The following is a 144,179-nucleotide window of genomic DNA, read 5'->3' as shown; positions in this document are numbered from 1 at the left end:
TTTTATTTTTCTTAATTTTTAGGATTTCTTGTATTTTTTTGAGCGTATTATGAATACCATTTTCTGTTGGAATTGATAGCCCCACCACGAGGTTATCTTCAAATAGAATGTATCTGAAATTTCGGGTGCCTTTTACGTCACCAAACAATTTAAATATCTGTGATCCTATGAAATAATCATTTTTCAAAATCATAGTAGAGCTTAGTATTTCCCCCTTTCTATTCATTATTTCTTCATTAATATGTAAATTTTTCTCTTGGAATATATCCAAATTTACATCATTGATACTTTCGAGTAAATTTACTATGTCTACTCTGCTTATCATCCATTTTTCGAACGATGTGTGTGTTTTTTTGTACTCATCTAACCAAGAAGCAAAACATATCAAGAGAAAGTACTTTTTCAGTGTTCTTTTTGATTTTTTGAGATTTCTTGATTCTAATAGAAAATTATAGATATCTGTCTTGAAGTAAACTCTAAATAAGTGATTAACTGTGAGAAAAGCCTTTTGTCCACCGTCTAAAAGGGCAACGAGTAAATTAATTTTTTCATTATTGAGATTTGAAGAAAAAAGAAATTCTATATTTTCATGTTCCATTATTAAATGTATTACAATTGCTGTATATGTTGCTCGACCTCTTTTTGAATTTGAATGGATAACAATCGTTCGTTGCTCTGAATTCTTTAGTCCACGTTTTATAAGTGCTGTAAATATTTTATCGAATCTGTTAAATCTAAATGCCATTGATGAAGTTATAGGTATTCTCAAATATTTTGCATTTTGGTATTTTTCATTTATATATTCGCTTATGGTTTTGATATCATTTACATCTGCCAGAATTTCTTTTTTCTGGTAGTCATTATTTCTTATAATATAATAAGGCATATTGTCTTCATGTTTTATTTCTTTTATTATTGCTTTTTTTAATTTTTTTTCAATTTTTTCGATTTTCGTTCTGCTTATATGTCTCAGATATGTTATGTTCTTTCCATATTTTTCTATATTTCTTAGTGTATAAAGCTTATCTTTTATAATAATCAAAGGTTCTTCTCGCATATTTAAGAAAAAAAATACTCCCGCAATCTTGGATATATTCGCGGGGTCTGTGCTGGTGATGATCTTATTTCCATTGAACATATTTGTTGTGCTATTAGATTTGTATGTTCTTGCCAATAATCCGTTTATATTTTTAATGGTTTTTATTCTAGGAAGTTTTCTCTCTTCTATGACAGCATTAAGAGGTGCAAGTAAATCTGGTATTTCTCTTTTGCTTTTTATGTATTTAAAGAGGTTTTGGTACTCAAATCTATTTTCAATAAAACCACAAAATGTTGATTTATCTGATCTACTGTTATTATAGAAAATATATTCTGCAAGTAAAATTAAAACGATGTATCTTATAAGAAAAATATTGGCTGTTAAATAATTATTTTGTTCATCTGAAATAATCGATCTTAAAATTTCGAGCTTTAAATTATGGCTTGAATTGTGTTCATTTAATGTTAAAATAGAATCAACAATAGTTTTTGAATTTCTGTTTTCAAGAATAGACAATAAATTAGATACTATTTTAAAGCTTCCGTTATAACCGATTTCATATAGCGAAGAAAATTCACCCCCGAAGCTTGCCTTATTATCTTTAATAAAATTTACGAAAAAGGGATCCTCAAATGTTTTTTTGGGAACAAGAAATGAACTATCTAGAGAATTAATGTTAAAATAGATAATACTTTCAAAAACTGAAATCAAAAAATAACAAAATATATTGTTTTCTCTGTTATCATCCGAAAATAAAATAAGATTTGTATCTTCATCAAAATCGTAAAGTAATATCAACAATTGATCAATTGTATCATTCTCAATACCCATACCGTATCCGGAAATCGGAAGTCTATAATATTTTATGTTTCCTAGTTTGTCACATACATATTCCTTTGTTTTTTTCACCTCGATCTTTTCAATAAAAATCTTTTCTTGTTCAAGATTATTTTTATCAATATTCAAAACTGATAAACAACCATTTAAATGATATTCATTCATAATTTCTTGAACCAACCTATCTTCGTTTATCTCCAAATTTACCCCGGAAATACCTATTATTTCTTTTAAGGGACAGTTAACCCTACCACTTTCTCGTAGAACATATGGATTATTGTTTATGAAAATTGTATTTTCATCCCGTAGATTAATAAATATATTTTTAGATTTATTTTTAAAAAGCTCACCCACTTCATCTATGTTGGTTTGGTCATTCCGTGCCAATTTTGGGTTCTTATAAATAATATCTACCCCCTTTCCTTCTTTCAATAACACTCTATGTGATGTTAAGACAAATCCCTCTCTAATATAAATTTCCATTAAATTTATAGGGGCTATCTCAAAAACAAATATTTTAATTTTATATATCTATTCTTTTTTGGACAAATAATTAAGATTTGAAATTGTCTCATTTATGGTAAATATCAATAATTTATATGATCTATATTGAATAAAAGTAAAAAAAAAAGAAACAAAAGATTAAAATTAAGGAAAAGGAAATAAATAAATGGGAATTTTTCTTTAATAGTGCTTTAGGCGTTTTATTTAAGAAAACCATTTAACATATATTATACCCAGCTGGTATAATAAATCAAATTCAATTAAAGTCGCTTATAATATGTTATAAATCCTCTTTTTGAAGTAAAAATGTGACTTCATTTTTTTTTAGAAAAAAGAAACTTCTCCTGTTTTTTTACAATGGCAAAGAGATGTACAAATAATATGATGTGTAAAATGTATGTAAATTTTTATATATAGATGATTATATTGTCTCTTTCTCGTTAAAAACAGGAGAAAGTCGAAATGATATTTTATAGAAAATGTTATTCATTCTTATTTAAGAAAAAAAATTCTCTAATTTTATATTTAAAAACAATGAGATTTTTGAAATGATGCTTCTAAAAATACCTATTCATTCATATTTAAGAAAATAATTTATTTGGGTTTCTATTTTTAAAAATAAATATTTATTCAAATATATCTCATAGCAATTTTACTTTACTTTACTTTGCACAAATTTTACTATCCCGAACATCGATTAAAATATAAATTTAGTTGTTAATAATCATTGTTTGCATTTATGATCAAATATGTACAAATCATATATGTAATGTTTAGATTACGTCAGTGATCGTGTAATAATTTTATAATCATTTCTAAGCCATGCTCAATTCGTATTTTTTTTATATTTATTAAAAAGAAATTTCTTTAGATGTGCAATTTAATTTAAATATTAATTTTTTTTATATTGTGGTTCAGATACAATAAAGCAAAAGAAATAAAGTCACTATCTTTTATAAAAATTTAGAGATTTTCCATAAAATAAATGTCAAAATTTTATAATATATGTAGTTTATAATATTATAGAACCCGAATTTTTTAAAAATTTTAAATTATATCATAAACATTTATTAAATGATAGAATTATTCTTTTATTTTATATGTTAAATATAAATATAGTTAAAAAATTTACACCATAAAAATGAATTGAATATAAATAACCAAAATATTATGTCGAATAAGTCGTAAATAATTTTATTCATGGGCACATTGATTTTAGCAATTTATTATTGTGATAGCAGAGCTTTGGATTGCTTTTTAGAACATTTTTGGACAATATGTCATTCCATCTCATCATTTTATCAATATTTTCTCTAACGACTCACTAGCTCAACTGCCTTTCTAAATCCTATTTTTTGTGCGAATATATTGTATTAAATTATTTTTTTAGAACTTTTTGCGCAATGGACATTTTTACATGATCTATTCTGTTCTTGAAATATTTTTTTTATTTTTTAATTATTTGACATTTTTCGAATTTTTTATCAAAAATCTTGATTAATAAAATCACCTGGATCATATTTGCAGAAATCATCATTCTTTTGATTAATATGTAAATAAATCGTAAATTTAAAAATAAACCAAGCTTGAAAGGAATTATAAATATTTTTTCTCCGTGTTTTTTGCTAGAATGGATAATTTTTAGACAAGTATTATATTTTGTAGATGTAATGTATTGCTTCCTAAATTAATAAAAACAGCTTATTGCATTCAGAAATACACCTTTTTAATTTTAAATTGGGAACTAAAATCTGAACATTCGACTCTTAAAATATTAAAATTAACAAAATTTAAATAAATATTTCTGGTTCTTTTATGAATTTATAAAAATATTTCATTTCGAACATAAATCAATATCAAAAAAAGCATACACCTTTGTATTAAATTTCGATAAAAAAAACACTTATTTTATATTAAAATTTAGATAATTTTGCTTATTTTGCCATAGGGATGCATGTTTATTATCCCTTACAACAAAAAATAAGAGTAAATAAAAAATATATATTTTATCGCTGTATTTAAAATATTATTTCAAAAAACTTGGTTTTACGCTTGATTTTCTGCTTTTCTTATAATTGTTTTTTTAATCATGGGCGAATTTTATTTTTTTTATATTTGCAGGTGATCTAGGCAAACCTCAGAAAAATATGCTGTGAATTTTGCGTCTGTATTTTTATATATATGTCATTCTTTTCACAAGCATATTTATACCTTTTAATTAAACTGTCACCCACAAGCACAAGCCCCGATTTTATATAAAGCTGTCTTTCCTTGGTAATCCTGAAATACATATAGTATTCGGCGTTAATTCCATTATATAAATATAATTTTCATATTTATGGACTAGATTGTTTAGATTAATTTTTTAGATTTATGGATCATTTAAAATGATCAGTTGCAAATATCTGCCTACCACTATCTTATATTGAACTAGGTTAGAATTAATATAGGATCTAAATGCAATTTAAAGAGAAAAAATTCAAGTAAATATATATTTTTTTGACTAATAAATTTAAAAATATATAATTTTATTTACGGGTTTTTTTTAGAATTCTAATTTTTGCTTTTTTTTAAGCTTCACTTGATAGATTCTGCGTATTAACATCATGATATACTCTTGGAAATATCCTCTTCTCTTAAATCTTCTTGGATACCTCTCCTCTTTTAATGCATATTAGATTATAATAAACTCAAACATAATTATGTTATTTAGAAATCTTCTCGATTTATTCATGCAAAATACGAACTTTGTTCAAAAAAAAATTACCTAGATACTTTTTTTTCATCATCTTTAAAATATTCATCAACACATCTTTTTTTTCGTATCTTATTTAATCAATTATTATATCGATATTGCAGATATTGTGTATGCCTTTGGTTTAGTTGTTATTGATAATTGCCGATATATGATAAAATGCGTCATTGCATCTGTAAATTATGTGGTTTCATTTTTAGTAAATGATATTTTCTTAATCTCCTATTTCTAACTTTATTACGGCTATCAATGCCATTTTTTTTTCTATAATTGTGTTGGTTTTTTCTTTTAACATGCTCAATAACATCAGGTTTATAATGGCCAATTTAATGTTTGTTTCTATTTTATCGCCTACTTTTATCTCTACCGTGTCGTTTTCTGTTATTTCTTGAACTATATATATTCTGGTATTTCAGAGCAACATTTATTTATGTATAAAGGGAATATATATTTGCACTCGGTTAATATTTAGTTTATGTCATTGAAAAGCATGTCTTTAATCTAGTCTTTTGTAAAAATACTATTTTATACGTATTTTTATTGTGTTACCTTTAACAATTATCGGCAAAAAAAACGTATTTTCTCAATTCAAATCACAAAATTACGCTATCTATTTTCAGTATATCGGCCATATGAATCAATTTTATGATCAGATCATGTCAATATCTTAGTTTTTGAGTGTTTATTGATTTATAAGTTGTCTTTTATTTTTCACAACTAACATTTTTTTTGTTTCTACTAGAATAATTCGATGTATAGCTTTTAAAGGTTATACTTGGTTATAAGATACACAATGGAAAGTGTTAGTATGTTATGTAGACCTTTAATTCTTTATACAGTGGGGAATTTTTGTGATATTAATTTATAAGTGGCCGCGATTTATGTCACTGAAGTCGATTTTCTGATAATACTTTTACAAGATAACTTCAATTTTACTTCATATATTTATTACAAAACTTAGAAAGTTTGCAGGTAGTAAATTCATCGATTCTTCTGGCTAAAATTTCATTATATGCGCATACATAATGTAATTATTTGTTGAAAATTAAGAAAAACAATATAGTAAATACTATTTTAATTGCATTTTCTTTATTTGATCGATGTAAATTGCTGCTGGGACTTTTTTAAATTTGATTTAAATAACGATATAAAATTTTTGATAAATTTAATTAAAGGTTGCATGACAAGATCTGATATTATGTTTATAAAATTTCATGATATTTTTACCATTCTTTTATGTATATAAGTTAAATGGCTAAACCGATTGAAATTTTTTAGATTTAAATTATTTATTTCTGGTGTTTAAAATTCAAAGAAACCAATCACTTCTGCTTAATAATGTTTTAGATTGGTGTCTCTTTGATTTATTCTTCAGCTAATATTTATAATATATCTTTTTGTTCCAAGTGGAAGAATAATCAAGCGATTTTTTTATCGATTAAATATTAGAGCCTAAATAAAAGGGTAAGCAACTAACGTTTTCTGGCATGTTTTTTTTTTATGAAAAAATGTACGCTTACGTGTTAAAAAGTTAAATCGAAGTATTATTTTTTTCATTCAAAAAAAACAATGATTTTGTTGATTATATTTTCCCTGATTTATCTAAAACTAAAACACTTATATCCCACATTATTTCGACTATGCACTGGTATTTCATTTTCAAATTTTTATTCGTTTCTTAACAGTGTTTATGTTTGCTTTGATTTTTTGAATACTTTTTAACCGCACTTCCATACACTAGTATATATAGTTGAACCTATATTTTTATATTTACTAAATATTGTCTTAATAATTATAAAATCATTTAAAAATTCTTTTTTATAATTTTCTCTTTCTATACCCATAATCACCCATAAAAATTCAACTTGATTCTATTTCTTTTGACCATTTAGGTTTTACAAACCTTATCATTATATTAGCTCTCCCAACCATATGTATCTCTAATTTTACTTGCCTTGCACATATTCTTCGTATTTTCAATATAAATTTACAAATAGTATTATAACTGAATCCAAATCCATATATAATTCTTGTAAATAGCATCTTAAAAATATAAGTCATATATAGAAAAGCCTATGGTTTTTAGTGCATCTTTGATCAATCTTATCGCTTCCTATAACAGCACGTGTTCTGCGATTCGCTTTATTATACCTATATTACTTGTTTAGCACATTTAATACAGGCTTACGCGGACGTTTAACACATTTTGTTTGATTATAATTTCAATCATTATTTTTATGATATATTAAAATCTTTGTTGCATTTTATCATGCTTTTTCAATATTCATTTTATAAAGCTTTATTCAATTATTTTATATAAATCATAAAAATTTAAAACCAGAAAATTAAAGTACGTTTTTTGATGATAGTTTTACGCATAAAATTTACGTTTATTTTTGAGTATATTGTGATCAAAATTTTAGGTTTATCACGGACTGTTAAATCATAACGCTGCAGTATCCCGAATAAATTAATTTATTAAATTAATTTGCTGTTGTTATATAGTGAAATTCAAGATTAACCCTTTATAATGTCAAATTAAACAATTCCTTCCATATAGATGTAGTTTTTTTTACTACTGTATGTCGATTTTCCTTAACTATCAAGCCTTTTTCTATCTTAAGATATATTCACATAGTATCATCATTATTATTTATAATTTTTTAACTGGTGCTTAACGACACCTGGTCGTTGGATCCATATACAAGTCTTACGATCATAAGTATATATTCTAATAAGGAATTTTTTTGTACATAAAATTATTTAATTTCTGTCATCGCTCTTGTCTTCCCTTTTTAAATATTATTCATACAGTCTATAATATTCATTTTACAATTCTATTTATAAAAACGTCTATTTAAACGGGGTATTTAGTCACTTTATTTAAAAACAATTCTAAATTTTTTGTTTATTTATAGATTGTTATCAATTTTCTGAATTTATTTGTACTTAAATTCAAACTTATTAATGGAATATGATAGATTATTTCGCATCCAGCAGCTTTCTAGTTAGGTGGATGATTGGTTATTTTATCTGATTCCAGAAATTACAAAAAAAATAACAGTGTTTTATTCATGATTTCCTTCACATTCATATTTTATAAACACATGCTCACATTTCCCCCTAACCTTTTAAGCCAAAAATAAACAACATGATTCTAAAAAGCATATATGTTTAGCATTTTTCTTGTGTTATTGTCAGCCAATAAAACTCTTTTCTGTTTATTCGAAGTGATTATTTGTTTTTGAAGGTCAAATTATTTATATTATCGCCTGAAATGCTCCACTATATATCTAATTTTTAGAATACTACCTTACATAACGTTATGAATACAGTCGTAAATTAAATTTTTATTTATGGGCTAATTTTTTTTATAGCTTCTTATCGTGTATAAGAAAAGCTGTGGATTGCTATATAAAACAAATGGAGCCCTACTTCTTTAACATAATCATCTTTACATTCTTATCAATGATTTTTCTTCTCTCGAGACTAATTAGTTCAAGTGTCTTCCTCAAACCTATTGTTTGTGCGTATTTCTCTTACTTATGTGGACATTACATTCTCCTTAATACACGTATTATGGTTTTTTTGTAACCACCTCATCCTAATTTATGTTGTATGGAAATATTCGAGTTCTACATTTCTAAATAAAAGAAAGTTTATTTGTCGATATATTGTATTTTCTTAGCTTCTCGTTTTCAATATTTGTAGATTAATAATACTCGTTATTCCTATTTCTATATAAGTGATCAACTTTTTATTCTTATCTTATTTAAAAGGCCTGGTCGATAATGTGATAATTTTATATCCGTTTTTATTTTTGTATCGACCTAAATAGCGGCTTTTATAAATATTTAGTTTGTAAAATTAATTAAAGAGTTTTTCATTTCTATTCTCTTAAATAGATATAGTTCTGTTTGCAGAAGAAAATTGATTGTTAACATTATAGCAGATGTGATATTTGTACCTATATTAAGCAATATACGATGTTTAGATGGAGACTGTTGTATATTACAAAAATTAAATTAATTAAAAAAATAGAAGATATTGGTATATTTAGTAGATTGTAATCCAATTCATCAATTTGTTATCTAAGTAAATGTGCTGTTCTTTTTTGTTTTGCATGGAATTTAAAATTTACTGTAGCTCGAAATATATTTTACCCTGGAAAGTCCACTTAAATGCAATATATCTTTCGAGACATGATTACACGAAGATTAGCACAAAGAAATATAAAAAGTGGCGAAATACAGTTTACAATCAATAAAAACGAAAATGAATCAACAGAAATAAAAAAGAAGGATAAATACACAAAAAAATTAAATCTTATAAAAAACATGTTAGCACATAGAAACACAAATAATGACATACAGATGACGGATTTTTCCGACGAACTTGGTTTCAAAAAGTACAAGATAAATTTTAGATCACCGTTTAATGAATCAATAAAAGGAAAGAAAAAGGGGAGAATGATTCAAAAGAATCATGATAGAAATTCTTTTACATCGAGCATGGATGCATTTATGTATGAAATGATGCGTGAAAAGAACACAAATATGGATGACTATACTATCGAAAATGGTAAGGTTAGATATCGTGGTGTTCTCAGAAATATTAAGAAGGTTATGTGGTATTCTAGTTCAGATACATATTGTGCAGAATCAGAAATTATTCTTGAACACTTGGCTTGTAATCGCAAGTTTATAAAGTTGGAAGATAATTTGCATGTTCGCAAAGCTGTAAAAATGTATGACAAGAAATTACATCAAAATGCAAAATCTATTAAGTTTATTGAAATATGATCTTTAGCTGGTTCTAATAATTTAATAGATTAAAATTTCGGTTGATTTTTTAGATTACTGTTTTGTACTATTTAGTAACAAAAGTACTTTTTAATTTTATCTATTGATATGAAAATATATGGAACTCGAATATCATCAAAATTCATGACGAATTGACTTAATTTTTTATATTTAAACGCATATATCTTCTTTTTGCGTAGTTGGCTTATTGCTATTAGGAACTTGTGCTTATCTAATGCACCCCCCCCCGTATGATCCTTTACATTTCCTATTACCAGTATGACTTTCGTGGAATATGCCAGTTTTACCAGGCAGCAGTCGATATGGAGGGGGACGAGATTCTATCTACTTTATATCCCTGGTTAATTATCCTACCACCCCACTAAACCTACCCATATTATTGCTGAACGCGAATAATCATAAAAATTATATTTTTGCAAAAATTTAAATGATTTCATTTTAAAATTAATATGAATTCAATCTAAATAGTTTTTGAAAATATATCAGTTATAGTTTTAAATATATTTTGTAATAGAATATGAAGATGACAAAGTGAAAAGAAGTATCAGCCAAATTTATTATAGAGAACATTCTAAAGTTTTGAATGAATAATATTAAATGGCTAAAAATCGAATCAACTTATAAATAAATAAAATTATTGTGATACAACAAGTTATTTCTAATCTTTCAAGTTGAATAACTATAAACCTCTCAATGGATTTTTAATCATCAATGACGCTATATACGAATTTAATAGCATATAATATTATGTTTCAATAAATGATAAACTTTAAATAGATCATATTTTTCCTTCAATCTTGCAATGTTCAAATACTTGGATAGAAAACTACGTAAATATTTTATAATATTTATATTATATAATGTTTAACTTTATATAATTTTGATTGGTATATTTGTAACCAAAACGGCTTTGTACGGCTATATAGTGCATCCTACGGATTTATTTTTATTTAAGGTAAATTTTTTTTGGCTATTTATATTTATATAAGCAAAACTTTAGATTTCTATATAGAAAGGAATTGCTCAATACATCTTTTGTCACATCATCAATACACTCCCCCTGTGTGCATCATCAGGTTATAGGACTTTCTAATTCAACTGCTAAGCACAATTCAATTATTTTTGACTGCGCTTGTGTCTTCTTTGGATTTCTGATCTCCTAGATAAATAACCCATAATATTTTATAACCACAATATCCATGTTATCATTTACGGTAATATTCGTGTTCTGTATTTATGGGTCGGGGATAACTATAGATATTTATTTTCGGGTTAATTTTCTTTTTATCGATTTTATCTATTTAGACGTAGTCAGCGTGTTGGGAATACTGCACAACTCCTTGATGCATCTTTTGGCACCTTCCCCGATCTATCTTAATCACTGCCCTTCTTCTCTCAAATGAGATGAGTTCAAGTGTCTTGCGGAGTGTGAGAGCTTGCATGTATGCTTCTACTTCGTCTGGGATTTTTTACTCCTTAACGTATTTTTTATGATATTTTGTGACAATCCCATTCAAGTCATCACATATGGTGCTATTCTTGTTTATCATTTGTAAATTAAACCAAGTTCATTCACCAAGATGACATACTTCCTATATTTTTCTTTCTCAACTTTGGTTAGGTTATCAAGGCTAGTTATACCTATTTCAATCAGCGTAATCATATTTTCTTTTTTATCTTATAGAAAAATATCTGATCTATTTTGTTTGATTAAAATATCTGTTTTTATTCGGGTATCAACTTTTATTTCTGCATCTTCGTTTTAGCTGATCTCTTGTACTGAGTATGTTCTGATCTTTTTGGTTTTCTTGAAATTGTAATGTCTTGATAGGAGGAAATGAAGACATCTTACAATTTGGTTGGGGATAAAACTGATGAATTTATTGGATAAAAAATTAAAATATATTTATAGATTTAGAAACCATAGGATTGAGAAAGACTCATGAACCGATAATCTTGTGCGAATAAGGGGTATCGATGAGTATATAACAGAATAAGATACATTGAAAAGCATTAATAAATTTTGCTCCAAGGATTGTATCACACGATCTGCTTGAGAAATATAAATGGCAAATCAAAAATTAGCCCATAAATAAAATAAGTGTTATTGATGGATTTGTTTATATCACTATTTTTACGTATTGTTATTTCGGAAAAACTATATACGGCTTTATACAGCAGATCGATTAAATATTTACAGCATAAATAATTCACAAAATAAATTTAAGTTTTCACATATTCAGAGCAAAAAAAATTTAATTTATTTATGAATTGGTTTTATTTTATTGCCTTTACAATTTTTATGCCAAGAAAAACTTTTACGGTTTTATAGAACTGATAAATCATATACATTTGTGAATTTATAATAAATTTAAGTTTAGTCTTGGGTTTTTATCTTTGTACATGTGAATTTTTTTCAATGAAATATAATTTTAGATACTTCTATAGAGCAGTCAAATGCTATTTATTTATATTTTTTATGGGTACCAAAGAAAATGAAGTCACAAATCAAATCGAGGCATACTTTCAAACTATTTGATTGAGGATAACCCTTGAACTAATGGGTCTTTAAAAAGTGGAAGGGAATCGAAGAAGGATAAAAACTGTGAATATAGACAAGTATATAAATATGATGTATTCATGGGAAATAAATTAAGTTGTGCTTGAAGAAATAATCTAAAATTACAGTAACAAATCAAACCCATAAACAAAATTTATATTATAATTTTAATTGTTTAAAGGAAAACTTCAGATTGTTAATATAACAACGTTCTTTCATCAAATGAAAATTTGAATTTCAATTAGATCGATTAATCACGTATGTTTTTACATCCTTTCAAAACTTTAAATCTTTTTTGACCCATTAATGGTGAACATATATTAGCTTCTTCAAATTGCTTTTCTTTCTTAAGGTTCTTCTACATTTCTTTTTTTTTGAAATGCTTTTATTTATGGTGTTTCTTCAACCAATTGTCTCGTTGCTTTACTTTGATTCCGTTAGCTTTTTCAACTTTATATTACCCACTTATGTATTTTTACCATACCATCCATTTTTATGTCACTAATCGGTAAATGAATGTTACAATGCATGATTATATTATTTAAAAAAGGAATTATTAAATTTCTAGACTTTTTTTTGCAAGTAAATTTTAGATGTCAATAAAGAACAGATTTAATATATGTCAACACTATATAATTCTATTTATAACATGCTAATATGAATTTCAAATTTTAATAGCGTAAAATCTGAGTGTTTAAAATATTTATTCTTTTAAGTTAAACACATGCCTTTTTGAAATGTCGGACTTGTTAATCTGTATATATAAATCCGCCTAAGGCAACTTCTTATAAATAAAGGCACTATTCGAATTGCGAATATGAGAATCGAAAGAGTTCATAGGCCAATTTTTCACTTTTTCTTCGTTAAAAAATAAAAAAATAAATCTCTAGAAATATTGATAAGGTTGTTTCGGGAAACAAATGTGTGATTATGTATCTAATATTTGATTTCTAATATTATTTTTGAATATTTTGTGGTAAATTATTTTTGCACTCAATATATTATAAAATAAAAATAAACAAATTTAATCAATATATTCTTATACATCACAAGATGGTAATCATTGATTTCATATTTTATTATTTAATTTCTAACAATCCTATAGTATATATGTTTGAAAAAAATCATTAATAGCTGTAGATCAAATATAAAAGACGATTTGAAAGTGAAAATTTCGTACATTTTTATTACAAAAGAAGGGTGGATTTTTTATAGATTGTCTAAAAATCCGCATAAAATTAATGGGTACTATAATCTAAAGTTATTGTATAGAAACAGCCAGATAAAGTATAATCTTTTAAATTCTCAAATTTATTTGAATAATAATATTCTGGATGCTGGATTTTTTTTAGTCTATATTTCTTTAAATGCAATTGAATTGTAAGTAATTATCTGTTTAGTGAATAGTTTTAACTAGCTGCATCATAATTTATAAAATGTAAAATTATATTTTTTTGTTTCAATACCAAATAATTAATTCTTAAACTGATAAAATAATATAGCCTCCAGTTTAATTTCTGATAGCTGTATTTTATGTATTTAGTCGATCTTATTTATGGCTAAATTACCTTTAGATTTTGTTAAGAATCGGGTAAATATAAATATCTCACATTATTTAGTCCACCATACAATTTTATACTTTAAAATTTTTTGTGAATAATAATAGATAGAATATACTACACAAGAGAATGTATTTATTCCAAGCCTAAAACTAAGATATTTATATAAGGGGGTTTATAATCGATTGTTATGTGTTTTTATATATTTTCATAGAGATTATAAAAGTAACTCATGTATTTCTACATTTATACCAAAAAGTTATTTCGTATCCAATCTATATCAAAAGGGGGAAATGCTATAAATATTTATGCCATACATACCTTTATTATAGAATAAATCTGATGGCATCAATGTTTATTAAGGGTGTTTATAATCAATTGTTATGTGTTTTTATATATTTTCATGGGGATTATAAAAATAACACATGTATTTCTTATATTTATACCAAAAAGTTATTTCGTATTCAATCTATATCAAAAGGGGGAAATACTATAAATATTTATGCCATACATGCCTTAATTATATAATAAATCTGATGGTATCAATTTTTATAATTCGGTGTCAACTCGAATTCACAAACCAAATCGTGGTATATATTCGAAATATAGGTTGAAGAAAACCTTTGAACTAATATTTCTTGAAAAGATAAAAGGTATCGAAGAAGATTAAAGAGAAGAGGTCATGGATTTGAGTATAGATAAGATATGCTCATGGTAAATCAATAACGTTATGATTAAAGTGCAAATATAAAATTATAATACCAAATCCAACACATGAACAAAAAGATAACTATATTCAGTGCCTCTAAAATCTTATATTTGATATATTTCTTCCCCTAATATTTATATCTTACTTCAAAGAATTCAGCTATAAAAAAGTGAACCTCACACCTCCAAATAAAACAAACCCCAAATAAAAAGATGGAACGTGATAATAAATTCTTATCAAAACACCGAGTGATTGAACTATTCAATAAAAAATCAAAGCAGCGAATTGAAAAGGAAGTAATCACAAATATGCAAAATTTTGCAGAGAAATTCGTTTCGGATGTTGTCAACAGAACAATCCTTTTTACAAAACATAGAAATGGCGATACGATCTCCTCTGATGATATATTTTTTACAGTTGAAAAGGAATTTGATTATTCGTTTGGCACTAGACAGATTAAACCACAAAAATCTCTCCCTACTGATGAATATATCGAGAAAATTGCGGAACTTAGTAAACGAAAATAATTTATTTCTCTCAATAGATAAATTTTTATTATGCAAATAAACATTGTGTTTATTTTAAATAATTTATAATTGTATAACTATGCTTTTATACTAGATTAATTTTGCTATCTTGACTAAATCATCAAAATTTTATAGTAAAAAATTTACAAAAAATTTACGTTTTATTTATATTTATGTGTTTATTCTGGTATCTTAATAATAGATTTTTTTCTTCAAGCATAACGTTATTGACTTCCCGTGGGCGCATTATATCTTTACTTTTGCTATTACCTCGTTTCTTACATCCCTTTCCATACCTCATCTGTTTTCAAGACCTATCAGTTCAAAAAATTCATATATCCTATAGTTTGTGAGTATGGCTCTATTATATTTAATTTTTCAAGTTCTTTCTGGTATCTTTATGTTACTGTATTTCCACACAGTCTCATGTTAAAATATACGGTATAATATTTCTCTTACATTTGTAGATAAATGACAAGAATTCATATTTTCTTAGTTTCTCGTTTTCGACCATGTTTATATAATCTAAAATGGTTACATTATTGTTATTTTTATGTATTTTCATAATATAATTTATAAATGACAGGAATTTATTCTTGGTGTCTAAATACATAGGTTGAAAAAAGTGTACAGTGCACACTAGATGAAGATATAAAAGAATAAAGTGCAGCCATTAAAGTCGATAGATATTAAAATTAAATTATTAGAATTCAATTTTATACCATTGAACACAAAACTTTACTTTAAAAAATAGTTGTATTCTTGAAGAAGCAATATTTTATCATTATTAGTATTTCCCCGTAATTCTATTATTTGTCATAGAAGTTATTTCTTGAACAGCAATAAAATTTATTAAATGTCTTTTTATGATTATTTTATATTTAATTGAAATTCTTTAACATTAATTAAACCTTTTTCATATAATTTTACCTTATTTATTTAAAAGTTATTTAAAACCATAAAAAATAGTATAATAGCATTACTCCATAATAAATAAAATTAAAAATTCGTTAATTAAAACACAAACTAGGATGAATTATCAGGCAATTTACTTTTTTAAAAAATTTTAAGGAAATATTTTGCTGGAATTTTTATAAAATACTTTATTCTAGTGTAACAAGGAACTAAATATCTAAATATTCTTGGAAAGTGTTTTTAAATTCTATTGGAAAAATAAAAGGATGTTACATTATAAAGTATAGTGAAAAACTTGTTATAAACAAATAGAATCGTATTTAATAGTCGAATAATATATTATTTAAATGACGAAAAATATATTTATATTACGATCTAAGTATATGATATTAAAAAATTACCATTTGATTTCAGAAAATCAGGGGTAAAACGGCGAAAAAGATATCATATGATCATCTTTGCGCCAAAATTTTAAAAAAAATATTTTGAAGCATCAAGTGAAAAAAATTAATTTTAGTATATAATATAAATATATTTATTATTTCTCGATCGAACCAGAAGACTTTAGAAAGCTAGACGATGAAATTAGGCGAATACTAGTAGAAAATTGTATACACTTGCAACCATCTAATAAAGAAAGTTTATATCTTAAAAGAAATGAACTAGGACGTAGATTGGAAAATATTGAGTTTAAATCCGAAAGAATACTCTACCAACTATATAAATCTCTAAACCAAGAAAAAAGACAATCACCCAGAAAAGCCGCAATATTGATATTTGAAAATGTAAATGCAACCCACCTATCCGTAATAAATGAATTCCTCAGAACAAAATATGGTATTGTTGTCATAGACCTTCCTGCGCTTGAAGTAAAACAAAAAGAGAGTTTTTTTGTGTAAAATAAAACAAAAAACACTACATCAAAAACTCTTCGATGTTCATAAAAAATCAACGCTTGAAATATTGGGATCCTCAAAGTGGCTACAATATGGAAATATCAGACCATTAGAAGAGGCGAGATTCTGCTTTATTCAGGATAGAAACGTATTCTTTGGAGAGTGATCAAGGTGCCAGCACTGTAACGACTCAATTAAAACTGTCGACTACTTAGCAAGCAGATGTAAAAAAATGCTTGGTAATGACTATACAAGAAGACACAACGAGATTGTAAGATGTCTTCACTTTATGTTGGCAAAAAAATACAATTTCAAAAAAACCAAAAAATTCCGCAGACACTCTGTACAAGAAAAAATGGAAAACGAATTCGCAGAGATCAAAGTATATACAAGAATTAGAACAGACATCAAGTTATCGAATGACAGACCTGGCATTTTTGTATATGACAAAAAGAAGAATCGTATCACTATGATCGAAATTGGCGTGACAAGTATTGACAACATAAACATAGTTGAAAACGAAAAATTGAGAAAATATGACCTGCTAGCATCTGAACTATCATTAATATACAAATGCAAGACAAAAATTATATCATATGATAAAATGGGATGGTGTGGTTACACGATATCATAGAAGGTACCTGAAGGAACTAGATGTCACGAACCAGGTTGAGGCATATATTCAAACCTTGGGATTGTGAAAAACCCTTGAATGAATAGGTCTCGAAAGAAGGAGGGGTATTGAAGAAGACTGTGGAGAGGAGAAGATAGCCGAAAGTATAAATACGCTGTGTGTACAGAGTATCAAGCAAGCTGTGCCTGAGAACAAAAACTAAAATTACGACTATAAATATAGCCCTTAAATAAAAAATACTTTACAAGATTTCATAAATAAATTATAGAATGTTATTTGAAAGGATCTAGAAAAAAGAAAAGTTAAGATTTACTAACTTCATCAATAAATACTGCTATGCGTCAAAATTATATATTTGATAATAAACACTTGCAGTTACTTTGAATGCTAATTCAGCATTAATTTTGCTAGTTTTGCTTTTTCCCGATTTTTATTCACAAAAAATACAAATATAGATTGGATTACATAAAATATTTTTATTGGCTTTCTTGGATAGATAAATTGGCCAAAATATTTTACAATATCCAATTAGGGCTAGCTAGAATTATTACAAATTCAATAAATGACCAACTAAATATAAATTTTGTGCAAAAATTTATGTTGTTTATGAAAATTTAATACATCTAAAAATATATATTATTATTATTTATATAAACTTACTATTCACAATTTTCGTAAATCAGATGAAAAGAAAATGAATATTTCAAAACTATTTTGCTTTAAAATTTTAGGACATCGAAACTTTAATATTTGTTTTTTAGATGCAAATAAATTTGAGCAAAAAGATTACTATCCATCTTTTTGATGTTAATATATAAAAGGGAAATTAGGTATTTATAATAAGCTTATTTAGATAAAAGGTCAATTAAATAAAAACAGATAACTGGTAATATTCGTGCTAAATATTTGAGAATAATTATAAATACATCAAAGAAAGAAATGTAGAACAAAAAAGATATAAATAGTCTCTTTATTAAAATATATTTTTCAATAAAATCACAGAAAGAAGAAGATGATTCACTGATTTTTTTCGATTTTCAATTTCAAGAAATCTGGAAAAATAATTTTTATATGGTAATTCATAAGAAACATATCATATTATTGAAAAATTTCAGAAAAATTATATTGATGATTGAGAATGAAACTGTAGTATTCTCAATGTTAAAAATCCTTTTAGAACGATTTAAAGTCAAGAAATATAAAAAAAAGTGATACAGAAGAACCTCAATAAATTTAATCAACTCCTTTGACAAAGATAAATAGATTTGTAAATATTATTGTTGTTTAAAGTCACTGAATCATATTTGAACTCAAAACCATGAAAAATAATTTATGAATGATAAAAAATTCTTGTTTAAAAAAATAAACATGAAAAAATTTGGTAAAATGTATATCATTGAAAAAAATTTATATTAATGGATTATCAAAATCTAGAACCGCCTGTAGAATTTTACTCTGGAATTTAAAAATGACTGTTTTAATCCTCAATCAAGTATTACAATATATTATACGATTCATATGAATTTTCGCCACCAAAAGAAATTAGCTATCCTAAATTTTCATTCTTTTAAATATATTATGTTGCTTCTTTGTTCAAAAAAATGCGGGACGGAACCATATTTCAACCTAGAGCCTACTGATATACTTATTATTTATTGCGTAACAAAATTTTAATACACTCCTATTATTTTAGTATGATTTTTGAATCCTATAAAACTGATTTCAAAATAGGATACTTATATAAAATGGATGAAGAATTAAAATGTAGTTAAAACTGTAAATATTGCTTGTAATACGCTTACACTAAATCATTTTATAAAAATTACGTCGATTTAAATTATTTTAGGAACCTTATAAAATGCTTTCTTTCAAAACAAAATAGAATGTGATATTGTACTACTTTGGTTTTTTAAAGCTTAAAATTTCTCTAGCAAAGTTTTTCTTTTTTTGTGCATATTTTGCATTAATTATAAAAATTTAATATCCTTACCTTCTTCCGTGTATCTTATATTTTTTTAGGACCTAAAATTCAAGTTTTTATACAGAACCTATTTTTTTGAATATATTTTTGCTGAAGTAGGCATCTTGACTCTTTATATACGACTTGTGTTATTTCGTTATTAGATAAACCCATGTTATGACGTGTAGTACTATTCATAAAGTTTATTTACTAATTAAAAGGATTCATTGCTGATATATTATACTAACTCAGCTGATTAAATTTTAACCATAAGCTAATTTTCCAATCTTATTATTCATGTTTATAATAATGTGATCAGCTTTTAGAAAAAAATTATACAAATTATCGGTCGTTCACACGATAATTTATTGTCACTTTTTTCTAATGCCTATTTTTATCTCTGCTTATTCGTTTTTTAATGATTCCTTAATCGAGTGTCTTATGATTAACTTAGATCTTTTAAAAAAAAGGATTTTAGAAACTAACAAAAATGTAAATACTATACAAATCGACAGTATCAAGCTCTTTTCTGCATCAACTTGCTAGGTGATGTGCTTTAGATTCACATAACACAGTTTTTTTACATTATTTATTTTAAAAAACGTATTTTTATCTTGCATAAAACAGTATACAGATTCTTCTTTTCACTTTAATTTCTTTAATATCAAGAATGTAAAAAAACCTTTTCTGACAATCTTTGAGCTGCTATAAAAATATAAATGTTCTTTATTGTTATTTTGTCTTTTTTTTAGATACTGTTTATGTCTTTTTTCCAGCTCAATAGATTACCTACATATCCTTTTAGTGTTATTCTAAGTTATATATAATTAGTTAATATGTCAAAAAATGTGTTTGTTGGCCTGCTCTATTTACAAATAACTTATCATATTTACGCACACCTTTACCAGATGCCCGTATTTTATTTTATTTTTTAAACATTATCTCCGATGTTTGTTCATTTTGGTTTTTGGTTTACTAATGATTCTGTTTATGAGATAGTTATGCATACAGATTCTTATGTATCTTTTCTTTTACGTCATTCTATTTAAAAAAACACATATTTTCTTCTTTAAATCAACTATAAAGATGTTTATTTAATTTGATTACATATTCGTTTTACTATATGAATGGTTTTATTCTTTTGATTTGATAGATTTAAAATTATTGAAAAAATTCAAACAAGATTAATGATTGTGGGATTCTGTTCAACATGTGTTATTCTTTACAATTTATAGGTATTTATATGCATCTTTTACCATTTTAACAGTTGCATATACTCACCTTTTCACACTCTCACCCTTTCATCATTTGCAGATATTTTTATATTTTAATTGAGACTCTATTCAAAGAAATTAAATTGTTTCTTCTGTCATTATTTTTAGCTTTTATATTGTTTCGAGTACGCTCTTTAGATTATCAACAAATATTAAGTCGCTCGTTCTACAATAGAATTTCCCAGCGTTATGTTCTTTTATTAAATTTGTTCTTGTATTTTATCTTTAATAGTTCCAACTAAAAAAATTAAATTTGAAAGACAATTTTATTATATACTCCAACCTTGTTAATACGTTTAGTTAAAATTATCTATTGTTAGATTATACCAAAATATTTGATTTACTTAACTTTGAATTAATTTAAATTTCATGTTCTTAATGAAAGATAAAACTTTCCTAGTAGCTCCATTATATATTACGATCCCTTAAGCATTCTGCCAAAAAAACCCTTTCATATGTCACTTTTTTGTTAATGCTTTTTTTAATTGCACCATTTAGGAGTGCTTGTATTTTGGCTTTATAATCGATGTGTAATAGTTAAAATTACTTATTTATTTAATTCTTTTTAATGACTCTTTTATTCAAGGCTTAAAACATCAAAACATTATTTTTAAAAATTTAAGCATCTTTCGATAAAGTTCGAAACACTTAAATCATTATTTTTTTAAAGAGAATTTTTTTTATATCTAATATAAGTCCATACAGAATCTGACTTTCATCCCTTTTGTAATTTAATTTTAAATTTTTATATATTTTTCTTGATAAATAATTATATGACCTTACGAAATGAATATTTATCAAGAACAATCGAAATATACCCATTTGAACGAGCTACTGTTTATAACTCAAGTTTAAACTTTTTTTTATGATGCAATATACTCATTAATACTATTAGTAAGCATAACACACATAATTTATACAAAGGATTCAAAAATCTAGTGTACTTCGCATTTCACAGTTTTTAATCTTGATAAATATTGAGAATTTAACGAATTGATATACTAGGCTTTTAAATACACGTAACTATTCAAATTAAAAGTGTTAAATATTGTGTATTATTGTAACATTTCAAGGAGGCAATAATTATGTTCGGAACTAAAGTATTTAGAAAGAGCCAAATAATAAATATTATTAAATACGAACAACTAAATGTCTCGTTTATTTGTATTTACCAGAATCCAGCCCCACACCTCGATAGTATTAGTTGATGTATTGATAATACTCTTATACTCTTATAATAATATTTCTATGTAATAACACATATAATTAATAATTCAGGTTTCAATCTAATATTATTCTTTTCTCCTAAACAGGTGAAGTTTGACGTTACTTTTGATAGATAATTTCTAATAAAAATAAAACCATTAAATCGTTTAACACACATTTATTTTCTAATATTTGCATCATTTCATCGTAAAAAAAATCTTGAAATAATTAAAAGTGATTTTGTAAAGAAAAATTTGGTTTTGATTCTATCTCAGTATAATAATTTCATTTTATTAAAGTAAACTATATTTTTATGAAACATGAATTCCTAAATATTCTTTTAGTTAGGAATAATGGAAATATATCAAATAAAAAACCTCTACCCTTTAAAATATATTTTATGTATTTTTTTATAATATTAAAACATGGTTTTACGCTAATACAATAATATGAATCGTGCTATTATTATATGCTAGCCAAATTGTATTTTTTTGTTTGATTTTGAATTAAAAATGTTGGTCTAGATAATAAATTAACTTAGCTTGTAAATCTCATAAAGTATTTATATTTTATAAAAATCTATAATTTTTTCAGCAAAAATATTGTTATTTTAATGATGATTGGCATGTGATAAGTTGCTAACTTTTTTAATTTGAATATTAAGTTCTAAAGTGCGAGTTGTTTTTTTTCCAGAAGAAATAATTATACAAAAAATTGGTGCCATTTAAATAGCCAAAAATATAATTCAGTGCATATATTTTACAGTTTACAATCACCATATATAAATGCAATGAAGTAAGAAAACTTGTATATCAATTTAAATTTGTTTTCAATACATTTTTTTAAATCTAATTTAGGCTTAGTTATAAATAGCACTAAAAAAATCAATGAAATGTAAATAATAGTTTTTGAATAGTTTTTGATCATTAGAAGTTACTGTTTCAAGAAATATGCTTGAAAACTGGTATATTTTTATGAAGAAGGGCCTTATTTGTGGTTAGTAGACGTCTTTGTTAAACAATATAATTAAATTTATACAAATATTACGTAAATTTAGAAAAATAAAACAAGATGATTGTTTTAATTTTGATATTATAATAATTATTTTTTTATTAGAATGAATTGTAAATTCTGGGTATATAATTAGTGTTAACATAATACATTGGAACCCACATGCAATATAGAGAAAAATAAATAAACTAGATAATATAAAAAGTATAAAAAAAGTAAAAATTTTAAATTAAAAAAAGCATAATATTTTCAGTGAAGCTTTCGAAAGTTCTTAAATATTAATACGTTTTTTTTTATAAAACAGCTTGTCTTTAAATTTTTAGATAAACTTTAGCAAGATGAAAAGATGATTTTGTATAATACATTCATTCTTCAATATATTTTAAGCTGAAGATACATTTTTTGTAAATTTTTATATACTAGTCATTTTTTATGATATTTTGAAACAATATATGTAAATATAGAAAAATCTTGTTTAGTATATATTTATAATCTATATATTTAAATCCGGAGATAAACTTCTGACGCCATATTTTACACATAATAATAATACCTTTTCATAGGCTGCAAATTTTTTCTATTTCACTAGATAAACATATGATATAACCTTTTATTTTAGAAGTAGATATGTCTTCGTGCTGAAACTACTTAATTATAAAGATGTTATATATCGCCAGCAAAAACACGTATTTAAGAAAAATAATATATTATTAAATACGAAATAGTCCATATGGTACAAAGATATCCTTTTTTTCGAATTTACAAAAATACATATTCATAATTTATTTTAAAATTAAAAACCTTAAAATATTAAACGAAATCGAGGCATATATTCAAACTCCTGGATTGAAAAGGGCACCTTAACTGATAATTCTTGATATAAGATTTAGCAGAGAAAAGGATAATTAAAAGTATTTATTAATAATGCTCCAAGGACCGTATCATTAAACTGTTCAAAAAATATAAAAGTCTAATAAAAATCAGCCAATAAATAAAATACCCATTTAAATGTTATAATATTTAAAAAAACATTTTTTATTTCTCAATTTTACGTAAAAAATTGTACATGTAAAGTATAATCAATCATTAATGTCCTACATATATTTTCATTTTAAATTAAATCTAGTTGATATCCCCTGTAAATAAAATCACCGATATAATTAGAAAAGAAATATCATAATCCACTTTATTCGATGTGAGTAGGTTTCTTTTCCTTTATAAATGTAATATAGTATGTAAATATTAAATTTTTTAGCTGAAGCAAACAAAGAAGTCTATTCTAAATGTATTTTTAGGTAGGATTTAAACCTGTTACCCGCATTCATGAAAGCATTTTATATATTTCAAATACATTATTTGCTAACAGCTGCAATACTATATACTTTATGAATAAAATGATTCAACTATGGATTCAGTTCATTTTAAATTCTGTAAATCTAAAGCATGTATGTTTTTATTGGTTAAATTGTGATTCTACACTTACTTCGAATATCTAAATAACTTTAAAATACCACTGCTTAGAAAATTTCCGGAAATTTTGTCGGTGTCAATTATATCGTGTCGGTTCTAATTAAAATAATTTAAGCACTAGCATGATTATATACTTCTACATTATTTTTTTATCTATATAGAAAAGCAAATCATACACCGTATAAAATACCCAATAAGGAAAAACCAAACGGTTAATTGATTATTTTTTTATATTTCACTATTACTTTAAAAGAAATAATTCATTTAATTCAATTTAGGTTCTATTTATAGTCTCAATATTTTAGAAGTCAATTAAGTTATATTATTTAATGAAACTACATTGTATATGTGATATAGTGGATGTTTTTGAAATAATTATAACAATGTTTTAATCATCTAGCACCAAAATTAAATGCAATATACTAAAAAAAAATCTATTATATACAGACGCCCTTTGGTTGCATTAAATATAATATTTTTTATTTGTAAAATACGAATTAAAACCATTTCATTTTATTTTGATCTACTAATTATTTTTAATCATACATTACCAAGTTTTTTTAAAAAATAGTTTAATTAAAATTTTCTTTCAATTAACTGGTAAACTATTATTATTAAAAGATAGAGAATACTAAATAAAAAATTTGTGTTGATATATTTTTATTCTATTATTTGAACCACAATATTTTTACTGGGGCGTTTGGCTTATTCTCGATATCTTTCTCGTGTGTCTGAAAATCTACAATACACCAAAATAAAATATTGAGGCACATACAAATCCTTCTTGGCCCTACTAACAGTATTCCAAATGCTATAGCTATAGAATAGCTTTTTAGTAGATACCGGATTAATTTTTTTGCTTGTCTTTTTTTGTTTCTGCTTCAACAGATTGTTTATTTGTGCTATTTTTATGATCATTTTTACAATATTCATCCTCCTACTCTTGCCTCTCTTCCTTTCGTGTTTTCCTTTTACTTGTCTCTTCATTTTCACCATCTCTTTTAATGTTCTCTATTTCATTTTCTTCCAATATTCTCATGTATTCAAAAATTTTGCTATTTTTTAAAAAACAATTTCTATTTTTTATATATTGAAATCCCCTGCTGTCTTCCTTAATTGACATGCTATTATCTTTTTGTTCCCTAATAATTGTTCTCTATGGGATTGCTTCATGCACTACATCACCGCTCGCAAGTCTGGTTAAAAAAACCAAGACAATATCAACAATGTAATAAATCATTTTAAAGGACTAAAACATGTTTCTTATATAGATTCTTCTGGTTCTAGAATATCGCTTTGCGAATCTAATCCGCATTTTTACACTATGCATTCCTGCAAAAGATTGATATAATAGAAATCCGATCTAAATATAGAATAAAATATTTCTTTTAATCTAAAGACGCAATTTACCCAAATTTGTAAATAAAAACGGATTTTGTAAAAAAAACACAATCTCTGGTATGATCTTCTAAAAATGTAATTTTTTTGTTTCATATATTTATCTTTTAAAGAATTATCTGATTTGGGAAATGACAGAAATTTAAATACATAAATATATAATTTATACAAATGATTGCTTGAAGGCAATATCATGACTTTTTGAACGTAAATAAAAAAACCTGAGCACGTAAATATATAATTGAATTAAATAATTACATTTAGTTTAGGATATGTTGACCACCTAATACATACAAAAACAAAAATTAATCCTGTAAATATATAATACATTGGTTATAGGTATATCATGGCTTTTATTAGCGTAAACAAAAAAAAATTCATGGACCGAACACGTAATAAAATAAAGATTTACCTTAAGTCTAGGTTTAATCGTCTTCCTATACATATGTAAACAAATTCTAATCAATCTTTTATGTATATTGTATAAAGCATTGTTTGAAAATGCCATCTTGGCTTTGTGATAGTGTGCTCAAAAAAAACCACAGCATATAATAATATATTATATTAAATTATTTCTGTAAAGCTATCACACGGCTTTTAGTTTAAAAAAATTCAAGGCAAATAAAATTACTAAAATGAAAATTTTATGTATAATTACTTGGATGTTGCACTGATCAAGCACAATATATTTAAATGAAAATGAATAAGAGCATAAGAAAATTTTACTTAATCAATTTTTTTTTGTGAGCATCCCACTGCCAGTTAATTAGCATAAACATAATTTGTAGTTTTATTTAAATGTATTTCATATTATTTTTGTTCGGTGGTTATCTTATTCCTCTTTAGATGGAAATTTAAAATATACAGATATCAATTGATTACCATTTCGTTGAAGCTATAGATGATAAAATACATCGAAGTTTACTAAATTGCTGTTTTCTGGTGACAGGCAACAAACTTATGTAAGATACTGCGTAGCTCGTTTAATTTTTGCATGTCATATTATTTATTTTTATGTATGTTAACTTAAATTTCAACCATTGAATTCGTAATTTTATAACTCCACGGCTAAAAAAAATCTTAAAACATGCTTTATTTACTAGAAAATAGTTAGAAAGTAAGTATATATATAATTATCAAGGATGTTGATTTTAATTTACATTTGGCTGTTTTATTATTATGTTATAGACATTCAAGAGAGAAACTCTAACAGAACATTTCATAAATACTACAACCTAAAATACTGCGTGCAAATATTTTATTTTTTGAAAATAAAGTTCGATTTTTGTATCTATAATTAATTTTATCTTTTATATAAAATACTTTATATTATCTTGTGTATTTTTGCTTAAGATGGGTGAAACAGAAAAATCAGAAGCAGAGCACTACAAAGATAAATCATGCGAAACTGCGGCTTAACCGAGAAAAAAGATGTGTTGGCAACGGAACATGCACAAATCTCCTTAAAAACATCAACAAGACATCTGTCACTAGAATAGATCTTTACTTCAACAGAATCTTCGTCGGATGAATGTATTCAAGATGCCTACGCGGCAATCCTAATACGCTTCCATCGTATGCCACGCTTTGGATAGGATAAACTCCAAAAATATTACAACGGAAAATTCCAATGTAATTTGTCGCAGCAGGAACTCAAAAGACGAGCGATGAGAATATTAATAGACCAAAATGGAAAGAAGTCGGTTGTCAAACGATTTGATGCTGAAAACGTCAAAAACGCAAAAAGAGCAAAATTCGGTGAACCGTCCCATTTTGGAATTGATAGTATAGAAGGGTCGACTTATGTAGAAGGGAATTCAATGAAATATACGAAAGCTTAAAAAAGGCAAATATCGTTGAATTTGAAAGGACAAGGAAAATCCCATACTACAAAGTTGACACTGTACTCTCCAAACTATGTATATGATAATAGGGATAATTACATCCCCCCAGAATCCCAAGAATATGTCCGATGTTGCAGTGTTGCTACAAACCGCACAACAGACTTACAAACGCCTCACAACACAACCGAAAAAAGACAACCAATATATTTCAGAAAAATCGAAAAAATTGAGCTTTTAGAAAGAATAAGAGATGGACTAGAATTATATAAAAATAAACGCAGTGAAGTTAAAGAAGAGGAAGTAAAAAAATTAAGAAAAATAATGCGATCAAAAACATGATCCTAGACATAGATGATCATCTTAAAACTGTTTTAAATATCTATACAGAAAATATTACAATATTGCAGAAAAAAATAGAGCAGTACAAAAAAAGATGTGACTTTACCAGAGAAAATAACTGCTTTGAGCTTAATAAAAGACTTTTTTACAGAGGATTGACACAAAACAAAAATTACGCAATCGAAGCTTCAGATGAACAAATCAAAAAAATTTTGATGAAAATGTGGGAAAAAGGTACGGAAAATCACAACAAAAAACATTATAACGATTACCTATGCCCATTTTTACCAGTCCAAAAACAGAAAAATTTGCTTCATAACAGAGATTGAATTTGATAATATAATAAAATCACTGCCAAACTGGAAAGCTGCTGGACCAGATGGAATCTTTAATTTCTTCATTAAAAAAATGACGAGTCTTCATAAATATATATCAGATCATATCAGATGAATGTTTAGAAAATAAAAACCAGGAAGAATGGTTTTATTCGGGCACTAAATACCTTATACCAAAAGAAGATGTCAAGATAGGAAATGAATTTAGACCAATAACAGTATGTCCAGTTTGTATAAATTAACGACGAAAGCGGTCTCAAAAATTTTTCAGTATGAAGTAGAGTCAAGAGAATTAATTGCAGAAAATCGGTTAGGGACAATAAGGCGCGTTCATGGAGCAAAAGAACAAGCTCTTATCAATATTACCATAAATAAAGAGCATGGAAATAATTTATATACAACGTGGAATGATGTAAAAAAGGCGTTTGACTCGATAGAACATAACTACCTCCATGCATGTATTGAAAATTTGAATCTACCAGCATGAATAACATCTTTAATAAGAAAGATTACAAGTAAATGGATTATATTTTTAAGGTTAAATGGAGAAGAAATCATGTATAAAAAAATAAATAAATGAATACTACAGGGAGATAGTCTGTCACCTTTTTTATTCGTTCTATGTATTGACCCCTTAAGCAGAAAATATAATAACGCTTTCCAGGGGTGAGTGTACTGAACGATGAAAACTCATATACAACAAATCACCTACTCTTCATAGATGACCTCAAATAAATATCAAAAACTCCTGAAACATTTAAACTCATGACGGACGAAACACTAACCTTCTTTTATGCAGTAGGCTTTGAAATAAACAAAAAAAATCAGCCACTAACCATGAAATATGTGCAGATGTAGCAACATTCATAGAAGGCCCGGCAGCCTACAAATATCTTGGGGTAATTGAGAATAGCAAATCAGAGCTAAAGAAAGAAACTTTAGATATAATTGTAGAACAAATATTAAATCGAATAAGAAATTTATGTAAGACTAAACTTAATGCCGGGAATTTATTAAAGCCGTTAATCTACATGCAACGTCACTTATAAATTACCACATAGGCGTATGTAAATTAGAACCAGAAGAATACATCAAACTTGATGATAAGATAAGAGATATTTTAAACGAATTTTTCATTCCCCTCCAGCCTAGTAATAAACAAAATATTATATAAAAAGAGAAATGAACTAGGACGTGGGCTTCGTAATATCGAATTTAAAGCTGAGAAGATGATCTACCAGCTAAAAAATCTGCTTGAAAACAGTAAAAACAGCTCACCGAGGAGGGCCGCGATTCTTAAAGTAGAAAAAGATAACAAGACACATCTCTCACTGATTGAAGAATATCTTAAAAATAAATTTCATGCTAATATCACCGACTCCGAAACACTGGAGAAAAAGCAGCAAGGAAGTCTATTGTGTAAAATAAAAGAAAAACCATTACACCAAAAACCTTTTGAAGCTAAGAATAATGATATGGTTGATATTGTTGGATCATCAAGATGGATAAAAGATGGCAACATTAAACCAAGTGAAGAAGGAAAATTCTGTTTCATTCAAGACAGAAATGTGTTTTTCGGTGAGAGGATAAAATGCCCACACTGTAATGAAGCTATGAAAAAAATTGATCACCCTGCAACAAGATGCAAGAAAATGTTAAAGCATGATTGCAAGCGAAGAAACAATGAAATAGCAAGATGTCTTCATTTCCTCCTATCAAGACGATACAACTTCAAGAAAACCAAAAAGATCAGAACTCACTCAGTACAAGAGATCTGCGAAAACCAAAATGCAGAAATAAAAGTTGATACCCGAATAAAAACAGATATTTTAATCAAACAAAATAGACCTGAAATTTTTCTATACGATAAAAAAGAAAATATGATTACGCTGATCGAAATAGGTATAACGTGCCTTGATAACTTGACTGAAGTTGAGACTGAAAAATATAGGAAATATGACATCTTGGCAAATGAACTTGGTTTAATTTACAAATGTAAAACAAGAATAATACCATATGTGATGACTTGGGATGGAGTGGTCACAAAATATCATAAAAAATCTGTTAAGCAGTTAAAAATCCCGGACGAAGTAGAAGCATACATGCAAGCTCTCACACTCCGCAAGACACTTGAACATATCTCATTTGAGTGAAGAAGAGCAGTTGATGAAGATAGATCAGAGGAAGGTGTCAAAAGATGCATAAAAGAGTTGTGCAATATTCCCAACACGCGGAAAACGTCTAAATGGATAAATTTATAAAAAGAAAATTAACCCATAAATAAATAATAATATCAGTTATCTTGTATTAGGGATTTTTAATCAAAAACAATTGGCAAAGGCACATTGAATCAAATATGAGTAAATGAATAAATTTACAATATCATAAATATATTGTCTATAATATAGTATTTTTTTAAACATATATTTTTGTTATTTTCTCCTGATGCACATGTAATGCCTTGTGTTTCTATATTAGTACAATATTTACTATAGCTAATTAAATGAATATTTGATGTTATAACACAAATCCAAACAGTCTTACATATTTACTAAATTTAAATTTTTATTTAGAGATATCATGATTCTATGAACTGTGGCTTTTTTATACCAATATTCTTATATATTTGTAGAAATAGCTAGCATTCGGTAATACCTGTAAAAATTATCGAAAAAATATCACACTATTTTTGGTATCTAACAAGTCATATGGTAAGTTATTACTGTGAAATAACTATTGTTTTTTTACGTGTATATAAAACTTTGATTTATACAATTGTAAGATAATACCAATATTAAAGCTATAAAACCTATAATAGATGATTTTTAAATGTTATAATTAGTTAAATTTTTGTTTTGACTAATTTCGAATATATAGGCGATAAATAGCTGTATAACATTTAGTATGTTTGATATGCAGTTACTTTTATGTGAATTTTTATTTTTGTAATAAATAGATTTTAGCTATAAAAGCTTAAATGCCGAATATTATGCAACTTTTTGGATTTATCGCGCAAAAAAGAATTACACTATTATGGAAAACCATTTTAATTTTTTTAATGGAAGAATGCACATTAATATGCAACATTTATTTTAGCAATAAATTTTCTTGGATAAAGTTTTTTAAACCATGAATAGATAAAGTATAAAGATTAAAAATTAGATATCGAATTTTTCAATTCACTTTAATACGTTAACATATGAAATGAGAGAAAATTATTTACATTTTGCATAAAAAATAAAACAGTAAAGTAGTTTTTTGCGTTTTGAACCTAATTTGAAAATAATTTATACGTTTATTCTACAGTATTTCTCATAAAAATAACCCTAAGATAACAGATGACTTGTGTATGAACTCTCAACAATTAAAAAGTGTTGAATAATGAAAATATTTTACGTTATGGCTCTAGATTATATGGTCACAAAATACAATAAGTTGTATGTTTTTAAAAATATGAATCCTAAATATATCATAATCTTGCGCAAAAACATTATAAATTAGCAAACATCTGAAATAAAAGTTAGAAATGTGTAGATGAAATTTATGAATAAATGTAAAAAAAGGGTTGGGAAACAGTTACTCGATTTATGAGACTCAAAGGAGAAATACATTGAGAGAAAATATAAAAATTACAATTTTTAAAAAATTAAAAGATGGGTGTGAAAAACACTGGCATTCGTTGTCTTCTTAGAAAACATACACAAAGAGGAATGTTAGAAGGAAATTATATTATAGAAAAAACTGAAATTCATGTGTATTAATAAGAGAATATATAAAGGATTGATATAAAAATTATTATTTATATTCAGAAAAGTCATCCACATTTCCTCTTTAAAATATTAGAATTTAATACTTGGGATTTTGAAAAAGTCTAAAATCAAAAAAACTGATAAAAAAACTTAAATGCCATTGTATTTTTAGATTAATAAATTGTGAAGTGCTTATTATTTTAAAATTAGGTTGCATTAATAGGTGTGATAATAAATTTTATACAATGTGTTTATCATTTAAAAGGGCTTGATATTCTTTAATAATTTATTTATGTGCAAATTGATTGTATAGATACATAAGCCTATATGAGAAGTTTGGTAAATATATTAAGCCTAGTGACTCTGTGCCTGTATACTTATAAAAAGGTTAAAAAATACAACTTTTGATGATAATTTAATAAAAAATAGTAATGCAACCTGATGGATTTAGATCATAGAAAAAACATCTATACAAATCAAAATAATTTAAAAAGATTCGGATGAAAATATATAATCTATCTTATCAATTACATAGATAATAACGCTATGATCTTATCTTTATTTTTTTCATAAAAATCGAGGTTTTGTGCTTTATCCAGTTTTTTTATGCCAATAAAAAAATCACTATTTTTAGGGGCTTCACTAAATTTATCTACATAATTGGCTTGATTTTTTAGAAACTTTATTTACACTCCCGTTTCTTAAGATTATACGTTATTTACACATATTTTTTATATCAATATATTGATATATTGATATTTACCAAGGATTTTTCTTAATCAGATTGAATTCCAATATCTTATAAAATGTAGCGCAAATAAAATTTCTGGTTATTTTTTAAATAAAATTTCACTATTTACTATTATTAAATAGATCTGTAGGCGCCTATTGATTATTATTGTATTTATTTGTAATTTTTATGGATATCAAAAAGATATTATTCTTTTTTATACATTTAAAAAACTAGACACGATGAAAAATCAATATTTCTATTAAAATTTTACAATTTTATCCTTATAAAATACTATCCAAAAACCAAATTCCGGAAAATATCGATGGAAATTATATTTTAATTCTTCTTATTTTATTATAATATAATTTAATAGCTAGATAAAAATATTCTGATGTCTCTTTACAATAAAACGTAAATGATTATATTTAATGCAGTAGAATATAATTCCCAAATGCGCATATAAAGAATAATAAATACTAGGGTGGTTAATAAATAAAAAAGTAATTTCTTTATTTAGAAATAAAGACACTATCATTGTAATTAAATCCGTTTTATGTATTTTATATAAATATAAGTCGCACATTTCTTATTTTAAATTTTCTGTTATATTTGATAGGTTCAATTGGTTTATGATAATTCATTTTCGGGATTAGCTTTTAGAATATATATTAGAATTCTCCGTGATTAAAAAATGAAATACATATATAGGTATTTTATATAGAAAGAATAAATATAAAATATTTATTTTATTTTAATTTTATTCTATAAAACTTAGTATTAAACACATTATTATTATCAAAATATATAAATTATTTTTAATGACTTATTATTAAATAAAATACATAAAAACACCAGCTATTATTTTATTGAGTTTCTTACATCATTAAATACTCTATTAAAAAAAATAGTACAAATATATTTTTGTTATTTAAAATAAATAGAAGATAAAAAATCCAAAATAGCTGTGTTATTGTTTATGATAAAATATCGATTACCTTGTTCGATTTTTACATGTTTCGTAAATTGTGAAAATCGGCATTGTATGTTTTTACGATCAGTATAAAAATAATCTGTCTATTTCTTTAACAAAGGAGTGTTTAATTAATCTAAAATCAACATATACATACATAAAAACACCATGTTTAATCTTATATTATTTTTTTGTTGTAATTTTGTTTCATTGTGTACTAATCAGAAAGATCTCGTGAAGCAAATTTATCTAAACTTTTGGTTTTATCATATTTTCCTTAACTTTTTTTTCTTATAGGTCCCCCTTTTAGAACTTATGAGCAACAAAATATAAAATAATTAAATCAATGTTTGGGTAATGAATAATTGAAAAGGCTTTATCATAAAAAATACTTTTTGGTTGAAAGTTTTAAAATATTAAAAGTGTGAAAACGCGCAAAAATATAAAACTCCAAAGATCATCAAATATGAATTTCAATTTTATATCTGAAATATTAAAAAATACGATTGATCATTCATGATTTTTTTCTAAATTAAATAGAAATAATTATTGTGAAATTTTGATCAGACACATTAAAAATATAGATTTTAACATAGAATCAGAGATTAAAAGAGCATAATGCAAAAGCTGGAATCTTTTATCATCAACATAAAAGTGGAAATCCGCAAAACACAAAAAAATTTTAAAGTGAACAAACTTACAAAAACCGATTTACCAGAGAATCATCAAGAAAGGTATATCGACGAAAAAATACGATTGTTACAAGAAATACAGTTTCAATTAGAACGATTAAAAACGGTTTAATTGCAATATAATTTACCTTTTAAATTATACTGTCTTTCTATGACAATCTCGTTTATGATTTATTGGGGTGTGATGCTATAAATGTTTTAAAAGCAGTTAAATTCCTGGATGATTATGTGATTAAGGCTTATGGTAAGTTTAGGTGGTTTGGATGATTGTAGTGGGAATATGATGTATTTAAGTGCATGTGTAGATTAAACTTTATTATTTTTATATTATTTATATATGATTTATGGAAACCTAAAGTCCTTTAAAAAATTATTATATTTTTCTTCTGTATTGTTAACAAATATGGTTACTTAATATAAATTTTTTAATCTACAAAGATGAAATCTGTCCATAGAAGCTGGTAAATAGGGGAAAACAGTCCTTTGAAAAGCTACAAAATATTGGTGCTAAGTTATTAATTTCTATCCGATTTGCCGGGCTGATAACACATAAATATTATTGAATTTAAAGTGTGTTAAAGAATATTATCGAAGAATTAAGATATTGTGTGAATCGAGGCATCATTTTCTTTAAATGAATTTGTTGATGTGGGCTTAAAAGTTAATTATGTAAGATCCAAATCAAAGATGAACAAAATAGGTATTAAGTGCTTTAGAAGTAGTTTTAGCGAATTAATATTCTGAGAAAATCAAGATATTATTTTATTTGGGTGATAACAATGTGCTACATTTTACAAATTATTATCAAAGGTTTCGATAAAATGCGGTTGAAATGGACATATAAATGTAGTTGAAGGATATTAGTAAAGAATTAATGTTGTGAGAGTACCAAGATATCATTTTTTTAAAATAAAAAAATCTAAAAGTTACATTTTAACAACTAACTATTAAAGATTTCAATTAAATAGAAATAAATAGGCATTAAAGTCTCTTAGAAGAAGGCTTATAACGATTGTGAGCGAAAAAAGTTATCGTTTTTAATAATGTATTCAAGAAGTTGAGCTTTACAAACGAATTACGAAGGAATTAAATGGCAAAATTTGAATAAGACCATTATATAAAATAATGTTGATAAGAAATATATAAAGGTACATAATAATATTTGATTCAAAGAAACATAAATTATTTTTTTATTTATCGGTTAAGTATCTTTTTATCAATTTTATTATTTTAGACGTGATCAGCCCATTTGGAATATTGCACAACTCCTTGATGCATCTTTTGACACCTTCCCCTGATCTATCTTCATCAACTTCTCTTCTTCTCTCAGATGAGATGAGTTCAAGTATCTCACGAAGTGTGAGAGCTTGCATGTATGCTTCTACTCCGTCTGGGATTTTTAATTAATCAACATACTTTTTATGTAATTTTGTAACCACACATCCCAAGTCATAAATAAATATGTTCTATACGCCTATGCCTATATTCCATAGTGAAAGATTTGAATTTGCCCATAAATAAAAATAACTAAAAGATATTTTTTAGGTATGTGCAAATTTAAAATAATGAAAAAAACAATGTTTAAAGGATATAAATATTTAATTATTAATTTAGACTAAATTTTTTCCACTGCAGACATTAATTTTCTATTTCTTAGAGTTGTATCTTATTAAAATCTTGGATGACATTTTCATCTTCGTCATAAGCAATTACGTCATCTTTAATTTCATCATCTAGCAATAAGTCGTCGATAAACAAATCATATTCTCTATCCATTTTTTGTTTCGTCTTAACCCTAACTCTTTTTCTTATACTAGGAACATCCTTTCGAACCAAAAATACCTTAAAATCAACTTCTTCATCCATGCGAGTTCCATTAAAATCATATCCAAGAACATTATCACCTTCTTTGATATTCGAAATATGTGTCTTGCAATGTTGATTTTGATTTTCAGCTCTTGAAACAAATAAATCTGTTAAATTTTTGTACCTGGACTCAAGTTTGTTTCTTTCAACAACTTCATTAACTTTAAATTTCTTTAACGTTTTACTGCTGGCTAAAACAGTAAACTCGTCCTTATATCCCCAATAATTTCTTCCATCAATTTCCGATATTTTATTTGTTATTGGATCGATCATTCGAATGTTCGAATTTACTTTTAAAACTATATTTATGGGATTAATACCATATTTCTCAGCCACTCTTTTACTTACTTTAACAATATCATCACGACATATAGGAGCAAGTTCGATCGAATAACTAAATTTATATTTGCTGGTATTGCTCTTCTTATCTTCAGTAAGTAATTGTTCTGATGTTATCATCTTACAAAGAAATCTTGACTTTATAAAGCTTACTAATCTCAATGCAGGTGTCTTATTTTGATAATAAAAATCTATACCGTCTTTCCTCTCTTTGATATTTGATGTCTCTTTATATGCAGCAAACTTGAGAATAACTTGTTCAAGATACAACAGCGTGCGTTTATGGGGAACACGTTGTCTTACTTGCACAATACTAGTCCAATATTGTTTGGCTTCTATCTTCTGACACGCAGGACACTGAAAATTGCGTATCTTGTAGTTTATATTGGTTTGCTTCGTTAAATTGTCTTTTTGAAGAGTTACAGTTATTTCAATCTGTTTAGAATGTTCTTCAGTATACACAAAATCAGAGTCTAATATCTTAAACTTCTGTAATGCTTTATTCTTCTTTAGCAACAAAATGAGAAGTTCTCGTGATCCCCATTCACATTTCTGCCAACTCTTTGGTGGCGTGAAGTATCGATCACATCCACGACAATGCTGCACTATATCATTCTTTTTTATGGATGAAGTTATGTCTATTTCTGTTGATATACATCGATCACACATGTTCATCAGGCGTGGTTCTATTGTTACACCACATTTACAACAAATTATCATCATGGGTCTACAATCATTAAATTCGATTAAATATAAAACGTCGAAATTCAATTAATATTTTAGATAATTAAAAATTTATTCATGATATATTTTTTTAAGCATTATTTCAACTTGAAAATAAAAGTGAAAATATATAAAACCAATAAAAACATTTTAAAGTCGAGTATTCCACTTTAAATTATAATATTTATTGATTAAAGATAATAAATAAATATTTATTTTACATAGCATTTATATGAGCAGGAAAAAACATATCTGCATCGTATTTCAAAATTTTAGTACATATTTACGAGATTTCCATACATAGTAAAACATATTGGATAACCTGTAATCTAAAATTAAAGAAAAACATATGTATATCAATAAAATGTATAGAAAAAAATAAAACAATCATAGAAATATATTGTGTCATTCCTTTGAAAGACTTCAGCCACGAAAATAAGCGAAAAGGCATCTGGATAAAAGAATTAGAGAAATAATAACATTTGGTTAATATAAAAAACCGAAATATATAAAATATGGAAGAAAAATATATCGTCAAATTCTGCAAAATTTTGAATATTTATCGAAAATAAAGTGTATAAAAAAAATCATTCTTTATTTCTCCAGCGAAATTTAATTTAAGTTGAAATTTATTACTTACCGCTTAAAAAAAGTAGATTTAACTATAATATCAAATTAGAAAAGAAATGAATATAAAATTGGTTTTTACATATTTTGTTGTGCGAATATTTTTTTTACAAATGTGCACTTTCAGTTAATAGGCATGATTTTAATCATAGTTTCTGACCACATTTTAAGTATTATTAGATTTAGTAGCTCGAGAATAATCCATATGACATAAAAAGTATCTACTCGTTTACATTGTCATTGAATCCTTCCACGGATCTCAAGCTTCAATATAAATGTCTTTATTATTACAATTTAAGAATCTGATAAATAACTCTAAAAAAATATGGTTCAAACACACGTTTTAACTTACCTCGAACAATTTAGTTAACAAAAGTTAATCTAGAATATAATAAAATCTATTAAATGAGAAGGTTATGATTTTTCTTAGTTTCTTTGACATAATTACAAAGTAAATCCGTGTTTTTAAATGTGAAATAGATGACTCCTAATCTAAGGACACTGTATTAAAGTTTGGGTTTGTTTGATCATAAATTTTGGATACAATATTCCAATAAAATTTTTTCGAATTGTCAATATATTAAAGAATTCAAGTTTCATACGGGTTTATTAAAGCTCAAGAAATTTTTATTTGTGAAATTGACGAAATTTACAATTGTTTAAATGATTATCAATCTATATAAGAGAGTTCGCAATTGATGATTTTTATCTACTCTTCTATAAATTTGTTATCTGTTTCATTTACTCATAATATTTGTTGGTGCAAGTATTTTCACTCCCTAATGCTCAGAGATTGAAAGTGGTATGTCACTTTAAGATATAATTTTTGAAAATGTATACTAAATGAATGCCGTAAAACAGGACGAAATAAGCTTCCAACAGTTTATAATTGATGCCCAATATAATAGTTAAATTGAATTTTTCACTTGTTTTTATTTGTTCAAGTAAGCCTTTTTTTCACCTTGGATGATATTTATCTAAAAATATCATATACCACTCAATGATTTGCTTTTTTAAACAACTTTTTTATGTCTTATGAACGCTTTCAATACATATTAATTCAAGTTTTATTTTTTTTAAAAAACCCTTACTATCAAAATCTTAGTTATAATCATATTCCCACCCTTATATTTGTATATAACTATTAAAAAAACCATTAGATCTTTTTATCATATAAACCTATTATACTTGTTTAATCTAATAACATTTACAGAATTTCTCTATGCATGCATCTTAAAAAGGAATATTAATTGATGTTTCTTTCTCAAAAATATTATACTTCTATTATCATATGTATTTTAGAATCTTTAATGTTGCTTTTTTATTTTAAATAGCTATCAGGTCAAAGCTTTATATCAGACCTATATGTGCTGCGTATTATTATGCTTTACTTGATATTACTAGTATTTATAGAATGAATTGTGGTATTTAGTTATTCTAATATCCCATGTTGTGCCTAATAATACCTTCACCCACATTTATATAAATATGAAATTTTAAATTTTATTGTAAAATCTAAGATTCATCAAAGAGAACATATTGTAATAATTATAGCAATTTTTTTCAGTGGATAAATTATTGAAATAAAGTGAAATGATATTAAATACAAGCAATTTCTTTTATTTATAAGACAATATACGCATGGGTATTAACATACATGCTGTATCTTAAAAATAATTTAAAGGTGATTTTGACTATTTCTGCAAAAAAAAGAATGAGATCAAAATAAATTGCATATTTTTGTCCAGAAAAACAAATTATTCGAGATAATCATAAAAATATAACCAACTATCTTTTTATTAAATTTATAGTTGAGATTTAAATATTTCGATAACAATGATGAAATATCTAAGAGCTATCATCGAAATTAATGACCGATATGATGAATATTTTATTGCATAATCTATAATTGTAGTAAAAGAACACTGTATGACATGCGCGTGGTTCTAAACAACCAAAGTATGGATTATATATGTTTGAAGTTTAAGAATACCTTGGTGAGCTCTAGTAAGTATCGATAGCTATGAAATATATATCATATCATGAATATTGGCATTTTCATGATAAGAATTGAGCAAATAAATGATATTTAAGTCACCTAAAACCGCATTTAATATACTAAAAAATATCGAAGAAGATTTAGCATAGTTTGCACGTTTTTATTCAATCTGAAGTTTTAATTTTTTGAAATAAAAATACGAGTTTAATAAAATAAATAAACGAAAATTATATAAATATTTTATGCTCGGTCATATATTTTTATAAGTGTATACATAATTTTACATATCATAAAACATGATAAATTGTAATTATTAAATTATCATGTCTGCTAATATAATTATATTACGTTAAAATTATCATAACCTATGATTTAGTTTGATTTTGAATCTTTATATCTTTTACAATTGGTAAATTTTTAGATTGCTTGATTTTGATGAATTACCTGCAAATTTTAATCCTTAAAAATGCGAGCTAACGAAAAAATTCCCTTAAAAATCTTTTTAATTTTCAATAAAAAACAATAATAAATTTATTAGAGTTTCGTTTACGAATCTGTCCATTTAATTACCCTTAGGGATTCCTTTTAGAGTGATGTATCGTTTCAGTCTTCTAAATGTATATAAAATCTAGAATATTTCACTGGTGGAATCTGATTGCATGCTCAATAAGGTGCTTGCATAGGTAGAATTCAAGTTTTTGTGGATGAAAAAAAGTAATTCAAATTAATAAATTTGAAATACATAAATTTATTAAATAAATAAGTGAAATCTTTTTATTTTTCTATTTACAGAATTTAAAGATAATGTTTTAAATTATAAAAATAATACCTTTGATGTCAATTTTTCTAATTCTATATTTTAATATGCTAACTATTTTAAGAATTTTATCTTTTTAATTCAAATTTGAGGTTAACATCTAAAAAAAATTTTTCTGAATATCGATACATATTTATCCGGTATTTAAAAATTTTCTTGGATTAAAAAAAATCAAATATTATATATTTAGCTTGATCTTTAATAGGATGCTTTATCAACACATTTTATATGCAAAAAAAATGGGCATTGATTGTTATTTAGCAACCAATTCGTAATTAAAAGCTTTAAAAGCTAATTATATCCGATAAAAGTCTTAAATTTCTGTGATTGTTTTATCAATATTTTCTAGAGCTATCTATTCTGTATAAGAAAGTACAATGTAAAAAAAATTTAATGCTTCTGCCAAGTTCTAGTATCGCTTTCGGTAAAATTCGCGATCAGAACCTATAAAACCTCTTCTTTGATTTTTACAGAAACCTTTTTATAAAAATAAAGAAAATTAGAGAACTTAAATATATTTCATCGCTGTTTTTGTGTTTTAGAACAAATTTTTTTATAATTTATCACAAAAATACTAAGCATCACTTAAACTAGAACATTAATCCGCGCTGACATTATTAGAAAAAAAAACAGCAAAAAATTTATAAATTATTTTATGAATCACTGTATTTTTAAATCTATTAATAAATTTTTAACGCTATTATAAATATAAAAAAACTGCAAATATTGGTCAGGTTGAGCCTATACTTTTAGAAAAATTATAAAAAACGCCTTGAAAAGTATCGACCGTGTTTGGAGGAATTTATAGTTAAATTTTGCTTGCTGTTTATGTTTTTATTAGCTTGAAATAAGTTCACTAAAAGTAGCCTATTAAACTTATGCTTTTATATATATAAACATTAGAATTTAATAGTTTTAAAGCACGCAAATCATTTAACTATACGATCAAACACGCGTAGAATGCACACTTTATATGAACTGAATATTTAAATATTTTTCTAGAAATGTGCCAAAAGTAACTGGATCTTAATATCGTGTAAATAAAGCACATAGGGTCTATAATCTATACAAAAATCATCAAAATTACTTTTTTGATGATAATAGCTTTTAAATTTTCTTCTTTTAATTCATGCATAATTTTATGATAAATTTTAACTTCAATATCTTCTTTAATCATATGACAAATTTTACACTTAAATTAGTTCTTTTTCATTAAAAAGTACAAGGTTAACATTTTCTCTATGGTAAAGTTCATCATAAAAATTTAGCTACGGTTTTTAAGAGTTGCCAGCCGGAAAATAGAAACATAATCTAATTAACTTTAAGTGTGTTAAATTATGAATTGATAAATTGAGTCAAATTATGAAAAAATATTAGTATATCTTGAGACGAATAAATTATAAACTGCTATTTTTACTTCGATTATTTCAAAAAAAAATGGGAATACGATACCATTGTAATGTTTTCTTCTTTGTGTTTATTAACTTGTAATTATAAATGACAGTTCTGAATTAAGTCAGCCTAAAATTTGTGAATCTGTCATGTACATAAAAAGAGTGATACTGCACGAACATGTTAGTTATTTCGAACCTTTTTAGCTTCTAGCATAAAACACAAATTAAATATTATTCTATTATTCATGGTTTTTATATAAGCTGTTTCAAAAATAAATCAATTCAGAATGAACTCTTTAGATTCTATAGCAGAAATCCAAGGCATTTATTTAAAAGATCAAAAAGGCGAAAAATAAAAATTATGCTAAATTTATTCAAGTTTTTTATTGTTTAAAATTATGATTTTGAGAAATATCTACAAATTAGTGCCTCTTCCCACATATTCAAATATATTTTAAATGCTTATTGCAACTTTGCTGCAATTCAAACTCTTGTATTATTCAAAATATTTCAAATAAAAATTATTGTAGTTATATTTAGATTCATTTATGGTCATTTGACCATCTTCTACAAATAAAATAAATATATTATTTCCCATAACATAGCGAAATATATTTTTTGCTATTTAATTTAGCGTGTTATGGTGTATAAAATTTTAAATATAATTGTGAATAGAATTCAATCTTTTGGCCTTAAAAATATATGAACTCATATTGGATACGAAGAGAGAACAGGTATTAAGAAAAAAGTAAGAAGAATGGCAAAATATCCATTAAAGAGAGTATAAAGACACACAATAAAAATAAATGAATATATTGAAAAAAATTACAGATAAATAAACTTTGCCTGGATTATGAGGATGACAATTTCCCTGCTAATAACGACCAACATTTTTTTACTTGTTTTTAAACCTGTTTCGTCAATCAATTTTTCTATTTGGATATTAAGTAATATTTTATAATTATTTTCAATTAGATTATCAGTTTTATTTTTTATGTAAATAGGTGCTCTAAACGTGATTGAATTCTTATATTTTTAACTTATTTGATGTATATGTATATGAATTTTAAAATCTACCCCGTTATTGTTGCATAATATAAATTAAATAGTTTTGTATGTGTTATAATTTACTATTCCAGGATAAATACCTTCCTTTTAAGTGTAAAACATCGCAATAGATATTTTAAAAACTATTAGACTTACGAATATAAACTATAGAATATGTAGATAGAAAGTGTTCTTCGATGCGAGAAGAAAGTGTCCGCATTGCATTATACCCAAGAAAACAATAGATCGACTCGACAAGGATATACAAGATAATATTGGGCATAATTACACGCAAAGAAACAACGAATCGTAAGATGCCTTCATTTTCTCTTATCAAGACGCTACAACTTCAAGAAAACCGAAAATATCAGAACACACTTAGTACAAGAGATCTGCGAAAAAGTACATGTGGAAATAAAGGTAAATACCAGAAGGCAAATAAATCTACTAATATAACAAAATATACCAGATATTTTCTTATAGGATAAGAAGAAAATATTTTTCTTTGATTGAAATGGGTATGGCTACTCTTCTTAATTTAACTGAAAAAGTGAATGGGAAATATAAGAAGCATTAAATCTTGGCAAATGAACTTGGTTTAATATAAAAATACAAAACAAAAATGATTCCATATGTAATGACCTGGGATGGGGTGATTACAAAATTCCATAAAATATATGTCAAGGAGTTTAAAATCACACATGAAATGGAACCATACATTCAAGCTCTCACGCTTCGCAAGACGCTTAAACACATATAATTTGATAGAAAAAGACCGTTTGACAAAGACATATCAGGGACAGGTGTAAAAGATGCATTAAGGTGCTGTAAAATATTCCTAATGTACTGCATCATCTCAGCGATGGAATTAATACAAAGAAAAAACTTATCTAATCAACAAAAATACTTTGTATTCAATATGTTTATATATTTAAGTCATAAATATTGAACTTAAATTTTATGTGTATAATAATATATACAATTATCATTATAATATTTATATAATAATTTAATATGATCAGTATTCTTAAATATTTCGTATCTTTTTCTATTTGTATTTTACTTTTATTATTACAAACATTTTCTTGCTTTTAGAGATAAATCTTTTTTATAGAATGTAAGTTTTTTTACAGCTGGTTAATTTTCAAATTTTGCTTTCTGAATTCTTTTTTAATTGTTGAACTTGGCATAAATATCGATATTCATATCAATTCTTATATCATAGTCAAAATTTCTGGCAGCAGCTAGTGATTTTCTAAATTAAACATTTTGTTAGAATCTCTTAAAATTAATACTATAGTGTGTTTTAATATAATATACAAACAATAATATTTTTTTTATAATAAATATTTTGTAACTTACGATTTAAAACTACAAATCTTTCAAATTAATTGTGATATCCCCATTTAGTGAAATACATAAAAACCATTTTGATATATTATGTGATTAACTAGTCTATACTAGCAATAATTCTAAACAGTGCTAAATGCAACAAATATATTCAATAAAATGCTGTATATTTATCATTTTTAATTAAAGTCCAGGCACGAACGAATTCATTCGTTTAGCCGAATATTAACTGACCGTTCGATTAGATTCACACTTATTAGTTTCAATTTTAAAGGATAATATTGATCAAAATGAATCATATTTTAACACTCGAACAGGGAAAAACTATATAGTTAACACAAAATTTAATTTTTCTTGATCTTATAATTTCTTTTATTTTTATCATAATATTTTTTTTATAGTATGAATTTTTTCTTTTTTATAATTTTTTGTTTACTTACATTGTTAGGGGATCATATTATGATAATATATAACATGTAATATATTTTATTTATGGGTATGTTTCGTTTTATAAATTATATATATTTAGACGTGGTCAGCCCATTCGGAATATTACATGATTCCTTGATACATCTTTTGAAACCTTCCTCTGATCTATCTTCATCAACTGCTCTTCTTCTATAAAACGAGATGATTTCAAGTGCCTTACCATATATATAAAATAATATAAGTATTTTTAATTATTTCCTACTTAACGACCCACCTGTTACAAATCTAATGGTTAAGTATTAAAGATAAATCGCCGATTCTTAATTCAAGAGGATCGTTTTGGGTCTTAAAATCAAAAGTGAATATCTAACAAGGATAGATATGAATTTTAAACATTTTTTCATAATCTATTAAATGCTGAATATAATTTTTTTATCTATTGTAAGTTTGTAAAATGAATGATGTTATATTTAAGTTGAAATTAATTAAAAATCCAAAACACTAAGCATTAAATTATATAATAAACTAATTACTGACAATAATAACATTATATTCAAACGCGTGAAAAAATGGTTGAAAAAAAAACTATTTATTCTGCGATAAAATTTAATCATCAAACACTTGCTCAAATCTAAATATTTTAAAATGATACTATGGATAATAGGAGTGCCTCTTTTGTATACTCTAGACATATAGTAATATTATTGAATTCACATGATTGCTGCACTCAAAATCTATATTGCCTTAATTTCTCTATAAATGCTCGGCCATCTTTTCAATTTAATTTGATTCTGTATAAATGCATTAGCATGATTCTAAAAACATTCATCTCTCCGTATTAAAAGTCAATAATAATTAAATACAATAGAATCATTCATTAAATTTCAAAATTACTTCTGTAATCTCAACATGCAGGGTATACAAATTGCAATAAACACCCAACGAACAATAAAAATAAGGAAAATTGCAAAAAAAAACGAATTAAATCAAACAAAATTCTACGGGAAAAAATAATAATTTAAATTTAAAAAAGTGAAAAAAAACAAAAATAGCTTATAATAATTTTTGCTGGTTTATACATAAAAAATCAAACACAACTATTTAACAGGTAGATATTAAAAATAAAAGCGATAAAAAGGCAAAATAATAAAAAATTTTATGAATGCAAAGACTTCGATTCTATTTTCATTTATTGTGGAGTGGGAAGATTGCTAGCCTAGCAGTACATTAGAAGATTTGAACCGACGCGGATAAAATCCAAAAAAGTTATAATACGATCATTTTACAACTAAAAAAAGATACTTCTAGTCCAAAATATTTGATAAGCTACTATTTGTATCGAGTTATAAATTTATTTAAATTATAATATAAAAATTGCAAAAAAGGATATTTATGAAAATGAAATATTTAGTTTTTTTTAATAATAATGCATTAAATTTTTATAAAAATGCTTTATAATAACATGAATGTGGAAATGGTAGACGAAATTTAAATAAGCAAACTCCTAATTAATTAAAAAATTCAACATTATTATATAATTAAATGTTTAAAAAAACACTATACATATTTTTGTTTCAATAAAAGGATAAGACAATAAAATAATTGCGAAGTATTAAAAATATACATAAGAGCTACGAAAACTATTCTTCTTTACTGTGATATATAGTGTATGCAAATAATTTTAAAACATAAATTTCAAAATAAAAACATAATTCATAATAAAACTATAAAATCAAGAATAATGTCTAATAAATAAAAATATTTACAATTAAAAGACTTTTTTTTAGAAAAGAATCCCTTTTAATTGTGCACTTTTGTAAATTTAAAAACAATTATGATAATTTCAAAATAAATTATAAAGTTTTTTACTATTTATAATATTTTCAAAAAAAATCCCATTATATTGTGCACTCTTGTAAAGTATAAAAGCAATTATAATATTTTCGAAAAAAATATGTAGTTTTAATCTAAATTCAATGATTCAAAAAATTACGAATAAAATTTATATAATATAATCTGTGTTTTATAAACGAGGTAATTTTTTAGATTTTTATTGCAGTTAAAATTCTGCAGTAAATCAAATAAGTTAAATTGTTTTACCATACACATAAAAAGTTTACCTTATAAACATTTTCTAATTTAGATCAAATATTGAATACTATGCTTGTTATATTGTACACATTTGAAATAAATGACGATAGGTTTATTCTTTTGCTTTGTTTTTAAAGTTGAATTATATATTTATAATGACATTATCACCAACTTTTATTTTTTTAAAACAAATTTTCTGATGAATTTCTGGCGATTCTCTCAAGATATTTCTGTAATTGGTTGTTTTCTGGTTATTAAATTGTTGTAAAAAAATGTTCATTTACAGAGAATCTATGACTCATTTCATAATTATTTGGTTTCTTTCTCTTCGATATTAATTTTTTCTTTCTTACAGCTCGTATTGAATCCAGGAATTTCGAAAAATAGTCATATATACATTTATTTTGTGGTAAATGCTTAGCCAGAGTGTCATGATATGCTACTTCCTCAAATTATTCTTCCGATTTTTTACAGTAAACTTAATGCTCTCTTTGAATATATATTTCTATTAATAACGGGTGAGGACCACTCGAATCTGTTCATTTGCTAGTGGATGAAGAATCCTGGAATGTCTAAAAACAATCGATGATTTTTGAATTTAATCATTAATTTCCTTTTTTATTGTACTCTTTTCATTGTCACTTTTAATAATCATAGTTGGAGCATTTGAGGTTAAAATGCGGAGAGCTAATTTGTTTGGCACCACGAGCCCTGTTTTAGTGATAAAAAGCAGATCTCACAAATTTTGAACATAAATATAGCATCGGGGTATTTTAAGATAATAATTTCTTCTGTTTTTATATACTTTTATATCAATCTTTTTTTTCATAGATCCTCTGGCCAAAATGTGTACCTGTTTTTTTTTACTTTAGAGGCTGGAATTGTCACACAAGTTGAATTGGATATGAACTTTCTATTTAGTTCTATAGAAATTCATAAAAATTGATAGAAGTATCTGGCTAATTCATTGATGATATAATGGTTGGCTCTATATAATTATATTTTTATTGCAGCATATGGCCATTCTGTTATTTATTTAAAGCTATTTATGAAGCTTTAATTGTCTAAAAAATATTTTAGCTTTTATAGACCATGGATAATGTTGTTTTATATTCTTGCCTTTTCATTGCATATTTTTCAAGCTTGACGCACTGCATGCGATCGGTTAAAAATATAAATTAGTTTGTGTATTTAATGATTGCTATACAAATGAAACCATATTTTAAGAAATTTACAATCTATTTATTTACACATATATCCATTTATAACAAATTAACTTATAATTATTAGGAAATTTTGCTTATCTTCGGATTACCGCGTCAAGTCCTTCCCATTTCCTGTAACCAGTTTGACCTCAATGGATTGTACCTATTTTACCAGTTGATATGTATCAGTGTGTGATTCTATCTACTTTCCGTCACTGGTAAATTATTACATTGCCATCACTCTGCACTTATACATATCTTTGCTAAACAGGGCAGGCTTCATTCAATCTTTGGGCCAGTTTAGCGTCTTACACAGCAGCCTTCTAATTTATTATCGGCATATTTGTCTTTTTATGTTTTTACTTTCTAGTTTCGACAAACCGTCATTTTGCATGTACTGCTCGTTTTTTGTTTATTTAGTTGAACTGTAGTGCATTGCAGTATGAACACACCTCACTTATTAAAGCTCTTCCGAGCCAACTACGCCATCGCCTCCTAATCAAAACATAAATATTTAGCTACAAAAACTTGTTAATATGTGTATAAAAGACCAATATTTGGCATATAAGTACAAAATGTAAAGCGTTAGATTTTTTAATAGTTATACTTAACTGTCGCTACCTTTCCACATATGCTAAAACAGGCCATTGATTTACGAACAGACAGCGGTGCGCCAAAATTATTTTGAGAACTATTTTAACTGTTCTGTAAATTTACATCATCATTATATTGAAATGCGATGAGCTAAAAATGAAACAAATAGAAAATTACAAGGGGAATTTTTTACTGCAAATATATAACGGTTTCATACCAATTTAATGGTACGAAATTCATATATAAAATATACTGTATACTCGTAAAAATAAAAACAAGAAGCAATAGTTTCTTTACCATAAATATTAAAAATATCACAATATTTGTACATCATTAATAAAAACAGCATCAATAATTATAAAAACAGAATACAACAAATATATACAAGTAAAATTAATAAAAGTATGTATAATTCTAACTTTTCTGCTAAAATAGAGAGAAAAAAATGTACAGTTTTAGGATCTGTTTTTGATCATACCTTTATAATTTTTTTTAACCGTCTCTGAAATTTTTATAGTCGCAATTTGTGTATAAAAAACAATAAAATACTATTCGGCTGGTAAATATATTTTATACAATGAATAAAATTGCAATATTTTTTTCTGTTCCTATCCACCTGACCATATTATATTATGTGTTTATATCATTATAATTTATTTATTTTTAACTATTAGTTCTCCGAGTATGGATTTATATTATAAAACAATAAATTTACAATTTTTTTGTTCGTCTTTTTTAAATTAAAAGATTCTGATCAACATAATATTTTATTAGGACCAATTACTCGTCTAAATGATAGTTGAAAACGTTTCGAACAAAATGAAATTCGATATACTAGATCATTTTAAGTATGGCGTATTTTTCTTGTGTGCTATCATCTTCTATATTGTTATGCAAGCAAATAAAAACAACCTAGATTTAATAGCCTATTTAAAAAACGACATGCTTACGGCACTTATAATGTATTTTTTTGATTGAAAAATTAAGCAAATATAGTTTTCTATAGTAATATATTATATACGATTATTTTCTTAGGATAAATTTGTAATTCGTAACCACACAAAATATTCTGTGGTATCGATAATTATTTAATGTAATTTATTTAAATCATATTTTTTACACAAGGAATGATGTTTCTGTTCGATTTTTTTTAAATAAAAAACATTGGTCTTAAAAATCAATCTACTCAGAACACCATTAGTTGCTTAAACCCCAATAAATAAATAACTTTTTTTTCGATATAACCAGAATTTTCTTTTCTAGCAATTTATATATAAATTCATATCCATTTAGTCTTGACCAGTATATTTAATTTAGATTTATATATAAATTCTTGTAAATTTTTATATTTTATTGGCCTAATATAGTATTCTCATTTTACGATTATAGATTTTTTTTGAGCTGTAAATATTTATAAAATATAAGAAAGGAAATTTTTGTTATAATAACGTTTTATGAAATATAATTTCGCGATAAAATGGGTTTTATTAGTTGTAAACCCGTTAAAAACGCCAATCTTCGAAATTTATGCCATTCGAAGATATGTACTAACAATAGACCCGGTTAATTTATTTTTAAATAATATTACCGAATATAAAATGAAAAATCAAATTACAGGTTTTGACAGTTATCATATTAGGATGTAAATAAATAAAAAATACACGAAAATAGTTTAAACAATGTTTCAATGCACTATATTATCCATAAAAAAAATTGCTTCAAAAAATTTCAATAAAAAATTTATGTACGTATTATATTAAAAAAGGTACCCAAAGATTAGTTTATATAAACTGCTTCATTTACAAACAAAAATTAACAATCCAAAGCCATTAAATATAAAATGCTTCAATATTTTATTTATTACAGAACACAATATTTTTAATTATATTAAGAGCAGTGATTAGATCAAAAATCAAAACAAAGGTGGTGTATGGGCACCTAAACACTTTTTTATGATAATATGAAGTAGTGTCGTAAAAAATAAAAATAATTCTTCACTTTCAAGATTTTATTTTACAAAATACCACATTAAGTCCTACGTATCCAATCATTTATATTAAATAAGTCACAAAAATTCAGATAAATAAGAAAGTATAACATACTTTCCTATAACCTAGTGAAAAAATTAAGGAATTCTAAAAATGTATTTCATCGAGTATAAAATCTGTAAAATCAAATTTAATTTTTTAGATTTATTTAGCTTTATTCATATGATGATATTGGGATCTTATGTCCTTATTTCTTGCCTGATCACCTTCACTATCTGTTATTTACTTATTAGACAATTTTATTGTTAAATAAATTAAAAAAATACGAGAAATATATAATAATATAAGACCGGTAGATTATGACAAAGATTATTCCAGATTGAAATGTATTTTTGGGATCAATCTAGTTATTCACACAGCAATCAATCATTTTAAACAGCTAATCACATGATATAAAAATACAAATAATCAACTAGCTTATGATATATTCGAGATTGCAAGCTTTTTTATGTTGGTAAGATGATAGAATCTCAAAATACACAAAAATTTGTAATTATTGAGGTTTAATAAAGTTTTAAAAATGAATACACAGTGATTAAAATACTATAAGTCGTATATTAAAGGCTAGAAATCCAAACGAAATAAGAGAAAGCGTACAAACAGCCTATTGAGAATAACACTTGAATTCTAAAAATCTTGAAAGCAGAAGATATATTTAATAGGATTGTAAAAATATCAAGGCTAACCGAATCGTAAATCAAATTTGATATATAGAGCAATCTAAGGCCTTCATTAATAATATTTGAATCGCTAAAAATCAAATTAGCACATAAAATTTTTTTAATGATATTTAATATGACCTTACCCGATATAGATTGATACTATAAATGTATTTAATGAACCATTATGGAACATAAATTCATAATTAGGCTATAGATGTTCACCGTACTTTTTTTAAAGTTAGACATATAAATTTAGTATTTAGTTCTATGTCGGAATTGGAAGTGCTATTTTATTACAGAAGAATTATTAATTCCATAATGTCATAAAAAGAGTTGTTTAAGGCACTTTTTATTATAATTTTCATGGCGAAACTTCCAATTATATTTATTTAAAATACACAAAACTATTTAAAGCTACAATTAGAGAAAAATTCATGCCTAAAATATTTACTTGGAATAATTGTTATGCTAAAAAGATAGACTTTTAATATATCAATTGCGATAGCTGTTTGTCAGAATATTTAAAACCATTTTATAATTAATAGAAGAAAAACCATTAATTTATATGGTATATATCAATTAAATACAAATTTTTATATATATTATTAATATGATATACAATACAGTGAAAATAAATAAGAAACATAGAACATGTATTTTTTTTTAATGGAGAGACGCATATTTACATGACCTGTTCTCAAATAAAAAGCAACCTCAGATGAATTTGTGCAAGAAAAAGAGACTTAATACAAAAGTTCCAATGGTCATAACATGGGATAATTGGCATCAAAATACCACATCTAGTTTATTAAAGGTATAGGTAAATATATATATAAGTGAAAGAAAAACAAAAACATAGATTCTTGAGTCTTATAAATATTCTTTAGATGAAAGTTGCAATACTGAAGATATAAATATAAATTTGCATAAAAAAAGCTCTATAAAAAGAATAAAAGTTTTGATCGATCAAATTTATGGCGTCTAAAACCAAATTTAATCATAAATAAATTGAAATTGTTTAATTGGCAACTTTTTTTTCACATTATATAGCAAATTACATTTATTTTAGCGAGAAATCATACTAGCTACTCATGTTTTAGATAAATTATTTTAGACCTGGTTTAAAAAAATAGGATGCTAAATTGGCAATCAAATATTTAGATCATATTAAAAAAATGGGTTTGAAAGAACTTATAGAAAAAGGCATGGGAAATTTACGATGTAAGGTTTTTGTAAATAGACAAAGAGTGCAAAATATTGAAGTTTATATATCAGAAGAATAATATTTATCTATGAAAATGCAAAAAATTCAAAATTTAAATATTTATATAAGTTTATTAATATATTTATAGAGAAGAAACTAAGTATATAACTGAAATCATCTTTTGTCATGGAACTTTACCACAGATAATTTTCTTATATAAAGATAAAAAACTAGTTTTTACCTTAAGATTGCTGGATTTTTTTAATAATTCGTTCGAAGAGGCATATTTATTAAAAAAAAATTAAATAACAAGATAGAGTTATTAATATGACTAAAACCGTTTTTATAATAAATATAAAATGTTAATATAAAATTAAAATTACATCAAATATCTGTATTACTAGAAAATTAAAATACAAAAAATTTGTTTAATAGAGGATTACAACATTCTACACTTAAAAATAATTTTTTTTGAGTTCATGTTTATAAAGGGTATATAAATAGACAAAAAATATTTTTCGACCGCTAAATTGTGAGAATAAGTCGTGTCTAATGATTATCTTATCGATAAAAACCTTTTATATATAATTAATAACAAAAAAAAGATTGAATGATGAAAAAAAGTGTAGCAGATAATAAAAAAAAATTGTAAAGAGAAATACAAATCAACAATCAGAGAATAAAACAAATGCTGTTCCGAATCAAAAAACTTATTATATTATTGAAATATGTTTTTGATTCAAAACAAGATTTTCATAAGCTCGAACGCTGTGACTTTACGAGTATATAGATGTATTTAATTTCATCTATCAAAACATAGATATTTAGAGTAATATTGTATAAAAGCACATATAAACATAAATTTACAGCTTAAATTGTAATTAAATATGTTTATATGCAATATAATACAGAAATATGGGTTCCTTGAATTAATTAGTGTTATATTTGTCATTTAATGATTATATAATCCATTTTTATGCTTTATAATATTTTGTGATTTTGATATAGTGATTCTGAATAAGTTATTGTTATTATAAGAAAATATATTGCAATGCTTAATGAGCAGTAAAAATAAAGTTTAAATATAAATGATCTGAAAAAACATAAATTTGTATTTCTCTTGTTTCAAATATAAACATTTTATTCAAAAAATTTATTTTGATCGATATAATGCATGTTTATTTGTGTTAGCTTGTATAGATATTTCTTTAAAGTTAAAAATAGAATGCTTGTAGTATATTTTAGATTTAAAAAAAACACGCGCGTTACTATTAGCGACTATATATTACAATCCCAATGTGATGTTCAATTTCAAACTATTTTTATTTGGGACAGAAGAAAAAATACAACAAATAGTATGATTCCATTTAATAAGATTTTCCGTTACATTTCATCAAATAATATAATAATAGCTGATGGATAAAAAAAATTATGCAAGGATCTATAAAAATCACAGTATAATTAGGTTTAAGATTTTCATTGTATAATTCTAAACAAACTTTAAAATTTAATTTTTCTAATAATACTATATAAATTTTTTTTTAGTTAGAATCCGATTTTTTTTGCGTAAAGCAATATTTTTAATGAAAACAACAGGTATGTCTATAATTATTAAGTTTAAATATTTATCAAATTTTATAATTATGTGTGTCTAAATATTACATCAGGTAAAATGAGAACCATCAACTTTTATTGTTATATTTCATTGTCCATCTATAACATTAGAAAATACGTCATGGTTTTTCTTTTGACGTAAATCTAATACTTTCCCTTGAGAACAATAATGAACTGGAAACAGAAGCAAAAGATACACACAGCGCCGAATTGAATAGTATGCGACATTTTATCTATATTTTGCATGCCATCGCTCCAATTATCTACGGCTCTTCGAAACCCGTAATCCAAATTAAAGCCCTTTTCGATTCCGGTCATGAAAATAAGGGGGCCTAAAAAACTGAATAGTGCGGCAAAAACGAGCATTGGACCCTTTTTGAACAGATAGTAGATGATAGTTGCTATTACTACAAAAACAACAATACCATAAATTTGATTTTGATCATCTAGCCCAATATATATCAGTGTATTTTTGTGAAATCCTTCCTTGTAAATAAAAATCGATACTATAATAAAGCCTATGATTGAGAGAGCCTTTGTTAATGAAACAATGAAATGCGCAGCCACGAGTGATAATACAAGAAAACCTATTGCTAGTTTGGTGGGATTATCATCTACAAAAGAAACCATTTTCTCGACATAGGAACCGATGAATTGACTTACTATTGAACTTTTATCGGCTGATTTTACAGAAAGCCAAGCATAAATGTCTACGAAAAACGTTTCTATAGCAATTGATATTAGAAAAAAAAGCGAGGTTTTTAGATATTTAACTCCAACTATGCCCATTAAAAATCCAATTACTGTTAACAGAATAATTTGGATATATTTAGCATATGAATCGAATCTCGTGTCTATAAATGCAAAAAGAGTAAGAATGAAGGAACATTTTACCGATCTTGTATGCAATCCGAGAACCAAAGCTAGATATCTCATTTTACCTCTCAATAAAAAGTTGATTGCCATCAAAAGTGAAGTTTTGTTAACAGTTTCTGGTGTATTTTTTCTTTTGGAAATGGTGTTCGAAACATCCTTTAATCTGTCTTTCATCCTTGAAACTTGGATTTCATTGATTTTATCAACTTTAGGGCAAATATTAGTAGATCCAGCAAATTTTAGATTATCCTTTGTGTTTATTTCATATAAAACATCATGATGTTGTCTATTCTCATCTTCCATCGCAGTTTCATTGAAATTTAGATTATAATATTTCTTATTTACACATAAAACATTATTTTCTTGACTGATCCCCTTTTTTACGTGTAAATCATCCGAATTTTTATTTAAATTCAGATTATTGTTTTTGAACATCATTCCGATGTGTTCAATTCCTTCCTTTTCTGGACTTTCATTATTTTCGAATACAAATGAATAGTTCTTATTGTTATTCGTGGTTTCATTTAAATTTTGAATATTATCAATTTTCTTTTTTTGGTTGGGAATAGTTTTTAACTTCTTTTCATTACCATATTTATCGATATTTGATAAATTTAATCCCCTTTCTCCTAGAATTTTACTAAACACATTTATTTTCATCTTCTTACTTTAAAATTTCGATCTCTCTCCTTTTAAATGTTTTTAATGATATCTTTTTGATAAATATATAATTGATTAAAAGGAGGAATAATTTTAAGTAAAATGATAAATCGTGATCACTTTGGAAATAAAATCAATCTATTTTCGTAAGAATAATATTAAATTCTATTCTGGGGGTTTCTATTATGGGAATATGGAAACCTTCTTTTGGCTTCGTTCTTTTCTTGAATCTAGACTCAATTGTTTTATTGCTGTATCAGTTTAATATGATACGAAGAAAAAGTACAATCACACTGTCTGTACTCTTGTATCACTACTATTGATCGCAAATATATTTTATTAAGTTTCTGGATGTAGAATATTGCCAATCAATTTCTTTCTAAAAAAAACTTTATGATCGGAAATGAGAAGCTTCAAAAATTGAATCTTACACAATTGCCAAAATAAAAAAGATGAGATTATGTTAAAACAACAACTAGAAATAAATGTAGGAAATTGGACTAATTATGCTTGAAACCCGGTACAAAAATATTTAAATTCCATGAATTCAATAAAGATGAAATTTATTATGTTAACAAATGATTTTTCTAATTTTAAAAAGTGGTTCTAAAATATTATTCAAATTGGTGTTGGTTATACTAGATAAAATTTTTGTCGTAATTCTTTCGCATAAAAATTACTCTTTAAGTGGAAAGATATTTAAAGATTTTATATTATAATTTATCAGAGAGCAAATAATTAAGTTTCCACATATAATTCATTTATATGACAGAATATATATTCTGTTCGGATTTAAATTCTAGTTTTTCTGCTATATATTTTCTCCGGGTTTGTTACTTATATTGGTTATTGCTATTTGTAGTATTCTTATTATTATAGGGATAATTGGTTCATATAATTTTTTATTTATATTATTGCCAATACTAATGTTACTATATTTAATACTATTATAATTGGTTAAATAATTACTGCGATTATATTGAGAATACGAGAGGTATCTAAAAAGATGCAAGAGAAGAGTATATAGTCAAGAAAAAGAATATATATAGGTTGTGTTCATGGGAAATCAATCAAGTATGATTGAAGAAAAAATAAAAAATTGCAACCTCAAAAACTATAAATAACATGATAAATTATTAATTTGTTACTATTTTCATTGTTATTCCTATTATTACAATTATGTCATTTTTATTGCTTTATTATTTATAGTAAACGCATTTTATTTTATTATTTTCAAATCAATATTAATGTAGGATTAAATTAACATAAAAGAATTCACATATATTTATAAAAACACTCGAAAGCTTTTTTTCGTGTGGCTAAAATATAAATCAACGCATTAAAGCGAAAAAAACATCATATATACTATATTTAGTCTCTATAAAAATCTTTACTGAAATATTTATTCATCTAAAACTGAATTCGGTTTATCTCACTCTTTAACCAAAACCATCCAAAGTATTCGTACTAAATACGAAAGACTTAATGAGTGTAAACAAAAGAAGTAAGAAACGAGAGATATATTTAAAATAATAATTTTTTGAAAAACTTAATGCTGTTGTATTACAAATAGAGATTAGTGCTACAAAGTCCCTTATCTTATAGATAAAATTGTTTACATAGCAATATAATGAATCTGCTAAAAAAAATTTAGCAAAAAGAGCAAGAAAGGTGTTAGAAATTCGTTATTTTAATAAAGCTGTATCAGAAAAACATCTAAATTATAATTTATATGAAATGTTAGAGATAGACCACCATAAAAAATTACATCCAAAATATACCTTATATACAATACTACGGTAAAATTTATTGAAGAATAAATTTACAAAAGAAAGTTAAATTTACTATACAAATACAATAAAAGAGCAAATCAAATATTTTATTATTATTTTTCATTGATCATTCGTTGAAGTAAATTCTTGATTATAAAGGGTTTAAGAGAAACAAAAAATTTGTATTTAGAAAATATTCGCCTTTTTGTACTGAATATTCTAGATCATAAATTGATTTCTCTATTATTCGTGTGGATTATATATCCGAATCAAATTTTTATCTGTTGATTTACGGAAATATAGAATTGTTAATTTATTTTCGTGTATTCTGATAGATTTTTTTTAAAAAAAGAAGTAAATATAAGAAATAAAATATTATAGTTTACAAAAAAAGCATATTGCATCAAAAACTTGTGTTAACATTTTGCCGCTAAATATACCGTTATTGGCCATTATACGAAAATAAATTCATTTATGAATCCTTTAATTTAAGCGTCCCCACTTGAAATCATGAAAATAAAAGATATGAATCAGAAAGTTATATTTTACAAAAATGAATTTATAAATAATTAACATAATTTCACACAGAACAAAAAAATTATAAATAAGTGTTATTCAAAATTTATATATATGTAATATATTTCTGAAAATTTAGGATATAATAGATTCAATAATTCGAATTAAAACAGGCTTCAAATTTTCAAAAAAATATTAGCCTCTTATCATAATGATATCTAATACTAGCTTCCGAACGGCTATATAATTTTAAGCATAAATATTAAATTGCTTTAATATAACCTCTAATTTTATATAAATAAAGGTTTAATTTGTTATATTTCATTTAATGTATCAGTTATTTATTCCAAAGACTTGAAAATCTAAATTCATCACGTGAAGAAGCTTGCAATTGAACTTTATTTTGGCGCTCATAATTTTTTATTTTTATTTATTTCGTTATGATGAGCCAGCAACCTAATATGCGATAAATAATGATTACAGAATAAATTATTTCCAACAACACAGTTTAGATTTCGATTGAAAAATATATGAAATTTTATATGCATATTAATAAATTACATTTCCATAAATAATTGAATCGATGAAGTAAAATAAAATAAAATACAAATTAATAATGAAAAATTAACAGGAACATATATTTATTAGAAAATAAAGAACACTGCCTCAATATATTTTCTTTTGTATGCATATATAAACCCTTTGTAAATATAAAAATTCACTTTTAATATTTCTTTGATCCCAAAAAATATGCTACGTGATTTAGCGTCGTATGAGGTAAAATCAGCCCCTTTAAAGTCAAAAAAACATTCATTTAAATGCTTATCCTGTCGGTATGTGTCCATCAGAGGAATCACACATGAAAGATGTTTTACACATTCTGGACTTAGAATAATGCTTTTAAACATTAATAAAAAATGACTTTAACTGAGTGATTCGCATGTTGAATTCTAAATCCATAAATTAAATGTTTGAATTTTTGTGTTATAAACATCTAAAATTATTGTTAAACGACCAAACTGCGATTCATGCTGCCCAGCTACAATCGATCAGCCAACATTTTAGACCAAAGTATGTAGTCCTATTATATGTTTTAAACATAAGATTGATTATAGCACTGGAAGTAAAATACTCATATCACAAAAACTAGAGCAAATAATCAAAGGTATATTGGAATTGGGAATGATTTTTCTGAACCGGTAAAGCAATTCACATAGCCAAATTACAATCACAATACCATAACTTCAAACTAATTTTAAAAATTATATAAATGCTAGTTCAAAAACTAAAATAAAGCACAAAAATTTCTATCGAGATATATTCCAGCCAAAACCTCAAATTCTCGCCTATTTGCAATATTTACCTACTTCCAAACAGCCTCATAGCGGAGCTCAAGACTATGAACCGGCATAGTAAAAGTTACATTTTGAAAGTTAAGCTAGACAATAGTCAGTATTAACCTTTGGATTGTCATTTTATCCGTATTTTTTTACGTATTTACCAACATTCCTGTTTTTCGTAAATTAAAAATGTATTATAATAAAATAATCATCTATATAATTTTATTATAGATAGAACCAAATCGTGGACAAAATTTTATTAAATATAAGGTATTTTCAATAGATATAAAAAGAGTTCAACAGGTAATTATTTATTTCCTATGCTCCAATCTCATATATTTCTTCTTTTATTCAAGATTTTCATGCAATTATATCCATTGGGTAAGTAATGAATGTCATAATATTAAAATTTCACAAAGTGAATAATGCAGATCAATAGATAATGATAATTTTAATGAACTAACTATTCCTTATTCATTATTTTTGAATTTAATTGCTTAAATAGATGCAAGATTCTGCAGTTTTGTTACACAAAATTTAAATTATTGATTAAATCTTTACCTATGTAAATTTAATAAAATCTTAAAATAAATCAGATTGTTTCGATTAATATTTCTAGAAATAATATAAAATAATAATATTTACGTCTATTATGAAACTTACATTTATTGATTGTAAATAAGCGAATTATAGATTGTGGTTTTTTAAACAGAATCAGATGGTTTTTTTGCAAATTTTATTTTATAAAGGCAATATAGTTATGCAATTTTCTATTTTCAAGGCTTTTATATATTATGAAACACTGCATAGATCAGTTTGTATTCATTTTTAACCATGGAATAATCTTTTGCACTAAGTAAAGGGCAATAGAGGGAATTACACCAGATTTTAACGAATAAAGAGAGCTCAATTTTTTAATCGCCTTTATATAACTTTAATATTACCTTCTGATAAATATAGATTCAAAACACAATATATTGTGTCAGAAAAATACGGAGAATGTTGAATTAAAAATAATCAATCTAGATGCAAATGAAAAATTCATACATTCACGTAGAAGTTATTATCCAAGAAAATACAAGATTTTTCAAATATTAACATACGTTTCAAATATTTAGCCGTTTTTTTATTTAATTAAAGCCGAATAATAGTTAAAAAAATATCCATTTAAAATTAAAACCCCAATCAAGAAATATTGTATCGTGGTTGGGATACAGATATAAAAAACACAAAAAATAGCCTTCGCTGTAAAATCGTGCATAAGAACGAAATTGTTGATTATAATTAAACATAGGTCATAAAATAGAAATAATATATGAGATATCATGATCACAATTCATGTTATTGAATCAGAATATTTCAACTAAAGATACATCCATTTAAAAAATTATATTTACACTATAGATTGCATTTTTTGCATGTATTTATGAATAGCTAAATATTATTATATACATAAAAATCATGGTAATTAATTTTGAAAATATACATTCGCGGAAACCGATAATTTAAAGATGAACAACTATATTAAGAAAACCATACAAAATAGCTATTAAACTAAAATAAAATCAAATTACGATGACATCAACTAAAAACACATCTTTTCATGTTTTAGTTTATTGTATGAGCGTTGTATTAGCTGGTTCATAATATAAGATTCTAGATAACTTCTTTCTGTATGGCGTTTAAAAAAAAGCATTTATTAGTTATTTTATTTATAAATTTCATATAATTATGGCTTACGAGTGAAATAAAGTATCGTTTTCTATCTATAATGGTAAGCAAAATACAAATTCGATGTAAACACGAATAGTGAAGAAAATTTTTCTATATTTGGAATGAAGAAAATAAAGGTCAAAAATGAAAAAAAAGACAACAAACCCAATATTTTTAAAAAAGATTCTTGTTCTCAGACAATCTAATATGGTTATCAGTGTTTAAAAGCATAATTTATGTTGTATTTGGACATAAAATATACAATAAAATTGCTGTTTTAATTTTATAAGGAATAAATATATCATCTAAAGTATTTATGAATTAGTAATCCCAGTTGATGCATAAAATAAGCCGTGAATTTCACTTAAATGGTTAAAATTCTAATTTGATGATTTCTAATTTAATGATTTAAAAATTCCTTATAACTTACAATTATTCAATTTTCTAAAAAACATTCGAAAGAGAAAAAATAAAAAAATCCCAAGTTTTGGAAATAAAATAGAAATTATACCATTTTATACATAAAACTTGCTTAGAGGGCCAAATTTATTTTCGAAACTATTTTATATACGAAATAGATACATAGTAGTATTTAAAATCAAATATGGTGACTTAAATATTAGTGCCTGCTTTTTTGACAATAAGCAAATTTATTCCTTCAATGTGCGTTTTTTTGATATAAAAAGTTAAAATTTATAGTTAAAATAAAAGATATAGTCATCAACTCAAAATTAAAAATTTTATTATTGAACTTTGTAAGTAATTATATAGGACAAAAAAATAAATCTGTAATTTTTTTTGGTTAAATTGAAACTGTATTTGTTTTTAAAAGAATATAAATTTATAATTTCAGCTGATTCCTAAAATAATTTTCGGGTATATTATTAGAACCTCGATGCATTTGTAAAATTATAAATCACATTTTTTCATTATCAAAGACCCTTTTTGTTTTATTTCCACAAAAAAGATAAAATTAAAGGTTTAGAATAGATGAAAAATTACTACGCTGTTAGAAGTAACAATCTAAAAGTATTTTCGGTTATTATGTTGATATTAAAAAAGACTTGAATTAATGTGCATATATTATGATGGTAAAATATTGCAGTAATGCAAGTAAAAATTATAAATAGATATATAAGAAAATTAAAATCATAAAAAATAGTTGAAAACTAAAATTCAGCAAAAATTTATATAAGTTAAGCTTAATACTTTCTTCTAAAAGGTTTATTATTAAAAATAGGATTTGATTAGTATTTTCTGACTTGTATACGATGCAAATGGAATAGAGATCTAAATACCCAATTATATATTTCTAAATTTATTTTGTGTTATATTCACCTTTGGATTCATCGATATATTTCTATGAGTTGAGTTAAAGATAATTTCATGCTAAAGTGAATAATAATTTTTTTTTGAAAATTGATCGCAAATTGATTCACTTTAAATGATTTATTGATCTCAAAAAACAAAGAATAAAATATTGCTTATCATTTTATTTAGATATGTAAAATTTTTATTGATGCAAATAAAACAAAAAAAATACAATATAAAATTAAAATTTTTGGCTAGAAACTGCACATAATGCCGTATATCAATCAAAATATACATTTATTTTCATCTGATAGACCTACATTTATATTTTAAGCTTATTTTAATATGAAAAAAAAATCATAATATAAGAATGCAAATTCTTATAGTTAAATTCTATGATGGCTTTGAGTATGATCATTTTTGCATGAAATGATAAATATTACTTAAAAATGTACAAAAGACAACATTTTAAAAGCCAATGCTACCATGTAAATTATATTTTCATTTTTCAAAATGCAATATACCCTGTTTTTAAATATTTATACAATATTATAGACATTTAAAAACCTTTATTTACTTTGCTAAATATAAATATAACTTTCTAAAAAATATTTTATCATTTATAGTATAATTATTGCATAAATACACTAGATAATGTACCTATTTATATAAAAGATAACAGTGAGTTTGAGAAAAAGATATATTATATTTTATATATTTTTTTGTGGCGATTTCGGCATTGTAATTTTAGATTTTCTAATTAGACATAGCGTGATTATTTCCCACATGCCCATAATATACATAATCTTAGATATATTTACTTCTCTTACATAATTTTAGATACCTCTACTCACTTGAAAACCAATAATTTTAAGCGTAAAACTCACACCTAACTTCTATTTATACGTCTTAATTATATTTTTGATTCGAGTTCTTTCTGGAGCCATATATTATATATAGTTATTGATTATATCACATTCTATGAGATATCGGATGATATTTGTTATACACTTGTAGAATAATGCTAATTTAAATTTTAGTAAATCATTTTTTACCAGTTTCTGTTATCGAACATGTTTACATTATTCGTACTAGATATACAGATTTCTATCGAAGAGAAACTTTTTTATTTTCTGTTATATACAAATATTTCTAGCTTTTCACTGAAGATTTAATGCCTGTCTTTATCCTTATATGTACTCTACACCCAGCCTAGTAATTCACCATCATCACATGTACTGGAATTCTACGTTTTTTTAAACCAATTTTGTTACTAACATGATTTGGAGGCATCAAAAGATTTCATTGTTCCTTCATACAATATGCTGCTCTATTATTTGTTTGAACCTTATTTATGGGTGATTAACGTTATAAGAATGAATAAAGTAAGTGAACGATAAATTTCACATGAAAATATGTTTCTATTTTAGATGAAGCAGAGTATGATTTCTTAACATGCTATTTTTTTCATAATACAGCCAAGATGAATTCCATAGGCGTTGAGTATTTTTATATGATGTTTTTGTTTTATGTTACACACACCTTTTTTTGACCGAGACATAAACAACTATTTTTTCTAGGTTGGATTTTACCTATAAAAATTCTTTTATAAAAGCTAGAAATGCCGAGGTTTAAATTATCTATATTCAAATGTCAGCTTTTTAGGCGATATTTCTTCTTCTAGAGATAATGATTTTTATAATAACAGCAGTAATCATTCGTATTAAATTTAATTTGTTTTTATCCACTTTAGGTTCACTCGTTTATATTTAAAATTTTTCTATATTAGATGGTTTTACAAACATGTTGTTTTTTTATTGATAAACTTCTTTTGTTATCATCTAATTTTTGTTTAAACATCTAGTCCAGAATTATGTGATCCGATATGGTAATATATTAGCGGTATTATATATTTCCATATGAATTTGATTGCTTTAAAACGTTACATTGAATTTTACATAAACTTTGTACGGATGCTAGTATTCTTTTTCCTACTTATAAAAACTTTGAGTTCTTTTTCAACGTTACAAACCTCCAATATTTTAAAGTACTTCTTCCCGCCTGTATCGACCAGCAATACCTCTGTATATGTGCTTTTAATGCTATCAGTTGCTGATTTTCTCACTTCATCTCACACCCTACATGATCAAATATTTGTGAGACCTCTTGATTATTAATTGGCTGTTTTAGTCCGCTTCGGCTAAGATCTAGAGCTCAGTATGAAAAAAAAAAGTGTTTAGTTCTGTGCGTGTTGGTCATTAATTTGCTATGCAGTGCTGGGAATTTTCTGGTGGTATTTGCTTTATCAGATCCATACACTGCACAAAAAGAGCAATGATAAACTGATACATGGAGAATTTGATTTTCAATTATAACCCATATTTATCTATTCAAGTTAGTAATATCGATAAACTTCAGTTATTTATGACTTTAAAGATAAATTTTATCATTAATTCTTGTATTTTGTGGATTTTTAAAATTATAAATGCGTATTCTTATTCATTGATGAAATAATTTACATAAATAAAACTTGGCCACTAAACTGTTTCTATATTGGTTGTTGGCAGCAACTTTTATCATCGCTTGTTTTTAGAAGCTTGCACTCTTTGGAATTCTAAAACAAAATTTAATGCTAATAAACCTTTATAGAATCATTATCATCGCTTTGATTGAAAGTTTGCAAATACTTAAAATGCATGTCATGTGTCTGAATTCTGATCCATCACAACTTTTATTTTGGTATCAAGTATGTGATTTAAGACGAATAGCATGCATTTTTATTTTTTCAGGCACATAGTTTTTACTATCTTATAATGTGAGTGTATATTGGTCATTTTGTTGAATAAGTATTTCTAATTTCTTTCCCATTGTTTAGTTCTGTTTGCTAGGAAGTTCAACATACCATAAAATCTGATTACATAGATAAATTCTGTTTCTGAGTATTCCCTAAGGCGTCATGGATCAAGCAATCGTCAAAGCTGCATGTATTCAAATTGTAATTTGTTTCAATGTCATCTATAAAAAAAACGGTAGCAATCCATCTTTATATGTATCATTATCTGTGCTTAATATTCTTTAATTAATACTACAATTTTTTTCTGATCGGATTATATTTTTTCGCCTTTCTTACCCTATCTTTTAATAATATATCCTGCAGTAATTCAATTATCAATGGTTTATGATTATTTTTACATAGAAATGTTCATATGTGATCATCAATTTTTGCACTTCTTTCGGCTCTAATTTAAGAACACCTATATGGCGGTTGAAGAGCGAGATATCATATTCGTTGTTCGATATTAAATAGTTTCCTGGATTAAGTTGTGTTTTATCTATTTTTTAATATTGGAAAAATATATTCTTAAACTTTTCCATCCAAATTGCAGACGTGCTATTTTCTTATGATCAGATAAAATTTTAGCCTACTTATCCATAAAATGATCGGCATATTTTATAGACTAGAAACTTTTTTTTTCTGATTTACATGTATTATGTTCTAGTGATGTGCACTAAAAAAATTTAGTTGTTTCTTCTTGTCTTTATCTTTATGTTTCCTTGCTCTTTAGAGACTGATCAAGATCAGAAATAAATTACAGTTTTTTTGTATAACGTCATTATATACCAATTCAATTCAAGGGAATCATCATATATTAACCTGTGAGTGGTGTAATACATGGTTCAAAGCAGAGTGGATATAAGCCATTATAAATGCATTATTCTATTGCCTATACATTTTATATGTGCCTAGATTTTAAAATCTATATTATTTGAATTTTCTCGTTATTATACATAAAAATATATTATATTGAGAAAGAGGATTTCTCAAGCAAGGATTAAAAATTAAATTTGATCATGTCGCTTTTTTTATACGTCAGTTTACATTTTACTATGGTACTTTTCCATTTTATTGTATAAATTTGTGTTTATATTTGCTGATAATTACTTTTTCAGTTGATGTGAGATTAAAAACAGATTTTCTGTGAAAAAAAGTTGGATCTTATAATTTTCACTATAATCTTTCTGCAATAGTCTTGTCTTGTATTTGTACAGATACAGCATGTAGGTAATTAACCAAGACGCACTTCTGTACATGAGAAATTACTAGTGGGATGGTATAAGGTTCCTCTGTGAAAACAATCATTTTTTTAGAAAAGATTATACCAATAGAAAAATATAAGTCAGCACGTGTAAGTTAATATAAATTAACAGAAATAGATATTATAAATATGCTAATATTAATAAATGATACGCCTGTGATATCCAACAATATATTCACATACTCTATTTAAATCAACGTATTGTTTGCCCATTTATAAATTTAAAACGTTAACCCCAAGATAATTTATTTTAAGGGGTAAAAGCCAATGAAAAATATAAGGTATACAAGAAACTTATCATATTATAGAGAGGATAATATATTCACCCGCATAATTCTATTCAAATATATTATAATTTAATACTTTATTATAATTAAGTCAGATAATGAACATGCAATGTCATTAATCAACTACTACACCGGGTTATTAAAGCTAGAGCCAGAAAAAATAAGGCGGTGAAATTGAGAGAATGATGATTTAAAATAAAATACATGTGCAACCATCCAATCAAGAATGACTTTACCACAAAATAAATGAACTGGGGCGCGGTCTTGAAAACATAGAATCCAAATTAAAAGAATACCCTTTCAGCTAATGAAATTACTTGAACAAGAAAGAGTACAATACCCTAGAAAAGCAGCTTTGCAATAATTTTAAAAAAACAACGCGACGTACCTGGCCTGAATAAATGATTAAATTAAGACAAATCACGGAATAGTAAACCTAGATCTTTCAAAGCTCGATTTAAAGAATAGAAAGTTAATTGTGTAAAATAAAACAAAAACTCTTCAATGTGCATAATTATTTAACGCTAGGAATACTAGGATCATAAAAATGGCTACTGTATGCTAATATAAGACCTTCGGCGATATATTTTCTGTTTAATTCAGGATAAAAATATTTTAGTAGGTGAACGAGGATCATGCCGCACCCATACGAAATTTTTATAAACTGTCAATCTTTGGAAAGGAGATGTAAAAAAATGCTTGTCCATGACTATACAAGAAGACATAAAGAAATGGTACAGTATCTTAACTTTATGCTAGCAAGAAAATATAATTTCAAAAAAATCAGTAGACACTCAGTGCAGGAAATAATGGAAAATGAATTCGCAGAAAATAAAGTAGATACAAGAATTAAAACCGGTATAAAAATTTAAAAGAGGCTTAATATTTTTATATATGATAAAAAGAAACTGTATCAGTCTCAAAGAAATTGTGTGACTAGTATTGAAATTAAACGTAGTGTAAAATGTAAAATCGAGAAAGCATGATCTGCAAACATTTGGACTGTCATTAATTTGAAAGTTCAGGACAAAATTTATTCCATATGTTATAACTTTAGACGGTGCGGTGAACATTATCATTAAAGATATCTAAAGTAATCGAAGTAGCTAATCAGATTGAGGCAGATATACAAATCTTGGGATTGAGAAAAAAACTTGAATTAATGGGTCTCGAACTGAGAAGAGGTATTTGATAAGACTTAAGAAAGGAGAAAGGGTAAAAGTATTAATACGCAGTGCGCAAGAGAGACCAATCAAGTTGTTCATGAGAACAAAAATTAAAATTAAACCGAAGCATTATGCCTTAAAATTAATAATTATACTTTAATTATAGATATTGAAGTATTTGAAATAATAATAATAAAGTATAGTAATTCGATTAAAATCCAAAAGAGTACCATGTATTAAGATGCTATCTATTTGCAGCTAAATTAACCACGAATCAAACCTTTTTGACCTATAAATATAAAATAACTCAAATTTAATGGTTGATTTTTTTATTCTCATACTGAATACAAAATATATAATTTTAGCTTGCTAAAAATCATGAATCATTTTTTGGTCATATGTACATTTTGTAATTTAATAACGCTAATGTATTTTTAGGATCCCTGGAAGTAACAAAATACTGGTCAAGCGATATTTATATAAAGTTTGTTTGAAATTAATTCCTTGCTTAAAAATTCAAAAATAACATCAAATAAAAATTTATATATATTAAATTACAATACAATTACATTTTTGAGTTTAATGGTATTAAAAAGACCGCGAGATATTCTCATACTGTTATTTATATAAATTATATTCTTCTATGCTCTATTTCTTTTCACGCCACTATTTTATGCACTAAAATACATAAAAAATTAAATATTTATGTTTTTCGATTTATTTTTATTGTACTATCTAAAATCATGCGGTATCTTTATAATAATTCCTTATTAAAATCATATTTCATATACCTAATATGTTTTTTTCCTATAAACGGAACAAAAACAATATTTTCAGAATTATTTGTATATTTATATAAATACAATTAAAAATTTAAATTTATATTATGAGGATCGAGATAGTCTTCGCTTCAATACTTATTTAATTAAATAGCATATTTAAAGTAAGATGTCGAAAAATCATGACACGACCTTCAAGTAAAGCTTTATATTATTTGTACACAAATACGATTTTTTTTTGGTTTAAAATCCAAGGAGACCGAGATTTGATTCACTTCAAGTAATTCTTCATGATATAAAAGAGCTTTTTCATGAATTTAATTTACTATAAAAAGACCATTGGTTATCGTTCAAGCGATTCTTTGTATATTTTATAAATTTAATATTTTTTATTTCCTCTGAATTCGATATTTTTAAAAAAAAATAAATGAAATAATGATAAAATTATCTTTTATTGAGCAGCACAAAGGTTTGATGTGTTTAATTTACAAATATCCATTTTGATTTACATATATGCATAAATTGTCCCTTTAGATAGAATCAAATGCCTTTTTTCTATATTAGGATCTAAAGTATGTAAGGTTATAAACCTTTACTGAAAAATACGGCGTAAAATGGCGCATTAAATTTGCTCAGGTGTATTCAAGAACGAGAATACTGCTTATAAGAATCTTGTTTTGGCCTTTATAATGATATATTATATTGTTGATATTGTATTGGTCTTTACAACCAGACATACAAGCGGTGAAAATGCACATGTTGCTGTGTTACTAGAATTATTTGCTTTAAAAATTTAAGAATAGCATGTTTATTAAAAACTACAAGAAAGGATTAGATATATTAGAGAAAGAAATGGTTTTTTTGAAGAAAAATAATATTTATTAAAATATTAGAGCCTCAAAAGGAAATAATGATATTATTAATGGCTGTATAAATGATAGTAAATAATATGTGATATTTATAGGTCCTTAAATAAGAAGCGAGGCAAAGGGTGGTGGATAAATATAATAAAAATCATAAAAACTAAAGCACAACCCACTTTACCTTAATCAAAAATGTGATTAGAAAAGATTTTATGGTATCTACTATTTAAATGTGGCATAGCCATGATATTTGGGATGCTGTTAGTAGCGCCAAAGGGGGGTTATACGTGCCAATAAATCATATTTTAGTGCATTGTAAATTATCAGAGCCCAGAGCCAGATATCGACAATAAACCATAGGTTTCAGTTGACTATGAATTGTTTACATAATCCGGGGGAAAATGCAAAATTTTTCGTTTTATTTGAAATGTTTTATACCATAAGCACTTTGCTAATTAAATAAAAGATATTTGAAATCAATAAAAAAAATTGTCAAATAAATTTGGTTTATCAATAATTACATAGAAAAAAATATATCGCTGTAAAATTAAGTGGTTTTATTTGCAAATTTTGCAAATAGTAATTATTTCATTTAATGCAACCAAAAAGCATACATATAGCTTCTTAAATAACTTATATTATACTGATTTTTTGTTGATGTTAAATGATTACAAGTGGTTCCAAAAAGATACTGTATTTTTGGGATATAGTTAGCTTTTTGAAATAATATAAATTTATTGACACCAAAAATATTAAATAAACAAATAACATAAATATATATTTAATGAATTACTTTTTATTTAAGGAACGTTAAAAGAAAACAGACCGATCACTCAAACTTTCATTTTGTCTATACTGGATACTTTATGCATACATGATTTGATATTCTATAGGAAAAAAAACAATAGCTTTTTATCAATATTTTTGGATTGCAATTATTTTAATTGTAACCGACAACAGTTTAATGGGATCCTTCAAATTTTTATTAAACTTCTCAATAATAGTAAAATAAAAATCATTTAATAAAGGCTAAAGTAAATAATTCAAAACAATAAAAGCACAATACGTAAGGATTTGCTGAATTAAAAACCGATTAAGGCCTCGGAATGATCCGTCGTGTTCTGATGTGATGCTTATTAAAAAAAATTAGCAAAATAATATATATGTGTTAAATCATGGCTTCTATATTTCAAAAAAATACCAACTTTCTGTTTAAATTGTGTTTCATTTTTTTTTGTTCTAATTCAAAAATTGATAATTTGCATACGATGATATATTTGTAAAAGAAAATCTAATATAATCAAATAAAGATGGTTCATATCTAATTCTTTAAAACTTTGTAGACGTCTTTATTTGCAGTTGATATCAATTAAATTTGCACTTAAATAAAAATATTTACATTTCATGAATGATTGATTATGCTTTTTATACATCAGTTTTCGGTAAACTTGAATGCAAGAAAAATATTTTTGATAATAACGTTATAATACATAATTTTGAGCATAAAAAGTGTAAGTTATAACATAAATGTATATTATAAATTTTAATACTACTTTTTTTGTATAAAATACTGGTTTTTGCTGATAGTATTAAACGTCTGCGCAGTAGTATTTCCAGTATAATGTAATTTTTTCCTTTAAATTAAAAATCTATGATTTTTATTTAGTTGTTTTTTCAGTGAAAACATAAAAACTTTAAAGAAAATAAAAAATTAATTAGAATTATATATATGATTTTTATTCAAATTAAATCCTCTTTTTGCGAATTTCTGATATAGAAATAATATCGAACAATTTTTTCAAATCTCTTGCATTTTTTTAAACTCTATAAAACATCATCAGAGATAAAATATACTGAAAAAAAATTCATGTATCTAAACTCTTATTTATTTATAGAGAAAAAATATGTTAAAAAGGAATATATTAGTATCTTAGAATCGTTTATTTTTTATATTTAACGATCCTTCATTTTTTATTTTATTTATAAAAGATCGTCTTACCATTTTAATTATAGAGTATTAAAAAATCCAGCAACACGTTGTATCTTGAACAAAAATTACGTATAGATTTTAAAGAACATACGAAAGAGTTCCTACGAATTTACGTTTTCTTGTTCATTTAAATATTTATTTTTTTACGTTTTATATAACAACACACACAGTTTATATAAGTTTATTTAGCAATATATGATGGTTCCAATGCATTTGTTGCAACATCTTTATCCCACAGAAATTCTTAAATCTATGCAAATAAAAATAAACCAAATAAAAATAAACTAAATTAAAATAAGAAAATATAAATTATTGCCTTATGGCATTGCAATAAGTTAGAGAACAAAAATTTCCGATTTAAGAAATCATATTTTATGTGAAAAAGTTCACAAAGATCTATAGATTATTAAGTAATAAAGGTATTTTAGGGGCTGATTTAATTAATTAAAAATTTTAGACATAAATGGATTATTATAAAATTAAAATTACAACTATAAATTTGACCCATAAATAATAAATACTTTTAATACCATGAAATATATCTTAATGTACCAACTTTTTTTGACAACTATCAGGTTATAAATATATTGGAGTAGTTGAGATAGCAATATGCATGTAAAACTAGAAATCATTAAATGAAAAAACGAAAAAATGTTAAAAAGAATAAGAAGTTTATATTAGACAAACTAAATACAACAAACTCGATCAAATCTATTAATAAACATATAATACCACGAATGAAATACACTAGAGACGTATTAGAATTATAATTGGCGGAATGAATATAACTCGATAAAAGGATAATGGGTGTTTTAAACAGATTTTCTGCCACCTTCGGCCTATTAATAAACAAAGATAGTGTATAAAGAGAGATTAATTAGTACATAGGCCATGTAAAATTGAATTCAAAGGGTGTAGATAATTTACCAGCTAGAAAATTTGCTTGGAAACAGTAAAAACAGTTCGCCGAGGAGGGCTGCAATATTAATAGTAGAAAAAGATAAGAAGAAATATCTCACATTAATTGAAGAATATCTTAAAATCAAATATCATGCTAATATCACCGACTCCGAAACACTGGGGAAAAAGCAGCAAGAAAGTCTATTGTGTAAAATAAAAGAAAAATTATTGCACCAGAAACTTTTTGAAGCCAAGAATAATGATATGGTTAATATTTTTGGATCATCAAGATGGATAAAAGACGGCAAAATTAAACTAAGTGAAGAAGAAAAATTCTGTTTTATGCAGGACAGAAATGTGTTTTTCGGTGAAAGGATAAAATACCCACATTGTAATGAAGACATGAAAACAATTTAACACTTTGCAACGAGTTCAAGAGAATTTGAGGGCATTATTACACGCGAAGAAACAATGAAATCATAAGACGTCTTCATTTCCTCCTATTAAGACAATACAAATTCAAGAAAACCAATAATATCAGAAATCAATCAGATACAAGATCAGCTAAAATACACATGCGTAAATAAAGGTATATAGTAGAATATTAACGGATATATTTATCAAATTTAATAGACATGAAATTTTCTTATACGGTAAAAAATGAAATATTATATGTTGATTGAAATAGGCATAACTAACATTTCAAGTTAAATATAATTGAGAATGTGAATATAAGAAGCATTTAATTGGTTTAATATACAAATTCAAAACAAGAATAATACCATATGTAATGACTTGGGATCAGGTGTTACAAAATATGTTAATGGTTAAGAATTATGAACGAAGTAGAAGAATACATGCGAGCTTTCACACTCCGCAAGACACTTGAACTCATCTCATTTGAGAGAAGAAGAGCAGTTGATGAAGATGAATCAGGGGAAGGTGTCAAAAGATGCATCAAGGAGTTGTACAATATTTTCGACGGGCTGACCACGCTTAAATAGATAAAATGGATCGGAAAACTTAACACAGAATAAAAAACTTATAGTAACTCCCCAGTTTATAATATAATTATTTATTCTTTAAAAAATTTTAAGCATTGATTACCTTTTAATTTAACAACATAAATATAAATAATGTTCGTTATGAAAATTTTTCGATTATTGAAATTATTTATTGTAATCAATATTTTTTACCATTATAATACTATGTTATGAAAGTTAAAATAATTTTGGCCTCACTTTGTGTCAATTTTGTGTTTCATATTCCTCCACTTATAAATGTACATCGGAGCTACCCACAAAGTTTGCACATAGGTTATGTGCGTTCTGCAAACATTCTCACATTAAAATTAATTTTCTCGTTCTCATATTTATATTTAAGCGTTCTTGATAGATATTCATTTTCAAATAATTTTTATTTATGGATTAATTTTGTTAATATAATTTATGCTTTTCTCTTGAACAAAGACCTCCTTATTTATCATGGTCACATGATATTTATGCTCTTGACGATATCTTCTTCTCTTTCATCCTATTTGATACCCCTTCTGTTCTCAGGACTTATTAGTTTGTGGGGTTTACCATATCCTATAGGTATATATGCCTTATATAAGGATTATGGCATCGAGTTTTTTCTGTCATAGAAGAAAAAAATATATATAAATAATTTTAACGTATTTCACATCAATTGAAAAGCTACAATTTAAGAGCTGATAAAAGGTGTGATTTTATTAAAAAATTTACAAAAAATCTGTTATATGTATATATTTCAAAACAAAAAGATCAATAGATCATGATTATCTAATGGGGGTTTTTGGAAAACTTAATCTTTTTTTTATGGTTATACAATTTTATATGTGTGACAACAAGTTTATCAAAATTTCGCAATGTATAAAAAATTTAATTTTTAAATTTAAATATAAACAAAGGTTTTTTAGAAATTCAATTCATATTTTCACTTATATTTTTTTTTGTAGGAAATTTTAAAGAGAATCTACAAAAATAAATATAATACAAAAAAATACCACTAAGATGTCTTCTTATACAAAAAAACCTTTATTTTATTATTGATTTTTACCCTATATCAAAAAATTGTAAAAGTTATAATGAAGCGGAAAAAAGTTGGATTTTCTATTATTGCATAGCACCCTTAATTTACATATCAAAATATCTATATAGAATGCCAGGCGCAAGAATATTCAACTGTTATAATAGTAAAAGATGGTGTAAAAATAAAAAAGCATAGAAATATTAATGAGAAAAAACTGTTGACACGTTTGATAAAACTGTTATAAAATATTTTCAAAAATTTTTGATCTAGCGAAAAAATTTTTAAATCAAAAAAATACAAACTCTATGCAATAAAAGATGATAACGGCTATATTAGTGTTATTAAACCAGAAACATATAATTTTTTTGGCTAGAAGATCATATATGGAAGGTTGTATCCAGCAAAAGAATCTAATTATACAACCTACAACAAAAGATAGACTAAGTTACATAAAAAATAAATTGAAGAGGGTTTCAATATAACAATATCGAATAAAAAAATTTTGCAGTTAAAAATAATGTATATATCTAGTAAAGGTGTGACACAAACAAATTCCGCCATATATAAATGCATTCGTCAAACAAACACCACTTTCCCGTATAAACAAGTGCCTAATGACTAAGTATTAAGTAGAAATGTCTTGGATACAATAGATCTAGACGAAAATTAAAATAAAGATTGGTGTACAAACAAACAAAAACAATTTACCAAAAGCATTTCCAAAAGTCCAATAATTGGCAAAAAAAAAGGTTATTCGAAAGGAAATTTTTCAAATTTCAAGTGATAATAACAATAAAGTTTTGCATTGTGCTAAATTTAGACATGTTTTGATAAAGAAAATCAAAGTACTATTTAGTGGTGAGTAATATAAAACAGTATTACACAAAGAAAATTGATTTAAAAGAGTGATTAGCAATGTAAAACCTAAAAGTGGAAACCAATTGGTAAGATTTATTCCTTTATATCTTGCAAACAGATCCATTTTTTAAATTTTATTAAAAATCAGAAAACACACGGTTCGAGAAAAATCAAAAACGAAAATAAGGGATGAAATAGACATGAAAAATAACTATTAACTTAAATTATCGCATGAAAGAACAAAATTTTAACTAAAACCATATAGAAATGAAAGTAAAGAGAATTGATAATTGTCTTATGACATAAATTAGTCAAGTGAGCAAATATTACTCATCAGAAATGAACCCCTTTAATTTATAAATTAAGAACTTGAATAATGCCATGAATCATACATAGATTTCATTGGTAAAAAAATATAGCCCAAGCCGAATAATAGGATGTCAAAAGGACAACTGAAGCAATACTACACCACAAAAAAAAGTATTTTTATATAAACTAAATTAAAAGAATTTATAAAGTAGTATAAGATCCATAGAAGAAGGATATATGAATGTTTAAATTGTAGCAAGTATTATCTAAATATGCTAAAATTGAAATTAAGTTTGCTTGAACAGATTCAAGTATTAAAAAATAAAATTAATCTATATATTGCAAGTAAGTTCGAATTTTAATCAAGAATTATTCATAAGTCTAGTGACTAAAATCAAATAGGCATCCAGATGCGTTTACATCGAAAGGCCAAATTAAACGTTTTCGTAAAATAAATTCAAATCGACGTAGTTTTTCGAAAAAAGTTTTTCTATAAAAAACAAATCAACAATTTTTCCAGTGTCAACTACTTTCCATTCATTACCCGTTTTATAAAAGGATCCAATTTTGAAACCAGTCTTATCGCCTGGTAAAAACATACTAAAACCAATAAGAGTATATTTAAATTTCCCGATGAAATGTATATTTAGTATATCGGTAGGCTCTAGTTTATACGGTGTTTCAGTGCAGCCTTTTGTATTTGAACAAAGAAAAAACATTAGATATTTTGGTGGATATAAATTTGGGTTATCTAGTTTCTTTTGTAGCGAAATTTCAGACGAATCAGCTACTTTTTCACCATACTTGATAGAGGATAAAAACTGATTTCTTAAAATTCCCGAGTAAATTTTTCCAGGCAGTTCTGGGCTTTTATTATCCATGAATATAAAATTTTTTTGAATAGTTTGACACATTCTACAAAAATTATTCATTTTTTCTTCTTTACAATCAGAATTTTTTGTTTTTGATAAATTTTTTTCCATAGCGTTAAATTCAAATATTATTCTGTGCAGTAAAACAAATAGAATATTTCCAAAATTCACTTTATCTTTTCCAAAAGAACTGATTAAATATCTGGAAATTTCACCAGTATCTATCCTTTCCGCTATTCCTTGACTTTCAATCGTTTTAAATATTTTTTTCAGCATCGTGCCTATTATAGTTTCATCTTTTGTAGCCAAGATTGAATCTCTGAAATTTTTCAGCAAGTAGAAATGTTTATATGAATTACTATAAAAAAAATTATTGTTCCTGCGCTCTTTAAATTGAAAATCGATAAAAAGCTGCAAATCCTCTTCTTCTTGCTCTGATTTTAATGAAGTATTAAGTTTAGTAAAGAGATCTTTTGGATCATTTTCGTTCCGCATTTTTTTTAATTATTATTCTTCGTTTATTAGCTAGATTCCGTCAGTGAACTATTTTTCTTTAATATGATCGTTTACTTAAATACACATATTATAAATAGCTATTTTTAGTTTATATATTTATCTTAAAAGGTAAATTGAAACGAATTTGCCCAAATTGATTCCAATTTTAAAAAACGCATAATTAGAAGGTGATTTCAGATAATATAAACGGCGTAACATTTATGACAATATATCCTAAGAAATAAAATTTTGGTTTGAGTACAAATATATCTGGATATTTTCATTTATATTTCATCGAAAGAAATAGAATTTGTGAGCAATGTGTTTATATAAACAACCAAATTACATATTACAAAATCCAGAAGAATACAAATTTCAACAATTATTCCATATTTAGATAGTCAATTATCAAATTTATAATAATTTTAGCTTCCATCAAAAAGGTGTATTAAAAAATTTATTGGACAATTGATATTTATATGAGGGTGAATGGAAATATTTTTTTAATCAAAGCAATATAATATTCGTATTTTTTTACGCGATAAATATCCGGAAAAAAAAGACCAGTACAATTTATGATAAATTAGAATTAAAAAAACCAGTTATTTTTGTATATGGAATTTTGTATAAAAGTATACATTGAAGAAATTGCAAAGTCTCAACCTGTATTTTTATAGATGTCATTAAAAGTGTATTTTATAAATAATCGAAAAAGAGTTAACATCTACTTAATTTTTTTCTTATATTTATCAAGACAAACTTTTTAACACTACAAAACCATACGAAATTTCGATTTGTGCAAAAATTGGGGATAAAATATTCCTAAACAATATTTAAAGCAATTTAATTATTTTAATAAGCCAAAAACTGAATATGATGATCAAATCGAAAATGCCTTTGTTCAAATACAGTATAAATGTGCATTTAAGAATTTTTAAGTGAGATTCGTATATAATAAGCAGATGGCACTAATATGAAAGTAATCAAATTACATTTCATGGGTTAAAAAGCACATATTTAAACATGAATATATAATATGATCCACAAAATTTAAGTAAAGGCTATTTTAAAATGTCAAGGATATATTTTATATGTGTCACATATAATTTGAAATTCTTAAGCTATAAAAACGTAAAAATATTGCTAGAAATTATGAACGCATGATTAATAAAGCAACTTTAAAATATGTTATTAAATCATTTTAAAATAAACCCACAGATTCTATGGAAGTATTTTTTATTTATGGGCTAAATTATAGTTGTAATTTTAGTTTTTGTTCACAGGCACAGCTTGCTTAATTCTCTGTACCCACAGCGTATTGATACTTTAGGTTATCTTCTCCTCTCCAAAGTCTTCTTCAATACCTCTCCCTCTTTCAAGACCTATTAATTCAAGGATTTTTCTCAATCCCAAGGTTTGCATACATGCCTCAACCTGGTTCGTGACATTTAGTTAACACACAGATTCTCTATATTATTATCTAATTTGAGTAAATATTTCGAGGTTTTAAAAAATTTAAACATTACGCAATACAATTAACAAACTAATAATCATACAAATAAAAATAGGAAATTTACATGTTTATGAAATATGCTAGTATAAAATTAAAATCATCATTTTTATATGAATTAGTAATTTATGCAATGAAACATAGATTAAATGCCTTTATAATGAAAAAATAATATTTTAACAGAGAAAAAATATAAAGAAATGCAATTTAAAATAATACTTTCTTTTTATAACAGATAATATTAATTATTTTATTATTTACAATAGAAACCTCCAATACAAAATTTTTATAATTCATACTGGGTTACTGAACCTAGCAAATATAGAATCATTATTTTCCCAATAGAATCTAAAAAATTCAAATAGCTTTTAAAACACGCGACTAATCCAAAGGATATATTTTTTGTCCGTATATTTAATATTATTTCAAATTAGGTAATCACAAGGAAAATTATTTTAATAGAGCCTTTCTTATGCTTTATTTCTGTATTCATTATTACCTATATTAAGTTTCAGTGTTTATTTTGCTAAAATTAATTCGCAAAGATCAAATATAGTCTATTTTTTTGTATTAAAAAAGTTACAGAACTGTGTATAAAAAGAAAATAAATTATAATTAGCCTTACATTATTTCTTTTTTTCTAACTTTTTGGTTAAATATAGATTATTTATATCTAATGTTTTAGGTTGGGGTATATTTTACACTTTATAACATGATACGTAAATTATATCAAGTTAAGAATCTAATTTATGAAGATACTGTAATCTATCATCGAATTAACTTCCATTTTCAATGTAGTAAGTTCTTTATTCTTAATGAATTATTTTATTTATTTAATTATAACTGGTTTCGTATATTATTACATTTTTATTCATTTTTCTGAAATATATTAGAATTTTTATTTGTTATATTTTCTCAAGAAACTTTTCAAAAAAATATTCAGAACCATTTTTTTCTAATTTTAAAGCAACCATAAAATTTCATAAAATTCCTTATATATTTGATACTTGCATTTTATGAACTATTTTATGGTTCTCTTAAGTGAATATTTTATATATATACATAAATTGTATATGAATTTTAAATAGTAAAGTGTAGCTGAATTGACTAAAAAAACTACGTTACGAACTTACAAAATTTTATTCAAAAAAGAATAAAGAATTAATTATTTGTAGGCTTTTCTAATAAAAAACACATTTCTCAATCGAAAAATTGATGGATGTATGCGCTCAAGAAATAAATTAATAACCGATAATAAATGAAGCATAAATAAATATTTTAGCAGCAGCTAAATATTAAGCAAACCTTTTTTAATTTTTTTCTCTAAAATTTAGTTATATAAGCTCTAAATGTGTATTTTATGAGCCGAATTCTGATGGATTTAAATATTATTATCTTTATTCTATATAATATATAAACCTGTAGTATTAAGGCGACCATTATGCATATTTTAGGCGTATATTAACAAGAAAAATCCAATACAAATTTTAATATTACATGATTCTGGCCAAATATCATATATATTCCATTATCTTATAAAACAGTAATATTTTTATGTTTCGTTTATATTCTATCAAAAATTTCCATTTAATTCTGGTATTATAAGGACATCCATGTGACAGATCCCTCAATATTTTTGTCCAAATATTATTTTAATATTTAGATCGGTAAATGATTAAACATCTATAATAAAATTAATGGGCATTATATTAACTTGACGCTTTATATTTTTATAAAAATTAAGGCTAAAATATAGGAATAAAAATATTCAGCCAATTTTTTCAGTTTCTTGTAATCTATTATATTTTCCTTCGCTATTTTTTTTATACCAAGCATGAGAATTATAATTAAAAATAAAGCAAATGTAGCTAAAAAAATAAGTGATGGGCTTATTTATAAATATAATCCTATTTTTTTAAAACTTTACTTTTCACTTCACTATATGAAAATTTTTTTCGCCTAATTTGATGATGCTGTCTATAAGCATTAATTTAAAAACCTTTTGCAATATTAAATTGAATTTTTCTTTGTGTTTGTAATTTTAAAAAAATGTTAAAGTAAATATAGATTTTTCATGCCTTTGCTATAAATAACATTTAAATATTAGCTATTCGTAAAATTTTTTTAATAAAAAAATATAACATTTTCTTTCTTGCCCTGAATTATATTTATTATAGATCTTGCAACAGTGTTATTTTTTATATAATAATATTCTTTTTTGAAAAATTAAGGTAAGATGTTGCGAAGAGTAATAATTTGAATGCTAAAACATTTTTTTTATATTGACATACTGAAATATTATACGTATTTTTTTTGCTGTTAAAGAAAAACCTCTATTCACAAGACTAGAATTATGCAAAAGTATTTATAAACATATTATTATTTTTTAGAATACAAATATTTTTGAAATGAGGTTTTGTGTTTCGTATAAAATTGAATTATAAATATTTTATTTAAAATATATCGAAATTATAGTGTGATTTTTTTTCTTCATCCGATGTGTATTGTATGAAGTTCTTCCACAAATGTATTTTAAAACTACGAATTTTACCAAAAATAAAATTCATTTATTTGTGTGCTTTATTTTAAGATTTTTAAACTTAAGCTATATATCATTCACCAAGTACAAGGTAATTTTAATTTTTAGTTTATTTATAGAGTTTCTTTTTTCAATCATCTATAGAGACATAGTCAGCCCATTGGGAACATTGCACAACATCTTGATACATCCTTTGACACCTTGCCATGATATACTTTCATCACTGCTCTTATTCTCTAAAATGTGATAAGTTCAAGTGTCTTGTGAAGTGTGAGAGCTTGCATGTATTCTTATACTTCGTCCGGTATTTTTAACTCCTTAACATATTTTTTATGATATTTTGTGACCACCCATCCCAAGTCATCACATATGGTATTATTCTTGTTTTTCATTTTTAAATTAAACCAAGTTCATTCGCCAAGATGTCCTACTTCCTATGTTTTTCATTCTCAACTTCAGTTAAGTTGTCAAGGCTAGTTATAACTATTTTAATTAACGTAATAACATTTTCTTTTTTATATTGTGGGAAAATATCTGTTCTATTTTGTTTGATTGTTGTATCTTTTTTTATTCGGGCATCAACTGTTTTTCCACATTGTTGTTTTCAGAGATCTAATATACAGAGTGAGTTCTGATATTTTGGGGTTTTTTAAAGTTGTATCGTCTTGATGGAAAGAAATGGAGACATCTTCTGATATCATTGTGCCTTCACGTCTTAAATTACGCTAAAATTTTCTTGCATCTCGTTCCAATGTGGTCGATTGTTTTCATGGCTTCGTTACAATCTTGGCATTCTATTATCTACGCGTTAAACACATTTCTATCTTGAATAAAACAGAATTTACCTTCTTCACTTGGTTTAATGTTACCGTTTTTTTATCCATCTTGATGATCCAACAATATCAATCATATCATGATTCTTGGCTCGAAAAGGTTTTTAGTGCAATTGTTTTTCTTTTATTTTATACAATAATCTTTCTTGCTGCCTTTTCACCAGAGTTTCTTTATTTGAGATATCGATGTAAGTTTTATTTTTTGACATAGTGTATAATTTTGGTGCGATGTATTTTTATCTTTTTCTACTTTTAATTTTGCGGTACTTCTCGGCTAACTGTAATTTCTTTTCAAGCATTTTTAGGATAAATCATCTTAACCCTTTAAATTCAATATTTCGTAAACCATGAATTAATTCATTTCTCTTTATAATCTATCTTGTTTATTACTAGGCCGGAAGTGAATAGAAAATCTGTTTAAAACACCCCTTATACTATCAGCGAGTTTATTTCATTCTTCTGATTCTGATTTCAATACCCAATGCAAGATAATATATAGTATTTATATAACAGATAAAATTAATTATAGATACAAGAAACGAACTTTATTTTCAAAAAATAAAATATTTGCGCGCAGTTTTTTAGGTTGTAGTATTTTTTAAATTTACTGCTTAAGTTTCTGTCTTTAATGCCTATAACATAATAATAATACAGACAAATGTAAATATAAATCATTATCCTTTATCATTATATATATTTACTTGCTAACTATTTTCTACTAATTAATAATGTTTTAAGATTTTCTTGCCGTGAATGTATAAATATCAAATTTAATAGTATAATTTATATTGTCATGCTTTAATAATAATTTAATGACATGCAAATAATAAAACGATCTACTCAGTATCTTGCATAATTTTGTTGCCTGTCACCTTAAAACAGCAATTTAGTAAACACAGATGTATTTTATTATCTCTAGCCTCAACGAGATAGTAATCATTCGATATAAATATATTTTTTATTTCCATCTAAAGGGTAAAGGGTAATAAGATAACCATCGAACAAAAATAATATTAAATTACATTTAAATAAAACTACAAATTATGTATATGCTTATTAACTGGCACTGGGATGCTCACATAAAAAAATTGATTAAATAAAATTTTCTTATGCTCTTATTCATTTTAATTTAAATATTTTGTGCTTGATCAGAGCAACATCCAAGTAATTATACATAAAATTTTCATTTTAGTTCCTTTATTTGCCTTAAATTTTTTTAAACTAAAAGCCGTGTGATAGCTTTACAGAAATAATTTAATATAATATATATTATATGCTGTAGTTTTTTTGATCACACTATCACAAAGCCAAGATGGCATTTTCAAACAATGCTTTATACAATATATATAAATAATTGATTAGAATTTGTTTTCATATGTATAGGAAGCCAAAAAAAACCTAGACTTATGGTAAACCTTTATTCTATTACGTGTTCGGTCCATGAATTTTTTTTTGTTTATGCTAATAAAAAGCCATGATATACCTATAACCAATGTATTATATATTTATAGGATTAATTTTTGTTTTTGTATGTATTAGGTGGTCAACATATCCTACACTCAATGTAATTATTTAATTCAATTATATATTTACGTGGTCTAGTTTTTTTTATTTACATTCAAAAAGCCATAATATGGCCTTCAAGCAATCATTTGTATAAATTATAATTTATGTATTTAAATTTCTGTCATTTCCCAAATCAGATAATTCTTTAAAAGATAAATATATGAAACAAAAATATTACATTTTTAGAAGATCATACCAGAGATTGTCTTTTTTTTTACAAAATCCGTTTTTATTTACAAATTTGGGCAAATTGCGTCTTTAGATTAAAAGAAATATTTTATTCTATATTTAGATCGGATTTCTATTATATCAATCTTTTGCAGGAATGCATAGTGTAAAAATGCGGATTAGATTTGCAAAGCGATATCTATGACCAGAAGAATATATATAAGAAATATGTTTTAGCCATTTAAAATGATTTATTACATTGTTGATATTGTCTTGGTCTTTTTAACCAGACTTACGAGCGGTGATGTAGTGCATGAAGCAATCCCGATAAGAATAATTATTAGGGAACAAAAAGATAATAACATGTCAATTAAGGAAGACAGCAGGGGATTTCAATATATAAAAAATAGAAATTGTTTTTTAAAAAATAGCAAAATTTTTGAATACATGAGAATATTGGAAGAAAATGAAAATAAAATTGATGGCATTAAAAGAGATGGTGAAACAGAAGAGACAAATATAAAGAACACACAAAATTAAGAGAGGCAAGAAAATGTGGATAAATCTACAAAATATCATAAAAACACAAAAAAAGTGATGCATAAAAAATTAATCCGGTATCTACTAACAAGCTATTCTATAGCTATAGTATTTGGAATACTGTTAGTAGGGCCAAGAAGGGTTTGTATGTGCCTCAATATTTTATTTTGGTGTATTGTAGATTTTCTGACACCCGAGAAAGATATCGACAATAAGCTAAATGCCCCAGTAAAAATATTGTGGTTCAAATAATAGAATAAAAATATATCAACACAAATTTTTTATTTAGTATTCTCTAAATTAAAATAATAATTAGTTTACCAGTTAATTGAAAGAAAATTTTAATATATAAATAATTTTTTAAAAAAACTCAGTTACTGTATGATTAAAAATAATTAGTAGATCAAAATAAAATGAAATGGTTTTAATTGCATTTTACAAATAAAAAATATTATATTTAATGCAACCAAAGGCATCTGTATATAATAGATTTTTTTTTAGTATATTGCATTTAATTTTGGTGCTAGGTGATTAAAACATTGTTATAATTATTTCAAAAACATCCACTATCTCACATATACAATGTAGTTTCATTAAATAATATAACTTAATTGACTTCTAAAATATTGAGACTGTAAATAGCACCTAAATTGAATTAAATGAATTAAATGAATTATTTCTTATAAAGTAATAGTGAAATATAAAATAAAGAATCAATTAACCGTTTAGTTTTTCCTTATTGGGTATTTTATACGCTGTATGATTTGCTTTTATATACAGGTAAAAAAATAATGTAGAAGTATATAATCATGCTAGTGCTTAAATTATTTTAATTAGAACCGACACGATATAATTGACACCGACAAAATTTCAGGAAATTTTCTAAGCAGTGGTATTTTAAAGTTATTTAGTAATTCGAAGTAAGTGTAGAATCACAATTTAACCAATAAAAACATACATATTTTAGATTTACAGAATTAAAAATGAACTGAATCCATAGTTGAATCATTTTATTTATAAATTATATAGTATTTCAGCTGTTAGCAAATAATTTATTTGAAATATAAAAAATGCTTTCATGAACCTGGGTAACAGGTTTAAATCCTACCTAAAAATAAATTTAGAATAGACTTCTTTGTTTGCTTCAATTAAAAAATTTAATATTTACATACGATATTACATTTATAAAGGAAAAGAAACCTATTCACATCGAATAAAGTGGATTATGATATTTCTTTTCTAATTATGTCGGTGATTTTATTTACAGGGGATATCAACTAGATTTAAAAAAAATGAAAATATATGTAGCACATGAATGATTGATTATACTTTACATGTACAATTTTTTACGTAAAATTGAAAAATAAAAAATGTTTTTTTAAAATTATAACATTTAAATGGGTATTTTATTTATAGGCTGATTTTTATTCGACTTTTATTTTTTTGAACAGTTTAACGATACGGTCCTTGGAGCAAAATTAATAAATACTTTGAATTATCCTTTTCTCTGCTAAATCTTATATCAAGAATTATCAGTTAAGGTGCCTTTTTTAATCCAGGAGTTTGAATATATGCCTCGATTTTGTTTAATATTTTAAGGTTTTTAATTTTAAAATAAATTATGAATGGTTATTTTTGTGAATTAGAAATTTTTTTTAATATTGTACCATATAGACTATTTCGTATTTAATAATATATTATTTTTCTTAGATACGTGTTTTTGCTGGCGATATATAACATCTTTATAATTAAGTAGTTTCAGCACGAAGACATATTTACTTCTAAAATAAAAGGTTGAATCATATGTTTATCTAGTAAAATAGAAAAAATTTAAAGCCTATGAAAAGGTATTATTATTATGTGTAAAACATGGCGTCAGAAGTTTATCTCCGGATTTAAATATATAGATTATAAATATATACTAAACAAGATTTTTCTATATATACATATATTGTTTCAAAATATCATAAAAAATGACTAGTATATAAAAATTTACAAAAAATGTATCTTCAGCTCAAAATATATCGTTTTTTTAAAGAAAAAAATATATCATAGATGAATATATTGAAGAATGAATGTATTATACAAAATCATCTTTTCATCTTGCTAAAGTTTATCTAAAAATTTAAAGACAAGCTGTTTTATAAAAAAAACGTATTAATATTAAGAACTTTCGAAAGTTTCACAGAGAATATAATGCTTTTTTTAATTTAAAATTTTTACTTTTTTTATACTTTATATGATTAACCAGTTTGTTTATAATTATCTATCTCAGCAGGTGGGTTCCAATGCATTATGTTTATACCAATTTTATACCCATTATTTGTCAAATTTAACGAAATTTTATTGTTTACCAAAGACGTCTACTAACCACATATAAGGTCCTTTTTCATATTATATTACCAGTTTTCAAGCATGTTTCTTGAAACAGTAACTTCTAATGATCAAAAACTATTATTTACATTTCATCGATTTTTTTAGTGCTATTTATAACTAAGCACAAATTAGATTTAAAAAAATGTATTGAAAACAAATTTAAATTGATAAACAAGTTTTCTATCTATGTTGTATTTATATATGGGGATTCTAAACTGTAAAAATATGCACTGAATTATATTTTTGGCTATTTAAATGGCACCAATTTTTTGTATAATTATTTCTTCTGGAAAAAAACTCGCACTTTAGAACTTAATATTCGAATTAAAAAAGTTAGATACTCATGACATGCCAATTATCATCAAATAAACAATATTTTTATTGAAAAAATTATAGATTTTTATAAAATATAAATACTTTATGAGATTTACAAGCTAAGTTAATTTATTGTCCAGACCAACATTTTTAATTCAAAATCAAACAAAAAAATATAATTTGGCTAGCATATAATTATAGCACGATTCATATTTTTGTATTAGCGTAAAATCATGTTTTAATATTATAAAAAAAATACATAAAATATATTTTAAAGGGTAGAGGTTTTTTATTTAATATATTTCCATTATTCCCAACTAAAAGAATATTTAAGAATTCATGTTTCATAAAAATATAGTTTACTTTAATAAAATGAAATTATTATACTGAGATAGAATCAAAACCAAATTTTTCTTTACAAAATCACTTTTAATTATTTCAAGATTTTTTTTACGATGTAATGATGCAAATATTAAAAAATAAATGTGTGTTAAACGATTTAATAGTTTTATTTTTATTAGAAATTATCTATCAAAAGTAGCGTCAAACTTCGCCTGTTTAGGAGAAAAGAATAATATTAGATTGAAACCAGAATTATTTATTATACGTGTTATTATCTAGAAATATTATTATAAGAGTATTATCAATACATCAACTAATACTATCGAGGTGTGGGCTGGATTCTGATAAAATACAAATAAATGTGTACTGCGCATTTCACAGTTTTTAATCTTGAAAAATACTGAGAATTTTTAGATGATATTATTAGATTATTGGTAGATTAAACTAATAAGAAAGTATATGAAATACATTTTATGCGTTAGAAACCACAGATTAAAATTTCATAATATATGTTTAACAAATCCAAGTAAAAACCACACAAAAATATCAGAAATATATTTATATTGAGTTGATTAGATATAGTTTTTATATTCATAATTATCGTGAATATAAAGAGAAAAATTACAAAGCATAATAAATAGAGCGAATATAAAATTCACACTTAAATAATTTTAAATAAAACAAACGATTTTAAATATTCTTAACTGGATAAAAATATTCTAATATCTAGAAAATTTGTAATTATTATGTGATACATTTGATGATCTTAAAAATTAAACAAATAATAAATTAAATTTATAAATGATTGAGAAACATGCTAGTATAGAATGAATAATAAATTTGAATTTAAATATAATTATTGCAATCAAAAAAAATAAAGATTTATTTTAAAAATTGAATGGTTCAAAACTTACAAAACAAACTATTTTTAAAATGAAACCCAATTATATCAACTAAAAATGTATATACTTCGAAAAAAACTATACACATGTAATTCATGGTTGATCATACCTTTTATAACTGACTTTTGTTTTTTGTTTAAATTTTTATCAACAATATAAACCTTAGCGTTAAATTTTTGATGTAATTTTATACTTTTATCATAAGTCAGCGGATATAGATTATTATTTTTGTCGCTAATATTCTGATAAACTAAGCAGCTTTAGAATCATTTACAGAAACGGCCACAATTTTTTTCTATATGCTTCGATCACTGCTTTCTGGGTAAAATACCAAGCATTGCATAAAATCTTAACGAAACATATCTCTAATCGTCATTACACGAGGATTGTTATAAAGACTTTTATCAAGTACATTTTAAAGAAGATTTCTTCTGTAAAAGGGGGCAAGATTACACATTTTAAAATTCTTCGCGCAGTCAGGAAGCAATTATGATTCATTATATTCTTAAATATACAATTTATTATAATCGGAGATCAAACATTGTAATTTGTATCATTGACTTCTATTGATCTTCCCGAGTACATCATCATTGAAAAAAGCAATTATCATTAAAATTGTATTACATAGACAAAATAAACATATGTAACTAGAAAAAAAATAAGAGTATGAACATTTATTCAAAATTGGAGTTTGCATATTGCATAGTTTTCATGCTTCTTTATGAATTGCTGGTATGCATATGATGTTCCATATTTTAGTATCGAGTTTTTTAATATTATGATATATGTCATTATTTTAAAAATTAAAACTATTCCAGAAAGCCATTCTTCAACTTTATCATTGCATTTGTGAAAAACTTTATATTATCCGAGTAAAAATTTTATTTTACTTAAACCACTACAAATCGATCAAATATATTTTGTCTTTTTTTGTATTAAGAAGTTACTTTTTAGCATATAACAAGAATTTTTTTTATGGGTCGGAATTCTTTTTTTAGCCCCTAATTTTTTTAGCATAATTAAGTGTTTTTTGTCTTGAATTTAATAATTTAAATTAAATTTATGTAATTAAAAAATATTATAAACATTCTATCAATGCATATAATAAACTTTTGAAAGAATAATAGTCGGTTATCGCATTTTAATTTATGTAAATAAGGATACACGTTAGATATAATAATAACCATTTTTTTATTTTTATTCAAATGCAAAGTTGTGTAATTTTTCCACTTCCATTGTTTTCTAGTTTCATATTAGAATTTTAGTTTATATTTTTCATTTATTCATATGAAATTTTTCAAGAAATAAGTATGAAAGTCATCTATCATATTTAACTTTTGTTCTTTATATTTATTTTATTTTTATTTTTTATTTGATATTTATATTTTAGAATGTTTTTCGGGTTCATAGAGTTCATGTTTCAATAAAATGCAAAAACGATATTCAGCTTTTATTTAGTGAACTATAACCCAGTTAAATCAAACTTTTTTCTGTTTTGAGCTTACGAGATTTAATACAAAAATAAGTTAAGGTGATTTTTAGAGTAGTATGTTTTTTATGGCATCAACCCACACATCGTTTTTACAGTATAATTAATGAGCTTTATTCATGTAAAATAAATTTGTAACAGAATTCCTAATTATGAATTGAGATAAAAAAATACACATTGTGTTTATAGCCGAATATAAATATTTTTATGTCCCTTTTGCTACAAAATTGTTTAATAGGCATCAAATAAGTATTTACTAAACCAAAATACAATGACTTTAAAAACCATCTGATTTGGTTCATATAATACATTTAGGTATATGCGATGTATTAAAACCATTTAAACATATTTTCAATGTATTTTTTCAAGTAAAATCACTTATAAATGCAAATATTACATGATTCTGCCAGGCCCCATATATATCTTATACTATATACTATATAATACATAAACACTTCTATTTTTTATCTGTATAAATATAAAAATTACATTTAGATGCATGTTCTCACGTGCAGAAATTAATATGAATGTATAAAGATTTATTCTAAGCGGATAAAGGGTAATTATATATAAATATTTCTATAATTAATGCATCTTTGTTAAATGCTTATTATACACTAAATCAAACCGTAAACATCGTGCAGGTATCATTATGATTGAGATGTGATAAATCATTAAAAATATTTTTAACAAGTATTTTTGTCAGGATCTATGTAAATATATTAATTCGAGAAATAATTAATATTTTTATAATTAATACTAAAATTAATAAATTTCACTTGATGCTTCTAAATAATTTTCTTAAAATTTTGGCACAAAGATGATCATATGATATCTTTTTCGACGTTTTACCCCCGATTTTCTATAATAAAATGGCACTTTTCTAATATCACATACTTAGATCGTAATATAAATATATTTTTTGCCATCTAAATAATATATTATTCGACTATTAAATACTTTTCTATTTGTTTATAACGTTTTTTTTCGCTATACTTTATAATGTAACATCCTTCTATTTTTCTAATAGAATTTAAAAAAAGTTTGCAAATATATCTAGATATTTAGTTCCTTATTACACTAGAAAAAAGGATTTTATAAAAATTACAGCAAAATATTTCCTTAAAATTTTTAAAAAAGTAAATTTACTGATAATTCATCCTAGTTTGTGTTTTAATTAACAAATTTTTAATTTTATTTATTATCGAAGTAAAGCTATTATACTTTTTTTATGATTTTAAATAACTTTAAATAAATAAGATAAAATTATATGAAAAAGGTTTAATTAATGTTAAAGAATTTCAATTAAATATAAAATAATCATAAAAAGACATTTAATAAATTTTATTGCTGTTCAAGAAATAACTTCTATGACAAATAATAGAATTACGGGGAAATACTAATAATGATAAAATATTGCTTCTTCAAGAATACAACTATTTTTTAAAGTAAAGTTTTGTGTTCAATGGTATAAAATTGAATTCTAATAATTTAATTTTAATATCTATCGACTTTAATGGCTGCACTTTATTCTTTTATATCTTCATCTAGTGTGCACTGTACACTTTTTTCAACCTATGTATTTAGACACCAAGAATAAATTCCTGTCATTTATAAATTATATTATGAAAATACATAAAAATAACAATAATGTAACCATTTTAGATTATATAAACATGGTCGAAAACGAGAAACTAAGAAAATATGAATTCTTGTCATTTATCTACAAATGTAAGAGAAATATTATACCGTATATTTTAACATGAGACTGTGTGGAAATACAGTAACATAAAGATACCAGAAAGAACTTGAAAAATTAAATATAATAGAGCCATACTCACAAACTATAGGATATATGAATTTTTTGAACTGATAGGTCTTGAAAACAGATGAGGTATGGAAAGGGATGTAAGAAACGAGGTAATAGCAAAAGTAAAGATATAATGCGCCCACGGGAAGTCAATAACGTTATGCTTGAAGAAAAAAATCTATTATTAAGATACCAGAATAAACACATAAATATAAATAAAACGTAAATTTTTTGTAAATTTTTTACTATAAAATTTTGATGATTTAGTCAAGATAGCAAAATTAATCTAGTATAAAAGCATAGTTATACAATTATAAATTATTTAAAATAAACACAATGTTTATTTGCATAATAAAAATTTATCTATTGAGAGAAATAAATTATTTTCGTTTACTAAGTTCCGCAATTTTCTCGATATATTCATCAGTAGGGAGAGATTTTTGTGGTTTAATCTGTCTAGTGCCAAACGAATAATCAAATTCCTTTTCAACTGTAAAAAATATATCATCAGAGGAGATCGTATCGCCATTTCTATGTTTTGTAAAAAGGATTGTTCTGTTGACAACATCCGAAACGAATTTCTCTGCAAAATTTTGCATATTTGTGATTACTTCCTTTTCAATTCGCTGCTTTGATTTTTTATTGAATAGTTCAATCACTCGGTGTTTTGATAAGAATTTATTATCACGTTCCATCTTTTTATTTGGGGTTTGTTTTATTTGGAGGTGTGAGGTTCACTTTTTTATAGCTGAATTCTTTGAAGTAAGATATAAATATTAGGGGAAGAAATATATCAAATATAAGATTTTAGAGGCACTGAATATAGTTATCTTTTTGTTCATGTGTTGGATTTGGTATTATAATTTTATATTTGCACTTTAATCATAACGTTATTGATTTACCATGAGCATATCTTATCTATACTCAAATCCATGACCTCTTCTCTTTAATCTTCTTCGATACCTTTTATCTTTTCAAGAAATATTAGTTCAAAGGTTTTCTTCAACCTATATTTCGAATATATACCACGATTTGGTTTGTGAATTCGAGTTGACACCGAATTATAAAAATTGATACCATCAGATTTATTATATAATTAAGGCATGTATGGCATAAATATTTATAGTATTTCCCCCTTTTGATATAGATTGAATACGAAATAACTTTTTGGTATAAATATAAGAAATACATGTGTTATTTTTATAATCCCCATGAAAATATATAAAAACACATAACAATTGATTATAAACACCCTTAATAAACATTGATGCCATCAGATTTATTCTATAATAAAGGTATGTATGGCATAAATATTTATAGCATTTCCCCCTTTTGATATAGATTGGATACGAAATAACTTTTTGGTATAAATGTAGAAATACATGAGTTACTTTTATAATCTCTATGAAAATATATAAAAACACATAACAATCGATTATAAACCCCCTTATATAAATATCTTAGTTTTAGGCTTGGAATAAATACATTCTCTTGTGTAGTATATTCTATCTATTATTATTCACAAAAAATTTTAAAGTATAAAATTGTATGGTGGACTAAATAATGTGAGATATTTATATTTACCCGATTCTTAACAAAATCTAAAGGTAATTTAGCCATAAATAAGATCGACTAAATACATAAAATACAGCTATCAGAAATTAAACTGGAGGCTATATTATTTTATCAGTTTAAGAATTAATTATTTGGTATTGAAACAAAAAAATATAATTTTACATTTTATAAATTATGATGCAGCTAGTTAAAACTATTCACTAAACAGATAATTACTTACAATTCAATTGCATTTAAAGAAATATAGACTAAAAAAAATCCAGCATCCAGAATATTATTATTCAAATAAATTTGAGAATTTAAAAGATTATACTTTATCTGGCTGTTTCTATACAATAACTTTAGATTATAGTACCCATTAATTTTATGCGGATTTTTAGACAATCTATAAAAAATCCACCCTTCTTTTGTAATAAAAATGTACGAAATTTTCACTTTCAAATCGTCTTTTATATTTGATCTACAGCTATTAATGATTTTTTTCAAACATATATACTATAGGATTGTTAGAAATTAAATAATAAAATATGAAATCAATGATTACCATCTTGTGATGTATAAGAATATATTGATTAAATTTGTTTATTTTTATTTTATAATATATTGAGTGCAAAAATAATTTACCACAAAATATTCAAAAATAATATTAGAAATCAAATATTAGATACATAATCACACATTTGTTTCCCGAAACAACCTTATCAATATTTCTAGAGATTTATTTTTTTATTTTTTAACGAAGAAAAAGTGAAAAATTGGCCTATGAACTCTTTCGATTCTCATATTCGCAATTCGAATAGTGCCTTTATTTATAAGAAGTTGCCTTAGGCGGATTTATATATACAGATTAACAAGTCCGACATTTCAAAAAGGCATGTGTTTAACTTAAAAGAATAAATATTTTAAACACTCAGATTTTACGCTATTAAAATTTGAAATTCATATTAGCATGTTATAAATAGAATTATATAGTGTTGACATATATTAAATCTGTTCTTTATTGACATCTAAAATTTACTTGCAAAAAAAAGTCTAGAAATTTAATAATTCCTTTTTTAAATAATATAATCATGCATTGTAACATTCATTTACCGATTAGTGACATAAAAATGGATGGTATGGTAAAAATACATAAGTGGGTAATATAAAGTTGAAAAAGCTAACGGAATCAAAGTAAAGCAACGAGACAATATGTTGAGGAAACACCATAAATAAAAGTTTTCAAAAAAAAATATAGAAGAACGTTAAGAAAGGAAAGCAATTTAAAGAAGATAATATATGTTCTCCAAAAATGAGTCATAAAAGATTTAAAGTTTTGAAAGGATGTAAAAACATACCAAATTAATCAATCTTATTGAAATTCAAATTTTTGATTTGATGAAAGAACGTTGTTATAAATAACAATCTATAGTTTTCCTTTAAACAATTAAAATTATAATATCTATTTTGTTTTTGGGTTCGATTTGTTACTGTAATTTTAGATTTCTTCTTAAGCTTAACTTGATTGATTTCCAGTGCATGCATCATATTTATACAATTGTATATATTCTCAGTCTTTAGCCCTCTTCGATACCACTTCATTTTTTGAAGATCTATTAGTTTGAGGGTTATCCTCAGTCAAATAGTTGGAAAGCATGCCTCGATTTGGTTTGTGACTCCATTTTCTTTGGTACCCATAAAAAATATAAATAAATATCATTTGACTGCTCTATAGAATTATCTAAAATTATATTTCATTGAAAAAAATTCACATGTACAAAGATAAAAATCCAAGACTAAACTTAATTTATTATAAATGCTCAAATGTATATGATTCGTCAGTTCTATCAAACCGTATAAAGTTTTTATTGGCATAAAAATTGTAAAGGCAATAAAACAAAACCAATTTAAAAACAAATTGGATTTTTTTTGCTTTAGAAAATGTGTAAACTTAAATTAATTTTAGTGAATTTTTTATGCTGGTAATATTTGATCTATTTGCTATATAAAGCCGTATATAGTTTTTCTTATTCAACAATACGTAAAAAATAGTAATATAAACAAATCGATAAATAACATTTTTATTTATGGGTTAGCTTTTGATTCTCCATTTATATTTCTCAGGCAGATCGTGTGATACAATCCTTGGAGCAAAATTTATCAATGCTTTTCAATATATCTTATTCTGTTATATACTCATCGATACCCCTTCTTCGCACAAGATTATCGGTTCATGAGTCTTTCTCAATCCTATGGTTTGTAAATCTATAAATATATTTTAATTTTTTATCTAATAAATATATCAGTTTTATCCCCAACCAAATTGTAAGATATCTTCATTTGCTCCTATCAAGACGATACAATTATAAGAAAACCAAAAAGATCAGAACTCACTCAGTACAAGAGATCAGCTAAAACGAAGATGCAGAAATAAAAGTTGATACCCGAATAAAAACAGATATTTTAATCAAACAAAATAGACCAGATATTTTTCTATAAGATAAAAAAGAAAATATGATTACGCTGATTGAAATAGGTATAACTAGCCTTGATAACCTAACCGAAGTTGAGAATGAAAAATATAGGAAGTATGCCATCTTGGTGAATGAACTTGGTTTAATTTACAAATGATAAACAAGAATAGCACCATATGTGATGACTTGGATGGGGTTGTCACAAAATATCATAAAAAATACTTTAAGGAGTTAAAAATTCCGGACGAAGTAGAAGCATACATGCAAGCTCTCACACTCCGCAAGACACTTGAACTCATCTCATTTGAGAGAAGAAGGGCAGTTGATTAAGATAGATCGGGGAAGGTGCCAAAAGATGCATCAAGGAGTTGTGCAATATTCCCAACACGCTGACTACGTCTAAATAGATAAAATCGATAAAAAGAAAATTAACCCGAAAATAAATATCTATAGTTATCCCCGACCCATAAATACAGAACACGAATAGTACCGTAAATGATAACATGGATATTGTGGTTATAAAATATTATGAGTTATTTATCTAGGTGATGAGAAATCCAAATGAGACAGAAGCACAGTCAAAAATAATAGAATTGAGTTTAGCACTTGAATTAGAAAGTCTTATAACCAGATGATGCATACAGGGGGATAGTATAGATGATGTGACCAAAGATGTATTGAGCAATTCCTTTCTATAGAGAAATTTAAAGTTTTGCCAATATAAATATAAACAGCCAAAAAATTTTTACCTTAAATAAAAATAAATCCGTAGGATGCACTATAGAGCCGTACAAAGCCGTTTTGGTTACAAATATACCAATCAAAATTATATAAAGTTAAACATTATATAATATAAATATTATAAAATATTTATCGTAGTTTTCTATCCAAGTATTTGAACATTGCAAGATTGAAGGAAAAATATGAATCTATTTAATAGTTTTTCATTTATTGAAACATAATATTATATGCTATTAAATTCGTATATAGCGTCATTGATGATTAAAAATCCATTGAGAGGTTTATAGTTATTCAACTTGAAAGATTGGAAATAACTTGTTCTATCACAATAATTTTATTATTTTATAAGTTGATTCGATTTTTAGCCATTTAATATTATTCATTCAAAACTTTAGTTTGTTCTCTATAATAAATTTGGCTGATACTTCTTTTCACTTTGTCATCTTCATATTCTATTGCAAAATATATTTAAAACTATAACTGATATATTTTCAAAAACTATTTAGATTGAATTCATATGAATTTTAAAATGAAAATCATTTAAATTTTTGCACAAATATAATTTTTATGATAATCGCGTTCAGCAATGATATGGGTAGGTTTGGTGTGATGGTAGGATAATTAACCAGGGATAGAAAGTAGATATAACCTCGTCCCCCTCCACATCGACTACTGCCTGATAAAACAGGCATATTCCACGAAAGTCATACTGGTAATAGGAAATGTGAAGGATCACACGCGGGGGTGTATCAAATAAGCACAAGTTCCTAATAGCGATAAGCCAACTACGCAAAAAGAAGATATATGCGATTAAATATAAAAAAATAAGTCAATTTGTCATGAATTTTGATGATATTCGAGTTCCATATATTTTCATATCAATAGATAAAATTAAAAAGTACTTTTGTTACTAATTAGTACAAAACAGTAATCTAAAAAATCAACCGAAATTTTAATCTATTAAATTATTAGAACCAGCTAAAGATCATATTTCAATAAACTTAATAGATTTTGCATTTTGATGTAATTTCTTGTCATACATTTTTACAGCTTTGCGAACATGCAAATTATCTTCCAACTTTATAAACTTGCGATTACAAGCAAAGTGTTCAACAATAAATTCTGATTCTGCACAATATGCATCCGAACTAGAATACCACATAACCTTCTTAATATTTCTGAGAACACCACGATATCTAACCTTACCATTTTCGATAGTATAGTCATCCATATTTGTGTTCTTTTCACGCATCATTTCATACATAAATGCATCCATGGTCGATGTAAAAGAATTTCTATCATGATTCTTTTGAATCATTCTCCCTTTTTTCTTTCCCTTTATTGATTCATTAAATGGTGATCTAAAATTTATCTTGTACTTTTTGAAACCAAGTTCGTCTGAAAAATCCGTCATCTGTATGTCATTATTTGTGTTTCTATGTGCTAACATGTTTTTTATAAGATTTAATTTTTTTGTGTATTTATCCTTCTTTTTTATTTCTGTTGATTCATTTTCGTTTTTATTAATTGTAAACTGTATTTCGCCACATTTTATATTTCTTTGTGCTAATCTTCGTGTAATCATGTCTCGAAAGATATATTGCATTTAAGTGGACTTTCCAGGGTAAAATATATTTCGAGCTACAGTAAATTTTAAATCCCATGCAAAACAAAAAAAAAGAGCACATTTACTTAGATAACAAATTGATGAATTGGATTACAATCTACTAAATATACCAATATCTTCTATTTTTTTAATTTATTTAATTTTTGTTATATACACCAGTCTCCATCTAAACATCGCATATTGCTTAATATAGGTACAAATATTACATCTGCTATAATGTTAACAATCAATTTTCTTCAGCAAACAGAACTATATCTATTTAAGAGAATATAAATGAAAAACTCTTTAATTAATTTTACAAACTAAACATTTATAAAAACCGCTATTTAGGTCAATAGAAAAATAAAAACGGATATAAAATTATCACATTATCGACCAGGCCTTTTAAATAAGATAAGAATAAAAAGTTGATCACTTATATAGAAATAGGAATAACCAGTATTATTAATCTACGAATATTAAAAACGAGAAGCTAAGAAAATACAATATATTGACAAATAAACTTTCTTTTATTTAGAAATGTAGAACTCGAATATTTCCATACATCATAAATTAGGATGAGGTGGTTACAAAAAAACCATAATACGTGTATTAAGGAGTATTTAATGTCCACATAAGTAAGAGAAATACGCACAAACAATAGGTTTGAGGAAGACACTTCAACTAATTAGTCTCGAGAGAAGAAAAATCATTGATAAGAATGTAAAGATGATTATGTTAAAGAAGTAGGGCTCTATTTGTCCTATATAGCAATCCACAGCTTTTCTTATACACGATAAGAAGCTATAAAAAAAATTAGCCCATAAATAAAAATTTAATTTACGACTGTATTCATAACGTTATGTAAGGTAGTATTCTGAAAATTAGATATATAGTGGAGCAGTTAAGGCGATAATATAAATAATTTGACCTTCAAAAACAAATAATCACTTCGAATAAACAGAAAAGAGTTTTATTGGCTGACAATAACACAAGAAAAATGCTAAACATATATGCTTATTAGAATTATGTTGTTTATTTTTGGCTTAAAAGGTTAGGGGAAAATGTGGCATGTGTTTATAAAATATGAATGTGAACGAAATCATGAATAAAACACCGTTATTTTTTTTGTAATTTCTGGAATCAGAGAAAATAACTAATCATCCACCTAACTAGAAAGCTGCTGGGTGCAAAATAATCTATCATATTCCATTAATAAGTTTGAATTTAAATACAAATAATTCCAGAAATTAATACCAATATATAAATAAAACAAAAAATTTAGAATAGTTTTTAAATAAAGTGACTAAATACCCCGTTTAAAGAGACGTTGTTATAAATAGAATTATAAAATGAATATTATAGGCTGTATGAATAATATTTAAAAAGGGAAGACAAGAGCGATGACAGAAATTAAATGATTTTATGTACAAAAAAATTCCTTATAGAATATATAATTATGATCGTAAGACTTGTAAAAGGATCCAACGACCAGGTGTCGATAAGCACCAGTTAAAAAAATATAAATAATAATGATGATGATACCATGTGAATATATCTTAAGATAGAAAAAGGCTTGATATTTAAGGAAAATCGGCATACAGTAGTAGAAAAAACTTCATCTATATGGTAGGTAATTGTTTAATTTGACATTATAAAGGGTTCATGGTGAATTTCACTATATAACAACAGCAAATTAATTTAATAAATTAATTTATTCGGGATACTGCAGCGTTATGATTTAACAGTCCGTGATAAACCTAAAATTTTGATCACAATATACACAAAAATAAAAATAAACGTAAATTTTATGCGTAAAACTAACTTCAAAAAATCCGCTCTTTAATTTTCAGGTTTTAAATTTTTATGAAATATATAAAATAATTGAATAAAGCTTTATAAAATAATTAAATAAAGCTCTATAAAATGCAACAAAGATTTTAATATATCATGAAAAAAATGATTGAATTTCCGAATCAAATAAAATGTGTTAAATGTCCGCGTAAGCCAGTATTAAATGTGCTAAACAAGTAATATAGGTATAAGAAAGCGAATTGTAGAACACGTACTGTAATTGGAAGCGATAAGAATGATCAAAGATGCACTAAAAACCATAGGATTTTCTAATATTTGACTATATATTTTTAAGATGCTATTTACAAGAATTATATATGGACTTGGATTCAGTTATAATACTATTTGTAAATTTATATTGAAAATACGAAGAATATGTGCAAGGCAAGTAAAATTAGAGATACATATATATGGGAGAGCTAATATAATGATAAGGTTTATAAAACCTAAATGGTTAAAATAAATAGAATTAAGTTGAATTCATATGGGTTATTATGGGTATAGAAAGAGCAAATTATAAAAAGAATTTTCAAATAATTTTAAGAAAAAGATTTTATAAAAATTAAGAAAATATTTAGTAAATATAAAAATCTAGGTTCAACTATATATACTATTGTATGGGAGTGCCTGTAAAAAGTATTCAAAAAATCAAAGCAAACATAAACACTGTACAGAACCAAGCAAAAATTTGAAAATGAAATACCAATGCATAGTCGAAATAATGTGGGATAGAAGTGTTTTAGTTTTGATAAATCAGGATAAACACAATCAACAAAATCATTGGTTTTTTTTAATGAAAAAAATAATAATTGGATTTAACTTTTTAACACGTAAGCGTACATTTTTTCATAAAATAGAAAAAACATGCCAGAAAACGTTAGTTTCTTACCCTTTTATTTAGGCTCTAATATTTAATCGATAAAAAAATCGCTTGATTATTCTTCCACTTGGAACAAAAAGATATATTATAAATATTAGCTGAAGAATAAATCAAAGAGACAGCAATCTAAAACATTATTAAGCAGAAGTGATTGGTTTCTTTGAATTTTAAACACCAGAAATAAATAATTTAAATCTAAAAAATTTCAATCGGTTTAGCCATTTAACTTATATACATAAAAGATGGGTAAAAATATCATGAAATTTTATGAACATAATATCAGATCTTGTCATGCAACCTTTAATTAAATTTATCAAAAATTTTATATCGTTATTTAAATCAAATTAAAAATAGTCCCAGCAAAAATTAATTTCAATCAAATAAAGAAAATGCAATCTAAATAGTATTTACTATATTATTTTTCTAAATTTTCAACAAATAATTTCATTATGTATGCGCATATAATGAACTTTTAGCCAGAAGAATCGATGAATTTACTACCTGCAAACTTTCTAAGTTTTGTAATAAATATATGAAGTAAAATTGAAGTTATCTTGTAAAAGTATTATCAGAAAATCGACTTCAGTGACATAAATCACGGCCACTTATAAATTAATATCACAAAAATTTCCCACTGTATAAAGAATTAAAGGTCTACATAACATACTAACACTTTCCATTGTGTATCTTATAACCAAGTATAACCTTTAAAAGCTATACATCGAATTATTCAAGTAGAAACAAAAAAAATGTTAGTTGTGAAAAATAAAAGACAACTTATAAATCAATAAACACTCAAAAACTAAGATATTGACATGGTTTGATCATAAAATTGATTCATATGGCCAATATACTGAAAATAGATAGCGTAATTTTGTGATTTGAATTTAGAAAATACGTTTTTTTTGCCGATAATTGTTAAAGGTAACACAATAAAAATGCGTATAAAATAGTATTTTTACAAAAGACTAGATTAAAGACATGCTTTTCAATGACATAAACTAAATATTAACCGAGTGCAAATATATATTCCCTTTATACATAAATAAATGTTGCTCTGAAATACCAGAATATATATAGTTCAAGAAATAACAGAAAACGACACGGTAGAGATAAAAGTAGGCGATAAAATAGAAACAAACATTAAATTGGCCATTATAAACCTGATGTTATTGAGCATATTAAAAGAAAAAACCAACACAATTATAGAAACAAAAATGGCATTGATAGCCGTTCAAAAGTTAGAAATAGAAGATTAAGAAAATATTATTTACTAAAAATGAAACCACATAATTTACAGATGCAATGACGCATTTTATCATATATCGGAAATTATCAATAACAACTAAACCAAAGGCATACACATAATCAGCAATATCGAATAAATACTTGAGTAAAAAAGATACGAAAAAAAAGATGTGTTGATGAATATTTTAAAGATGATGAAAAAAAAGTATCTAGGTAATTTTTTTTTGAACAAAGTTCGTATTTTGCATGAATAAATCGAGAAGATTTCTAAATAACATAATTATGTTTGAGTTTATTAAAATCTAATATGTATTAAAAGAGGAGAGGTATCCAAGAAGATTTAAGAGAAGAGGATATTTCCAAGAGTATATCATGATTTTATTACGCAGAAACTATCAAGTAAAGCTTAAAAAAAAAGTAAAAATTAGAATTCTAAAAAAAACCCGTAAATAAAATTATATATTTTTAAATTTATTAGCCAAAAAAGATTAATTTAATTGAATCTTTTCTCTTTAAATTGCATTTAGATCCTGTATTAATTCTAACCTAGTTCAATAAAAGATAGTGGTAGGCAGATATTTGCAACTGATCATTTTAAATGATCCAAAAATTTAAAAAATTAATCTAAAAAATCCAGTCCATAAATATGAAAAGAATGCTTATATAATGGAATTAACGCCGAATACTATATGAATTAGAGGATTACCAAGGAAAGGCAGCTTTATATAAAATCGGGGCTTGTGCTTGTGGGTGACAGTTTAATTGATAAGTTTTTTTGAAAAAAAGTATAAATATGCGTTTAAAAGAATGATATAGATATAATTATAGACGCAAAATTCACTATATATTTTAAAGGTTTGACTAAATCTACTGCAAATATAAAAAAAATAAAATTCGCCCATGATTAAAAAAATAATTATAAGAAAAGCAGGAAAATTAAGCGTAAAACCAAGTTTTTTCAGATAATATTTTAAATACAGCGATAAAATATATATTTTTATTTTCTCTTATTTTTTTTTGTAAGGGATAATAAACATGTATCCCTATGGCAAATTAAGCAAAATCATATAAATTTTAATATAAAATAAGTGTTTTTTTTTATCGAAATTTAATACAAAAGTGTATGCTTTTTTTGATATTGATTTATGTTCGAAATGAAATATTTTTATAAATTCATAAAAGAAAAAGAAATATTTATTTAAATTTTGTTAATTTTAATATTTTAAGAGTCGAATGTTCAGATTTTAGTTCCCAATATAAAATTAAAAAGGTGTATTTCTGAATGCAATAAGCTGTTTTTATTACTTTAGGAAGCAATACATTACATCTACAAAATATAATACTTGTCTAAAAATTATCCATTCTAGCAAAAAACACGGAGAAAAAATATTTATAATTCCTTTCAAGCTTGGTTTATTTTTAAATTTACGATTTATTTACATATTAATCAAAAGAATGATGATTTCTGCAAATATGATCCAGGTGATTTTATTAATCAAGATTTTTGATAAAAAATTCGAAAAATGTCAAATAATTAAAAAATAAAAAAAATATTTCAAGAACAGAATAGATCATGTAAAAATGTCCATTGCGCAAAAAGTTCTAAAAAAATAATTTAATACAATATATTCGCACAAAAAATAGGATTTAGAAAGGCAGTTGAGCTAGTGAGTCGTTAGAGAAAATATTGATAAAATGATGAGATGGAAAGACATATTGTCCAAAAATGTTCTATAAAGCAATCTAAAGCTCTGCTATAACAATAATAAATTGCTGAAAATTAATGTACCCATGAATAAAATTATTTACGACTTATTCGACGGGATATTTTTGTTATTCATATTCAATTCATTTTGATGGTGTAAATTTTTTAAACTGTATGGATATTTAGCATATAAAATAAAAGAATAATTCTATCATTTAATAAATGTTTATGATATAATTTAAAATTTTTAAAAAATTCGGGTTCTATAATAATATAAACTACATATATTATAAAATTTTGACATTTATTTTATGGAAAATCTCTAAATTTTTATAAAAGATAGTGACTTTATTTCTTTTGCTTTATTGTATCTGAACCACAATATAAAAAAAATTAATATTTAAATTAAATTGCACATCTAAAGAAATTTCTTTTTAATAAATATAAAAAAAATACGAATTGAGCATGGCTTAGAAATGATTATAAAATTATTACACGATCACTGACGTAATCTAAACATTGCATATATGATTTATACATATTTGATCATAAATGCAAACAATGATTATTAACAACTAAATTTATATTTTAATCGATGTTCGGGATAGTAGAATTTGTGCAAAGTAAAGTAAACTTGCTATGAGATATATTTGAATAAATATTTATTTTTAAAAATAGAAACCCAAATAAATTATTTTCTTAAATATGAATGAATAGATATTTTTAGAAGCATCATTTCAAATATCTCATTGTTTTTAAATATAAAAATTAGAGAATTTTTTTTCTTAAATAAGAATGAATAACATTTTCATAAATATTATTTCGACTTTTTCCTCTTTTTAACGAGAAAGAGACAATATAATCATCTATATATAAAAATTTACATACATTTTACACATCATATTATTTGTACATCTCTTTGCTATTGTAAAAAAACAGGAGAAGTTTCTTTTTTCTAAAAAAAAATGAAGTCACATTTTTACTTCAAAAAGAGGATTTATAACATATTATAAGCGACTTTAATTAAATTTGATTTATTATACCAGCTGGGTATAATATATGTTAAATGGTTTTCTTAAATAAAACGCCTAGAGCACTATTAAAGAAAAATTCCCATACATTTATTTCCTTTTCCTTAATTTTAATTTTTAGTTTCTTTTTTTACTTTTATTCAATATAGATCATATAAATTATTGATATTTACCATAAATGTGACAATTTCAAATCTTAATTATTTGCCCAAAAAAGAATAGATATATAAAATTAAAATATTTGTTTTTATGATAGCCCCTATAAATTTAATGGAAATTTATATTAGAGAGGGATTTGTCTTAACATCACATAGAGTGTTATTGAAAGAAGGAAAGGGGGTAGATATTATTTATAAGAACCCAAAATTGGCACGGAATGACCAAACCAACATAGATGAAGTGGGTGAGCTTGTTAAAAATAAATCTAAAAATATATTTATTAATCTACGGGATGAAAATACAATTTTCATAAACAATAATCCATATGTTCTACGAGAAAGTGGTAGGGTTAACTGTCCCTTAAAAGAAATAATAGGTATTTCCGGGGTAAATTTGGAGATAAACGAAGATAGGTTGGTTCAAGAAATTATGAATGAATATCATTTAAATAGTTGTTTATCAGTTTTGAATATTGATAAAAATAATCTTGAACAAGAAAAGATTTTTATTGAAAATATCGAGGTGAAAAAAACAAAGGAATATGTATGTGACAAACTAGGAAACATAAAATATTATAGACTTCCGATTTCTGGATACGGTATGGGCATTGAGAATGACACAATTGATCAATTGTTGATATTACTTCACAATTTTGATGAAGATACAAATCTTATTTTATTTTCGGATGATAAAAGAGAAAACAATATATTTTGTTATTTTTTGATTTCAGTTTTTGAAAGTATTATCTATTTTAACATTAATTCTCTAGATAGTTCATTTCTTGTTCCCAAAAAAACAACAGAGGATCCCTTTTTCGTAAATTTTATTAAAGATAATAAGGCAAGCTTCGGGGACGAATTTTCTTCGCTATATGAAATCGGTTATAACGGAAGCTTTAAAATTGTATCTAATTTATTGTCTATTCTTGAAAACAGAAATTCAAAAACTATTGTTGATTCTATTTTAACATTAAATGAACACAATTCAAGCCATAATTTAAAGCTCGAAATTTTAAGATCTATTATTTCAGATGAACAAAATAATTATTTAACAGCCAATATTTTTCTTATAAGATACATCGTTTTAATTTTACTTGCAGAATATATTTTCTATAATAACAGTAGATCAGATAAATCAACATTTTGTGGTTTTATTGAAAATAGATTTGAGTACCAAAACCTCTTTAAATACATAAAAAGCAAAAGAGAAAGACCAGATTTACTTGCACCTCTTAATGCTGTCATAGAAGAGAGAAAACTTCCTAGAATAAAAACCATTAAAAATATAAACGGATTATTGGCAAGAACATACAAATCCAATAGCACAACAAATATGTTCAATGAAAATAAGATCATCACTAGTACAGACCCCGCGAATATATCCAAGATTGCGGGAGTATTTTTTTTCTTAAATATGCGAGAAGAACCTTTGATTATTATAAAAGATAAGCTTTATACACTAAGAAATATAGAAAAATATGGAAAGAACATAACATATCTGAGACATATAAGCAGAACGAAAATCGAAAAAATTGAAAAAAAATTAAAAAAAGCAATAATAAAAGAAATAAAACATGAAGACAATATGCCTTATTATATTATAAGAAATAATGACTATCAGAAAAAAGAAATTCTGGCAGATGTAAATGATATCAAAACCATAAGCGAATATATAAATGAAAAATACCAAAATGCAAAATATTTGAGAATACCTATAACTTCATCAATGGCATTTAGATTTAACAGATTCGATAAAGTATTTACAGCACTTATAAAACGTGGACTAAAGAATTCAGAGCAACGAACGATTGTTATCCATTCAAATTCAAAAAGAGGTCGAGCAACATATACAGCAATTGTAATACATTTAATAATGGAACATGAAAATATAGAATTACTTTTTTCTTCAAATCTCAATAATGAAAAAATTAATTTACTCGTTGCCCTTTTAGACGGTGGACAAAAGGCTTTTCTCACAGTTAATCACTTATTTAGAGTTTACTTCAAGACAGATATTTATAATTTTCTATTAGAATCAAGAAATCTCAAAAAATCAAAAAGAACACTGAAAAAGTACTTTCTCTTGATATGTTTTGCTTCTTGGTTAGATGAGTACAAAAAAACACACACATCGTTCGAAAAATGGATGATAAGCAGAGTAGACATAGTAAATTTACTCGAAAGTATCAATGATGTAAATTTGGATATATTCCAAGAGAAAAATTTACATATTAATGAAGAAATAATGAATAGAAAGGGGGAAATACTAAGCTCTGCTATGATTTTGAAAAATGATTATTTCATAGGATCACAGATATTTAAATTGTTTGGTGACGTAAAAGGCACCCGAAATTTCAGATACATTCTATTTGAAGATAACCTCGTGGTGGGGCTATCAATTCCAACAGAAAATGGTATTCATAATACGCTCAAAAAAATACAAGAAATCCTAAAAATTAAGAAAAATAAAATTTATTGGTTTTGCTTAAGAGAAGAACCGGTGATTTATATAAATAATTCTCCATATGTTTTAAGACACGGCACCAAACCAGATTCAAACTTGGAGATAACTGGAATTTCTGCAGATACAATTGAAAATATAGAGACAAAACTATATAATGATATTAAAATAGAAAAATCAATACATTTGCACGATGAGATGCTTGTTGAAAATAGAATACAAAATGTTATATTACGAATAGATGTCGAATCACTACACTGTACCCGCGACATATTCACCAAATTCGATATAAACTACATTAGACTGCCCATAACAGATGAAAAAGCTCCGATTCCAACCATCATAGATAGACTGTACGAAATATTTAAGCAGATGTCAGGCATCAAAATTGCTGTATTCAATTGCCAAATGGGGAAGGGAAGAACCACAACAGGAATGGTACTTGGATATCTTACATTCAACTACCAAAAAATACAAGGAACAAAATACATGCCAAGATTCAGAATCATTTCTTTATTAGTACAAATACTTCCATTTTCTCTTCAAAGTAAATCTATTGTTGATGAAGTCATCGATACAATGTCACATTTAGAAAATCTTCGTGAGGTAATCTCAAAACTTGCAGAAGCTGGGGAAAAGGAGAAAGCAAAAAACTTTCTCATGCGCTATTTCTATCTAATTTGTTTCAGTGAATTTCTCATTCAAAAAAAGGAAGATATATTTTCTCTTTTTTTAGCTAATCGCCCAGAAATTATAAATTTGGCAGATCAAATTGAAAAAATAGGACTCGAATTAGTAAAATGAATAAAAAATTATGTACTTTTTTCTAGCATACGATCACATAAAATAAATTTGTTTATTTTATTATTTACTACGATATTTTAGTCTAAATTTTTCGTTTCCCAAATATTCTTTTTTTCCCATATAAATATACATAGAACCATAATAAGCAAGTAATGTATAATAACTTTACTACGTAATTTTTCTATCGCAAATATTATTTTTTTTACGGAAATATATTAAAGTATATGAAAATGTTTTCCGAATTCATGTTAAAATAATAAAAAATTGTTATTTATACACTTGATAAAAAAATCGTCTTGAATTAGGATATTTACTTTGATTCGTCTACCGAGAAGATTTTACAACTATTATGATAAATAAAATTATTCGGCTGCGTTTTATCATTCTCTTCGAAATTAGACGAATCATAAAAGACCATATAAACATGCAACTGATATCAAAGCTTAGTAAAAGTAAAAAGAAATTAACCAGCGCACCACCCCGATTAATTCTTAACTTATAGATGAAATTTTTTTTCCAGCAAAATATACAAATGTATTGTTTTAAACCACAAAATATAGTAATATCGTAATATTTCCTACTGCAAATCCATTGAAATTTTTTTTTAGAAATACAAACAATAGAAATTGTATTTTTATCGCAGACTATATTTTTTAATGTTTTTTTGTCGCTATAAAAAAATTTACATATATTTAATAGCAGAACAAGCATTTTAGATATTTTTTAGAAACTGCCATCAATTTATCTTATCTTCCTATTGCATTAAATATTGAATTCTTGAAAAAAAATTTAATATTATTACATCCGTTACATAATTTCAGCGAAATTAATCGATTTTTACTTAAGATTTCTGATTTTTAGAAAAACGTTAATAACCATCATCATTTTTTTGCAATTAATTTTTTAATTAACAAATTATATTACGAATTTAAAATTATTTTTATCATATCCCCAATTTATTTCATACATGAGAGATTTAAGTGAAAAATTGATTTGTGATATTCTAAGCCACCTAAAAAATAAAAAATTATCATAAAAAATTTTATTTTTCATGTCTAAATATGACAGTATTCACTATTTAAATGCATTATTCTTGTGATTATATATGCTATATATGGGTCTGTATGCTAAATTTAATCTTGGAAGCTGATATTAGCAAGAATTGATCTAAAGATAATATTAAATTCTTGCACCTTACATATTATATTAATTTACATTCGCTTCACAAGCCAAATAATGCATAGAAGATAACTTTCAAACACTACTTTATATTTTTTAACTGTACTATTTTTTAAAAATATGTAAAGCAATTGCCACATAAGTTTCAAAGGTTTATAAAAAAATAAATATAGTTTTTCTGATTCTAATTATAATGTATATATTAATTAGAAGTTTATATAGCAATACAGTAGAATAGAACTAGAAATTTAGTAAGTAATTTTTATAAAGAATTTGATTTTTTTGAAGTTAATTATCTTTTTTAAAAATAAAATCTATCTTGTAGAAGCATGATGGCTAAAAATTACAGGTAATAAAGATGAATTTTAAGACCTATTTTATTGATACGTTTTTTAAAATCTGGTTTTGCTATGAATTTTATATCAGTGTAGCAACTAATCACAGCGTTGAAAAGCTTTGCTGTTAGTTTTTTCGATCTCTTCTCTATTAAAAGAGCCCATGAGCTTATGGGGAAAGAAATCATAAAAGATCATCTCTATATTAACGAGAAATAAAATTCACTTTTTATATCTTTTAAAATTACAGTTAACATTTCATCGTTTCAAATATAACACAATCAATATTATTGCAATGATAAAATTTTTATTATTGCATTGCAGGAACGATGGAATTTTTTATGCTGTATTTAATTTCAGTGAAAAGAATTTTTATACTTATATGCGGATATCTTCAATAACAAAGTGTCTATTTTTTTATTTTTCGGTTTATCTCTAAGTAAGGCAAGTAAAAAAATCAAGTTTTTCTATTCCAACTTTTACTTATGATATCTCAACGTCAATACTTCAAAGTTAAAAAATATTATGTTTGCTAAAATGGATTGAAAACAAACCTTCTCTCTACAAAGCGATCACTAATAAATACTTTTACTATTTTAAGAAATAATTATATGCCTCGAAATACTTGAGTAGCCTTTAATTTCGGCCATCAAGAAACAAATTAATTTCAGATCCTTCCTTAAACAGGAATTTTTAGTATATTGCATTGTATTTATATTTTATATGTGATGATGCTTGAGGGTTAAAGAAACAAAATTTATATTTATGACTTAATTTGCTTTTAGCTTTTCTTAGTTGTCTAAGAAAAACTTTATATTACTCTATAGAACGGGTTTGGATGATACTTCTTTCCATTTCATCATATTTACAATCTTCTTCAATAGATTTTCTTCCCTCAAGATTTATTAGTCCAAGATTATTGCGAAATATTATCTTTCTGTGTATGCTTCAGTTTGCATATCCATTTTTCTTAATATACATGTTATGGTATTTTTAACTACCCCATTGTACGTTATATGTAAAGAAAAAATAAAGTTATTTATATATACATTGAAATGGCTATGAGTTATGAGCGGATATTATGAAATTCTTAAATTGTAATTTTTATACATGGTTTGGGAATATATTCTAATTATTTGGACTTCTTTTGAGGTATATACAATTTTTTGCACACTTTTTGCAATACCACAACAAATAATATACTGAAATTCCAGTATATAAACATTTGATGAAATGATTAAATAATCACGAAAAATTGTTACACTAAAACACATAAATTTATTAATTTATCTCACTGAGAATTTTTAAAAAATTAATGCAGATACTTAAAACAAGAACAGAAGAATGTAGACATATCGTAAAAAAAATTTTATTAGTATTTAAAACTAATAGAACAAATGGTTCAATAACCTATTCGATTGGCAATATAATACAAGCAATGTGTCGTATGCATCTAACATAAATAAAACAAATTATAAATCAAGAGTAAAGATATAAATATATTATAAGTACTATAAATATAAACATGTTCTGTTAAAATGCAACTAGAATATAATATATGTTAAGATTTGATTAAATTAGTAAGAAGTTTTTCATACTGACTAGACAAATTAAATATTTATATACAAATAAAAAATGAATATATTTTATAAAGAATGTATCTTGCAGAAAATGATATCAAAAGATTATATAATGGCCAAAAAATCTAATAAAAAATCACATATGTCACATTTTTACTGTATCAATGAGTAAATTAATCACATTTATATTTCATAATTTAATTTTAATTTTTAAATTATAATGTCAGTTAAAACAATAATTAAGTTTGAATTTAAAAATTTAATCTTATAATATATTTAATGTTCGTGAAAAGTTTAAAAGCAGCGCACTCGAGAAAAAAGAGGAAGATATTATGCTATTTATATTAAAAATGTGGATTGACAGTTTCCTTATATCAAAACCTTCATTTGCTTCGAATTACAAATATAATGCCTTATAATGAATTCTTTGAGAACAAATATGCAAAATGGATTTACTAATCAATTATATATTATACACAAAAATTTACGAAAATTATTATTTTAATACAACTGAATGATATATCACTTGCATTTTTGTTTTACATTTAATTACATGTTATCAAAATTATCTATTTTTGATGATTTTTATGCTCTACACATATTCCTAAAGTATTTTTTTATTTTAAGACTCCATTCATTCCTTATGATTTAAGTTTTTGTTTACAAGCACAATCTGCTTGATCTCTCGTGCACATTGCGTATTAATACACACGGTTATCTTATCCGCTCTAAAGTCTTCTTTAATAATTCATCTTCGTTTAAGACTAATTAATTCAAGAAGATTTTCAATCCTAAGATACGTGTATATGCCTCAATCTGGTTAGTTACTCTGAGTTCTTCCAGATCAATTCTATGATATTGTGTTATCACACCATTCCAAGTTGTAACATATGTAATAATCTTTATCTTGCCCTTGTATATAAATAACAGCTCGTATGCTAGCAGATCATACTTTCACGATTCTTCATTTTCAACTATGTTTATTTTTTATATCTAGTCACACCGATTTCCATGTATGTGATACATTTCTTCTTTTTTATATATATAAATATATCAGGTCTTTCGTTTGATAATTTTATATCGGTTTAAATTCTTGCATCTAATTTTATCTCCGCGAATTCATTTTCCATTATTTCTTGTACTGTGTGCCTACGGATTTTTTTGAAATTATATTTTCTTGCTAGCATAAAGTGAAGATACAGTACTATTTCGAATTTCTTCTTGTATAGTCATAGCCAAGCGTTTTTTTTATCTGCTTGCCTTTTGAATGACAGTCTTTAAAAATTCGTTACTGTGCGGGTATCTTCCTCTTTCAATAAAGAAAATTTTAGCATCCAAAATGAATTAGAACCTAGCTTCTTCTAAAAATCCTATATGTTCTTCCTGTATCCACTTTGTTAATCCTTTTATTTCTAGCATTGATTTATTATGCGCATTAAAGAGTATTTAATGTAATGTTTTTGTTTTTATTTTACACAATAAACTCTCTTTTTGCTTTAATTCAAGCTCTGAAAGATCTAGTTTTATATTCCGTATTTTGCCATCTAGAAAAAATTTATTAAGACCCTGTGCGTCGCGTGGTTTTTTCATAAATTCTAAAAATCTTCTTTCCTAGGTGATGTGTTTTTTCTTATTTAAGTGATTTTAGTAGCTAAATAGTATTATTTGAGATTTAAATTATATGTTTTCAAGACCGCACCTTGGTCTATTTATTTTGAGGTAAAGTCGTTCTTTATTAGATGATTGCATATATATTATATTTTCAATCGATTTTAGCGTGATGTAATGGTCTATATTTTGAAAATCTTCTGACTCTTCCTTTAATAACCCTGTGTATTGATAATTTTAAACAAAAATCATGTTCATATATTGCCTTAATTAAGTTTTTACCGATAAGTTCAGTTTTGAATGTGGTTTCGACCTGTTACAGGATTTAATTTCTTATTTTTACGATTGTTTCGGTTGTCTTTCTTGATTTGGTGTCTTCTAATATTCAAAGATATTTATATCTATCCTTTCCTTCTATTAATATTGCAACATCAATGCAATTTTCGTTGTTAGTAGCAGAATTGGCCATGTTTTCTTTTCATCTTAATGCATTTGAAAAATTTAATTGCTTTATTGACATTAGTTTTAAGTTTAGATTTGGTAAACATATATTTACAATTTTTTGATACAGTAGGTTTTTAAAAAAGCCCATACCTGTGTTAATTATATTTCCGTGAATTCTAAAAACCATAAAGTTAAATTCACCAGAAGATGTGTACATAGTTATTATAAATGCACAGGTTTTTAATTGTATAAACGTGTGAACGAATCGCAATACAATTTATTAAAGAGATTGGTATTGTATCAAAACTGGAAAGTATATTTGAATAGAAATATAAAGATTGAGAGCATATTATTAATATTAAAGCAGAAGAAAACATAAATAAAGTATATATATAGACAATGCACATAAGCAATTATTCTAAGGCAATATTTGAAAAAAACACAAATATTTTAAATCTTACAATAAATGAAAACGCCGCATAATAAAATTGAGGCAAATAAATTTTAAAAAATTAGGAATCATTCCCAAGTAAAAATGTGTTTCAATTCTAGAAAGTAAATCCACGCAGTGAATTTTTTTATGCGCCAAAAATATAACTATATATATTTTGTCGATATTTTTCTTTTTTACAGTATATATTTGTATCTTAATTTTTTTTATTATAATCGTTTCTTAACAGGCTAACTTTAGGCTTCTTTTTGCGATTTTCAGATGCAATTTGAATTTTATCCAGTCAAATTTTTTTGAAAAATAGTTTCATATTTTAATTTGGGTAATCAAATGAACAGAATTATATAAAGTATTGCGCAAAACTAAAAGTTGGTTTTATTATATTTTAAGCATAAATTTAATCTTTTTAAATATTAAAACCTATTCATATTTAAAGGTACCTATATATGAAGATTTAAAATATAATAAATATTGCTTGAAGCCAAAACAGTTTGATGTATGTTAATTAATTTAAAACTTCTTATTAACTATTAAAAATCGTAAAATCTTTGATATTTATTTTATAATACCTTATAATTGTAGCACACAATGGATTTTTTCCGATATTTGATATCACATCCAAAATTACAAATTTAAATGAAGAATAAATCGGAATTTCTAAAGATGCACTAAAAAAGTGATAGCTTCTTAAATAGATGTAAATTTAATTTTGAGTATAACTAAGAGTCAAAGTATAGAAAATTTAATATTTTATAAATTTTAGTTTCGGGCCCTGTTGTATATTTTTAGGAATAAAAATTCCAGCGCGAGTTACGCTCTATTATTTTAAAGGCGTAGTGTATGTCTTCTATAGCTGTAAGTTGCACAATATGGACTTCTAAATACTCAGGTAAAACGATTTACTACTTAAATGACTAAAAATAAATTTGTGTAGGAATATTATCTTGCTGTCCCAAAAAATATTTAAATCATTGGATTCTACATGAAACTTTGTAAAGCCTTCAAAAAATATAGTTCTGGTGGCACTCTATAAGGTAAAATGCAAATATTTTATTTAATTTTAAATTTAACGAGTTGATCATTTTATCGAATTCAAAATACAAAAGAAATTTCCTAACTGAAACCCACATATTTAAATTCTTGAGAAAAAGATTATTTCTACTGAAAGTAGTAACAATAAGATCATATAAAGAGTTTTTTTAGAATGAACAGAGTGATTTGATTCAATAGTAAAATAAAATCCACCCAAATAAATCAGTATAAGGTGAATAGATTTTAATAATATTTTTCAAACCTTTCTATAAAATATACATACATCTAATTATAAAATCATATATGATAATATGTTTGTGCCTTGCATATCCTTTAAAGTTTACAAGAGAATAGTTAATTATTAGATCAAGAGGAGATTTATGATCGATTTAGCAGAAGTACAAGCGTGAAAATAGCAAAGATTGATATGCATGAATACTTACTAGGCTAAAAGTATTTGTTTATTTAGATGAATCCTTTTGTTTATTCTTTAAAAAATTCACAAGGTGACTATATATATACAATTTAACCCCTTAAGATCAATTATATACTTTGAAGTTATAATAAAAAAGAAATTATATAAAAAAGAAGATGTTAATGTGATTGAAAAATTCATAGTTGCATTTAAACATTTAAGATACCTTTTTTATAATCAAATGCTCAGATCGTTAGATTTGACCAAAACATACCCTATATCATAAGAAATATATATTTGAGTATGCGACGAAGGCAATAAAAAGAAAAAATGTAGTAGCTAAAAAAATAATTAAGCCAAGCATTCATCAACCAAGAACTCATCAATAAGCTATTATTAGAAATTTCTTTTATATACCGTATGTATCGCAGAAGATGCGAATGCCAATAGAAACTGTATATTGATAAGCAAAGAATTAACCGTATAAGGCAAATGTTGATGATTGTAATATAAATTGAACTTGGAGACCAGCTAATAGCACTGGGTTAACTTGATAATATGAATAGAGATTTACTATTGAATTTGTCTAAATATGACCATTTTATCGGTGATAAACATAAACTAGCAGATTTATTCAAGAATAATAAAAAATCGAGAAAGCTGAAGCTATATATACTATATTCATATGGAAGACTATAAATTATATTTTGTCAAACGGCCATAATAAAATTGGTATTTATATATATTAAGAGTTATGATATTACAATAAATTATATGTGTTATCTTAATTATAAATATTTCTCATCTTTATTAAGATTCTTAGATTGCTTCAAAACATCATTTTTGATTACGAGTAAAAGGCTTATTTTGCATTTTTAGATCTGTTTTTCATTAAAATCTATAAAGATTATATCTAGATACCATGATAACGTTTAGTGATAGATTTTATCGACTATTAATCTTTTTTTTTATGTTTATTTAAAATATTTGATACTAAAAAAATAACTTTGTTAGGAAATTAACTAAATTTGTTAGAAGTTTTTACTAAACATTTTGTGTTTTTAATACACTATACAGTCTAGAGATCATGTATTATGCTGTATTTATATTTTTAATCTCATATTATTTAAAACACAATCTTTTTTTTTGCATACATATTCTTTAATTTCATTTTTAATTCTTGTTAGAATGTAATTTTATGCTTCTTTACCATCATAATTCTCTGCATTGGCAAGTATAGTTTTAAAATACCATAATACGTATATTAAGGATGTAGCAACGACAACTATACAAGAAAAAATCGGATTGTGATAATACATCAATTTTAAGGGTTTTAGATAATACATATGAATAGTTATAATAATGAAGAGTTTCTAAGAAGTAGAGAGTAATTCTGCTCTTATTTAATACGATGAAGTAAGCCAGAATAATCTATATTGACTTCAAATTTAATATAATTCGCAATATATTATATATTTTGCAGCTTGCGACAACATCGTGCACTAAGTTATAAAAATAAGAAATAAAATACATCTTTTCAGATTAGAATCAAGATGCTTGTGATATTATCGTACTCCAAGGACTTTTATACAGACTTTAAACAGCTTAATCCAGAGAAAATTTGTATCTTTAGTTTAGAAAATACAATAAATACAAGAAAAATTATCAAAAAATATAAAAAATAATTTTAGGCAAATAAAACTAAACTATATGTATTTCATGAAATTACTTTAAAAAACATTAGATGAGTAGATAGATCTGTAAAAAGTCAAGTTAGTAAAATTTTTTTGGTGTATATAAAAAATTGTCTTGAAAGAAACTCACTCACCCATAAATTCAAGAGAGAAAGCAAAATCAAAAAAAAAAATAAAAAAAAATTTATCCAATAAAATAATGCTATTTTATCCGTCAATTATTAGTCGTATTTTTAATCGATAGAATGTGTCGTAAATATCTTCCAGAAAACAATATATTCCCATGGGCATCGAAATCCAGATACCAAATGCAAAATTCAACCTTAAAGGTTGAAATTTTGAAAAAAAATTATACACATGAATCTTGGTAATAATTTAACAGATAACTACAGGTTAAATACACAGATAAATACATGAAAAATATAAATAGCTATGACAAAAATTTGTGATCGAAACAGTCAGGATGTATTTAGGAGCAAAAAAACAATAAAACTAGTTGTTTAAGACTCTCTTTTGTGAAAAGAAGATTTTAGGCTTTTATATAATACGATTATATAAAGAATAAATATCCTGGTACTTATTATGATGATTAAAGTGAAAGAAATGATCATTTTATGAAATGAAAACATCAAGAGATAAATTGGCAGACTTCTCAAATTCCTCCAAGAACTATAATTATAATTTTAAAGCTAGTTTCAGGTGATAAATATAATACTAAATAATAACCATTGCCATAAATAATGAGTAAAAAATTCTTAAATCAAGTAAAGATAAAATAATGGGAGAGCTACTATAACAAAATACATCATTAACCTTAAAATACACATACTTGCACAATTTTTATAGTAAACGCACCGCAATATAACTCGCATTCACGAAATAACCTTATATGGGTTACAGGAGCTTAAACATAATATTTTAAAATAACGCACTTACTTGTAATCGATAGAAAATAAATTCTTTGATTTATTTTAGATGTTTAATTTGCAAGAAACCAGTGAAAGATTACACTTTCATCTTCAGGACAGTGCTAATGTTTATATGATTCACCTATCATGAAACAAATATTTCATGTTGTTTTTTATATAAGTTGTTCTGAATAATGCTTACGATATTACTTTTAATTAATCAAAAAGATTGTCATATCTCTCCACGTATAAGCATCATGCGGATGTACTTTATACGATTAAGCACAATAATCCAAATACACTAAAAAGAAACGCCCTTGTTGTCGGAAGACGAATACACATTCGAACATACATTTTTGTTAGGTGTATTTAGGAATAAATGCTGTACGATAATAAAACTGTCAAAACCTATACTAGATTTAGAAAGTCTTACAGTAGTGGTTTTCACGCTTTCAACTAGCCTCAAAAGAACCAGAAAGGTAAATATATGTTGTATAAAATTTAAATATTTTATAAATAATTTATTTTTAAACAGCTACAAACGTTAATGTGCAAAATGAAATGTTTTGTAATTTTTTCTATTTGTACAAATATTAATGTATATTTTTTAGTAAATTTTAGTGGGCTCAAATCACGTCTTCGCATTTATATGTGGCGAGTTATAAAAAATAAATGAAATTTCAGATTGTATATATTATTTTAATTTACCCCAAATTAGAAATGCCACTAATCAAAATTTGCAACATACCGAAATTTGCCACACACAAATTAATAAATGATGAAATTATAAAAAATTTCAATATATTAAAATCGGAATTCAAAATACGATTTAAATCCGGCTCTAAAATATGTGTTGTTGCTTTCAAGAAGGAAATAGATATACCCGAAGCATAGCTATAGCCAGGAAACCGTGTAAACTGGAAATCTTCAAGGAAAAAAACCCGATGGAAGGTGATTCTGGTTTGAATTCTAGAAAAGATTCAACAATAGATATCAATAATTTTGATATAAGAGATTCTGTAACTCCATTATGGAAAATAGAGCATAAAAAGCAAATTGAGCAAAAGAAAACGATACTTGAAGAGTTTTACGATGCAAAAATTGATTATTTTGGGACAAATCAATATTTCCGAAATAGTTGTGAATTCGCATTTGGTTTTGACAAGAATAAGATGCCTTCAATAGGATTTAAAGGGCATGTATTTAAACAAGATTACAATTTGGTTTTTGACGTTCACGATTGTTTGAATGTAAGTGATTCAATGAAGGACAAAGTCAAAACAATTAAAGATATTATTAAAAATGTTCCCCAAATAATTTATGATCGAGAAACTAAAACTGGTTTATGAGATTATTAAAGCTTACGGAAAATGAAGACGAGGTGATTTGTTTAGTATTAGTACAAGATAATAAGGATCTTGTCAGAAAGGCTTTTCAAAATAGCATAGATATATTTGAAAGTATCGAGCAAGCAAATCACAAAACCGAACATGAAAATATAACAATAATAAATACCAATGAGAATGAAAATAGCGCTCAAATAGAAGCTGAAATTGAAAATTCAAATAAATTGGATAATAATAATTTTAGTCAAAACAGACTGGGATTTTGTGAGGAAAATAACATAAATGAAGTAATCGTTAACAAATCAGAAGGAAAATTACAAAAAACCCCAAATTTATTTGAAGCTGATCTTTTTACGCTTTTAGAGACGGTTAAAAATCTACCTTTTGATAACCTTTTTGTTTCCTTTTATAAAGGTGTTCATGATGGATTTGTTCCTGGAAATACATTGAAGATACGTGGAAAGGACCATTATTTTCAAAATCTCATAGGCTATAATTTTAAAATTTCGTTTTTTTCATTTTTTCAAAGCAATAGAGACATAATACAGCAAATTTGTGAACACATCGGAAAAGATGTAGAACAAAAAGACCATCTGTATGATCTTTGTTGCGGATCTGGAATGTTTTCAATTTCCCTTAGTAAGGTATTTAAAAAAATAACTGGCATTGAAATAAACCATTCAAGTATATTGGACGCTAAAGATAATTTATTGATCAATAATATTTCAAATGTTTATATTAAACAAGGCGACGTTACGAATGAAAAATATAATCAAAACTCTACTGTTATTTTAGATCCACCAAGGAGTGGTGTAAGCAAAAAAACCATCTCTAATATTCGAAAAAATGAGGGAATCGAAGAAATTTTTTTTATTAGCTGTGATCATAAAAAATCTTATCATAATATTATTGATCTATGCAGGGAAACCTCTAAAAAATATGAAAACAACAAATTTGAAATTATAAATAAAAAGCTTTTGATATGTTTCCAAACACCGAAAAATCGGAAGTTTTGATACATTTAAAACGGCAAAAAAGTAATTAAAACGTTAATATATATAATTACATTCAAATTTTATAAATCAATGATTCTCATTGATATTTTTTATGTACACAAAAGTTTATTTACTCATTTCTCTTTAAATAAGTCAAAATTTCTATTAAAATTAATATGCTCTTGATTTATATAAAACAATTTAAGATAAACAAAGTAATTTAATAAAAAATCCAACACATTGAACGTTTTGGATCAATTAAGCATAAAATAATACAATTAAGCAAAAATACAGCCAGATGAATAAAATATAATATATAAAGAAGAATAGACGGGATTTATAATCTATATAAATAGCTGAAGGTACTCTATAGTTTTTACAATATTAAATTGAGGTGATGATCATCCCAGTTTCATATTAAGATATAAAAAACGATTTCTGCAGAAAGATAATTAAATTGTCTATCATATAGACCAAGAAAGACGTGATCATTCCAATATTATAGAGTTATACAAATATTATGCACAACACTAATTTTCATGTTTGTTCTGATCATGAAATTACCAATCATATTTGAAATCATGGTGTCTAATATAAACCAGTGATTTACGTAAATTACACTCTAAAAAAGTTAGATATTGTTATCATTATCTTTTTATTAAAAGGGTTTTCTAAAGGCTTAAAAAGGCAACTTAATATTATTAGAAGTGTTAGAGATTGCTTGATTTTCTTAGGATATTATCACAATTTCCCATTATACGAAAACTATTTTATTTGCACAGTCTCCCATATCATATATACGCATTGTTGATAATTTGATAGGGATTTACGAATAAATCACAGTTTTAATGCATATAAATAGTACTCACTATACTTTCTGCATGAACTGATAAAGACAACTTCACGTGTTATTGTTCTCACAATTCAAAATCAGCCGAATTCTTTTATGTTTGTTAATATTCAGCATATGTCGAGGTTACTCTCAAATATCCTCAAGATGGATTTTATTAGATTTCAGTTACTGCAGAATTTTTAAATGACCATATTTGATCCATTAGATTTCATCACGAGAAAGGTCATCATTTTATATCGGTAAAATTAAAATACAATATTTTAAATTATATTTTATCGCCAATCCATTTCTAAAAAACTATATTTTTCTTGAAGTATATTAAGCAAGATTCTTGGTTCATTGGTAAATGCTGCGATTTTATTTATCTTGACTACACATCATTAAATATCAGAATTTTGCAGCATAATTTGTCTATAAAAGATTTATTTGAAAGTTAATCTTTTTTGAACAGCATTTTATACCAATAGACTAAAAACTGAAAAGCATAGAAATAATAAAATTTGAAATAAACATTATATATCAACAATAAATTCTATTTATAACATGCGATGTTTAGGTTTATATTTGATCATATGTTATTTGAATGACCAATTATATGCACGATAATGAATGAAATTTATATAAATCACTGTCAAATGATATTTTTTGGCCCAAAAGACGAATTTTTTTTTATTTTGTAGGTGATATCATAATACTTTAATATGATTTATTTATAAAAAATTAATATAATAGTTGAAAATATAGTGGTATATACCTACACTTATAAAAATCTCAATCTTAATCAATTTTATTTTGGGCCAATAAAATTAAAAAAATAGGTATTTTTTTAGCATGAGGTAACTCACCTTTTTAATGAATAAATCCTATATACTTCAAATATAAATATACATCTACTCGTTGGTGATGTTATTTCAATATAATTTCTTCCATTGACTACAAGTATTTTAAAATTTTACATATTGAAATGTCATGTCAAATTTCGAAAAGCTAAGGCATAATGATAAAAATAAAAAATTATGCATATTTAAACGCGCGTAATAAATACCACTGGAATTAAACACCTCAGTATAAAATAGTTGGAATCTAAAAAAGTAAAAATCACGAAACTATGTTTTGAGAGAACCCCCGTATTTCTGGAAAGGTTTTTATATGATAAAATCATATCTATGAAAATAAAATTCACATTTTGTATTTCAAACTATATAAAGGTAGACATATAACGATATACTTAAAAAAAGCATGCAAATATATTTTTGAATATAAAAATATACAGGGATACAGAATTACAGTTTCAAATATAGAATTTTATGTGTCATTCGAACATAATTTTCCTATTTTCATTTCACAGAATAATTTATTATATATACAGACTGATCACATGTGGCAATGTTATTAATTTGGCAATCTAGAATATAATAAAGATTACTCTGATCTGCGGTAAAAGTTAAGTAATTCTTATTTATTTACACTATTTAAAGGAATACAATATAATTGTTTAAATTAAAAATTTTATAAATAGAATTTTTAATTATTCTTTAATTAGTTCAACACATGATGATTTTGTACTGAAGAGAAATTTTTATATTGGAACAGTTTACGTCAATCATAAATAACAAACAAGACTTAAAATCCAAATGCAAATTCAAAAGTTTTTAAAAAATAACTTGATTTTTATTTTCACGATTTTTATAATTTTTTTTATAGCATTTTTGTTGATACTAGCATTTTTAACATGCATCGTTTTCGTAAAAAAAGGGGGTGAAGAGTCATGTGAATCTACAAATGATCAAAAAAAATGTTTACATAAAAAAGGGGGAAACAGCTCAACATGCATAGTATGCAAGGAAAATGCACAAAATATTGGTGTCGATTCGGCTTCCCTGCACTTTAATACTTTGTCAGATTTTACTACACCTGAAATATACGAACACAAAAGACAAGATGAGTTATATAATAGTTCAGAAGATTCGATTTTGTACGATGATAGTTCAGGCAGTGATAATATAACCTTTGATTATTTATCTTCGATTATAACTCCAGAAGAAAAGCAAGAACATATAAAAGAAGAATTTCTTTATATAAGCCCGTGTATTAACTACATATCAAATCACCAAAATTATAATTTTATTTCAGATCTGAAATTCATTGAAATTAAAATGCTGGAAATCAAAACTTTACAGGAGCGAGAAAATATTTTTTTGCAAAAAATAAAAAAATTATAAAATAAAAACATTAGATTTTATTTTTTTAAAACCAATAATTTACAATAAATATTTTCAAACAACACATATTTTCGGGCTTCATTAAACACACTGATCTTTATATTTTATTCATCAGTTTGAGCCCGCTATGTAAGCATATTTATTTCCATCCAGAGCAATAATCCCTTTTTATCCGTAAAAATCTAGAATTATTTAAGATAAAAACATGATGTTGCCATAACATATATAATTATCAAATTAATTTATAAATTAAATCTTCAATATATTTATTAATGATGTAAGATTACAAAATGGATTCATGAAATTTATGGATTATACTTCTATTTTTCAAAATTTGAACAATGTTTTAAGAAACAATTAAAACCTATTTTACGTGCAATAAAACCACAATCGAACGAAAAATATCTTTCTTATTATATTATAGCTGGAATATAATAGACACGATTTTATGAGAAGAAGAGTATTCAGATAAAGGTGAAACAAATTTTTTTGATAATTCAATGCTCATCAAATTTTTTGATGATTTTAGTTCTATTCATTTTATCTTTAGTCCATGTGCCACTTATCAAATTATGTATAGCTATAAAATTTTAAATCGACTATTATGTAATAAGTCGAAAAAAATTTAGATATGAAAATACTACTTATACACACAATATTTCCGTATTTAAAAAATTTGTTGCTGGTAAAAGCATTTAGACTATGGAATTATAATTTCGGAACATATAACAGCAGAGAAAAAGTTAAAAGTATGCGAAAGCCTCAAGATAATCCTTAAACATAGGTTAAATTAATATTAAATACGTTCAAATTCAATATAATAATTTCTTTTCATAATTTAGCAACTATAATTGCTTCTTAAATCGAAGAAAACTATATAAAAACGCATTAAAAGTTGTTATAAAACATTTTTAGCAAAAAAAACCATGGAAAATATACGATATACTACGATGATATCTTATAGCAGAAATGAAAGAATTGAAAAATATAAAGCTATAATTTTATAACTTAGAGTGCATTCATAGAAAGAAATTTATACTATGATTACAAATAAAAAATAAATTTTGATAATATATCTTATAGCAGAAATGAAAGAATTGAAAAAATATAAAGCTATAATTGTATAACTTAGAGTGCATTCACAGAAAGAAATTTTTACTATGATTACAAATAAAAAATAATTTTTTTTAATATATCATATGCGTAAAAAAGAATGAATAAATAAAAAGAAATCTTATAACAAGCCTATTTTATGGTATTAAAATTTTCTATTTTAAAATTTCATATAAATTACACAGTGAGAGAAGAATCATAGAAATATAGCCTCGTTTTTTTCATGCTATAAGTTTTATTCTTTTAATATACATTTCATTACAATAGAATAGATATCTATATTTATAAAATGTACAAAATATATATAATACATAATTAAGAACACTTGGGCTGCCAAAATCATGGCATATTGGCATAAAAAAATTAGTAAAATGCTAAACTTAAAGAAAATATTTTGATATAAATATCGAAAATATAATTCGTATATTTTCTTGAAGATAAAACATGCAGTTATATATACAAATTTCAGCTTGTGTATCCATGAAAGAAATATAATAATCCATAACTAGCTTTTTAGAGACCACAAAGAAGTATAAAAATCATATGAACATAAATAAATGTTATATTTGTAAATAAAGACGGTTTTTTTCTTTTATCTTTTGCACTGAATACCACATAATGGCAAGTATAAATAGGGGCTATATTAGCTTATAAATTGGTAATGTATAAATTAGCAAAGAATTTAATGCTAGAATTGATTGCCTGCTTGGCATTGTTAAAAATATAAAATGATATTTTTAAGTAGAACGCAGTCGCCCACTCTGTTAAAGCCTTCTGCCCTGTATGCGTTTAAGAAATTAAACTGATTTTATCTTGATGGCTGGCATTTAATGATTGTGTACTTCAAAACACGCATAATATTTTAATTTAATATCGTTTAAAAGCTTAATACTGTTTTGTTCAATCTGTTATTCAATAGAAGCAGTGTTATAGTTATTATTCACGCATATTAGACTTGTTATAATATTATGCGACAAACCCAACTTACTAATAAACAACAAAGAAATGTATTATATTGATATTCCATAGATATACATAGAAAATATGGTACAAAACCGGAATTCCAGGATGGATGAGAAGAATCTTAACCACAATGCAAACTGAACGGAAGAAATTCACCCACAAGATAACATATGCGCTATTTGCACAAGAAAACATCAGATGTTTCTGAACCTAAGTAATCGAAAATAAATCAGTATATATTTTGATGACTGGAAACTGTAAAAGGGTTAAAACAATTTAAAAAAACTGCATTAACGTCATCGATGCTCTCAAATATTTCTGACAGTTTATATATATATATTAAAGACAAATATTCTTAATATTTTGTTGAAAAAATGATATTGTTTATATGCTAAAGGCATTTATATATATGATGACATTCTGAGTTAGATATAATGTATAAAGCGGAAGAGTTAAGATTGTGAACAATGGTATCAAAATAGTATGCATAATAAAATTAAACAGATCCACAGATAAATTATATTTTATATATTTTTACTTATTTGTCCCATGATATTTTATTTTTATATGTTTTTGGCAATAATTTACATAATCGGTTTATATATATTTTGTAATTTGTTTATACTTTGCGTTCTCCTCGATTTTGGAATATCTGATTCTTAGATTTTGTCTATATATATCTGAAAACAATACTGAATGTATTTTTATGGTTTCATTTCATAAGAAAAGATTGTATTTTTATAAATTTCACCAATGAAGAATCGATTTCTTATTATTTTTATTGATACCTTTGTAAACTTTATAGATAAAAATTCAGAATTTTCACATGATTTCATATTTTAATTATTTTTTATTTATTGTCTTCTTTTTTTAAGTAAATTTAGATATGATATAAACAAATTGAAATTATATTTTAATCAGAGAAACTACAAAAAATTTATTTATAGATACCTAAAAAAACAGCCCCTTTTGATTTTAAAATATATAAAAAACACAATGACACTTATAAGTTTTATTTATATTGACTTTATTCATATTATTAGATTATTAATTTGAAATTTTTATAGTCGGTCTTACCTAAGACATAATAAGCTTTGTTTTTAAGATTTATGCTGACGGTTCATAGTTCTAAATTCCTTTTTATTTATGAATTTATAAGATTCGAAGTATAATAAAATAAAATATTTTTAAATTGTGTTTACAAATGCATATAAAAGTCGCATCTTCAGCTACCTTCATATGACAAGTTTAAGAAAACCCTTATATTATTTATAGAAGTTTAAAAAATACATGCTTAAACACTATCAGCTTATTCATCGTTTTTAAAAAAATAATTCAAGATCAAGGGCGAACCAATAAATTATATAATCTATAAGTTAATATTATCCTTTTAACATATAAGAATGATTTCGCACTGTAAATACACGAGCTATAATTTAGAAAATCCAGTTTTTATATGATTCGAAATGTTATTATTATTTAATATATTAAAATATCTAAGTTCTTATATTTGCATCTTAAATTTTTTTCTTTGTTTAAAAACACATTCCCTTATCGACTATAATCGTAAAGAATGCATGCAATTTATTTTTGAGTATAATAAAAATATTATGCACGATAGAAGTCCGACAGAAATAGAATCTAGCATTAATTATATATATTCAGACCTTTTGCGAAATACAACCTTCAATTTAATATATAGTCATGAATTATTTTTTAATGGGGTTAGTTATTATTTAGATATTGATATATATAATTCAAGTTTCTAATATAACACGTAAATGTGAAAAACTTAATAGTGATTGTAAGATTATTATCTAAAAATATAATTCATTTTTTGCTATAATTGACATGGAGCGGTCCTTCACAATCCACATTTCTACAGTATAAATAGTGAATTAGAGGAAGCATTAAGTTGTGCATATTTTTTTTAAGATTAGTGGAATAAGGAAAAACACTAATAAGACATTCAAAAACTAAATTTTAATTATTTTTCTATTGGCCAATAGATCTAACAATGACAAAATAATAATTTTCAAGAAAGACTGATTTAAATAAAAATATACCAATAGAATAATCTTAGTGGCATTTTTTTTACAAAATCGCTTTATAATCATCATACGCATGTTCTCTATCAATTGTTCGTGTAATAAAAGGATATTCCGTAGAATCGAAATACCAAAATATGTGTGTTAAATACATATATAAATCATTTTAAAGGGATATAAGCAAGACACTTGAACTCATCTCATTTGAGCGAAGAAGAGCAGTTGATAAAGATAGATCAGGGCAAGTTATCAAAATATGTATCAAGGAGTTGTGCAATGATACCAATGAGCTGACTACATCACAATGGATGAAATTGATAAAAAGAAACGTAACCCATAAATAAAAAAAGTAGGGAAACTAAAATTTAATATTTATGAAATCTTTTTCAAAGCTTCTTCTTAAAAAACGCAAATCCATCTTATATGCTTATGTTTCTTAAAATAAAACACGATGGTGATTCAAAGTGATGCACGCATGTTAAATTCAAAAACATTTTTTCTTATATGCAAGTTTAGAATTTTACAATTAAGATAATGCGAGTATTTTAAGAAATATATTAACACTCATATATGTTCTGAAAACGTGAAAGTAAAACAATAGTTTAAAATTACTAAATTTTATACCCCGGAATCAAGTTTTTAATAGCAGAAAAAATATTCACGGTTCTTTTTTTAATGTTGAGATTATAATTGTGATCAAACAAAAAAAATGTTAATATGGGCTTTAGATAAGTAATTAAAAAAAAATACGCGGATGAAAAAATATATATTAATTCATAGTCTAATTTCCTTCGAAAAACATAAAACATAAATTGAATTTCTGAATTAAGTTAATATTTTTTTATTTCTGTATTATTCAGCCCACACAATTCTTAACTTCGTATCTGGTTTTTTCAGATTATGGCAAAATATACAAATGAGTAGAATTAATAAAAATATTTCGCATGACGAATATTGTGAGGAGAGGTATAACCCTATATAAAAGATTGCTTCATATGTAAAAAATGCCATTTTCTATAGACCACGGGCAGGTAAATAACATACGCATTCTTCTAGAAAAATATTATTATGATTAATTCATAAATAAATTTACTTGATACACTTTTTCAATTTTGAATCACTTTAATTTATTTCCAAGTGATTATATGTTGTTTTCCTAACACATATTTATGATAATAAATTTTTTCTTATATATATTATTAATCGGAGCTAAAACTTTTTTATAAATTCAAATCGATAGAAAATACAATTTCATGATGTTTCATGGCTGCAGTATTTATCAAAAAAATACAGTTTTACATGTCATATTTACTCAAAATAGGGTTCACTATATATAAATATATTTTAAATACGAAACATTGCGGGTCTTAAAAAGAGGTCTGCTGAAGATATTTTATTGATTTTGAAATTTGTAAAATTGAATGTCGCATTTAATTATTCGTATGGTAATAAGTCCGAGAATCTCTTAATAATTATATATAGATAATAATCACATATTTTTTTACGAAGGAATTTAAAGGCATGATGCCAGTTTTTTAATCGATCAACGAGAAAGTAAAATAATTAATTGCAAGATGCAAACTTATATTTTGTGAAAACTAAGATAATGTGTATTTTCAAGCAACAAACACCATAATAAGTATAACATTTTAGCGTGAATAAATTCTTTAAGCATATAGGTTTTATAATTTTGCTAATATATTCTTTTTTTTTGCTGAAATATAAAGTAATTCAATGTTAATAATACCTTTTATATATCACACTGATATTATGTTGACTTTTTACAACCGATTTTTATTAAAGATTAAGATCATATGTAGAAATAATAATAAAATTTTTTATTTGGGTAAAACATATAAAATATTTTGAAAAAATATAAAAAAAACACAAAATAAGAAAAGAGACATACTTTTCAAATGAATGGAGTATTTTTATTTGATTTATATTCAAATATGATTATAAATTTAAGAAATTAAAGATGAATATTCTAAACTCGAAAAAAACATGTAATTATAGTAATTTTCCAAACTTATTCGTGTGATTTACCAATTTATATTGAAATTTTGATATTTCGTTCTTATTCAAACTATGTAGAAGATCAAAGAATGTATTTTATTTTATAAAAAAAAACAAGAGCCTAGCTATAATAATTTCCTCCTTATATTAAAAAAACACGATTATATATTATATTATCTAGGCGAATATTCAAGTATAATTAAATTAAAGAATAGATAAAGAAAAAATATGTTATTATATGCAACAATTATCTAATTATTAATAAATTAAATACATAAATCTCTAACTTTTAGATTTATATCTTATATTTCTGCTTATATCTTAATAACGCAAGACATATAACAATAAAATTTTATATCCTAAGAAATACAATGTGAATGAAAGTGCAAATAAAATGCGTGAAAGTAACATATTTATAATAGTTTAATATAGGGAATAAAAAAATATAAATATAAGATCATCAGGGTGAAGAGATAAGACTTTATCCTGTGGCAATAAGAAACGTTCCTACAACGAGATCCATATTTGGAATGATCAATAAAAAATAAAGAAAAGTGCTATTGCTTGAATTAAAAAAATCACTTCATTTATTTTATGATGAAACATATAGAAGAATATAATTGAATAAAAAATCATAATTTCATTATTTTATTTAAAAACAGTTACCCCTTTTTTATGTTTATAAAACAAAACATATAAAGTCACATAAAAAATATAATACCTTAAAAAAAAGTGATATAGGATAATTTTTGAAGTTCATGAAATTTATACTTTTATTTCTTGGAAGATGAAATGTATAGACATAATCTATGTATCGATATATATGTGAATAATGCGTCTTAAAATATTTACATTCAAATTTGCGATATTTATTCATTATATTTTGCTTATCTTTTTATCTGAAATGATATTCGTTTTTGCATATATTTATATTTATCATCTCCTTTAATAATTTATTTTTAAATTCTTAAATTATTACCCATAGATTTTATGTTTACCATAGAATTGGAATATGCAATAGCAATTGTGGTTAGCCTTGTAGTAGTCGTCATAGGGTTTATTTACTGGATTAGGAAAGAGAAAACACGCGACTCTGAACCGAATTTTATTAGCGTCACTGAAGATCAGCAAAGATCTTTTGAAGTAAAAGAAATGAGCACTATAGTAAAGAAAGTTACGGAGAATTTCATTTTAGTGGATCGCACAAATCTTAGACATATTTACAGCGTTGTATTCAAAAATATTTACATGCTCGTCGATTTTAGAAATTTTATTTTACGCTTGATGTGGAAATTTCAGAATGCATAAAGTTGAAAAGGCATTTTAAGACTATAGAGATACAAGGAATGCTAGGAAATTTAGATACCGAAGAAATATTTAATGATTTGACCACCCACACAAAAAGCGAGGAAATAAATTATTCAAATATTACATTCCTTCTAATCAATGGTATAATGATAAAATTAACAGAACAAACGGAAAATGCAATCAAAGAAGAATCTACGGAACTTCAAATTAAGAAAATAAAAAATCTTAAGAATTCTATTGATTCACTGGCGACAATGTTTCTTTTCGTTGGTAATGATTGGCAAAACTTGCCGGGTGGTTCCTTTTTTGCCAGTTTTAGGTGTGGATTTACACAGCTTTTAAAGTCTTATGACATAACTGAATCACAAACAGATGATTCTGATTTGGATAAGGCCCCACATATACCACCAGGCACGCAATATCCTAAATATCTAGTTTTTTATATTTTCTCGAAATTACAGGATAATCCAGATTCACAAAATATTTTAGAACCACATGAAATTCTTGATATTTTTGTGCATGATCAAAAAGAATATACTTTAATTGGTTTTATTGCATATTTGGGCTTTATTGACAACTATGATTTAATACACGGATCATTTTATAAAGAAAGTGGGGTATGGAAGGTATTGGAAACAGCAACAATCGTAGATATAAATTTAATATATGAGATATTTAGGAATCCTAACATGGATTACAGTTTATTTTACGAGATGGTCATTTAATATAATAAATTATAGAAGTTTACATTGCGTTTTTTTAGTTATGATACAATATACCTATAAAATCAACCTGTAATTATAAATTTATTTATTGTAAGCCAAGACCTATAAAAACCAACCTATACTTGTTTGGGTAAGGTGGATATATGCCGAATTGATTATATTTCTAATAATATTTATATCTGCAACCATGTAGCTTTTTAATCACTTGAATCTTTGATATAATCTAAAATATTGTCGATATACAAATTCATTGATGGCTTATATAATGGTTTTACCATATAAAATAAAGTGTAATGTTCACCATTTCTAGCTTATTGTAGAAAAATTATATCAATTTTGGGCAAAGATATTTGCTACGCACTACAAAATAACAAAAAAACATAATAATTTATTTTTCGATTCCTCTCAACAATAACTTCGCAATAAATATAATTAATATGCCATAAATCATACAAAAATGAAATGTACATAGAATTTAGTACCGATACCACAATTAGCAGGATAAAACAGCAGAAAAATAAATTTCGCACATGATGCATGAATAAAAATGAAAATATGCAGAGTAAAAAGATTGATATCACGCTTCTAATGGTTGAACGTAAGATCTGCATGAAATTGTTTTATTTTAGTAAATAATAAGAAGAAAAAAACAACGCAATCCTTCTTTTATAAATATTTCGTAAACGATGACCATAAAACAGGAATTTTATCTTGAATAATACATTAGTCCACACAAAAAATGAAACAAAAAACCTATTTTAGAAGCCAATAAAAATACATATGCTTTTATTATGCAATGCAATATTACAATATAATTTGATATTTATTAATTATTTTAACATGTTTTAACAATTTTTTTATAGCGATTACCTTCTGTTTATACAATAGTGTTCTCTGTCAGCGTCTTAAATTAGTTGAGCCATGCACAACATATCAAAACATATTCAGCTGGGTTTTCATGCCCTTTATTTTACTGCGAAAATAACCTTTACATTATTATTTATAAGACACAATAAAGATATTTAGATATTCTAAGTCTAGAGTTTCAAAGAGCTAATTTAGTTGTGGCTTTTCTGCTAAACTAACCCTTTTCCTTTTGAAAAACACGTAACTGTATCGAACATGCATATAAATAAATTTTAATGATTGCATTTTATTCCGAAACTAATTAAATTGATTAATTGCCTCAGTATTTTTATAAAATATAGCTTCAATTTCAAAGTCATATAAAATGATTTATTGTTAGTCCGTGGCAAATATCATTGCTCTTGTAATGAAAAATAAGCACATTTAAACATCAAATTTCGATATTAAAAAAATACATAATCTTTCTAAACATGTTTGATTTAGATAAAAAGGCAAAAAAAGGAATAAATAATTTAGAAATAGATAAAATAAAGATTAATATAAAACAAATGAAAATGAATCCATATTTTTCAACAAAAAACATACTATCTAAAAAAACACAAAGCGATAGATTATAATTATTTTATGCAATGAGTTATATGAGTTCATCAGTTTTTCAATGAAAAAATAAATCGAAAAAATTAAGTATTTCCATATAAAAGAATAAAAACATAAAAAAATTGCTTCGGATCTATATAATTTTTTTTAGAAATTTTTCTTTGTTTGTTGGTTTTAAACACTTAAGAACTGTCAATAATGATTCTTTATTCAAAGCCTTGCTCTTTATAATTCTGGAAATTTTGAAATATATTTATTACAAACAATTATTGTAAAATTATCACATATACGCGCAGAAAATTTTCTATTTTTAAGTGCAGATTCTTTGCTGCTTGCCAAATACGATCCGAATATTTTTTTCTGGATGCTTTATGTTGTTTTTAATGTTTTTAAGATGAAACACAAAAATATTCGAAATTGTCTCGTAATTTAGTAACATACTTCTAGATGTTCTTATGTATAATAAAAAACGTTATTAGCACATAATATACTATTGTATTATTTAAATTTATCTTCACAATTTTATGATTTTCAGATAAATATACAATTAAAGGAGAAGAAAGATAACAAATTAAAACGCGCGAATTATTTATATCGTATATTTCTGCTAAAATTTGTATAAATTAAAAAAATATAGAATTATATACTTATCACACACAAATAAGAAATAATATTGAATATATGTCCAGACAGACCAATATTTAACATCAATAATTATCAACAGCTAAAGACAGACAATTTTATTATAAAGACATTTTTATTGTACTCAATCGTGTGTATTAGTTCAAAAAAAACGTTTCTAAAATTAACATCATTTAAAGTTTCGTGTTATTTCAAGATCCTTTTTATTAAATTATTCTTTTTACGCAAATATATTTTCTTGCATGTAGTCGCCTATTAAAAACATCCAGAACTAATTCATGTGTATTTTAGCAAATTTTTTTTGATATAATAAGATTTTAGGTATATAATCGTTGGATTTTCTATAAATTTCTCAAAAGCCCACATCCCGCATCAAGGATCAAACAATTCATTTGTTTCAGTACAGTTAGAAGATGACCCCAAAAGCCATTCGTACAGGTAGTTACTTAGAAATGAATTTCACAGGTTGAAGATAAATTTTGGGAATGGAGGATGCTGTAAATATTGCATGTTTCATATTTACACCATCGAAACCAGACTTAGACAATGTACCAATTCAAAAATATGTCATATATCAGTATAGAAACGGTGAATTAGAAAATACTGATTGGTTGTTCATTTCAGAATATAATCATTGCGCACAAAATCTTTATGCTGATTCCAGATTATCTTGAGTATTGTGATTCAGTGGGTATTTTTAGTAAAGAAGGTGTGTGTTTCCATGTCGATGTTTGTGTAAAATACGCACGAACAAAATATAACAATTATGTTCGTAACATCGGGCATTCACTAGGTGGTGCTGTAGTAGTGAGTATATTCGTTTTATTTCCATGGAGCAAAACAAAGAACAACAGAATGGCTGATATAGACAAAATTGGGCTTTAAGCTCATTGGCATAAACTCTGATACTATAAAATGAAGATTGCTTAATATTGATGTTTTTAGTTAATTTATTTTATTTAAGGTTCACCAGAAAATACTAGAGGATTGTGATTATTATTCTATACGCAATCCCAATCTAATTTACTGTATTTATTTATGTTTTACTTCTATTACTTTTCAGGAAGATCGCACTTTATTAATAAGAACTATTGCTTAACTGCTGCGTCTCTCTGTGGAACTCCCCCAACACTTCTTGTCACCCGTAATCACCGTAGATTGGGCCCTTCTCATGGCGGCAGTCATTATGTGGAGGGAATGTGATTCTGTCTACTGTTCATCGCTAAGTTATACAAGCCACAACCACACTCTACACTTACCTATATCCTTGCTGAACAGTGTGGAATATTTTTCCATACTGGAGGCACAGTTCAACGGCTTACATAGGAAATTCCTATAACTCTTGTCAATACTTTATGGTCTATCTTTTATTTATCACGGGCCGCCCCTTGGATATTTTTATTTAGAGTAAATTCGTTTGGAAATTAGTTGTGGTGGAACCCGAAACCCCTCACAGAGGTCCGACTTGTAAACCACTCGACGATACCACCCAATTACAGATTTAAAATATTATTTTCTATTACTTGCCCTTTTTTAATTTCTTAATTAGAAATTTTTGCTTACACGCTCCAGGAATATAAGAATATTAATTTAAACTGATGAATGATAACAGGTTATTCCCAGATTAAGACAAATGAACCAATGCTTATTCTACTTTATTTATCGTGGGGAAACACTATATTGAATTCTTAGTCGATTTTAGTAAATTTCTAAATGTGTTATGCCATTAGAAATCTCCAATAAAACAACAAAACAAAGATTGATATTTCGATTTTCTCTAGGTGTTTAGCTTAGCCTATGGATGAAACATATTTTAATTTCAAAATATAGATTATAAAAATAATTTATCATTGTATAATGTATGAAATAAATATATATAAACATAGGAAAAAAACTTTTACTCTATCTTGAAACTTTGAGATCATATAAAATAATATCGATATTTTAAAATAAGCTATATTATTTACAAATGATTTTATAAGAGAATCCTATTTTTTAAGTGTATTTTGATATTAGTATATCGTTGTTTATGTATATAAAATACATTTCAAAATATTAAAATAGTTAAAAAAAGTTATATTCAAAGAAATACAAATTCAACTTATAATATATATATACAGGTTAGCACAAACATGGTCGAATACATAATTTCAGGTGACAAATATACATTATTATTTACTTATAAATTTATATAAAACAATATGCAAATTTATCACATTTAAAAATATCAATATTTAGCTTTTTGGTTTCTGAAATATAACACTGATTGATTCGAACCGCGGTAAAAATAAGTTAATCTGCTTTGATTCCCAACTTTTTTGAGTTCAACATTAGATGATATTATACACGACCTGTATTTTATATATAAACATATACTTTAAATATACAAAAATAAACCTAGAATTTATATTCAAACGCAATTAAATGGTTTAAGAGCTTTTCACAATGTATTTTATGGCCTTATGGTTCAAATGAAATACTCATAGTATAACTTTCTAATATAATTGTGGGTGAAGAGTTATAAAGAAATGGAGCTTATCGAAAACTTGTCATAATAAAAAAATGAAAATGACTATTTCATCAATGAAATTTTAATAAATTATCAGATTTTGTACCCATAAAAATAGAAAGTTTAATCAAAGATTCATGTAATTTGATCATGTATAATAGAATATATTTATTATAATCTTGGTTGGGTACAGCTGGTACAAAATTATGCAGCAGATTGCGTGAATTGAAACGATAAAAGATTTTTTGAAGACAAATAGCATAACTTTTTGAATAAAACCCATAAAAAATACTTATCATTATGCATAAATATGATTTTATATTTCGTTTCTGCAAGAAGTAATGCATATATAGGCAATTTAAACCAAAAAAATACGATATAATCTTTTACTTATATCATTTAAACATTTCAAAACTACAGTACAATTTTAATTTAATTTTATTATGAGTTTACAATTATCGCAATACAAATTCTATACAGTATAATTTAAAGACACTCGTTTATATTACACCTTTTTTATAATCAACTAGATTTATATAAAAAGAAAAGACTTATAAATTTTTTTATTCTTTTTATGCATTTATTAAGTGCAAAATACATCAAAAATAATATCTTTTCATCTATGCTCGTTTAATAGATAACAATCGTCATTATATAATTGAAAAATCAATCTTTTGATAAGAATATGATAATATTACTACAGCTAAGCATCAATATATACTTAATAATATATAGTTCTAGCAACATATTTTCTAAAGACCAATCTAAAGTTTTGCTTGAACAACATTAAAAATATAAAATCGCATTAGCCTATAAATAAAAATCCTAACACAATAATGCTAAAAGAAAGTAGATCGAATAATAACTTGAAACTTGTTAATTTCAGCATTCAAAAATCAATTCAATATATAGAACGATTTTATCGCACATTATATGAAAAGGGAAATTTTAATATAAAAGCAGATGAGAAACAAATTGCAGGATTTTGACAATAAGATGAAGAAAAATAATAAAGTTAGGCTTTTTAAAATCTTATTTATTTTTATACCATAGAAAATAATACGGTTTTCCTTTTTTTTTGCATTTTAAAATTCGAAAAAATTGTTAACTACTTGTCTAGTCGGAAAGCAGCTGGTTTTAATGTGATCTATAACTTGCTTATAAAGAAAACATCATCTTAACATGATATTTCTACATCATCTCTGTAATATTTATCATTAAAGTAAAAATTGAATTGAAATGGTTTCATGAAGGAACAACGATTCCAATATTTTAAGATAATGTTATGAATATTTGTTAATTAAGGCCTTGAATTTGTAAGAAAGATCACTTAAAACTGAAAATAAAATGATGGTGGAAATCTTACAGTCATACGTGGAATAGCTCAACCTATTATCGTTACTTCAACTTTGTGACCGTAAGACGGGTACAAGGAGCTAAAATGCAAACGTCAAAAACATAGTAATTGATCTCGAATCCGCAAAAAAACTCTTAATCATATAGATTGATGTACAAGAATCTTAAGGATCTATCAATAATAACAAACTAATGGCGATATTGAAAAATCTTAATCTTACAGAGTGAATATATATGTTTATAAGTGAGAAAACTAATAAATTGAAAGCGTAAGGGAGATAAAATAACAACAAAATATTATACAATAGTATGATAAAAGGAATACAGCAAGTTTTTAGTGCATCGCCTCTATTATTTGACCTGTGCATTGATCCATTAAGTGGAGTACTTAACGAAAAATTACTTTAATAATTTAAACATTGAAATGAATATTTTTAAGAAAAAATCAATTTTATTTGTTGATGATGTAAAGCTTTGACTAAAGAACTAGAAAACTTAAAAAAGATGACAGAAGAGGCAGTGAATTTCTTAAATTTCATTGAACTAGAAATATATTAATCAAAGTCACCAACATTAATTTCAGTTTTGGCGAATTTGAGAATATTATAGAAATTTTGGATGGCTCTAATCAATTGAGATATTGTAATTTAGTGAATCAGCAAAAAAAGATGAAACATTTGCCAAAATTTGTGATAAAGCTGTATCAAGAATTTTAAATCTAGCCAAAAAAAATTTAACAACAATAGCTTTTTTACATCATATAACGAGTACGCAATTTTACCTATAAAATATATTGCAGTCTTTTATAAATTATAAACAATATACCTTCATAAAATAGATGATTTGATAAGGAAAGTTTTAATAGAAGAAAATATTTTTTTAGAGCCAGCAAATAAAGTAATATTATATTTCAAAAAGAATAACTTGATAGAAAATTATTGAATGTTGAATTTTGCTCGGAGAAAATGCTTTTCAACTTAATAAAATACTTACAACCTAGTACGGAATATCACAAAGAAGAGCAGCTATTTACAAAATAAAATAGTAGAATAAATACACCTATAATTAATAAACGAAATATGTAATGACCAAATTTTACCTAGACAATCTATTGGGTTGAAGCAGAAAGAAAGATTAATGTGTAAAATGATATACACTAACTATATCTAAAACCTTCCATTATTTAAAAACTCAGTGATTGACATAGTCATATCATCAAGGTGATATAAAAATGTAAAATTTTGGGCAAAAAAAGATCAAGATTAGGCTTCATATAGCATATAAATATGTTCTTTGGAGAAAAGTCAAAATGTCAACACTATAGAGAAGCAAATACATCAATAGACGCCTAGAAAGCCTATATAAAAAAAATGCATGATCATGAAAATACACGAAGACAAAACAAAAATATAAGTTGCTATCATTTTATGCTCACAAAAAAATACAACATTCAAAATTCAGAAACAACTCGATTAACGATGTAATTAAAAACGAAAATACGGTTATAAAGGTGAATAAAACAATAAAATCATGCATTAAACCATAAAAAAACAACTAGAAACTCACATGTACGATAAGAAAAAAAACTTGATCCCGTTAAATGAAATAGATATAACGAGTATTGATAGTCTAAATAATTTTTAAAATTTGAAGGTAAGAAAATACGATCTTTTATCAAATGAACCAATCTTTATTTACAAATGTAAACTCGGTTATTGCCATGTGTAAAAATTATGGAAGGTATGGTCAACAAAATACCATAAGTCGTATATTAAGGAGCTATGTTTAACTGAAGCAATCACACACACAAACAATATGATTGTGATAGACACTTTTACAAATAAGTCTTGAGAAAGACTATGCATCGATAAAATTGTAATGATAACGAGGTATAATAATGATTAGCCAAATATGTTCTATAGAGAAGTCTAAATTTATGCTTGAACAACTTAAAAGTAAAAATAGATTTTACTGTAAATAAAAATTAAGTTTTATATGCCTAACACATAAATTTGTGATCGTCTTTGAATTGAAAAATTTTATGTGATCTGAAATTCAAACCATTTTGTTTTAAAAACTTACTTGATGGGTTTCAAAAATATATATTTTTGATAAAAATACATGTGGCTGTTTTTATAGAACACACAAGTCGCAGTTCCTGTAAAAAAAACTCATAATTAATATGGTTTACCCATTTATTTTTCACTATTATTGCGCATATATTTATCTACATCATCCAAAAGAAAAGTGTTTATAATGTATTTTTGATTAATTTTTTCGCAATTTTGTTAAAAATTTGTTCTTTTAGTTTGAAAATAGTTTATGTGCAACTTGCCGTATTATGTAAATATCACGATGCTTATATGTGCGTTTATCATAGAAAGACCTAATCATAATGTTATTACTACCTAGGAATTGGATAACTATAATTGGATATTTTTTTGCAAATTATCAAACAGACAGAAAAAATCATGATATTTTACTTGTCTTTGATCACAAAATTAAATACAGTATTTTAAAACATGATTATGACATTAAATATCATTGGAAAAATGACAGAAATTTGTAGAATCCTAAGTTTCTCAAGAATCACAATAATGATAAAAAGCTGTTACCTATATGCGGAAAAATTAAACAGAACATACCAGAAACCTATTTATAGTATCATGTTAATCAAAAGTTGAAATAATCAAGTATTGCGATAAATTCTTAGTGGCAGCTAGTCAATGATACAATTTGAAAGCTTTAAGAGAATATTGTAATATATAGTAAAAAAAATTCGGTAATACCCCATAGTAATTTTATATGAATATGTAACAATGTTAGATGAAACGAATTAAGAAGCTAAATTATGAAATGAGCACAATAGATATTTTTTGGTGATAAAAAGGTGTGTGGATTATAGTTATATTTGATTATTTCTGACATATATCATCCTACATGCTTTATTACACAATATTATTTTCTAATTGTTATTAGATAATAAAGTTACGAAAAACTACAAATAATTTATCATTGTAATCACGGTGTAAAGATAGACATATAAATAAAGCTGATTCAAAGATTACAAATTGCGCATTTAGATATATAAATAGCCTTTTAAACCAGATGAAGCGTTACAAAAAAAGGGTGTTAAGAGCCGTTATGGCATATAAAACATTTAAAATTTGTAGATAATACGTAAAAACTCATAACACATTTAAATTTATCAAAATTATATGATAAAAAAATTGTATTGTGTATATAAAGACAGTTTTATATTTTCAATATAATATTACTATAAATATTCAATGAAAACGAAAAAAGCTGCGAAATTCATAAGCATAGAAGACATCAAAGCGGAATAGAAAAAATTTTATAATATTTTAGTGTCTTGCTACACGATGAAATGTGGTTCGGAAAAAAACATTAGAGTTTTTTTCTGTATTATAAACAAATGAAGTTCTTTATTGGAATATATATTTTGTGCTAGAAAAATAATTTTGGGTATAAAGATACTTATTCACATAACTTATAGTTACTTTTTGTAAGCATACACAGAAGGCATCCTCTAAATAATGCTGAATTTTTGCATCTAGCTCGTATTTAGTAAATTTTGTTAAATACAAATGTGCAAAAAGCTACTCACTAGGATAAAATTATAATATTTAAATGCTAAGATTTCTGTGGTTTGAATTCAACTGAATAAAGGATTATGTGAGACATGGCTTCAACTACAGTACATAACGCACGTGAGAAAATACTATACAAAATCTTTTTTTGTATTTTACTTTTTACTAGTATCGAAACGTAAAAATCTGATTTCTTAAAGTCATAAAAGAATAAATTGCATAAGTTTTAGCAATTGCATTTTTAAAATTGTTCAAATTATTTATTCAGCTGCCATAAATAGTTATTGGTGCGACTTTACATAAGGGGAAACATATTTTACACATCTGAAGCATATTGAGACTACGGCTATATCAAAAGTCTATCTTTTTTTTTGCATACCAAATACATCTGTGTAATATATAATTAAAATGATAGTACTATTGAATATAAAAATAATTAAGGCTAGTATTCGAATAAGATTATTAAAAAATTGTTCATTCAAAAAATCTAAATAATTTGATCCTTGAATTGAGAAATTTATTTTTTATCTTTTCCCGTATGATTTTTTCTTTCAGATCTGTTTTTGAGAATTTTTCTTATGATTGAATAATTCCTATTATACTCTGTATATTTTTTACTTTTTAATTCATAGCGAAACATCAGATTTTTTAGTTTTGCATGCCTCTGGTTGAAAATGATAATAATTTTCTCGAATAGTCTTTATTTATTTAAAATATTTATTTGTGGGTTAATTTTCTTTTAACGATTTTATCTATTTAGACGTGTTCAGTCCATTGGAATATTTCACAACTTCTTGATGCATCTTTTGACACCTTCCCCTGATTTATCTTCATCAACTGCTCTTCTTCTTTCAAATGAGATAAGTTCAAGTGTCTTGTGGAGTGTGAGAGCTTGCATGTATGCTTCTACTTTTTCTAGGATTTTAAACTTTTTAACATATTTTTTATGATTTTTTATGACCACCCCATCTCAATTCATCTAATTATACACAAAAACTTAATTTTATATTGAATTATGCATAAACTTATACCGTAAATATTGTTATAATGCACCCCTAATAAATTTATAAAAATTGATTGGATTGAAAGCTTTTTATATATTTATAAAAACTAGCGTCGTTTTTATGGACTAAATTCAAAGAGATACAGCTTCAGGCATAAGATGATTTATAAACCTTCTAAATTTAAGATTTTTAGAATGCGCACATCTACATAAAAAAATTCCGAAATATTTAGCATTAAACATTATAAATTACATGCATCTCAAATAAATACAATTTAAATATTTGAATTAAACATAAAAAACATTTTGATTTATGGGATGGATATATATTAGAATTTTAATATAATACGCTTCTTTTAATAACTAAAGATAACTTTTAATCGACTCTAAATTTCAATAGCTATATTTCTTTAATTTTTCTATGAATTTGCTTAAAAAAAAGATTGCTATTAATATTTTAATATTTTACTATTTAAAATGGACAGCACACAAATATTATTTTCATCAGATGGAGAGCAAGATGTCAAAAAAAGAATATTTAATACAAATAATATTAATATATATAAAATTTGTTTCTGCACAGTAAATGCGTTTTTTCCTGCTTATATCTGTGGGATTTTTGATTTTAAAATGTAAGAATTATGATTTTAAGGACGAAGAATTTACATGGAATGCAATTTTTCTGCTAATATAGAGTGCTGTTACAGTACCATTTATTCTAATACGACTAAAAGTAGATAGAGGCTCGTTTTTGTTATACTAAGTGATATTCTAGGAATCTTGGATATATTGGTAGTGGTTTGGTATTAATTATGCGTTGTAAAGAGTTAAAACTCTTATAAGAGGTTTAATAACTATTTTTATTAAAAACAAGAATATTTAAAAAATTCAATTTATTACTTTTGCTTTATTTTTTGAAAATTTTACTATTTTGTACAAATTATAACGTTTATTTATAAAAAAAACCTTTGATTTTCGTATTATGAATTTTAAAATTTTAAAGTTGCATCTTTTTTCGATATAAAATGACAAAAAATATAAGTAAATCTTATTTTCTTTAGAGATCTATTCAGGTTTTCAAAGAAAGAAAACAAAATGCGATTAACCACCAATTTTTTTCTAATACCTACATTATTATATTAATCAATAGTTTTTATTTTTGAGTTTTTATATTTATTTTGAATATTAGTTTACTTAAACACGATAAGTATCACATGTAAGAGAGTCTCATTTATCTTTCTTACACATAATTTAAGCTGATAATTAAAACAGGTATATAATATTTCACATAAGCCTTACTTGTAATTGTTTATAAAACTTTCAGAACTGTTAAAATTCTTGAAATTCTTTTCTGTTGAAATTTAAAGCACTTAAATTATTTTATTATTAGTTATCTAACTTTTATTATATTGATTTTTTTCATATATTACGTAACAATACGCGTCTGTTTACTTTTATTTTTTTATTTAAGTTACGTTTTTATATATTATATTTGTTGGTGAATTTCTTCTAAACTATCGTTATTCTTCGATGATAGCACAATGTATGTGAATATATGAGTAAACAAAATTTCGATTTTCTATGAATATTTATAGCTATTTTTATTTATTTAATAATAAATTTATAAGATTTATGTGCAAATACAACTTATGAAGATTAGAATCTATGCTTTGTACCTGAAAAATTACAAAAAATAAGTTTTAGTGTACATTGAACGCAAAAATCTAAATGTATTTATAAAAAAAAAGATAAGAAAATTGACTTTTTAGAACATAGAAAATTGGACTTATTTTAGTTAAAAACTGTATGCAAATATAACATTTTGTTTGTAATTATAAAAACAAACGAG

Source organism: Rhyacophila brunnea, unplaced genomic scaffold (assembly GCF_057557595.1).
Source record: "Rhyacophila brunnea isolate RB1 unplaced genomic scaffold, BYU_Rbru_1.0 scaffold_50, whole genome shotgun sequence".
NCBI lineage: Eukaryota > Metazoa > Arthropoda > Insecta > Trichoptera > Rhyacophilidae > Rhyacophila > Rhyacophila brunnea.
Note: the sequence above shows the minus strand (reverse complement) of the source record.